Source organism: Carassius carassius, chromosome 6 (assembly GCF_963082965.1).
Source record: "Carassius carassius chromosome 6, fCarCar2.1, whole genome shotgun sequence".
Lineage (NCBI taxonomy): Eukaryota > Metazoa > Chordata > Actinopteri > Cypriniformes > Cyprinidae > Carassius > Carassius carassius.
Window position 1 is genome coordinate 34,030,845 of NC_081760.1, and position 107,286 is coordinate 34,138,130.

The window sequence follows — 107,286 nt, forward strand, 5'->3', positions numbered from 1 at the left end:
TTCAGATTTTTCTCTCAGAAACTCAAACTTAAAACTGACCAAAAAATGACATGAGTCAGTTACTGTAACAAAATAGCATCAGCATGTAGTTACTGCCTTTTCTGTGGTCAAGCCTGAGAACTTTTTTTTTCTCAGAACAAATGGGGCCTTTAATCATAACAAAGCATCATTTCATTAGGGTGAAGGATAGAGTTGGGGATAAAAAATGTGAATAAAATCAACAACAAAAATAAAAAGGTTTATCTAAACTTTCTCTTTCTTTCACACTGTGCATGAGAATAAAAAGCTCTTGGTTAAGAAGACACACATTTAATGAACAAAACATGCCCTAATGGCACTTGTGAAGGCTTCGTCTACATTTCCATCCTGTTCAACAGTGCAGCACATTGACTGGCACTTTTAATATGCTTTCCAGATCTCGGTGGGTGGCTCTGAAAGCAGCACACTTGAAATCTGTAGTGTTTTAATGTTTCATCTTCACTAATATACTCAAGGGAAGTATACTTGAGGGAATATACTTGAGGGAATATACTTGAGGGAATATACTTGAAGGGAAGTTGTGGCCTAATGGTTAGAGAGTCGGACTCCCAATCGAAAGATTGTGAGTTCGAGTCCCAGGCCGGCAGGAATTGTGGGTGGGGGGAGTGCATGTAAAGTTCTCTCCCCAACTTCAATACCACGACTTAGGTGCCCTTGAGCAAGGCATTGAACCCCCAACTGCTCCCCGGGCGCCGCAGCATAAATGGCTGCCCACTGCTCTGGGTGTGTGCTCACAGTGTGTGTGTGAGTTCACTGCTCTGTGTGTGTGTGTGCATTTCGGATGGGTTAAATGCAGAGCACAAATTCTGAGTATGGGTCACCATACTTGGCTGAATGTCACTTCACTCACTTCACTCACTCAAGGTCGCTGAGAAAGTTCCTTTCAAAGCCAATTGTCCTCATCTGTTCTGAAAAAAAGACAAGAATACATGTCGGGAATGTAACATCAAATAGCTTGTCTAATGCCACGGCTGTGGCTCACGCAGGCCACACACTGTTCAGATTTCAGACTACTAGAAGAAAGAAGCTGAAGATAGCTCATCTCTCAGATTTTCTCTGTCAAAGGATTTGCCATTCCTCTTGAGGGTTCTGGTGATGACATTGCTCGTCACTTTCATTCCAATTCCTGCTCCTCTTTCATGTCGAAGAATCTTGCCGTATCTGCTTATGGAGATAGGGAGCAGGCGCTACACTTCCTTCTGCTTTTCCTTAGCATTTCCCAGGCTGCTGTTTAACCCTGGGATAAAAAAACCTCTCTGTGTAGGTCATTGTTAAATGAAACCCACAGACTTTTGTTTGGTTCTGTTTTTTTTGTGTTAGCATGAGAAATGCCGTTGCGTCCGATCTATAAACATCTCCTGGAACAAAATTAAAAAAGACAGGCAGAGAAAGAGATAACAAAAAATAGAAACTACAAAGCTTTTCCCAAAGCTCTCATGTCTTTTCTTTGCCCCTGTCCCTTGTGGTAACAGGACACCTGGACCACTGGTGTGTTGTGTTTATCTAAATGTCTCTAAGGGACAGTTAAGTGTGGTTCCTTAATGGGACTCTTTTCACTGGTCACAGAAAAAGTGCACCTCTCCCATGTGATCCATCCTCCGTTCTGAATTATAGAGCTAAAGTCAGACAGAAACAGACAGCCATGACATGTTAGACTGTTTTCCCACCTCCTCAAAAAACACTGGACTTGTTGAATGCCATGTCCAAATACATAGTTTTTCTTAAACTATGGACCCAACTTTGTTGTTACATGCTGCTCACATAAAAAGACTTTGGAATCTCTTTGGCCTTGGAAAATCTATCAGTTCCTTATCAGGCTAAATGTTTAATGCTGTAACCTGATACTTGACTTCAGGCAAAGCAGATAGCATTTCCCCTATGGTTGGTTCTTACATTTGGCAAAGTATCCATATGCCTTGAGGACCGTTTGAGGAGTGATGGATGTGCTTGAAATAGAAGGTCTCTAAATGGCAGCTGAGGTTCATGGAGGGCTAATAGAGGCCAGATGTAATGCAAGGGTCAAAGGTTATTTCCCATCTCTCTTCCTCTGTCAGTACGGATGCAGTGCATTGACACCCAAATCCAAAGAAGCTTAATTTCTGTTCTGATGCACTAAGCTGGCTATTGTGTTGTGGTATATCATGTGACAAATTTTGAGAGGAAGACAATCAAACTGCAATCAAAATCCTGACTACTCAAATGTCAGTATGGATGGTAAGAAGTACACACACACACACACACACCCCTATATATATATATGCTTTCTCAAATAATGTTAGTTGATGTGCTGATGTCATTAATGCAAATATCAAATACTGTAGAAAATGCACAAAAATGCTAAATAAAAGCAAAGATATAAAAGTAGAGAAAATACTGTATAACACTAGAAATGTGTGAGAAGAATGCAACAAGTTGTGCGTGACATGGCTACAGATCTCCACAGATGTTTTCTACTGGTTCCAAAAGCTTTATCATAAAAAAAAATGTCGGTAGTCTGTGGAGAGTTGCACTGGTCTTGTGGAACAGATCATTTTTTAGATTTGAACAGTTTCAGCATTGAAGTCTATGTCAGAAGCATTAGCAGCCCCTTGAGGCTGATGGTAGACCCCTAAACCTCATCATGTGGTCACGTCTGTCATCACAGGCTTTGATAAAAAAATAACCACCACACATTCTGACTAGATGAACTAGACAAATTAATTTCAAAATAAGAGAAAGAATATGAAAAAGGGCTACAGTGCTGGGGACTATTAAATGTTATATTATTGCATTACTCTTAATAATAATAATAAGTAATTATTATTATTACGTTACTGGCTCCCACTCTAGTGATCAATGTTCCCCTGCTTGGAGATTCTGTAATTACATCATCTTTTCTTTCAAAGCATCTTTCTCCTTTCAGAAATAGTCTGTTTATTCAAACAAAACCTTTTTATTTATTTATTTATTTATTTTTTAAATCCATTTCCTACGGAGCCCCTCTGGTCCCACTTTGTCAAAAAAATAAAAAAATAATTATAACTATCTCAAAGCCTCAAGATACTAACTCGTTTATCTTCAATAAAATATGAAGAAGAATTATAAAGGACTATGGATATGCAGCCTACAAGATTTACATTACTGTATTAACAGAATTTAATTGATTGTGATGAACAGTACTAGTAAATAAATAGAAGCAGAACTGCAGCAACTATATTACACTGAATATTAAAACAGAGAATATTGCACAGAATGTGAAGTATTACATTGCACTACATTACAGGGTCCAGATTAATAACAAAGAGTTAGTATCTTGAGGCCACGAGTTAGTATCTTGAGGCCAAGAGATAGTATCTTGAGGCCACGAGTTACTTAACTTAAGGCTACGAGTTACTTATCTTGAGGCCACGAGTTAGTATCTTGAGGCCACGAGTTAGTATCTTGAGGCCACGAGATAGTATCTTGAGGCCACGAGATAGTATCTTGAGGCCACGAGTTACTTGTCTTAAGGCCACGAGTTACTTATCTTAAGGCCACGAGTTACTTATCTTAAGGCCACGAGTTACTTATCTTAAGGCCACGAGTTACTTATCTTAAGGCCACGAGTTACTTATCTTGAGGCCACGAGTTAGTATCTTGAGGCCACGAGTTAGTATCTTGAGGCCATGAGTTAGTATCTTTAGGCCACGAGTTACTTATCTTAAGGCCACGAGTTAGTATCTTGAGGCCACGAGTTAGTATCTTGAGGCCATGAGCTAGTATCTTGAGGCCAAGAGATACTATCTTGAGGCCACGAGTTACTTATCTTAAGGCCACGAGTTACTTATCTTGAGGCCACGAGATAGTATCTTGAGGCCACGAGTTACTTATCTTAAGGCCACGAGTTACTTATCTTAAGGCCACGAATTAGTATCTTGAGGCCATGAAATAGTATCTTGAGGCCATGAGCTAGTATCTTGAGGCCAAGAGATACTATCTTGAGGCCACGAGTTACTTATCTTAAGGCCACGAGTTACTTATCTTGAGGCCACGAGTTAGTATCTTGAGGCCACGAGTTACTTATCTTAAGGCCACGAGTTACTTATCTTAAGGGCACGAATTAGTATCTTGAGGCCATGAAATAGTATCTTGAGGCCATGAGCTAGTATCTTGAGGCCATGAGCTAGTATCTTGAGGCCATGAGCTAGTATCTTGAGGCCACGAGTTACTTATCTTAAGGCCACGAGTTACTTATCTTGAGGCCACGAGTTAGTATCTTAGGCCACGAGTTACTTATCTTAAGGCCACGAGTTACTTATCTTAAGGCCACGAATTAGTATCTTGAGGCCATGAAATAGTATCTTGAGGCCATGAGCTAGTATCTTGAGGCCATGAGATACTATCTTGAGGCCACGAGTTACTTATCTTAAGGCTATGAGTTACTTATCTTGAGGCCACGAGAAAGTATCTTTTTCAATTCAATTCAATTCATCTTGAGGCCACGAGATAGTATCTTGAGGCCAGGAGTTATTATCTTGAGGTCATGAGTTACTATCTTGAGGCCAAGAGTTAGTATCTTGAGGCCACAAGATAGTTATAATTTTTTTTGACAAAGTGGGACCAGAGGGGCTCCGTAATTTCCAGTTATTTTCTGTGAAATTGTCCATGTCTGCAGGCTCTTTACATCACATGTATAGTCTCTGGTGAAGGGTTTGAGACTGAGCATGTTCTTGTGATGCTATCAGCCAATCACTGTTATCTTGACATGATTTTCTGGCAACTCCAGAGAAATGGTCATATGGCATACAAGGCTCAGGTGATTGGCTAAAAGTAAAAAAAAATGTTTTTTAAAAATAAACAGAAGATGAACAAAAGATGGCAGAATTCAAGTTTTCTTTAATCCTTCAATAAAGAGAGATGAAGAGGAATGCTAATGGTTGGGTTTATCCAGGTGCTCCCAGATCTGCTTGGGTTGGGGTCACATTTCGAGAGTTAAAAAGCAAAGAACCTTGAAATACGTAACACAAGCTGTAGTTGATTTGTATAGTGTTTGGATGCGAGACCAGTAGGTCTCTTCTTTGATTTACCAACACATCTGCCATCAGCATGTGGTCTTCATTTGCCTCTAGTATTTGAGGAAGATAAACTGCTAAAAGCATACTGGAATGGGATCTGGACAGTGTCAGATGTTCTGAGCTTGCTTAATTAATTAATTAATTAATTAATTTATTTATTATTATTATTATTACATTGTGTAATTACAATTATAGCTCCAGAGATGGATGAGTACTGGAAAAGTACTCAGTGACCCCTCAAAAAAAGGAAGCATACTAACAGAAATAACAGTAACACACCTGTATGGGTTCATAAATGTGAATAATGATGACAAAAGTAACCATGCTTCTTAAGGAATAATTAGAATAATGAAAATGACATGTTAACTGGAGTTGAAGAGGTTACTTGCCTTACTGCGATTACTGGAAGTAATCGTATTAGTGGTGCGCATGTAAACATAGTCATTTATTCTCCCTTTTTCCAATTTTTCTACCATCTTGGATGTTTTTTTTTTTCTCTAAGAGATTGAGGACTATATGTTTGTCTTCTACTCAGGAATTAGGCCAAACTGAAGTGTCTTACAGTGCCTTAAAACAGCTCACTAGTTTTGATACAACAGAGCTACAACATCATCCTTTCTATATCGAACAGTTACAGACACACCATTGGCAACACTAGCCATGATTTTGTGAGAATGCTGAAAAGTGCAGGTTGAATTCACCAACGTTTTGTCCTTTTCATCAGGGAGGATCACAGAAAACAGTGCCGTAGATTTTCCAATTTTCTTTTAATCATCAGAACTTAACGTACTACAGCAACAGAAACCATAATGGGTCAAGACATCTATGAATGTCTGCTTCCTTTCAAACTATCATCACTCATCGACAGAAAGATCAGTAAAAGGACACAGCCTTAAACAGTAAGAATGACTGTTTTCTATTGCTTTGATCGTGACTTTCCACAGTCTGTATTCCAGATTCATCACCCCCTCTATCAAGGAGGTGCAATCAAATGTCAGCTGCAATCTAAAGCTCATTACAAGATTCCAAGACATTACTGACTTTTGTTCAGATAATATATCTTCATTTAAAAAAAAAATCTAATTTTAAGCATAAAAAGTGAGGTTTATGCTTAAAACAAGAAAAACCCTCAAAGTCAGCTCTGATATATATGTATTTGACTTGCATAGGGGTTTCCCCAAATCATAAGAGACAGATTGAGGCAAACAAAGCCATCACTTATGATTCGGTAGTGAAATATTGTGGGCATCTATAACTCTGTCTTTGTTTATAGTCAAACCGGATGGGCATAGCAAGTGTAATGTAACACAAAGCTGGATTTACAAGACAAACTGTACTAATATCATTTACGCTTGCCCGCATTATGATAATTGGCCGCAAGTGCATTTGGAAAATGTATTTCATATGTGAAGTATATCTTTGGAAAATCCCGTGAGAGGCTTCAAATGGTCCTGTTAGAACGTAAGACTTCAGGCCATTAGTGTGCTCAAATGTGTCTCAGAATGCTTTGAGTTATGTACTGAGGTTGTGTGGGTATTATTCAGCAAACCAAAGAATATATCAGGCTAACCAACAGTGTGGTAATTGGCAACCGCACTAAGTGTTGACACAAAAAGGCTCCTTAGACATCTGGAACCTAAAACTACAGATCTGTACAGGGTGCTGAAACAACATTTGTCCAAAGGTGGCTAATATGTGGCCATCAGCCTGAAATTTGCTTGATTTCATCTGTGGGACAGTGGAGACCTTGTCTTGGACTAATTATGGTTCTCACCTCAAATGTTTCCCCCGCTGGGATTCCCCATATTCTAAGTCTTCTGAAGCAATTCAGTAGCTCCTTGTACGCAGCAGACTGAAATTTAAGATGTTATTCTCTGGAAATCTGCCCTTCTGCTGTAGTTCTCATGCACACTGCAATCTATTATTATGATGCTTGTGACAACAATTCAGAAACACTGAATTCACACAGTGAGTATCAGATCTTAACATTAAATACACCTCCAATATCATAAAATATCAGAAGATTTGAAATATTGTGGTTTCATGTGAGATAAATTTGCCAATTTCCAACCCTGTTTTAAACATGTAATTTTATTGTTGTGAATTGATGAACACCCAATAACTAAATCAAATGCTATATAGGTTGATTAACCTTCAAGACAAGTTGGACTGAGTTTCAGCTTTAATTATCTGTTTGGAGATTACTAAAAGGTTTATATATGTATAATACATACATATATACATAAATACACACACACATATACATATATGTATTTAAAAAATATCTGGTCACACTTGAAGCCTTTGTATATAATGCATTATAAAAGAGTTGCATTAATTATGCCTTGTAATGCACCTTGTAATACACACTAGATGATCTCATGATCTCATCTCATTTTAAAAGTTAAAATAATTTATAATAGTTATCTAGTCACTGTTACACCTTTAGAAAGTATAACGCATTAAAACACATGACAAAAATCTTCAAATATTATAATGCATTTGAACTTTGCTTACAATTATTTACGAAAAGATATAATGGATTATTTACATTAATACCATCATAATGCATTGTACATAAAGGCTTACCATTTTTGTTTAATCAGGACAGAATTTCACACTGCAGAATTCTTAATTATCAATGAGTATTTCAATATTTTATTGTATTTACAACATTGTTTAATTAAAGCACCTGTAAACAATATTTGTTTTTTACTTTAAAGGTAAAATTGTGTAAGATTTATGCTTAATCCATTATTAATCAGTATTTTTTCCAGAAAAAAACACATTTTAAACAAGACTGATTCACTTGGAAAAGCAAAATTAATTAAGATTATAGAATTTATTTTACTTTTTATATTTTTAGAACCAAGCAAGAAAAATAAACCTCATTTAAAGATATATTTTCTGAAAATAGTTCACATCTTGTGATGCAGTTAATTGACCGTTTTAAGTTGTTTTAATCAGTACTAATTAAGAAGCACGCTGAAGTCTGAGCTACTGTAGCCACTATTAATGGTTAGGCTCTGCCCTCCTGTGGTCGTCATGGCAACTCTTCTGTCACTTTCACAGGGAAGGTGATCTTCAGTGGTGTGACGTCAGAAAGACCACTGCTTTGCACAGTCATGCATTGAGCACGAAACCCCATGAAACCTCTCGTCTTCTGTCATGTGCATAAGAAAAGTGATGAGTGTCAACTAATTTATAAACACAGGCTGATTTGTGTCTGTGTGCAGGACAACCGAACTGAATTCAATAACACAATTGGTCACACCCCTCTGCTTTCCAGCTGCACATCATCTTTTTACCGAAGAGAGCCCAACTCCTTTTAAAACGGGTCACTGCAGCACATGCTGTGCTATAGTGCCGGCCAGTGATTCTTTGATATGCGTTATTCTAAACAGAGATGAATTCAGAAGAGTTATTTAGTGTTTGGATTAGTGGACCGCAGCAATGTCAAGTCTTTTGTTTCAAGGAATCCCTCTGTTCTCTTGTTTGTTGAGTCTGTTTTTACAGATCTCAATCAGAGATGATTTAAAGCCTCTGATTAACTTGTCATAGTTAGACAGGAACATATAAGCTCTCATGGCCATCTCCTGTTTAGAACATGGTTCTGGAATTAAGCAACTCTCTACTTCTTCTTCTGTGCCTGACAGCACTCTTTAAAATGTGGGTAAATAAGTCATTTGCCAGGGTTTGACTTGTTTTCTGGGTGGCTCCAGAGCTGTTCCCGGTCTCCCTCATCGGTCTTCTTGCACAATCTTTCAGTTTGTGTGGACATCCTGCTCAGATTTACAGAATTCATGGTATAATGTTACAATTAAAAATAAAATTTCAACTTGTTTACATTGGAAATTTATGGTGACAAAACTAAAATGCTTATTTTAAAAATTTATTTGAATTATGCAATGATAGTCAGAGGGGTCCAATGCATTACTGGAACTCACTGTCTTTTATTGTTTGAAGTATTGTTCAAAATATCAAAATAATTATTCCTGAATAGTTCACTCCAAAATTTAAATGTGCTTCATGTACTCACCCTCACGCTGTGCTGGTTAGATTACTTGTAATCTGTAGTCTGTTACTCATTCCAAATTACTTCGAAAAAATTGCAGTTATTAACATAATCCATTACATTACATTTTTCAGGTAATATGATCGTACTACTTTGAGATTACTTGTGACCAGTGTTGGGAAGGTTACTTTGGAAATGTAATAGGTTACAGATTACAAGTTACCCTATTTAAAATGTAATAGTAGTGTAACTTTTTCAATTACTTTATTAAAGTAATGTAACTAATTACTTTTGATTACTTTTTGATTACTTTTCAAAATCTCCAATAAATGTTTATTTGCAACTGTTAATCATCTTCAAACATTTACACCATTCAGGTTTAACCTTACAGCAGTGCTCAATACTGTCAGACTTTTACAATCCTTCATCACTTGAATTAAGATGATCAAATTTGAACACATGTCTGCATGTCTGCTTCATTAATTTCCACATGGGGCGGACTGGGATAAAATTTCAGACCGGGAAATCTCAAACTCATACAAACAAATTCATGGACAACACTATTTTTTGTATGGACCTGATATAAAAAAAGATTTAAATCTTTAGTTTGGGGACATGCAAAATAATTAAAAGTTCTCTCCTGAACTTCACCTTCACTTCATTTCTTTTTTCTTTTCAGTCTCTTTATTTTGCCCTGTTATCCATCTACCTCATGACTTTAACACTCAAGATTTAACAAAACTATACTTTCTAAATTGCCTACATGTCAAATTGAGTGCATCACTACAATATAAAATCCTAATACTGAACATGAGTCATGTTTTTCCCTCACAAAAATTAACTGCTTTTATTACGTAAAAGTACAGTAACCATGTTTTTTTTAATTATTATTATTGCAAATGGATTACCATTTGTATTTATTTTTAAATAAATAAATATGTAAATTTGTGGCATGGTTTAACAACAGTAACCTTTGTCTCTGAATTTATAGCAAATATTAAAACTTTGCATATGCTTTGATGCAAGTGTACTTTTGATATATTTGTCCAATGTGGCATATTCCGTCCGTGTTAGGCAATAGCAATCCCGTTTTTATGACTGGATTCTACTAACCAGACTATGTTTCTGCATCGCGGAAATTATAGGGCCGTACGTCTCAGAATAGTCAGTTCAATTTGGGAAAGAAATCAATTACATCTGTATGTGGATGTGTGTAAATATTCAAATGTAATCCCCACTGTAATCTTTAAAATTTTCAGAAGTAAATGTAATTTAATTACTCATTTTTTCTTAGTAACTGTAACTGATTACAGTTACATTTATTTTGTAATTAAATTACGTAATTAAGTTACATGTAACTAGTTACTCCCCAACACTGCTTGTGACCTAACTCGTTTACCACATTAAAGGCAGGGTAGGTAAAAAAAACTTTTTTTTCAAATTTGTTTAAACTTTATTTATATATCAATACATAATTAAAATGTAAGTACTCTGAAAAAGAAAGTATAAAAATCGAGTGACTGTAGACCTCTCACAACTGTTTTAAAGACAGCTCATTATTTCCATTCACTCCACCCCCTCCCTTCTGGGCTCCTTCCAAAGCCTCTACTATGGCTTGCTAAGTAATGTTATGTTAGCTATATTACGCAGCTACGTGTGCTAATGACACATGCTTCATGAAAAAAATATGTATGATCAAAATACAAAAAGAAAGATTTACCTGTCCAGCAGAAATAAAGCCATCAAGGAGTAACTTTTCAGCCCCTTGAGTTCCCTCAGTTCTCGCCATCGCTGGAAAGCCACGCCGATTTTAACTCGCGTTTTATTTCTTTGTTTATCCAAAGACTTTTTGTTCATTGCCTTTTCTTGTACTGTTACTGTCTTCCTTTTTTTGCCTGGTTTGCCTTCACTAACAGCATAGGCCGGTACTGTGAATTTTGCTTGCTGTTTCTCTGCCATTGTTTTGGTATTCCTAGGATCCGTGCCTGTTGAATCAAACGTGCTGTTTCCTCAAATCAAACGTGCACGCGCAAGTGGGCAGGTCATGTGTGGCAAAAGGGTGGTTGCCATGGTTGCGAGAGAGTGACAGTCGCCTAAGCCAATCCTATGTTTCGTCCCGAAATGGAAATAATGAGCTGTGTTTAATACAGATTAAACGGTCTAGAGTCACTCGATTTTTATACTCTTTTTATCAGAGTACTTACATTTTAATTATGCATTGATATATATGGAAAGTTTAAACAAATTTGGAAGAAAGTTGTTTATACATGTATTACCTACCCTGCCTTTAATTTAAATAGGATAATATTGTAGCATGAAACAAATAAAAAGAGAATGAAAACATATTCCATTCATTGTTATTAGCATCAAGTGCATTAATCATTACAATACGTCAAGATTTCCCAAACTGGGTTTCGTGAGTTTAATGAAAAGCTAATAATTAAATCAGAAAAATGTGAAATTAAAATAAACCATTTTCAAATAGCAGCGATTAAAATTATTAAATATTTTATTTGTTTTCTTCAGTGTCATGTGACCAATAACCAATTTCAGAGAACTGGGAACATGCAACATGTGTTATTAACTTACTATTACATTGAAATCTCTTCAAGAAAATATATTAGGTAAAAGAGGTTAGGCTAACACACACACACACACACACACACAGGAATCTCTGCTTTACATATAAATAAGACATAACTTGAATTTGTGCATTAAGGAAAAGCATCTCACTAGAATGGTTGTTGTCTTTTAAGTGAGGAGGACTGTGCTGCTGTTTGTGAGCAAAAGCGTATTAAAATGTCTCGGTTGGTTTTTCACATGGCTAATAGATTTCCTATTGTGTGCTGGTGAACTATGAAACCACACACACAACAACAGGCTTCAAAGTTCACTTTTAACAGCAGCCAAACACCCAGAGACCGCTCGCCTGGTCTCTCGATACAGATTATTACTTATAAAGATAATTCCCTGCATAGCGTTTTTATGTGACCATATAGTACATTTCAAGTCAAGTGTGTAGATTTTCATGACTATGTGCACATGTAGGCCATTCAACTTTTGTTAGTCTTGAGCTATTAATTCACTTTGAAGTGCTGCCTAAAACATCTTTGCGTTCTCACATATACACGTTCGTCAATCCGTATGTATTTCCCAGCTTTGATGGACAGATGGTGTCAGTCGCCCTCAACGTCTTCAGTTTTGCAGATAATTAATTCAATGTCATTTTGGGAGAGGAATTCCAAACAATGGATTTGTTTGCTGTTGTTAGTATTGGGTTTTAAAAAGTGATTTGGAAAATTCGACGTAATTCTAGGATATAGCCTTATTTGTACTGGGTGTTGTCCCAAAAAGGGACACAAATGTGCAACAAATCTGTGATCAGAGAGCGCTTCATGTTGAGTAAGAGCTTCAGAATCCCTGACATGCATCTTGAATGTCTCAAAGCCATTTGAAGAAAGAAGATGCATCCCCCTTACAATGTAAGATGTATATATCTTATAAATAAGCCATCTTCTATAATTATATATCTACTGGTTCAAATAACAGATAATGGGCAACACATTATTAATTCAAAAGCACCAATTCCTTAAAAAGGGTACAAAGTCAGACCTAAATTGCTTTAAAAATACAATTATTTTAATGAAACAGTAATACTTAGATTTTATTAAGTTTTATTTTAAATTTAAAGTTTGCATTGTTTGCAACCAGATCTTTCCATTATTAGTTTTAGTATAGAGATAAAAATAGTTTTTATCAATAGTATTTAGATAAAAATTTTTGTTTATTGTTTTCGGTTTCTAGCTTTAGTTCATTTTTGTACACCAAGTTAAACTAAATGAAAATGAGAAATGTTTCCAACTAGCTGAAATGAAATAAAATACATTTTAAAGTTTATTTTATTTCAGTTATAGTTAATTCTCTTAACTTTTTCAAGTAAAAAACTTTTTTTTTTTTTTAAGTTACCAATTAACCCTGATTTTAGCACATGCCAAAAACATATTACATATATTTGTAATTTGTTTATCCGATGAAGCTGTGGGTCTTGAATTTTGGTGCTGGAAATTGTAACCACCTTCTACCTTCTATACTTAGTAACACACTTTATGTCTTACTGATACTTCAATTACAAATCTTCAAATCAATCAGCAAGCATACACAGCGAGAGAAATAGCGAGAGAAACTCCATGTGAAAGAAGCCATGGCAGAACAAGCTTGTTTCATGCCACTAATCAATAGAGATACATAATGCAAAGCTGAACAGTAAAGTTATTATTATTTTTCTTTAGATGACAGTGATGTTGCGCTCCACTCGTGGAGTTCATTATTTTTGACAGAATGGGGTTGGAACGGACCCATGAATCCATCAGTTTAACAGAACTCCGTTTCAGAATCTGTCTTCCTCTAGAAAAAACATCTATGATGTTCCTCCCGAGGGACCAATAAAACAAAGCAAATCAAAATGGTGTTAAGAAACAAGCTCAGGTAAGATTAATTCAGAGGAAATGAACACGATTCACTAACCTATTAAAAATAATCATTCCATTCTGGATCTTAACAACCAAATGCCTTATTTGAGAACAGAGAGGAAACAGACTACAATAACACACTTTTCTGGGCTGTTGATATCTGACTTTTCTCTACTGCACAAGCTATGTTGTGCTCCTGTTTAAAATAGTTTCACCTTTTATATTTCAATAAAATATTTATATTAGCGTTCCTGTAGCTCAAGTGGTAGAGCATTGTGCTATCAAGCTCAAGGTTGGGAGTTCGATTCCCCAGGAACACATGATAGGTAAAAATTGATAGCCTGAATAAGTCGCGTCTGCTAAATACATAGATTAAATTAAATTAATTAAATGAAACATGACACAAGTCAACATGAAATCTAAATGTATGTTTTGGAATATACATCTGATCTTAATGTACTTCTAATTGCACAAACAAAAACATTTTAATTGCATTTTATGAATTTAGGGTAATATTTATTATCATACTGTAGTTCACTGCTAATTCAGGTTTATTCAGTGTATACAGCCTGAAATGTTAAAAATGTATATGCGAGTTAAATTTTAAATGTACAATTAACTTCACTTAATTGCAGAAGGGCCAGATTAAATTCCGCCCCTACATTTTTGTTCCCATTTAATACCCATTTCACATGGTAATCGATTTGATTACAGAAGTAAAACGGGTTACAAATGCCATTTTATGTTTTTAAATCCATCATCACCTTTTATACCTGCAAAAGAATTATATTGATGTTCACATTCAAAGAGTAGCATTCAAAGACTTTATTAATCTCAAACGTGTCCCTTCATTCAGCGCAAATAGAGAGGTCAAGAGGTTAGAGAAGAAGTCTTCTCACAGAAGGAAATTCTCCCCGAAGTTTCTATTTGATTCCGCTGTTACTCATTGTCTGAGCTTTGCACACTCCTTTGCCAGCAACCTCAAAGGCAGCTCCCTTGTAAGTGGCCACACATTGGTCATCGGTGCTCAAGTCTGGCTGGACCTGCTCCCACACTTTCTTCTTAGGGTTCAGCTCCTTGTCGGGCTCACCTGGAACAACAAAACAGAGTTTGAAGTGCTGATCAGTTTTTCTCTCAACAGCTGTAAACAGACTGAAAACCGAAGCAGTTTTTGAAATCCTCTCAGTATCATTAACATTCACTTCCACAGGTTTGAATAATTAGCTCAAGTTGAGCCAAAAGGAGATGCTCCAAAATTCAAGTGCTCATGGAAACCAGATAAAGATAGGTGTTTTTGCTACTACCTGCAAACAGTGGACATAAATCAAACCAAATCGAATTCAAAAGCTTGATTTGAATGCTGAAGGGATTGTGTTATTTGCATCTGTTCTACTTTTGACAATAACAATAAACTGATAATTTATTATTCCCAATAACTGGAGGAAGTTGGAGAACTGCTTCATTCCTGCTACAACATGTTTTGATTTTGTACTTGGAAAAAATGAATTAGACAACATTTGATGTTTTTTGGCTTAATGGAAAGATGAGGAAGAGCTTGACATTGAAAGGTGAAAGAGACACTTGTGTAGATTTTCCTCCTCTGCATTCCACATTCACACAACTCCTGGGAATCTTCCTGTTAGTTATTGTGTTCATCTGACTCCTCCAAATAGCTTCCAGGCCAGATCAGCCATATTATTCCACAGCACAGAAATAAACTTTGGATTGTTTGTGAGGTTCCCTTAAGCACTGAGGAATTTGCTCTTTATAAGCTCATATAGCAGAACACAAACAATATTTTTTATTGAGAGATCTTAAGAATTCAAATGAACAGCCGTGGTTAAATGACAACAATGTATCTGCAGGATTTTTAAGACCTGCACAAATAAAATTAATACCATATGAGCGCAGTAGGACAGTGTCTATGGTAATTTATTAAACTATAAAATTACAGTAAAAAAACATGATTTACAGTTCAGATAAAGAAATATATTAGAAAATGAATGAGTCAAAAGTATCAATTATTTTATTCATGTAAACAATTATTATATTAAATAACATTAAATGATTTTGCGGTCTTAATTGTTTCGATTTTCCACTGGTTCACATGTACAACTCTGCGTGTTTGCTGTATAAAATGGTTGATTTTCACAAAAACAGCAGACAGGCTGATTGAAAATGCACATTCATTCTCTGCCAGCAGGAGGTGCTTTTGGATCTGGAGAAATATAGCGGTTTTCTCAGTAATGGCTATACACAAATCAGCGCTACACGCTGTGCATGCTTTGAAGCGTGCAGGGCTTGTCTATTTAATGAAATCATAACCCTATCACAATTCTTGTCTTTCTGTGCCCAAATTGAAGACATCTTGAAATCAAAATGAATACTTTTTTTGTACCATTTAAGACTTTTAATGGCCTTAAATTTGATACAACTAAATTTAAGACTTTTTAAGGACCTGCAGAATTTGACCAGGGTCTGTGTCCTCCGGAGTCACACTGCAAGACGTTTCAACACCGGCATGAAGTCTGGTCTACATTACAGCTTATTATGGCCAAAAATCACCCACTTAAACAGAAAGAGATCTTCTGAATGATTTTCAAATGGCCAACTCGTAAGTCTGAGCATCCCTCACAAGATGAAGACATGCTGTCGCAGGAATATAGTGCATGCATCGTATGGATACATTTTACATTTTTATGGAGCATTCTTGTTCATTTAGAGCGCAACAGCTCCTGGTTACCATATGCTTTTTTTTTTTTTTTTTTTTTTTTTTTTTTAGAAAAGAACAACATGAACATTCTGCTTAACTTTTGTTTCCCATGGAAGAAAGAAACTCAAACTGGTTTTGGAACAACAAGAGAGCGAGTAAATCATAGCAGAGCTTAGATTTTTGGGAGAGCCTTTCCTTTAATAAAGCAGCATGATGCACTCAGATGGGCTCCATGAAGTTGACTGTATGTGCTATTGGACTGATGGACAGTAATTTCATATTTCATTGTGGTATGTTTGTGTGTAAATATGTAACATTACCTGGGAAGCCCTGGAAGGTAATCCTGTCTCCAGCCACTGCTCCACTCGGGGGATCCAGGATTTCAACTTTTTCTGGAGAGCTGGCACACATGACCATGGCCTGGGACAAGACGCCTCTCATCTTAGCATGCTTCAGGTTGCATAGGAGGACAGCCATGCGATTTTGCATCTAAAGATAGAAAAAAATGAACATAACTAAACAGGCGGCACAAGAATCAAATGCCATCTTCTTAAGCTGTTAAAAAGAATACTATAAAGTAAATGTAATTTATTGCATGTCAGAATGAGAAGTTATGCAACAGTCCAAAAACATCAACAACATACCGTGTATTATGAGGAACAGCTGGGCGACTTTAAACCTGTTGATTTTTTTGTTTTTATAACCAAGAACCAGGGATGCAGAAAAAAACACACCCTCAACAAAATGAATAAACTGAATACATGCAATAATCATTCAACTCATCTACTTCCAAATCTCTTATAAAATGAACTGTAGGCATTCATTATTATTTCAACTCTATAAAAGCACAAACATGCTTAAAGCAACTGTGATGCAGTCATAACCAGAGGGGGGAACCCAACATGATTAAACTGAATGAAGGAAACAGATGGGTTTTATAGGTGTCATTAGAATTTCTGAGGAGCTGCTAGGAATCCCCTAAACAAATCAGAAACTCTGGGTTCTGGAAAATAAAGCACAAGAGACTGAGCTGTCTGCATGGAACAGGTTCATGGATCTGCAAGAATCGTAGCAGTGCAAACGTTTTATATGAAACCGTAAAGCTGAAATATCCCCCTTCCCAATATTCAGACACATAACACCTAATCAACAAGAGCTGCAGTCATTTTATCGCCAACAAAGATTGCTCTCAGGTACAGTAGCGAGACGTTGAGGACAATTTATTACATTTTTTTGTAGCTTTTTAAAGTATGCCAGTAATTCCTTTTATTAAATATAACAAATCAAAAAGGGAATATATTTTGATTAGGTTAACATGCTATATTTTAAAAAAGTGATTCTATAAATCAATTAAATCTGACAATAAAATTTCAATTTTCAATTTTGTACTAGAATGTAATACTGTGATTCATTTGTAATTAAAACAATTGCATTTTAATAATGTCATTAATGTAATTTAATGTTAATTCAGTTAAAAATGTCATATTTTAAAAACAAATGAAAAAATTATCTTTTAATTATAATAATGACTTTAAGTGCTTTTTACTTAATAAATCACTGCATAATCATGATTAAATGATTTGGTGCATTTCAGAAAATTAAAACAACATATAATTAATAGCAATAACAAGATGAATTGATTGAGGTGGTTTGCAAATTCCTAAATGCATTTAATGATTTGTTGCATTTCAGTGATTTCTGTGATGCCTTTAATTCTAACGACCGTCAAAACCAGACTCAGCGATAAACACGGGTCAGATGGGTCAGTACCTGCTCCAGAGGGATGTGTTTGACCAGTCCACTGACAACAGTGCGTGGAGATGCTTCACCAACATCCACCTGCTCAACGTAGAGAGAGTCGGCGTCCGGGTGCTTTTCGGCGCTGATGATGCGGCCCACGCGCAAATCCAATCGAGACACGTCTACTTTCGCCTCTTCCTGAGGAGGCACCGCTGCCTTCTTCTCCTTCTTCTCTCCTGGACCAAAAATGCATTACAGATCATCAAATAATGCCTTTAACATATTTCTGTGTTTAAGTCAGAACACAAACATGATTCATAACTTTAGCAATAACAACGTTCAACCAACCAGCACAAGCTGTGTATGTAGAGCTGTTAGAGACATTGTACCAACCTCAGCACACCGTGCCATTCTTGGGTTTTATTAAGGTACATGTTATCCCTGAGGAAATGTGCCTTTAGTTTTAGCTTGTGCATATTGTTCTCTAGGAAGCTGCTGGGATACTCTAAAAGTCTACAACTGGAAATTATGTCGGCTTTTCATCTGTGTTCTGTTTCTGAACTCTTCAATCGCTTCAGTATGGTGTTTGTTTCTAATCGCTCCAGTCATTTGAAAATAGTACAACTTTACCACTGTTTCCGGACTTAAGGGGTTGAGGGGGGAAACCATATTGGATCCCCACTTCACCCTACAAGTCTTGAAAATGAAAACCTCTGTGTAGTCTATACAAGCATTAACACTGAACACAATGATTTCCAGGCAGAGGAAATCAAAGCACTACCGTTCAAAAGTCTGGGGTCAGCAAGAAATCATACTTTTATTTAGCAAGGATGCATTAAAATGATCAGCACTAAAAACAGTTGTGCCATCAAAGCAATAAATTGCATTGTCTTGGAAATACTGTGCAGTAAATGAGCATTTTGAAGCATGCAGTGCAAGCAGACTACACGTGTCTTACTGATTCGATGACAGGCAAGGCTATTAATAATCTCACAAGGCTATCGTGAATTGATTAATGATTTACATTAATCATGCAGCCCTAATTTAAGAAAATGCAGTTAGAAAAATGGCCAAGTCCTCAAAGTCTTCTGAATGCGAGAAATCATGTAGTTCTTTCCAAGAAAAAGATACACATGAACTGCAGATGCTACATCTACACCGAAACACAGCATTCAACGCTGAAGGAAAAGAGACGTATTTGAAAATAATGAAACTCCTTTTAACATCTGGCCCTTTTTCCTCAGCCCATAAATGCACAAAAACAATCTGTGATCTGTACTTCGATATGAACAGAGCGTTCCCAAGTTGAAGGGATTTAAGTGATTGATAATGAAAATCATTTTCATAATTAATAACCATGAAAAGAAATCGGATCCATTTCAAATGAACTGTTCTTTAGGGTATGAATACTTAGAAACGTAACCCCCTAAAGACAGCGGCGAAGTCTTTAAATCTGGTTTGCCTTCAGATCTGGTTGTAACCCGCATCCATAGCTTGCATTCACACGTAGTCTCTTCTCAAACTCTGTCAAGCTTTTCAAATGTGTTCATTACACAGCATTGTTTATGAAAGTGGGATTGTGCATTAGTAAAATGTTTTTCTCATTTATGTTCCTATCTCACATATTCTCCAAAAATTCAATTAACCCCTTGACATGACACAGTCTACTCTTCAGTCATTTTATGGCCCTATATTATTGACACTTTCTTTTAATTGGAATTTACAGCAGCTTTTTCTGAATTATAATTAGAGATAAGTTTTATATGCAACTTAGTTTCATTTAATGGGAGTAGATTTGGCAACTAATTCTAAAAGATCTGATTTTGATTCTGACCACGTCTCAAACGTTTTGGATGGGGGGGGGCAAATGAATCATCAGCACTGGAAGCTGTTATAAAGGAAATGTCATATTAATAGTCTTAGAAGTATGCTCACCCTTCTTTTCGGCTTTCATCTTTTTTGTGTCATCGTTGTTTTTGGCTGGTGGGGTTTTTGTGGCTGGGGCAGGAGCAGAAGGGGCTGCTGGGACAGGGGGCTCTGAGGCTGTGGGTTTAGAGACACACTGGATGCTGGGCTCCACTGAAGGCATTGCCACATCTTTCACTGCAAAGAACAAATCAAATTATTTCACCATTAGAATAACAATGTTTTTGTGAATCCTAAATACTTAACACAATGATAAGATTTTCTTGTATTAATCTGAAGGCACTTCTGACCACCCAACAGGCATCATTGATGTTTAAATGTAGGTGGTCACATGTTGATGCATTTAATTTTAGACTACAGAAGTTTTGAAATCTAAAAGTTACATTATGTTTTCAAGTACAGTATTTCATTTTTTTTAAGCAAGCATGCAATATATTGTGTGATATTATACCTCCTCTCCTCTTTTCAATTTCAAGCAGTTGTTTCTTCAGCTCTTCAATGTCCTTCTTGAGCTTGGCATTCTCCACCATCAGTTTCTTTTCCTCTTTCACCGTGGCCTGCACAACTACAGCAAACGACACACTCATTAGAACAAGACAGACACACATTCATTCAGAACTTCTCAATTGTCTGCTGCTTAGTGTAACTTAGATTGGCTATATATATATATCTTTAAAATATTTTTCCCTTGTTAAAATAATATTTTTTGGTTCCAATTGCATAAACGTTTGAAACCTCTATAAATGCAAATATCATCCTTCTAAGCAAATTCTAAACTAGGTTTTGAAAAGATTCCTCTTTCTGCTTTTCATCCTCTCAGACATCCTTATTGGTCATTGACCCGGGTTCAACAACACACATGCACGCCTCATGGATTCACTTACTGGCTTTCTCCTTCAGCAGCTGGACCTGCTGCTTGAGGTATTCGATGATCTGGTCAGCCTCCGCGGCCTTCTGTTCCAGTCCCATGAGTGAGGGTGTGTGGCCTGACATCTTGAACAGGGATGACACCAGGAACCTGAAAAACAAGCCAAAGGAAAAGATCAAACGCTGCAGGAACTCTTAGTCACTCATAAACAAAAGAGGATCCACGGAGACATCCTATCCGTGTTTGGGAACACGCGGCACTTGGGAGCGTGACCTTTTTAAATGAGATCTTTTCAGATCTTTGGCGCATGTAAACATGAGGTGTTTTGGCACACTTTACACGGTGCTTTAATTTGTAATGTATACCTATATGTGGCCAAGTCTCTGTCCTAATCCCCTTCCATGAAGGAGAATTATAATGAAACATCTGACACCAGCCAGATGCTCAACAATAGATCGGCTAGACGCCAGACAACATGCGAAAACCTCATCAAAGCGTATATTCTCCATCCTAATCCCAGTGAACCTGCTTTGGGTTCTCACTTCATTACTGTTTGAATCGCCTCGCCAATATCCAGGTCAACAGGAATATTCCCCAACAAGGAAGCGGATGGAATCAAACCATATGGCATCTAAATGTGTGTGCTCTCATGTCCACAATGATACAAATACTGTGTAATTGCATCACTGTCATCTCGGCTCTGTTTTGATTGAGGAATCCTCTTTGGCTCCACAATGGATCAAACAACAATTCCCATTCAGTCGAAAGACAGCTGGTGAAGGAACACGGACACGGTACACATTAGTCTTGGGCTCATCCACTGCAAAAGGTCTAAGGTTTTTTTTTTACAAGGCGTAGGAAAAGAGAAGAACACATCATAACACACATTGCAGGGTGGTGCTGGAAAACAACAGCTGGCGCGGGATGAAAACAAAGAGTTCAGATGAGGAAATTAGAAACACAAAAAAGCTGGAGTTGATAATATCGTGGATCAAAGTCTCTTGTTTTTGAAGTTCTTGAACTGCTTTAAATGGGCCTGTGGTGGAAGAATTTATGAGCACCATGACAGGACTGTTTTCATTTGCATAACCCCTGAAAACCAGTCCCGGGGCTGAGCCGGAGTTTAAAACACAAGCTCAGTTGTCACCGTTTTCCCATAATGCCCTGCAGCGGTGGTCATCTGCATCATCTGACAGCCAATAAACATGAATATTAGGCATGCCACAGATATCAAATATCTGAAACGCAACCAAAAAACATCTGTGAAACAAACCTGGAAAATAATAGGCCATGTGTTACATCTGACACCAGTGAAGGAGCAGCTGTCACTTTCATGAAAGTCTGAACGGTGAGAAGATACTGACCACACACTTGTGCCACACATAAACCTGCCAGATATTGGCCATCAGCCGCAGTCAAATCACAATAAAGACTTGATTCTCTTCCATTCACGAAATTCTAAATAAGCTTAAATACTTGCATCCCACAGGAATGTCTTTATGTCTTTGTAATTTTCCTTGAAATAACTACATACCTGTAGGGGCACAAAAGAAAACCACATGACATGTCCTATATTTTATACACACAAAAAGTGTGTAATATGATTTTTTTATGTTAATATCATTTATTAATATAATTTTTTTATTTTATCAATCATACATTTGTTAATTTCCGTAGTATATTTTAATCTTCAGGACATGGATGGTGGCATTTTTAAATACTGACTCGTTCAGAACAAGTGAATAAACCTGTTTGACATACCACAAACTGTAAGTGAAAGTAAAAGAAAAACAGGAAAGCAATCTATTAAACAATTATTCAGTTCAGAGTAAATGGATATACATTTTAAGATAATCATTACGAAAGAAATAACAATATATTAATCATTGAGGTCATTTTTTTGATAAATCATCAAATAAATTCACTTTTTAAACCTTTAAAGCAGATGACGGGAATCGAAATGGAAGGATTTTTTTTTAGAAGTGATATTTTGCAGAAGGACCATCATGACTCATGACATTATTACCGTCTTTAAACGGATAACGTTTACAGTGCTGACTGTCACTTCACGTGCCAATCTTCATAGCACATCATCGGTCCTTTTACAGCTCGACTTTAACTACATTACTAACACATTAGGTACACAATACAATACAATACAATATTCAATAGTCATTAACTAAAACGTCAATTCGAGCTCTACTACTCACTCACATTAAACTGCAACCGTATGTTTCTTTCCTGCACAGCCACACACCGCACTTTCACTGTCGTCGTAAGATGATGACGCCACGGCCACACGTCGTCCAGCTGTTCGCTGTCGCGGGATAAACGCGTCAACGCGCTGTTTACAATCGCACGAAACATCTCGGTTACGTATGTAACCTTGGTTCCCTGAATAGGGAACGAGATGCTGCGGTGACGTCACCACGTATGGGAACACCTTCGGTGTGACGAATGTCTGAAGCCCTATACCATCCCGCCAATCCTATTGGCCAAATAGCGCGTGGCACCGCCCAGCATGCGTAGGCATATATATACCTGGTGCCGCGCGCCATTTACCTCAGATTTCATGACGAGAAGAGAAGAAAGCTATCAAGGTACGGCACGGCCAGAACCGCAGCATCTCGTTCCCTATTCAGGGAACCAAGGTTACATACGTAACCGAGATGTTCCCTTTCATAGGTCACTTCGATGCTGCGGTGACGTCACCACGTATGGGAACGCTATACCATCACGCCTGACGTACCTGATAGCTTGGATCCAAGGAAGCATCTGCTCAAGCGGAGAGAACCCGGGAGCCAGGAGCCATCCTCACATCCAGACTGTAAGACCTGATAAAAGTGCTCGGTGAGGACCAGCCTGCCGCAGCACAGATATCATCCATAGAAGATCCACTGAGAAAGGCTTGAGAAGAAGCCACTGTTCTCGTGGAATGACCTTTTACTCCTAAGGGCGAAGCGAGCCCGCGCGCCTCATAGGCCAAGGAAATAGCCTCCACCAGCCAATGGGACATGCGCTGTTTCGTAACTGCATGGCCCTTATTCTTATGTCCAAAACAGACAAACAGCTGGTCAGACTCACGCCATGGGGCAGTGCGATCCACATAAGTCTTCAACGCCCTCACAGGGCAAAGACTTAGATCTCCAGACTCTGTCACAGCAGGAGAAAAGGCCTCCAGGACCACCTGCTGAAAATGAAAAGGATTAGACGCGACCCTAGGAACATAATTAGGCCTAGGTCGCAACAACACTTTCACAGAGCCTGGTGCAAACTCCATGCACGAGGGTGAGACAGAGAGAGCCTGTAAATCCCCAACTCTTTTAAGGGAGGATAAAGCCATGAGAAGAAGTGTCTTCAGAGACAGGAGCTTATCCGATACAGTTTCCAGGGGCTCAAACGGATGCCCTGACAAACCCAGTAACACAATGGATAAATCCCATGAAGGAACTCGCACAGGGCGGAAAAGCCTCAACCGTCGCGCACCCTGTATAAAGCGAGAAACCAGTGGATGACGACCCACTGAAACACCACCTATATGCTCATGGTGAGCTGAGATAGCTGCCACATAAACCTTCAGGGTGGCTGGTGTCAATCCCTCCGAAAAACGGTCTTGAAGAAACTCCAGTACTGAAGCCACAGGGCAGTAAACTGGATCCACATCATGAGTTTCACACCATGTCATAAACAGTTTCCACTTGAAAGCATATAAGCGTCTCGTAGAAACTGCTCTAGAGTTCAGTATAGTCTCGGTAGTTTCAGCAGAAAGACCGGGACATATCAACTCACTCCGCTCAGAGGCCACGCCCACAGGTTCCACAGATCTGGCCTGGGATGCCAGATCCGTCCCTGTGCTTGCGATAATAAATCCCATCTGAGGGGAATCTCCACCGGAGAGCCCGCTAACAGATTGATGAGATCCGCAAACCACGGCTGTGTGTGCCATCGCGGAGCCACCAGCAACAGCTGTCCCACTCTGTCCCGCCGTATTCTGCATAATACCGCTGGGACCAGCCGAATCGGAGGAAACGCATACAAGCTGGTCCTGGGCCAGCTGTGAGCTAGCGCATCCAGACCCAGGGGTGATGGAGGGCTTAGGGAGAACCATAGCGGGCAATGCGTAGTCGTGCTCGACGCGAATAAATCCACTTCCGCTTCCCCGAAAATATGCCATAGGTGATTCACCGTTTGGGGGTGTAATCTCCATTCCCCTTGTTCCAGAGTCTGCCTGGATAATAAATCCGCTCCGAAGTTCAGTCGTCCGGGGATGTGAACAGCCCGGATCGACAGAAATTTGTCGTGAGACCAAAGAAGAATCCGCCTCGCCAGTCTGCACAGAGGGCGAGAACGTAATCCTCCCTGATGGTTCAGATAAGCCACGACCGCAGTGTTGTCCGTTCTGAGAAGCACATGACGGCCGGTCAGTAGACTCGAAAAATACTGGAGAGCCAGAAAAACCGCCAGTAATTCCAATTTGTTTATGTGCCAGCTGCGTTGTGCCGCTGTCCACACTCCGTGGGCTGGGCGCCCCTGACAAACAGCTCCCCACCCGGTCAAAGACGCGTCTGTCGTGACAGTCTCTCGGGAAGCGCAAATTCCCAGCCGAACCCCGGTGAGGAGAAATTCGGCTGATGTCCATTGTTTTAACGACATCACACACCTCCGCGTCACCGAGATCGTTCGATGCGGAGAACAACGGGGTGAAATATTCTGTCGTTTCGTCCACCACTGAAACAGGCGCATGTAAAGCAAACCCAGATGAATCACGGGAAGCGCCGCCGCCATTAGACCTAGTAGTCTGAGGCACAGTCTCACTGTCACTGTGTGACCCGCCCTGAAGTGCTGAACGCATGACGTAATCGACTGAGCGCGCGGGACAGAAAGCTTTGCTGTCATCGCGCGAGAGTCCAAATCTACTCCCAGAAAGGTAATCCGTTGAGAGGGGATTAATACACTTTTCTGGAAGTTTGTGCGTAAACCCAGGCTGTGTAAATGATTTAGCACAATATCTCGATGAGAGTGTGCTTGAGTCTGAGATTGCGCTAACACCAGCCAGTCGTCCAGATAGTTTAACACACGGACGCCCCGGAGCCGCAACGGGGCCAGAGCTGCGTCCATGCATTTTGAGAATGTACGGGGAGCTAGCGCTAAGCCAAAGGGAAGAACGCGGTACTGATACGCTTTGCCCTCCAAAGCGAATCTGAGGAACTTCCGGTGTCTCTCGATGATCTGAATATGAAAATAAGCATCCTTCAGATCGATCGTGACAAACCAGTCGTTTGGTTGAATCTGAGACAAAATAGATTTTACCGTCAACATCTTGAATTTGCTCGACCTGAGTGCAAGATTTAGACGGCGTAAATCCAGAATGGGTCGTAATCCGCCGTCCTTTTTTGGTACCACAAAATAACGGCTGTAAAACCCTGACTCCATCTGAGAGGGGTGTACTTCTTCTATAGCCCCTTTGCTCAGTAGAGCTAACATTTCCTGTCTCAGCACCGCCATGTCCATCGGTTTCATCACCGTGGAGAGAATTCCACGGAAAGGGGGCGGGCCTTTCCGAAACTGAATGGTGTATCCGTGACAAATTGTGCGTAACACCCATTGAGAAATGCCGGGCAAGCGTTCCCACGCGGCCCGAAACAATATTAGCGTTTTTTTTTTTTTTTTTTTTTTTTTTTTTTGTTGTGTATAATCCTGAAGCGTATCCACGGCAGGATTTAATCCAACAAGATAAACATTGGGCCACGCTGCTAGCGAGAACGCGGCAGCTGTGTGAGCCGTCATACACTGGCCATCTTTGCCAGCCTCCGCGCCGTCCCTCAAACTCTGAAGGCTGGATTGTGCAGAGTGTCTGAGGGGGCGCGCGAATGAGAGCTCAGTTCAATGACGCTCGAGGTGCCTTTGCTGCGAGACAGTCAATGTTAGAGAACATGAAGGAAAACGCATGCATCAAACTCGCTGCGTTTCGTTGTGTATAATCCTGAAGCGTATCCACGGCAGGATGTAATCCAACAAGATAAACATTGGGCCACGCTGCTAGCGAGAACGCGGCAGCTGTGCGAGCCGTCATACACTGGCCATCTTTGCCAGCCTCCGCGCCGTCCCTCAAACTCTGAAGGCTGGATTGTGCAGAGTGTCTGAGGGGGCGCGCGAATGATAGCTCCGTTCAATGACGCTCGAGGTGCCTTTGCTGCGAGACAGTCAATGTTAGAGAACATGAAGGAAACGCATGCATCAAACTCGCTGCGTTTCGCTGTGTATAATCCTGAAGCGTATCCACGGCAGGATTTAATCCAACAAGATGAACATCGGGCCACGCCGCTAGCGAGAACGCGGCGGCTGTGTGAACCGTATACACTGGCCATCTTTGCCAGCCTCCGCGCCGTCCCTCAAACTCTAAAGACTGGATTGTGCAGAGTGTCTGAGGGGGCGCGCGAATGATAGCTCCGTTCAATGACGCTCGAGGTGCCTTTGCTGCGAGACAGTCAATGTTAGAGAACATGAAGGAAACGCATGCATCAAACTCGCTGCGTTTCGTTGTGTATAATCCTGAAGCGTATCCACGGCAGGATTTAATCCAACAAGATGAACATCGGGCCACGCCGCTAGCGAGAACGCGGCGGCTGTGTGAACCGTATACACTGGCCATCTTTGCCAGCCTCCGCGCCATCCCTCAAACTCTAAAGACTGGATTGTGCAGAGTGTCTGAGGGGGCGCGCGAATGATAGCTCAGTTAAATGACGCTCGAGAAGCCTTTGCTGCGAGACAGTCAAATGTTAGAGTGTGGAAACTGCAGTGAGAGGCTTAGATGTGCATTAGCAGTCCAACAGCGCTCTCTGGAGGCGGGCACAGTCCTAAGCAAACATGAAGGAAAAACGCATGCGTCACATTCGCTGCGTTTCGTTGTGTATAATCCTGAAGCGTATCCACGGCAGGATTTAATCCAACAAGATAAACATCGGGCCACGCCGCTAGCGAGAACGCGGTGGCTGTGTGAACCGTCATACGCTGGCCATCTTTGCCAGCCTCCGCGCCGTCCCTCAAACTCTGAAGACTGGATTGTGCAGAGTGTCTGAGGGGGCGCGCGAATGATAGCTCAGTTAAATGACGCTCGAGGTGCCCTTGCTGCGAGACAGTCAAAGTTAGAGTATGGGGACTGCAGTGAGAGGGTAGATGTGCATTAGCAGTCTAACAGCACTCTCAGTGAAGGGCATAGTCCCTGGCATATTAACATGAAGAAAAGCGTGTGCGTCAAACTCGCTGCGTTTCGTTGTATATAATCCTGAAGCGTATCCACGGCAGGATTCAATCCAACAAGATAACATCGGGCCAAGCCGCTAGCGAAAACGCGGCGGCTGTGTGAGCCGTAATCCACCATTTGAAGAGCAAAAACTGTTGATTAACGCGCTCGAGTGGGGGAGAGCGAGCACATGGAACTCCAGTGCATCACTGTATTCATATTCAAGCCGCACATATCGCCCCTAACCAACACCTCGTGCGGGGCCTCGGCGACCGCAGAAGCGAAACGGTGGGGGTTAGACGCGAGGCGACTTAAGAAATACACTCCAGAGCGCGGATACTTCCTAATGGCGTTAGTGCACAGGGGAAGTGTATGCATATTTTACTGTAGCCATAGGCTATCAAGGAGAGAACCTGTAGAGAGGCTGCAACGAACCTCTCATAAGTGCCTCCTCGTGATAACCCATCATACGGCTCCTACCTTTCGTTGACTCATCGCGTCCGCGGAGAGGAGTATACTGCTCGTAGATGATCGCTGAGAACGCGAGATAATAGGGCACAGAAGATTCGCTTCGTACTGAAGGAATGAAATCTGAGGTAAATGGCGCGCGGCACCAGGTATATATATGCCTACGCATGCTGGGCGGTGCCACGCGCTATTTGGCCAATAGGATTGGCGGGATGGTATAGGGCTTCAGACATTCGTCACACCGAAGGTGTTCCCATACGTGGTGACGTCACCGCAGCATCGAAGTGACCTATGAAAGGGAAACTAAACTGATCTCTCAAAATTACCAATATATCTGCAATATTATCAATGTACACGTGAATCAAATGGAGTGATCTTTCTCTTCAGATAACCAGGTATGCCGCTGATTTTATTTAGCGTTTGCAAAAATACATGTGTGTATAGTAAGTTAAATTAAAATTAAATATTGTAAGATAGCATTGGTTTAGTTTATGCTGTAATCGTTTCAGCCAAAATATTGTGTTAGGCTATAAGTAAAAAAAAGTTTATGATTAATCTAGGTTGTCCTAATTTATGTGCATTGACATGCATGGCAGTACTAACGAGATTTTATTAAGGTTTTTATTGTAGTAACACTGCAGTAACTTTAAAAAACATTAAAAAATTATCGGTGATTTCAGCCAAGATTTGTCAGATATATATCTGTGTGTGTGTGTGTGTGTGTGTGTGTGTTGTGTATAACTATATGATCTGTATGCTGTGTATTTCCCCATGTGTTTGTTGAGGATCAGGTGAGTCAGGCTGCCCCTCAGAGATGCAGAGCTTGGGGCCTCCACCTTCTTCGCCTCTCCTCTTCCTCTTCCTCTTCCTCTTCCTTCTTCCTCTCACCCCCAACTCCATTAAGATCCTTAGGGTAACATTATATAATGAAGTAACGTCCATCGACAAATAACTCGTAAAACAATGCAGCCCATGACTATCTTGTTAATATGCCACTAAATGTTTCAACATCTTGAGAAAACTGGATAGCTTTTTTTCAGAAGTGTTTGGTGAAGCAATGTTGTACCTTGTAAACATTTTATCATCCTTTGTAGTTTCAAAATTGTTGACAACTGCAAGCTTGAAAGTGTTATTGAATTTGATTTCAGTCAACAATGAAAGGAATAATGACATTTATATCTGAAACTGAAGTCGTTTCATTGATGAATATGCAATATTGACACAGATATTTTCTTGTTTATTTCTGTGAAGCTGCTTTGAAACTATCTAAAGGGCTATATGAATAAAGTCATTCGATCATTTTAGAGCTTGCCAGATCAAAAGCGCTTGAGTTAATATGTACGATATGTATAAGTTTATGTCTCTAGTTATAGCTGTTTATTGGACACCTTGGAACGGAGATTTGAAAAGAATCAAAAGAAATGCACGTCACCTTTATAATGTCACAGTTGTCATGGCGCAGTCATTAAGTTGAAATGGGTGCTTTTTCCTTTTCTTTTTAATACCTCACCAAGTCTGCTTTTGTTTTCTGGTGCTCTTCAGAGTTTTATCGTCTTTTATCTTTGTGATTTTTATCTTTGTGGTTTAATGACATTATTCATGTGCGGATTCTGCCTATGAGAATCTTTCTTTTTATCTTCAGTTGCTTTATGACTATTAGCTCAGTATTTATCATGCACGTGTCCCCTATGAGAAAACTCTTTGAGATCGATGCATGTGTATGCAAACACATGTGTTTGAAGTCCTTATGACATTATGCAGATTTATTAGAGTTATAACTTTTCTTTATGTTTGAGAAATGACCTTGAATGCAGGTCATCATCTCGCTGGAGGGAATATTAATTTCTGAGGATAATGACTGGGTTATTAAAACCAGTGTTTATAATGCTCTTCATTAGTTTTCTCTTCACTATGTGATTCAAATGGGAATAGGATGAATGTTGTGCGTTTTGGAGTGTTTGCAATTGTAGAACAATAGTGTTTTTTGGAGATACTGGGATCTGGATGTTTCTCAAATATAGAATAAATAAATCACAAAATAAATGTAATTGGGATGCAAAAATGTTGGTTTAGCTCAAATAGTAGAGAATGGTGCTTGAAAAAACAATGGGCTTGATTCCCATGAACTCTAAATTGTCTTTGACATTTTGCAGAACAGCTGGTTATTGTAGCAGAGCACTATGAAAAAAGCTTGAAGGGTCGTCTGAAGCAAGGGAAAGCAGTCAGGTAACACATGCAAGATCTTGACGATGAACTGAACACAATGCATATGGAATATAACTGATTGCATATGGTCTGTATACCTGACATTGCTGCAAGTGAGGGATTCTTTAATGAAAAACAGTATTTATTTGAAATAGACCTAGCCAGGATAAATGTCCAACTGCAGTTTTAAGGTAAAGTTAAGGCAACACCAACAAATAAAAGCATCAGTTTATGACAGTTAAATGACATGAAAGTAGTGATTCCAATAGTGATTTACCATGGTATTACAATTTTATACAACATTGCCCCATCACAATATTTCTGAAAGGTGTACAGTATTTAAACATTTCACACTCTTCAGAATTCACTCAGTGACTAGTTTAATTGGTTTTATCATTTTGAATCTGTTCTACATCATCAGGTCATTGATTAATATTTGCAGCAGAGCTTTTGTTGTAGTTGTTGTTCTGAGATTCATTAGTGGCTTGTATCTTCTCATGTGGAAGCCATTGACACCGTTGTCAAATTCTTCATGTGGCCAGTCTCTGGAAAGCTTTTCTCTTTTGAAATCATTCGATCCTTGTTTGTGTTATTTTTGGACCATACTATTAGGCCGATGTGTTGTATGAATATTGACACAATTGGGATCAGAGTGTAAGAAAATGATGATTGTTAATAGCAGTTGTGTGACTGCAGTTCACTATCAAAGACTGTTGCCATAGATTGTATGTAACTGAATGAATGTTACTGAAAATTACCTGAAAACAAGATGGAGGATAAAAACAACATATTGAACATATTGAAACCAGTAAAGCTTCCCTTTTTTAGACACTGTCTAAAGCACTGAATAACATTTTCTAATTAGACCAGTCATGTCTAGCAGTATTTTAACGAACCAAATAATAACCTATCCATATTTTTCCAAAGAAACGTGTTTTTCATTATCAAGACCTTTCTACACGCAAGTCAGAATGTACAGTTTTTGAAATATTTGCCTGATAAGAAAACAGCAGTTTCCAGTAAAGTTCCCTTTGGTCAACATCCAGGTTACAATCATTTATTAATAATCATCCGTATTTTGAAATTCTGTTTTTCTGTTCCAGAATGAAACATTGGTTGATTCTAAAACTTCTCCCTACACAAAACACAAAAATAACTAATTCACCGAAAACCATCCCACTTTTGTTCATTAAATGACATAAACATTTATCCCCATAAGGAATCCGTTTTTGAGTTCAGACTAACCCAGCTGCCTGTGTTTGTACAGCCCTGTGTGTCTTCAGTTAGAAGCAGACAAATGCAGTCTTTTTTACGTCCAGCTCTGTTCTTGCCTCTTAGTCCAGAGAAGGTGCTACAGGTTGCCTATGAAGTGCTGGAAGGCTTGGAGTTCATGAATAAACATGGCATGGTGCATCAGGCTTTGTCTCCCAACAATTTTCTCCTGGACTATGAGGTTTGTGAAAACATAGACGTGTATTAAGAAATCAATTTTTATTATATTTTATTTGATAAAATATGTCTAAACCTGTAATTATTGTTGCTCAAACATTTAATAATAAAACTCATAGCTTTAATTTAGGAGCTGTGATGTGCTTTCAGCTCACTGTTGGAATAAAATGTTCTTTAACAAATCAACAGGGTAAAGTGAAGCTGGCCGAATTCGGCCTGTATGTCATGACCGACCACGGAGCAGATGTTGACTTTCCTATCGGGTACGTCATTCAATTATAACGTTTTCCATTTGTTTCCTGATCTAACATATTCCTCAGAATGAAACTAACTTGCTTTGGAGTCTATATAAGGGTACAGATAACATCTCGGCATCATTATAGAAGGGCAGAAAGTCAGGGTGAGCTTTAAATCTTGTGCGCCGTCTCTTTAAGATGCATCGTGGCCCTGAACCGAAGCGTCAGCCTTTCATGGAAAAAAAAAAGATCAATGGGTCGCGCTTTGCTCTTGTAATAAAGAAAGATGAGCTAACATTAGATGTGCATCATTGTGGCCCATCTTTGTTTTGATCAAAAGCAGATCCTGGATATCAAAGCGGCTTCCTTATGTGGTATTATAAATAACTGAGTGGCACAACTAGGAGCCCTCATGTTCTCAAAAGGCATGTTTTATAATATCCGGTTGTTATTTGGGTTTTGTGGGACATGTCTTTTGTAATCTGTCATCACAAGGACCACATCTGTACTCTGCAAGACCTTTCAAACACCCGTGTCTTCTGTTCCTCTGTGTTTCCGTAGGTATCCATCTAACCTGCCTCCAGAGGTTATTGCTCAAGGCTGTTTCTATACCAGTGACCTCTCGATCATTGAGGCCCCGCTTCCTTCGGGGCCCAAAACAGACGTTTGGTGTCTCTTGGTGCTTCTGTTTGAACTCTGTGTGGTACGGTCTTAGAGTTCTCCAAGATTCTGCTTAACAAGGACTAAGCTGAATTTTACAATGCAAATATTTGCTTTTGTTTTTCCAAGATACTGTATGAATAATGTATGGTGTTACTGTATGTATATTGTATATGTTTTAACAAAAACATATACCTAAGGTTTTACTTACAGGTTACATTTTATGCATAATTATCAAACAAAGACCAAGTAATGTTTATAAATTCCCTTTCTCCACAAATAATCCAGTGGATGTAATTGTTGTTGATTGCAAAATGTCATAAAAAGGTGATTAAATAAAGACTAATTTGATTGAAGTACACTGAAACCTTTTGTAATCCGAAAAGCACTGCATACTGAATGATTCTCTAAAAATATTAATAGAAATAGTAGAAATAATAGAAATAACAGAAATAGTATACTCAGTCTAAATAAAAACATTTAATAAATAACGGGACTTTCAAGATTCAAGATTTGTATATGTCATATGCATGTTGTAATAATTATAAATAATAAAATATCAAATAGCTTTTTTCCCCATACATTTTTAATTCAATTTTCAAGGTCAGTTTTTAATTAACATTTTGAATTTGAATTAAAAATTGAATTGAGAATTTTTTAATATTAATTAAAAAACATTTTTTTTTTTCAGATTTGATTAATGATTACTGTTTAAAGTTGTTTTAGATATTTTAGAAACGCTTTTATTTAAACTAAACAAAGATTTGTAAAGAATTTGAAAAAAAGTTAACACTTATAACAGTAGAAATTATATAAATGAATTAATTTTTTTTTCTTTTTTTTTTCTTATTTTTAATCCAATATATTAATACTTTTATTTCAACTTCATTTCAATTAACAAAATTGTTTTAATAGTTTTACTTTCGGTAACTGATGATATCTGTCCTAGGTCAGAAGAAATGTTAACTAGATAGTAAACAAACTTTAATGTTGGCTTGGGAAAGCCTAGTCTCTCTTTAATAACAAGGAGTTCAAGGTCCAATCAGGATACAGCATTGCTTATAATATCCTCAGTTGTATACTGCACTTTTGGCAAATGTAGTAGGTTGTAGAAAATTTGCATACTGCAAAAATATGATTTTTAACTGTGACCAAAGTGATTCTAACATTTACTATTTGGTGTCATGTGACTTGTGTTGTCCAATAGGGTAGGCAGATTCTACAGAACATTGATATTAGTGAGAGATTGAAGTTCATCATCACCTTAGGCAAGCTCGTATTTATGTGCACATCACATTATGTCTGCCTCTCGCCATTACAATACGTTATTGTCTCTGCAGGATGCATGGATGACATAATCACTGTTCTTGGCGAGGAACACGGCTGCTTAGATACAATTAAGGTAAGTTTGCTCTTCTTGGATAGCTTTCATCTTTGTACTTTACGTTCCTTGCAAAGATATTTGATTGTGTCATGGTAGGAAGAGCTTTATCAGCTGTTTCATCTTAAAGGAATTTGACTTTAAAAGGTTTACTTTGAAACCTCTCAGATAAACTCTTCTTAGCTTGACACTGAACTCTTCACTGGTCGTACGACTAACGTTTTCCAAATGTCCTCATAAATCTTCACTTTTCAGTGGGTTTAATAGCATGAATGACAGATAGTGCTGCTTTATCAGCGTTTGGCTGGGTTTGATGCTTTACTAATATTCTTGTCTCTGTCTTTTTCCCAGGAGTTGCCTGAAAATGTGCAGGCTTTACTGAGGAAATGCCTGACGTTTCTCCCTTCAAAAAGGTTACCTACAGTATTTAGCCCTTTTTTCACATAAAAAAGAAACTCTCTCGTCTTCCAAAGCTTTTCATGCGGTCAGAAGGGACAATTTGACATTGTCATTATGCCATGAAATGCCTCCTCATATGATCTTATACTTGACCAGTTATTTAATCAATAATTGTATTATTTAAAGTCCTTGTAGGAATGGGTGATATAGTTATAAAATAAATATGATTTTTGATTGATATTCAATATATTGCGTCTCTCTCTCACACACACACACACACACACACACAAATGACTTGTAGGGACTCTCCACAGGCTTAATGGTTTTTATAATGTACAAACTGTATTTTCTATCACTCTACTCCAACCCTACAGCTAAACATAGCCCTCAGAAAACATTGTGCATTTTTACTATCTAAAAAAAAAAAAAAAATCTATATGATTATTAAGCTTCTGTACCTGTGGGGACCTCAATTTAGGAGGTAACACCCCACAGTAACAAACACATCCCCGTGAGTTGGTGTGTATTCAGGTTTAAGTCCCAGCCAGTATAGAAAAACATGTAGGTACACACCAGTACGTACACACACACACACACACACGTTTGATTCATTTTTTGTGTGTTTGTACATTGTTTTTTTTTTGTGCTTTTTTTGAGTTTTAATTTTAGTTCAGTTTAATTTATTTTATTTCAAGAATAAGTCTTTAGAATCAATTCAAACTAAACTAATCAATTTAAACTATATTCAAATGTAATTAACATTTTATTACAAATAACAACTTTTTATGTTTTCTTGTTAGTTTTAGTTAACTCTAATAATTCATTAATTTATTTCTTAATTTTTTTTAATAAAAGGCCACTTCCACACAGATTTATATATATATATATATAAATCTGTGTGGAAGTGGCCTTTTATTAAAAAAAATTAAGAAATAAATTAATGAATTATTCACATTATATTAATTGAATTAATGAAAATCACATTATATGAAATTATTTACTTATTCATATTAATACTTTTGATAATTATTAATCCATACAGCATGTGAGTAAACATAAAGGACCAAACATACTTAATGATTAATAAATTGACTAATTGACTAATTGTTCTTGTCTTCCAGACCGTGCCCAGCCGAGCTTCTAGGAGACTCTGTGTTTGAGAGCATCTCCTGTCAGTACTCACTCTGCCAGAGCCCTTGGTGTCTGTTTGCCGCCTCCCCGTGCTGTGCTCATCTACAGCTTCCTGAGGACATCAGTGAACTCTGGAAAGGTCCGGTGCCTAGATCTCACACTACTGAAAAGTCCTAAAAATTACTTTATTGACTATAAAAAAAGGTAATTCTAAAGCTCCTGTTAATGACTATGCCACTGTGTTGTGCAAATGATGGAGAGACCTTCCTGGCAGAGAGAGCCATGGCTGAAGTGTATCACCTGTGGTGTCTGGCAGGAGGAGACCTGGAGTAAGAGCTGACCAATCAAGAGATCATCCAGTCCAAACCTCCCATCTGCACCCTTCCCAAGTACTCACACATCCCTGATCCCCACAGATCGCCAGCTTTAGAGTCAGCTTAACGATCGTTTCAATGTGCAGCATCAGTCATCTGCTGTTTGCTTTCATGTAGCTTATTGCCATTGTCAAATGTGTTTGCTCTTCAGGTTCATTTTGGAGGATGGCGAGTCTTCTGGTCAAGGCCACGACAGAAGTTTCCTCCTTGATGACACAACTGTGACTCTTTCTCTTAATCAGCTAAAAAAGTAAGAGTGTTTGCTCATATAGGCCATTCATGTATAATAGTAATGTAATAAAAAAACAGTACAAAAATAAATATAATATATCTAATTATATAGGATTTTTCAGAATTTTAGGAACATTTTGTTTGATCATTTATATTGTAGATAATATTGGATTTTTTTATTGTACATTTACAATTATCTTCAATATTTAGATGTAGAATTAAGATTTAAGTTTATAATGAATTACTAAAAAAGATTCATAAAAATTTTATATTCAACAAAAATGAAAATTGGCATTATCTACATAATTAATATTCAAAAGGATATATTTTTTATATATACTAGTTGGGTTTAAATATGCTATATATATATATAATATAATATAATATAATAAATGTAAACAGAAATTAACACAAATGAAACATTTGAAACATGCTTTAAAAGAAAAAAAACGTCTATTTCCAAATTTAGTTTTTGAAGTTGTGAAACATTTTAAAGCTAAATGGAGAATATTGGGCATGTGAGTTGACATACTGAAACATTGCTGATCTCTCATTCCAGAGGTTGAAGGATTTTGCAGGAGAGACGTATTATCCATTATTAGAAGATGAGTAAGAAATCATCTCTCACTTTGTGTTATGGTGTGTTTGGCGGCAGTCAGTGTGTGTCTGATGCTGTGGAAATGTTTTGCCTCAGTCTAACAGCAGTAATGAACTGTCTGCCACCATCACACTGCCCCTCATTATCCGGGAGAGAGACACCAAGTACCAGCTCACCCGCATTGTCCTCTTTCACAGACTGCTCAAGGTCCTTTACACACACCACACACACACACACACACACACAGTTTCTGGAAATGACCACACATTAATAGCTGATGAAATCACCTCATGATGGATGTCCACCCACAGAAAAAAAAGGTTCATAAAGAGTCAAAATGATGTGCTGATTTCTGTCTAAAAATGGCAGAAGTTGTTTTTGAGGTTAGTTTTAGGATTTAGGTCATTAATATTGATTTATCAGTCTTTTTTTGTTGTTGTTGATTGGAGAACATTTGATGTTGAGTGATGTATTAATAGTATGTCAGTTTATCAGACTTCATCAGCTCATAAAATTAGTTTTCAAACACTGCTGTTACAGTAATCAATGTGTTTTTCATTCATTTGTAGGCGTACCCCTACAAGAAGAACCAGATCTGGAAGGAGGCGAGGGTGGATATTCCTCCTCTTCTGAGGGGTCTGGCCTGGGCAGCTTTATTAGGAGTTGAGGTATACATAAATACTGCATTTATGCCAAGGAATATATTGTATTTGTTCAGCAATAGATGTTTTATGACCTTTTTAATAGGGAACTGTGGGTTGATTTTCTATAGAGTCAAATCCAAATTTTGACACATTTGGCAGCTTATAAAGCATGTCTGGTGTTTTTTGTCATTAATGGACTATTGATTCTTGTGTTTGCGTGACGTGTGCAGTCAATCAAATTTGGACATAAATTCAATGCACATTTCACTTTAAAGCAGTGCAGTTATTTCATTCTTATATTAAATGTGCCTTTTAGTGCAACACTCCTAGTTTTATTTCCCAGATTCAAATCACTTAATATACTCCCACAGAGGATGTCCAATCAAAATATGACGGCATTGATAAAGACACGCCTATCCCCACTGATAGACAGGTGAGACTCTTTTCCATGTGGTTAATAGCCTTCACACTGATTGAGGTTATTGAAAAGCTGAATAATTTACCAGCCTGTTAAATTATTCACTTTGTTTGTGAAGTGCCTGTCTTCTCCTTCAAGCCTTGTTAAGATTTGACTATCCACTGATTAATATTTCAGATGATCCCAGAGCGAACAGCGCTGACGGACACCACCTCGCACACTTCGCCACTCGTCATTCTGAGTTCATTTAATTCAGCAGATTTTATTCATTAGAAGCTTTAGCTGTTCGTTCAGCCCTCCTTCAGGTGATGGAGCAATGCATGGGTGGGGTTATGTGCACGGTTTCTCTTTCTGTCACTAGATGGCACCAGAGACTCAGTGTTTCTGTAATACTCTCACTATTTCATGAAGATAACAGATCAAATCAAATGCGCTCGATGATGTGATTTATTAATGTCTGTGTGGGTGAGTCTCAAAAAACCTGTCAACAATACATCTGGGTCATTTTTCACCCTAAAATATGAAGAAATTATGTTTTTCATAAATAAAACTTAGGTCATTTTTCAGGACCATTAAGGTGTTTTCATTATGGCATTTATTATAATTATAATTAAGCACATTTTCTACCAGAATTCTAATTCTAATGGTATGTAATTGTTCTCAGTTTTGATATTCCCATCACTGTAATAGAGTCATTTATGCTGATTTAATGACTGGTTATAATAAAATAGGTTCTTAAATAAATGCAGCTACCATGGTGTACAGATACTCCCATTCTTTTTTTTTTTTTTTTTGCAATTCCCTTTATCCTGATTAATAATTTTCATTACTGTAACACAGTGTTGATTTTCATAACTATCATTAGATTCAATACAACAAATATTATCATAATGTATAAATAATTTAAATTATGTTTCTTTTTTTCTCTCCTTTTATTTCAGTTTTTTTCTCTCTTGTGATGCAAATAATCTCACAATGCAAAAAGTCTGAATCTTTTTTTATTTTTTATTTTAGGATGAAATATGACACAGGTGTGTTCTTGACAGCTCTTATGTGATTGTCCTGTGTATGTGCTCATTTGATGTGTTTGCTGTAGGCTTGGATTCGCTTTGCGCACCTTTTCTGAATTTCAACAATGAAGGTAATGTTTCTGGACAATTGTTATGTATGTTTTTACTTATTTATTTTATTTATTGACATTCTTCCTGATATTAGTGCCTCTAGCTCTAACTCAGTCTTGTTATTTTATGCATGCATGTCAGCATTCATCCCTAAATGGGACAATTTCTTCTTAAAGGACAATACAAAAGTACAAAATACTTAAAGGACACTCGCATGTCATACAAGGTAAGGTGATCCTTTTGTTCTACCATAAAGAATATAACTACCATACTGGATTGGGAATATGCAATTTTCAGTGCAGGCAAAAAACTAAACAAAAAAGTACCCAGATTTTATCAATTTACAACATGCCTGATTTGCATGTGGCAGTTTGCATGTGCTTGCTGTTGTTGCAGCTGTTTCTTTAAAATCCTTTAAGTGTTTATGGCTGTTACACTACAGTGATTACAGCCATAAGCACTTACAGGATTTCTGTAGCTCTGCTGTCAGCACTCCAGGAGCAGAATTGCTTTGTTTCTCTGTCTGACTGAGCTTTGAGCGAAGTGATTGTCCTGCCATGGCTATAACGTGTTAAAAGTGTTTTTGGCCCGAGTACAAACACCTTATTCTTCACTTCTCCAGAATATCTGACCATCTTCTCTCAGATGATTGCATTCCATGACCCCGAGCTGAGCAACCACCTGAAGGAGATTGGTTTCATTCATACCTGATGTAAGTGTAAATATGTCAAAAACACATGAAATAACATCCAAATCAAATCAAATGGACATTGTTTACTTTGTTACGTCAATATTTCATTTCTGTGGCTTTAAGTCCATTCCTGTTAGCTTTGAGAGTCGTCTATGTGCTAGTTTACTCAAAGTGTTTCCAAATCAGGAACAGGAAATGTTGTGTCTGAAAAGTAATTGAGCAATGTGTTACTCAGTATACTAACTTCTTGTTGTATTGAAGAGGTTCGAAATTTGTTCAAATCCGCAATACGACATACGAGATAAGATAACAGTGACTCTTGCCTACGCAATAACAAGTGAGCGATGTTATTCATTTTTTTATTTAGGTAATAGAATAGAATATTAATAATTGTTATTTACATATATATGTTTTATAAAATTTGAATCTACAATACTTTCTGTAGGTCTTAAAATGATCTTAAAAGGTCTTAATTTGACCTTCCACAAATTAAGGCTTTAAAAGTCTTAAAATCATAAAGTCATAGCATTAAATAATAAAAAAGAGAACTAATATATATATATCTCAGTATTTTTGTCTTGTTTTTTAATACAATATCTAAACATCCTTAAATCAAGATATTTACATGAGATGCAAAATGAAGGTATGAAGTCTTGGGAAACTGAACACAATTAAATGAGTTTATGCTTAAAACGAGAACAAACATCTGGGGAATGACAACTTGTTTTCCCTTTGAATTAAGTTGCATTATCTCAGCCCATCAGCAGATATTTGTTCTTTTTTCTTATGAGTTCAATTCATTTTGATCCACTTCTTATGTCATTTTGCATTTATCTTGATTTAAGAATCTTTAGACACTTGCACTGGAAAACAGGGCAAACATACCAAAGAAAAACATCACTTTTTTGCAGTGAGAAGTAAATGAAGTAAAAAGTAATGGAGATCAGTTGCAATACAATGCATTGTGTTTTCTACTGAGACATTTATATTTAGAGAACATACTGACATGCTGTTTTCCCTTTAATGTATTCAATTTAAATTATCTGCAATTGGTCTTAAAAAAATTCTTAAAGTTTAATATTATCAGATGTTGTCTGTAATGATGAATATTTATACCCGTAATAAATGTATTACATTTAATAATTCGATTTGTTTAGGTCTTTTTCTGGTTTGACTTGATTTTTTTCATCTGTCCATCTATGCATTCACATCTTGTCACACGTCAGATCTGCTGGGGCTTGTGTCATTGATAAGGTGCTCACACACGCCGTGCGGCTGACCCTGAGATTTGATCGCTGGCCAAGTCTTCCTCAAGCACACACACACTGGAACATTCTGGGATTCACAAATGCTCCCTCTTTATTTATTTTTCCAATGCTTAGATGATGTCTCTCTTCACTGATGGATAGGGGACCTCCACAGACAAAAAATATTCCACCCACAGCTCTGTGATTGAGAGTCCAAATAAATGATGAGTGGTGGGAATCAACACCGAATTGCTCTTTGATGCAAGAGGAGAGAGCCGGTGTTCAGTTCAGCCGCTGCACAGCTGCTGTTATGGTTCGACCGCAAGAATAAAAAAAAAGCATCATGGGAGAATGTAACCACTGCTGAACTGGAGTCTTTGAGCTGACCGTTATATACACTTAACCTTGCCATGATTCCCAATGCATTTGATCTGGAAGTGTCTGTTTTATTGTGAGCACAATCCCAAAGTCACTCTTTTAAGGGGCTGCATTAGAAGCATTATGCTCTTCAACATGGGTCAGAAAACAGCCACCCAGAATACCCTAGCAACCATTTGGTCATGCCATAGCAACCACCCAAACCCCCCTGTTCACATTTTTCACTCCGTTCACATTTTCTTCAGGAAATCTAGATTGTTTTTGTCCATCACCGGATGCTTTTGCACTGTTTGCTTAATGGCCGTTTCTTCCCCCAGTTGTTGTCATTTTAATTTCACTGTAGTTGGGATCATATTTGATCTTGACTTGACTTATCTTGTTATTATCAAACTGTCTTTGAGGCATGAATACATCTTGGCTGATGTTAGTCAAAGATTTGGCTCAGCTCAGTAAAGTCTGCATGAGCGCTGTTACATTTGGCAGCACAAGGCCTGAAATTCACAGAAGAGTGACCTAGATTTGTGTCCTGCTCCATGTTGGTATTCTGATGATGTTGGATAGGCCAGTTTTGTGCCAAAACGAACCGCTTTTATTTAGATTTCCTTCCTTTCGAAGCATTCGTTGAATTGGCAAACATGTCATTTCGGACCTAATCAGGTAATATTTGCTGTGATGCAATCAAGGGCGACCTTCTTTAGAAGGGCAATTATGGCAGTTTGCAGTCAGTAAGATTATTATTATTATTTATTTTTTTTATTAATGCTTTCATCAGCAAGGATGCATTAAAATGAATAAAAGTGACAATATAACATTTAAAATCGTACAAAAGATTTCAAATGAATGCTGTTCTTCTAAACCTTTCTATTCGGTTCCAGAATTTTTAACACTGATGATTACTAATAAAATGTTTCTTGAGCCCTAAATCAGCATCTTAGACTGATTTCTGAAGAATCATGCTGAACGTTAGTTTATATTGTTTCTGGCACCAGGTGTCAGGATGTCATTGGACCTCGTCCCATCGTGCACAGCTCCTTGTTGCCTCTTAATACGACTCCTCTGGGGCTGTGCTGTCATGTTTAGCAGCGGTCAGAGATGGAGCTCTTCCCAGCAGGGAGTTGTTTTGGCTAGACCGAAGCCTGTCTCGCGCTCGTCCTCTCATTTCTCCCTAAACCCCTCTTCATACAGTACATCTGAGCAGAACCATGGGAAAGAGGCAGTGTTGGAACAGGTGGCTGTTCATTACACTCCCACACACGTCCTCTCGCTTCACAGAGGGCTGTGGAGCAAAGGCCTGAATTACAAATACACGTTTCCTATGATGAATTTAACAATCGCTGAGGTGTTTTATTGGGAACTATAAAAGGGACCATGCTGTTAAGTCAAATTAATCACATTGTTGCTCATGTAAAAAATCGCTTTTGTGCAAGAATGAATGTTCTTTCTTTCTGGTCCTTTCAGCTGTATGCGATCCCGTGGTTCCTTACAATGTTCACACGTAAGTATCAGCGACTCATTAACAAAAGATGGATGGATTATACCTAATGCACTACAAATGAATTAATTAAAAGGATCTTACTATGAAGTGTCCCTCTTCCTCCTAAAGTTGACTCGTTTCTTTTGTTCAGCATTGTGGAATAAATCTTCTTCAAATAAAGGTTGCAAAAACAGTGTTAAGATGATCCAGTTGGTAAAACTATAGAAGGACATACAACCTTGGCAATAATTATAGTGATTCACACTGTAGTAATCTATGGCAATTCATTCGTCATGTTCAATTGTTCTGATTACATCTTTGATGATTATTAATGCACTGATGTACTAATTGTGCTTTGTTTAATTATACATACTGTACTATAATGTGCCGCATCTTATTGTAAAACACACACAATAATAAAAATAATAATTTGTATATTATTATTTTAATACATCAGCAAAATATGTTGTTGTAATAATATACACATAAGTAATAATATTAATAATGTAAAACTATACTTGTATAATTTAATTGAAAAAAGTACTATTATAAGAAGCTGTTGTACTTTGATGGTCACACAACAATAAACAATAAGTTGATCTTTTTTATTTGTTGTAAATTTTTAAATGCAGAACAGATTAATTGCTTATCATTTATTATCACTTTTTTATATATATAAATAATAACAATATATAATTTTTTTTTGTAAACATGGATGGTTCGAGTGCACAACGTGAAATCAGACATTACACAATATGGCAACAGTTATGATTCAGACGACCTGTTGATCATATAAATGCACAGCTGTTACAGTGCAGAGGCTGCAAAATACACTTACAGTACGTCATTTTTTTGATGTGTTCCCCCTGCACAAGATCTTCCACCTGTGGGACACTCTGCTTTTGGGAAACTCGTCTTCCCCCTTCTGCATGGGTGTAGCTATTCTACAGCAGCTGAGAGACCGTCTGCTGGCCAGTGGCTTCAATGTGTGCATACTGCTCTTCTCAGACCTGCCCTGTGAGAGTCACCAGTGCACACACACACACACACACACACACACAAAACATGTTTTCATTTATTTATTTATTCTTTTATACCATTTTATTTTTTTCCAAGTCCATCTGTAATGTTACTCAGGGTTTCGAGTTATACAGGGATTTAGTTTCTCATGAACATTTCTGACCCAACAAGCTGCTTCTGCTGTATCTTTAAGACTTCTATATGGAAATTATGTCTGTTATGTTTAGCTAACCTTTGCACGCCAGCATCATTTAGACTCTTATTCAACAGGCCAAGCTGTTGAATATTGAATAAGCATTGATATGTAAACATGGGTGGTTGTATGCTAAGGACAGTTTCTGAATTACTTACTAATTATTAGCATAAATTTGCATTGTGAGTTAATATGTCTGCAAAGTACATTGGCTTTTATTCAAAAGCTACATAGTACATTGTGCTCTTATTTTATTTGGAAAATCCCATTTTGATTCCTTTAAAGGTCCATTGTCTGTTAATAGAGTGATTATGAATGAAACATGAATGAACAAGCAGCCTTTTCCTTTTTTCTTTAATACGATTGAAATCTGCATGAAATGTTTTTTTGCATTCTCACAAAATTCCTAATCACGTGGATTCGTAGTTTCACAGTTTCACAGGAATGATAATTGTGAATGATAAAAGTGTTATAAACTGTTTTGGGGAGTTTAAATAAAGCTGAAATAAAATGTAAATATTACGGTAGATGGAAAAGTTATGTTGAGTAAAGTGCTAATAATATTTGTATTAATGTAATACAAATATTTATGAAAAAATACTTTAACACTTAAACTTAATTTATTTGTTGAAAAACGTAAAAGTAAAATAAAAGCTTATTGTATATTAAACATGGTTTTCAGGATATAAATAAAGCTGAAATAAAATGTAAATATGAATATAAATTCAAAACAAAAATAAAAATGTTTTCTGTCCAACTAAATGAAATGAGTTGAAAAACTAGCATTACTAAAATTGAAATAAAATTATACATAGAAGCCAAATAGAAATATTACACAAAAAAAAAAAAATCCTAATAAAATTAAAAATTTAAAAGCACATAACAAATCACATGGATTCCTATTGAAATGACTAGATTTCACCCACAAAATTTAGCATCAACGATAATATGGCCGCACATTTCTCTCAAGAATAATACTAGAATTATGTTTACCAGGTGCATTGTGGGTAAATCAGCTACATACTGTCAAAACGCTAATAAATACACTGCTGAGTTTGCTGCAGTTGCTGTGGACCCAGACTTGGTTCGGCACACCTCTGTCATAAAATGGGCTTTATACCCCGTAAGCTCCCTGACGCCGGGGCTCAGTTGGGACATGTTTGCGATGAGCTCAGGATAATGCGGCTTATGCCGTTCTTTCGGTGTGGTATGTTGGGAGAGGCAGCTGGCGTCGCCGTGGCCTGACAAGTGGCGTTCTGGTCAGGACAGCACTGCGTGTTTCCTCTGGCATCTGCTTACCACTGTTCCCTTGAGGTTGCTGTCAAGAGAGAGCCGCGCGGCGCTGCTGAATTGATGGACGATGATTGAGTCTAATGTGAGGGAATTAGCTGGGAGCATTCAGGGCTGCTGAAACACTGATGCTGTGTACACTCAGTCACAATGCAGGGATTACTTCCCAAAATAATGTAGAAAATATCACGCTACTGCAGTTGAAAGCAGGACATTTTCTGAAACTTGTCACTGTATCTTTCAGGTCAAAGCACACTGGTGTAAACAAAGGTTAGGATTTAAAAAAAGCTTGTTTTGTGTGTGTGTGTGTGTGTGTGTGTGTGTGTGTGTGTGTGTGAAAAGGCTTTAAAAGAAGCCAGGAAAATGTTCTTAAATTTAAATGTTCTTATTCTTATTTAATTAGATTAGTATTAGATATGCATGCTGGTCATATTTCCTGTTTTTCCTACCAGCTATGATGATGTCTAGTCCACTTTAGTCTGTATACATTTAAATACATTTCTGAATCTAGACAATAAAGATACAAAACCATATATAAAGGGGTAGGACACACACACACACACACACACATAAAAATCTTATAAAACTTACAAAACTGAAAATATTAATAAATATGATATTAGTACATACTAGTCATATCAGTTGTGTGCATATATAAAAAATATTCTAAAATACACTTTTTATTCTACTTACAGTGGCCAGCATGTCAAGATCACATGACCAGCTTATTCTTGCATTCAACCAATTTAATGAACTGAAACACCTGTTTGTTTTCAGCAATGGCTGCAAAGAGGTTAATTCGGTCATACTAGTGTTTGGGAAGATGAATATGAAACATAAACACTACTTACTGCACCTTTAAAGCTGAAGTGTGCAGCACCAAATGGAGCTGTAAAATTAATAACTGTAGCAGACAGTCCTGACCTAATTCTTTTATTGTAGCTTAAGGCGGTAGGGATGATAACAAAAAATTGCAAAAGAAAAGCAAAATTCTTTACAAATCAACTTTAACATCAGCAAAACCATTGCACCAGCAATCACAGAGAAATCTGTAATAGATGTGGCAGCGATGTTCAACAGAAGCCCGTGAGACACACCATTACTCCGTCCTGTCTGGAGACAAACATCCAGCTGGAAGCAAAGCACAAATCACATTTTGACAAAAATCTGACTGCAAGTGGCTAATAAGCATCTGTCACTGGCAAATCTGGTTTTACAGGATGATCTTGTGTCAGATATTGCTGAAAACTTGACATACGCAGGGGATGCTCCATGAGCTTTGATCAGTTCCTCAAGCCAGATTAACTAGAAGTGCTGTTTTCACATTGTCCAACTGTGTCAAATCCTGTTAGTCAGTGTTATATCATGTAAATCTACTGGCCTATAGGAGTATCTGTAGTCTAACATGCAAGAATGTTAAATATGAATTATGGGGAATAAGCTGTCTGGGAAGGGGTTTTATTTATTTATGTTTTTATAATCCATTTTAAATGGACTAAATCAGCTCTGATATCCATCATCTATCATAAATGGTTGCTGTTGGATATTTTCTTTTTAGCGGTACATACTGTTACATCACATATTTTGTAATATTTGTTTTATTTTTGTACTGTCATTTTATTACCTCCTCAGGCTAACACTGTCTCAATTTTTTAAAACATGCAGTTTTTGATTCTGCTCTTCTAAACAAAAAATACGAGAAGGGAAAATCTTTTACAAAGCTAATTTAAAACTCATTTGTAAATACAATAAAAAATTTTTTTACAAATATAATGAATGAGTGAAAATAACGTTAAAAGTATCAACTATTTTCCTTTTTTTGTGCTTATCTTTATTATTTTCACACATTTATTTTAGCAAATGTCATGATTTTTATATGGCATGAGGTTATCTGATTTAAAATAATATTAATAATAATAATAATAATGAAACTGACAGAAAATCATGAAGGGTCTACAAGAGTTATAAATATATATATATATATATATATATATAATATTGCATTTGCATTAATTGCATTTTTAACGTAACTTCATAGATGAAAAAAGTGATCATTATTGATCTGTTTGTAATACTTTCTATGCTACTTTTGCAAGGCTCAGCTAGTTGTCAAGGTGGGATTTTGTGCTTCAGAAAAAGACTTTGTGAGAATTATTTACAAACATGTCACATTATTTCTCTCGGGGAAGTCTGCAACTGTAACCTGCGGTTTTTCTGCATATGCACAGCATCAGTATTCACAAAACAGGGAATTTGTTTCAAAGCAAAACTTTTGACAGCTTAGTGAATAGTAACATTATGCTGAGAAAACCCACAAACACACAAGCTCTCCAAGAATTAAACGCCTTTGAAAGTTTCACTATTGAAGCGGATGATGGGGCTTTTTCGTAGGTTGAACGGAGGTGAACTAGCGTCTCTTCTCTTTTCTGTCTGTAATTGTGACAGTGGGGTAATTAACACGGCATGGGGTGGTAGTGCCTGATGAACACAGATGAACATGCAGACTCTTATGTTTGAGAAGGTCACGGCTGTCATTTCTTCCACCACATGCTGTTGAGTTGCGCTCCTGCCTCTAACGCATGCCTCAAATGCCTCGATTTACCTCGCATGCAACTGTGCTTTCCTCTGCTGTTGCTGGATCTGCCTGGCAGGCGTCCATGATGTGGGCCGTTATCTTGAGATTGTTTTGCTTCGTTTGTCTCCAAATCGCTCATTTTAAATGGCTATTTCCTTGGCACAGAGGAGCGAGTGGCATTAAACTTCTAAAAGCCATTGGAAGGAGACTGGTGTATCCAAACTGGGTGCAGGTGGATGCCGCTGACATTTAGGGATTTCATTTCCCTGTTCTTTTTGCTGGCAAGCCACATGAAAAGTCTGAGGAGTTGAGAGAGAAAACTCCTTTTATAGGTAGAATATTTTTCCTTGCTGCTTACTATCTTCTTCTCGGTTTCCTACAGGCAAGCACTTTCAGACTCAAATACACACACATTTCACTGTATTCATGAAGTTTAATGGTGTTTTTAAATGCTGTCACCATTAGTTGTTATTGATTGGCAAAATCGACCAGCACAGACTTCAACATTCCTTCTTTTGTCTCCCACCAAAAAAAGAGCTTTGGAAAGACATGGGGGTGAATAAATGATGACAGAATTTCTTTAATTCAATGATTATGAGTTGATTAATGTTGTATAAAGGTACTTGCCAGGGAGAAACAGCTCAGTTATGATTATATTGCTTCCCCAAAATCTCATTTTACTTTGTACACTTTAAAGTGGATTATTCGTTTATGCCCATGCCCTACTCCCATTCCATTAGCATTCAGTAAGACATTATTCTGTTGAGACTTTAAGTGCCATCATCACATTCCTATGTGCTAGCGTGTTTGTTTGACCCACTTGTTGCTACATGACTCTGTTTACTTTACACACTGTTAGCGCTAAATATAGAGTTGTTGAATCAGTGCCTTGTACTGTAATTCCTGCTTCCTGTACACAAACGTCTCAACTTGTTAATAACATATTACTAATTTTTTGCAGACATGCACTGCAGACATCCTATTCAGTTTCACAAAAGCAAGCTATATTTCATTGTGGAGGTGAATTTTCCTCCTCTGACTTTTTATTCCCCCATAAAGAGGTTTCAGTTAAACGCTGTCACCTTTTCTTTCCCCTCTCGTGTCTTTTGGAAAGTGTGGGCTGGAAAACGACGGCAGTGATGAAATGTATTCTTGAGCCGATAGGTGTTAAATGGCCCAGGTTCACTCTCTTGGCACTTTGTCATTATTTTGTAGACTCTGAATGGACATGCCAACATTAATCCGTTCTGTCAAGAGAAGCCATGAAGCTCTGGGTGGTGTTCAGTGTAAGCACTCGCCCAATGTACGTTTTTAAAGGGCTTTACTGGTGTTACTGTCTAGAAAGTAGTATGGCTGCTCAGTATGAAATGATAGATAATTATAGGAGAATTCATTGTAAATTATTATTATTTTATTTTTTTGTGTATTATGGAACAAAGATTTTATATTTTCTTTCCCTCTACCATTCAAAAGTGAGTACATTTTTTAAATATAGTAATGCTTTTATTCAACAATAATGCATTAAATTGATCAAAAGTGATATTTCTATTAAATGATATATATATATCAAAGAATCAAAGAATACAAAAAAAATAATAGTTTCCACAAAAATATTACAAATAAATTCCAAAAACATATTAAGCAGCTTAATTGTTGTTGTTGTTGTTGTTGTTTTTTCATTGATAATGATAAGAAATACCATCCATTGAATGATGCTGAAATTCAGCTTTGCATCACTGGGAATAAATTACATTTTAAAAGAGATTCAAATAGAAAACAGTTGTAATAAAATTGTAAATTGTGATTAAATTGTAATAATTTACTGTATTTTTAATTAAATAATTTCTGAATATACGCTTTATATATATGTAGTGTATATATGCTAATAGTTGCTATTATAAAAAAAGTGTACTGACCCCAATGTTTTGAAAATTCTTTTCTTGTACCAGTTTAAACTTAACATTTTTTACCCGACCAAAAAAGACTTTAACCACATGATTCAGCTATTCACCACGTACAGTACCCTTCTAAAACATTTACCATGAATAAAAAATAAAATAAAATATCATAGCTACTACAGTTATTATGATTGCATGCATAATAATAATGTATTTTCCGTACCCGTATAGGGCTGATTTCACTCCTCCAACCATATCAAATGACTTCAGGAGAATTTAGTAGTCTGTCATTTAGTTCTTATCCCCTTTTCCCACTGAATCCAGATGACTCCTTCATGCATGTATATTTCATGCCATCTGAAAGTCTGAATAACATCTGCAACTAATACTGTGACGAAAGCCATGTTTATAAAGATGGGATGTGGAATGCATAGCCAAATCTGTCTTTCTATCACATGTTGTTTGTCTTGGCTACACTGGGAATACTGTGCTGGAAGGTGGTGTTCTTTCATGCAACATTCATGCAATGTGACTGAGTGTATTTATTTATTCCTTCCGTGCCACTGTGTAGGGTTGGGATTCGAGAACAGTATGGATTGAATGTGGGTCGCACATGTGGGATGTCAAGGACCCCTGGTGCATGCACTGCTCTGTTTGATTGGGAGGATGTTATATTTGAGTTATGGCAGAGTGATGAGGTTCTGTAATTATGATATGTGCATGTCTCGTACCTCCAGGTCCATCTGTCGTTCCTCATCTCCGCCTGTAGATTTGGGTCAGCGGAAGGCGGGACGGGGAGATGATTGTTGGAGAAGAGGTGGATCATCTGTCACAGTCTCTAATGCACTGACTGATTGGTGCTTCATCTCTCATGCTGTTTTCTTTATGTCTCCTCTTCCTCTCTCTCTGTTCCAAAGCCTTCCTTGCCATCTTAACTAGAAAAGAGCCTCATATAGTGGACTGATCTGAAACACATCACATTGACAAACATAACATAACATAAATAGCAGTTCTCACACAAAACATATGAGACTCAACTTACAATTGCATGCAAGTTCTAGGTGTAAAAATCCCATTCAATTTTATATATATATATATATATTGATTTATTTATTTTTTGATGAGAATATACAAATTGTGTCTGACATAACATGAACACTAAGATTCAATGGTATATGTAACATCTATAATATTACAAAATATTGATGTATGTATGTATATATACACAGAAATATACATTTACACACACACACAAACACACACACACATATATATATATATATATATATATAATTATTTGGGGAAAATAGCTCTTTATAATCACAATTTTTTAATTTATTTTCATTCTGCTTGTCAGAATGCAGTGCATTATGGGTCTATATATGTGATGTTAAATGCTTTCTAAATAGATAGCACACTTTTTTTTTTCTTATTAATTTTTTTAAGCAGACCTTCTCTTTCTCTCTCACTCTCTCTCTTGCCTTTATTACTTCAGAGGACAGTAATCACAGCCTCTCAGTGTAAGTCCAGTGTTTACAATCCAGTTTCACAAAATTCACAGTTTCCACTTTCACAAAATGAAGCTGTAACACTCAGCATTAAATAGTAGGCCAAGCATGCCAAACCACTTCATTAGGGATACTTTTTTCACTGACAGGATTGAAAGCGAGTGAGATGGCGAGGAAAGGATTCCTGATTTGTTGTTATCCATGTGAATCCCTGTTACTTTAATCTCCGGTTTAAGGCGCAGGGCTCAAGAGAGCTGGCTTTGCCTTTGAAAGAAGCAGTTGAGTCTCCTCTTCTTCTCTTCAGTTGCTGCTGGGAGAGTGTGAATGAAGTGTTGATGTCTTCACTAGTTTGTTTGTGACTGAATGACTCCATTGGCAGGGAGTCCGTGTCTTTGGTATCAGCTGGAGAGAGTTGCCGAGGTCATCCCAGGTTAATTAGGAGGAAGTTAGTCAGTCTGTGATGATTTAAATAGCTAATAACTCCTGCAAGCACTAGATTCAATAGCTTAAGATTCGCTAAGCTCACTCTAGTTTGAGGGTAACAACTAGGGATGAATCGATAACAGTTTAACAAACAAATCACAATACAGTTCCCAACGGTTAATATTATGTTTAATATTTTAGTAATCATTAAAGCCGTATTTGATTACTGTGATTTGAAAATCTCACTATAATTTCTGTCCAACATTAAGCAAAGTTAGCAACATTCTAACCAAGGTTTTGTTTTGCATGAATATATGGCGGAAGGCAGTGAAAGGCTTTACAGAGAAAAAATATATGTATTAAATTATGAATGAATTATATTCATGTAATTTCCCTCTGTAAAGCCTTTCACCGCCTTCCAAGAAAGGCAATATGTCACAATATTACAGTTTTTACTGCATTTTGTGATCATATAAAAGCCTTGGTAAGCATAAAAGACCTCCTTTCAAAAACGTTTTAAAAATCTAAACAACTGATGGTTTTGTAGTGACTTTTTCCTGTTTTGCTTCCAGAGATGCCAGCATGCCCAGCCAAACAAACCTGACAGTGACAGCAACAGCCTGGGGAAAACACCTTCCTATTACTCTTCAGAATATCAAGACCTGACCATGACGGACCTGGTAAGTGCCCTGAATCGCCCTTTGACCTCTGAGTGCCTCTGCTCCAGATCCAGTCATCTCAGAAAGAAGGTTTTCCTCATAGCATTAAGATGCTACAGTAAATGCATTTCAGAAGATTATTTAATGTAACCGAGCCTTATAGTGGAGAAGGGCCAACTAATAACTTGACATGTAAGAGTTAATGAGAAACTCTTCTCTCTCTTCTATTACTGTCATGAGAGTAGTTGCTATTAAATATTTAAAGATAGAAATACTGAACAACAGAGTGGCCTTTATTACAGTAATCGCTTTCGACATCTTGCTGAGTTCCTTTTGCCCTTTTGGACTTTTAAAGATTGCTTTGTGCCGAAAGGTAGAGTCAGAGAGTATGAAGGATGGAGCCAATTACCCCACTGCTAATCAAACGATCCATGAAGGTTTGCGGTCAGAAGAGAGGTGAATTTAGCCACTGATGATTTCAGCCGCCCACTGTTCATTTCCTAATGACATGCTTTAGCTCACTAGCCAACACTCCAGTGCTAAGGGAAATCGGAAAACCTTAAATAGTCGAAATATGAGAGGTTTTATTTCAAACGTGGAGGCCTGTTCACAGTGAAACACAGAATTGAGAAATATTAATAATGAAAATTAAACATAGGGGCTTCATGCACTAAAGAACAAATTGGTGCTGCGGCACAACTAGGATAATAAGGATCAGACAACCACGACTTAATAAATCTAATCCAGCCAGAAAATTAAAAACTGTTCGCTTACTTTGCATTGCCATATATATCTCTTTTACAGGGTGTATTGTTATCATTAAATAACTGTTATTAACACTTTAGGTTTTAGTTTTTTTTTTTGTTAGAAATGCATTTCTTAGGATTGCTAAAATCCGTATCTCAGAAATGCTCCTGGTCTCACATGCCTTCGCACTCACATAAACATTCTTAAACGCATTCTTACATAAGTAATGAACCACAAAGCGTAGAAGGTACATAACTGGATAGAAAGTGTCTGAAGTGTGATGTGACCTAAAGAAATGGTTCACCCAAAAATGAAAATTTGCTGAGCAAGTGATGTAATGCAAAATTCCTCCAAATATGAAGAAACAAACTCATCTAGATCTTGGATGGGCTGAGGGTGAGTACATTATTTTTTTTTTTTTTTTTTTTTTTTTTTTTTTTTTTTAGGAAATTTTTGGATGAACTATTCCTTTAAGGGTTGAAGAGTTGTTTGGTTACACAGTAGCTTTGAAACACGGAGGTCTGTCCAAAATGTTTGTATTGTCATTCATCTCAGTGAACATGTTTGCTATTGATTTTTAGACCCATTCTCCTAATTATAAGAGTATTTGAGTTCTTACTTCTTTTTCTATTTGGTCTACTATTTATTCATCCGTTGCCATGCATTTTTCTCCACGCAGAATCACTCATTCTTTCTCTAGCTGTGCTCCGGGTGGTAAATGGTGAGGTTAGGCCTGCTGTTAATTGTCATCTCCTGGTCATTAGAGCACGGTGTGTCTGCTGAACAAGCTTTCGGCTTTCTCTCTCTCTTTTTGTCGGGCATCTGGCAGGCACTGTCACTAAAGCCTGACTCCAACAAATTGAAACTTGCAGTCAAACCTTCTGTCAGCAGCCGTGTGTGTGTGTGTGTGTGTGTGCAGTATACTGTATGTGTGTGTGTGCGATAGAGATGATGACACCAGTGGCTTCAGCTGATTCTGAGAAACAACATGTGCACATGACTGGATGAGTTTTTGAGCAACACTAAGTAGTTGTAGATGGTGTCGCTCTGAAATGACTGTCATTTTGAATGATAATAACCACAAAATGCCATTTATGGTGATGGTTACTGACTGAATTAAAGTGTAATCAAAAGGTCATATGGATGTATAACACTGATGAGATTTGATATGAACTGTGTTATGTAAAATAGCAACAGATTCCTGTGATTGAATTCCCATTTCCCATTTGGTGCAAGGTGAAAATTCTAATTCAATGATATAATTTAGTTTTGCCATTTTCTGCACTATTCTCAACATTTAATTTAAACATAAACGTGTCTATAATTTGAAAATAAGAATCTATTATATAAACTGGACTGATATACTAATGTAATAGTAGAGAAATGATCATTTCTGCACTGCATTTCAGCCATCGTTTATAGGTTTGACGTTTCGTTTTCGTGTTCCCATTCGTCAGTTATTGCATCAAAACAGGTCTTTGCGATTCAGAAGTACTGAGATTATATGTACATTATTTTGAACAAAGGTAAAACAGTTAAATTGTGAAATATTATTACAACTTAAAATAGCAGTTTTCTTTTTGATTGTATATTAAAATGTAATTTATTCCTTTTATGCAAAACTGAATTTTCAGCATTACTCCAGTCCTCAGTCTCACATGATCCTTCAGAAATCATTCTAATATACTGATTTGCTGCTCAAAATATAAGTAAATAAGTAAGTGATGAACAATTATTTTTGTGTAAACCATGATTTTTCAGGATTATTTGACAGTTCTAACAATTGTTAATTAAAGTCTGAGCCATTAAACGCACAGTAATATCAGTCCATTTTGTAAAGAATCCACCTCCGTTATTTGGACTTTGCTTGATGCTTTTAAATGCTATTCGTGGCTTGTTAAGTGAACAAGCTAGTTTACTCAATAACCAAAAAACAAGGTTCTCAATAACACACCACTCTTAACATAAAGAGCCCAAAACCTCTGGGTAATCCTCTTTAAAACATTCCTTTTAGGCTGTGTACCTGTACATGGCCTTTGTGTCAGCCTGTTAATGATCGATGGTTGGAATGACAAAGTGCAAATGACTTCTCAGTGAACCAAGGTCATTGTCACAACCAAAAATCTTGAAGTGGACCTGTGTTTTAGTCTCGAATATTGTTGTATTGGACATTTTGTTGTGGGTATTGGTATATTTTTGGCTTCTTAATTGTTTTTAAATATAATATTCATTTATTTTAATTTTTTAAATGTAAGTTAATCATTTAATTTGATCTTTTATAAAGTTATGCTTTCCATCACACATTACAGTATATGAGTCCATTTACTGTACTTGAAAATATATAGCTGCTATTTTATTTTAGGAAGGATAAGATAATTGTCATAAGATAATCATCATATTTGTGGGTACTTGGCATTATAAAGTACTTGATGCATATCAACAGAAATGTAATGTCAGTGCATGTGAACTTTGACTATTTTGCAAGCAACAAAATGCATGTTTTTTTTTTTTTTTTTGTAGTATATTTCTACAACTCTGATTGGTCAAGAGGGGGGAATTGAGCAGACCTTAAGTCGGTTACATTCCTTAAGTATTGGATCTGTGACATTATTCTGATTCCAGACTTTCTTTGAGACTCTCTTATTTGCGGCAGTTAAAACACATCACCTGTTCCAAAGCAGATGTTGGATGGTAAAAGGCCTCTCACACATCACAGAGCACTATCAGACAACTGAATTGACGCCAGATCTCTATCCTTCATCATTTGTGATAGAAGATATCATACATCTTTTGACAGCACCTGTCATGTAGATGTTAAGCCTTTCAAACACAAGCTTGTTTTCAGATTTGCACTGGTAATCCTTTTCAGACCGTAAATACCCACTGAAATGTTTGCATGGATTCGATTATTTCTCCATTTTTAAAGCCAACTCCTTTCAGCTTTGAGAAGAAACATTTACCGCTTCGACTGATCAGACCAGCTCAGTGACTTTTGAATCTCTTGCCATTTCCTGAAACCACAGAGCATCCAAAAATGCAAGTTTACGGCCTATTGAAATGCCACCACTAATAATAAAAGGTCACTCTTGCCTGCATTTAGAATGTCTGAAGCTAGGGCACAAGGGCCTCCTTTAGGCAATGATGAGAATGCCAAGGGCCCTACGGATCTAATGCACTTTAATACGAGAATCCATTGGACATCAGCTGCCCTCCATTCCTCAAACTTACCTCCATTGCTAAGGTGACCTCATAGGTAATTGGCTGTACTCTGTGGGAGGCTGATACTCCGTGACTGATTGGACCGATTTCATGGGCTACTGAACATTGACATTTATGAGATATCCCCCCACCTCACTGCCCTTTCCTGTGCTGTTCCCCTTTGTTCCAGAGTCCTACACTGAGAACTGTGGAATTAATTGATAATGCACATTGTTATTAGGGTATTTACTGTTTGTGCAGTGTGGCTCGCATAGATTGGCCATACTGCCCACCCCTATTTGGAATCCACTCGCTGTCTGCGGTTACTGTAGATGACTTACTTGGAAATTTGGCCAGTGTTGAGGTGTAGAGAGGATGAACAGAATCAGTAATTGTTATCCACGCCTATTGTGGCTATTAAATCGGTCCTTTCTGATAAAGATCTAATGTGCCTGTACCTGAAGTGCCAATTAGAGCTATGATATTGCTGTATTGCTTTTCAGTCGAGTGGGAGAAAAGATATTTATGTGAGAATGAGTAGTTTTCATTTTGAGTTCAACTGGACCGCTGCTCTGTTAATCATTGGGATGTGACACAGATAGAGACATTTCCAGACAGGTGGGCTCCTTGCATGTGGAAACTGGATGAAGCTAATTGCTCCAGCTGGGTTGGGGGAAAAGTGTTCGATAATGGATTTAAGGTAGCAGGGACCTAGGACATTGACTGCAGTGGCAGGCCAGAAAAATTTTTCTTGATTTTGATTCGGCAAGTTTGTTCTCCCCATGTAGACTTAAGCAAAGATGCAAGTGTAAGGATTTCTGATAGCAGCTTGTGACAGATCTTCTGGCGGGTAACTGTGAATTAAGCAGCAGTATTTTGAATACCCTTGAGGGGTCATGTGGCACATCCAGATGAGCTGGCCATGAGCTGTCACTTGAATAAAAAACCAAGTAATTTTGCAGAGCTTTCAATTTCACACCTACATAGATAGGAAAAGACCATCTGACTGACATTTAAACAATGTTTGCTTTGTATCTACATGTGGGTCGGGTAAATATTCACAGCCTCCATTGTCTGGGGAAAAATGTTTCATTAAAAGTTGAGGTCAAGGAAAATGTTTTTTTATTCTGGAGTTGTGTGTCATAATGCCGCAAGACTGTGAGATTGTTGTGATGTGTTCACTAAAAGCGAGCTGGTCATTTTTGCAGGCTTTTATTCACCTTGAAGTAACCACTGTGTTTGAGAGTCAGAAGCCATCTTGAGAGCAGCCCAGTCTTGACAGTTTGAGCTCGAGGTGTTGATTATTCATTCAGGTTGAGCTCTCAGAGGGATACGAGATCACAGAGGTGAAAACAGATAGAGGCTTGACACGCAGCCCTGATTTTTGTCGACATGGCAGTGAAATAGAAAAGCCATGCATTTGGATGAGAGAATAAAGTGATCTGGTATAAATGGAGAATTGTATCGAACCAAGGACAGATCCTTGAGGGATACCAGAATTGTCAGGGTGCAGGTTGCAGGAGTTGAACATATGCATGTGTTTTTAATAAATGTACTCCTTGTAAATGTACTCTTCGCTGTTTTTCTTGCTTAACACTAACTGGCTAATGTTTACTTGTCTTACTTTCAACCCACTTATCACTCTCTTGCACTCTTTCTTTTTAAATACCTCTCAGTGGTGCAAAAAAATTGCTGTCGTTTTACCACTTATTTTTTGCCCCCTCAGAGCCACTCAAGCTGAGCGAGCTGAAAGCAGAAGTGTCTCCGCGAATCTCTGTGGAAGACCTCATTGACCTGTGTGAGCTCAGTGGACCAGCTTACATTAAAAATCATGTCAAGAGGGCCAGGCCTGGGAAACCCAAGATTCTAGCAGTGGACATTCGGAGTCTTGAAGAGTATCCTTTCAGTCTTAATGATACTGTAAATAGAATCCTTACACGCACACACACACATATATATATTTGTGTGTTTTGGTAAGATTTTTTTATATCTTTCATGCTCACCATGTCTGCATTTAAGTAGATACAAGAGGGCACAGAATCAGGATAAGAGCAGTCATAATAAATGTATACAAAGCTTTCAGATAATAAATTAAGCTGCATCATAGTAAATATAATGTAAAAGCTGCAGGGCTGATATATGGACGTAGATATTCATTGTCCTCTCGTTCTGTATTCTGCACCATTTATGAACATTTCAGTGTTTGATATGAATGCTAGACAAAGACCTTTCTGTTTTAATTCATATATAAAATCTGCATGAACATGATTAATTGTAAGCATTTTCTCATCCTCTTGAGTTTTGTTAAAATGTTTCAGAAAAGTTCAGCTCCTGATCATTTTTGTTGAATGATGTAGCGGATTGTTACTTTATCTATGGAGGAAGGCAGTTAAGAAGAGTTATTATTCAATTACATTATGCACTCTTTCTCTTTTCTCATCTCATCTCATCTTTCACTTTGCTCACCTGCCGCGTTTCATTCAGCACTTTTCTTGGAAATGCTGCTCTTGCATGCACTCATCCTGGTCATATTCAGTCGATGTCCCAGGGGACCATTCTTTCTGCTCCGTTCTTTATCTTGTCCTGCACACTTTGTTCTCCGTCTCCTTTCTTTCATAGTGCTACAGTGGTTTTTGGATGGGGTTGGATGGTTTCTACAAAGCTGTTGGATCTATGTGGAGTTTGTTCTGTAAATCCTGTGAACTTCACCTGACACAATTACAAACGGCCAGCTCAAAAGCTTACAAGAGATTGCGTGCTGCTTAGATGTCTTAGCAGAACATATGTACACCAAAGTACCTCTGGGTATGCAATTAATTCACCATAATACATACAGTAGAGCTGAACTTCATAATGGCCTTCACATTTTTAATCAGGGACAATCAAAAGCTTTTCCACAATGAACAAAAAAACAACAACATAAAATAAACTAATAAGATTAGTCGTTCATATTCTTTTCAGAGTTTTTATAGTTTTTCCCTATTTTAAGCATCAATCTAAGATTGTTGCTGAACAAGGTTTTGTGCTTGAAAAAATGTATGCCTAAAACAAGAAAAGTTAGAAAAGTGACTAATAAACTTGCTTCAAGATAAATCTTCCATAATTTTGATTTTCAAGTACATTTGTCTTGATTAAAGGATGCTTATATGTTAATAATTCTCAGTTGCAGCCATTAGTTTTTGGATTTAACCCTATGAACTGGGTCCACACATTTGTATTTTTCATTGCTATTTTTTACACATTAAGTACACATTAAATGACAGTAATGACATTTGTAATGTTAAAAAAATGAATGTATTTCATATAAATGCTGTTCTTTTGAACTTTATATTCATCAAAGAATCCTGAAGAATATCACAGTTTACACAAAAATATTAATCAAAGTGTTTTCAATATTGATAATAATCAGAAATGTTTTAAATCAGCATATTAGAATGATTTCTGAAGGATCATGTGACACTGAAGACTGAAGTAATTATGCTGAAAATTCAGCTTTGCATGACAGGAATAAATTACATTTTAAACCATGTTAAAATAGAAAATATTATGGCAGAATTTCACTATTACTGTTTTTCCTGTAGTTTTGATCAAATAAATGCAGTAATATGGCCCCTGACCGTACATGTGTATCTTCAGTCGTCTCTTTCATATTCAGATTTGTTACCTCAAGATGCATCTTTTCTTTACTGGATAAAAGTGGCAGGACATTCTGCATAGCATCTTTTGTGTTTCGTGTATATAAGAAAACCACACAGGTTTGGAATTAAAATAAGCGCAAATGATGCATTTTTTTATTTTTAGGTGGACTATTCCTTTAAAATCAATTATTTGCAATATGCATTGCTCCTGAAAGCTTGGGTTCTTTTAGGGGTGCCAGACTTTCACATTATATGTCATGTTACAAAGTACCTTTATCCTCCTCCACGGACACTAGGAGTTTTCAGTCCAGTACAATGCTGTAATGAAGAGATAGAAACAAGTTGGACCAGAACATCCTGGCATAATGTTTCCATGCTGCAAGAATTCAGGCTGTGCTTGAGGCGAAAGATGGCATTAATAAGACTACAGTAGGTAAGAGCATCAAATAAAGTTGCCACTGCAAGTACATACTTCACCTCACAGCTGTGTCTCTAGTGCCAAATGTGCTTATTTTTACAATTTCCCCTCAGGGATCAATAAAATTGATATTTTAGATAACTGCAGCTTTTTGAACCTCATTGCTAACCAGCCCAGAGCATACAGCAACATATACAAATACACTCATCATTCACTCCTGCTGGCTGAAATGTTGCGCCTTCAGAGGAACACAACTCTATAAGACTAATCTGCTGCAAAGGTTTTTTTTCTTTTCTAACAGTAAAGGTAAAATATATGAATAAAGTATACACATAAGAGAGAGAATATGTGTGTGTATATATATATATATATATAATTATATAAACATAATATTTAAATAACTAATTTTAATATTATATAAAACAACTGCCACAATAATGAATTTACATCAGAAATTTCTTATTTCAAATATATGCGTAAGCAGTAATCACCTGGAGGTCAGACGAGGCATTGAGGCTTGAATTCTTGGGACTGCTGAAAAATGGGTTTCTTTATATAAATTACAGTTGATTGTACCAAGGTTATAGCTGAACACTCTCAGAAAAACTCAAAGCTGCAAAACTTCAAAATGCAACATTTTACAGATAAATAAATCTTGCAATGGGAAATTTCATTGATTCAGATCAAGGCTGTAAGAAAAGCAGTAAATGGGCCTAGTTTGTGCATGGAAAATGCAGACGAGCAAATTTGTGTGCAAAGCATTATTGAATTGAACGTGATGATTTTACACAAGAATGCTTTTTGAACGATTTGCACAGCTGTTCTGCACGTTTCACGAATGTGCCCCAGACTTTATTAGACAGAACAGTATTGTTCGAGCACAAAAGCAGCGTCCCAATGAAACAGCATCTGAAAAGATCAATTTGCAAAATTAATATAACTGACTCAAAAACATGCTGATGAACAGCGTTCAACTAAACTGTTACTTTATATAATGATTCATAATTTAAGTAATAATAATTTTCAAATTGAATAATATTATAAATGCATATTATAAATACATTACAAAAAAGACGAAGTCCCAGTCCCTACCGAAAAAGCTGCTCTGAACTGTTGTCATGCTACTGAAAAGAAAAAAAAAATACAAGACATATATTTTACGTTCACACCTTTTAATGTCTGGAGACCTTTGCTTCACCTGAAAATTAAACCAAGCTCTTTCATATTGAACACGCAGTCTTAAAGGGTAACCATGGATGTGGTGATCATACAGAATGGCTGATACAGCCATTAATAAGTCAAATTCAGAACAGTTGACGGTTTGTATTTAACAATATACTTCAATAAAATACTCAAAACTTGGTTGTGTGATGTAAACATTGTCCTGCATCACTTATACGATGAAAAATTCACATATATATGCACCTACAAAGCATATTTGATATATATATATATATATATATATATATATATATATATATATATATATATATATATATATATATATATATATATATATATATACACATGTATGAATACATTTACAATAATACACCAAAAATAGTTCGTCACTCAGATTAGCTGGTTAACAAAGCACGTGGGCCAAACTGAAATTGGTATTTTGAAAAGACATCATCATCATCATCATTTAGGTGGCAAATAAACAGTTAAACTGGGCAACATGTGTTTACAATGGCTGGACGACGTCTGCTCGACAGTTCAACACAAATCTTTGAAGTGGGAGACAAATCTTACATCTACAAAATGAAAATATACAAAAAGTATATTTTCAGACTTCTGTCATTTTAGACATATCCAATAGAGTGCTGCAGTGATGATGTATTTTTGTGGGCCAGCCCTAAAAAAAACCCTTAGCATCACCCTGGTTCCCTCGACTTAACCCCCTTGCCTTTTGGATTACTGTGGAAAATAAGGTCTGTGACCAACTAAGGTTTGTGATTCTTAGGTGTTTTGTTCATCACCATAATCTTCACAAATAACATCTTTAAACCTATTTTCAAGACAAGTAAAAGCTTTAAGCAAAGAAATAGTAATAATAATAATAAAAAGGGGGTTTTATGATGTAATTTATGCCTTGGAATAAGAACCTGAAGTGCTAAAATACTAACTCATTTAGATTTGGCCTACAAAAATATGTCATGCCTGCAGCACTTTATTAAGCTGGAACATGCACTTGTAGCCAGAGGAAGTGCACCATACTGTAACTGTACCGGGACTGACAGGAAGTCATGTCCCTTTCTGTACGGTGTGCGTCTTCCCAGAGTCCCGTGAGTAAAGCTGGCATTAAAAGTCTCTGTTAGCGGGGTTGTTGGTGTTAAAGTCTCCTCAGATTGTGCTCTTCCTGACAGGAACCTCGTTTGAGACTTATGTCGTCTAGCGCTATTTCACCCTTACGGCCTCTCCGTCGCTCGCCCTTCACAAGCACCTGTAATGACATAAATCAAAAACACCAACGCTGTTTTCCAGCCGACCTGCTCTCAAACGGTAATGTGAGAGTTTTCAGTTTTGAGACTTACGCTTTCTAGCCCATTGCCCCAAATGGTGATTTGCGTCGACCTCCAGCCGTTTCCTCCCGTTCGACCCCAGACGGCGGGACTGTGCTGCCGTCCCTTCTGGACGAACACCTGCAGCATGCCCACGTGGTGCCCCGCCATGTTGTGTCTGAAGGCCAGGCACAGGTTCGCCTCGTTCCAGGGCATCTTCAGGGGGAGGATCAGCTGAGCGCCACGCCCACCTCTCTTCTCTCCGCCCTCTGAGATCGTTAGGTACCGCCCACCTGCCACAGACAAAGGCACATATAAAGGATGAATTTATCCAGTAAACAGGAAATGACATCACAAAAAGGGTCTCTGTAGACCCTCAAGGAGTCTCTTAAATATACAAATTGTACCTTGAAGATGTTTTAAAATATTTAAAAAGTGTATTTGACATTTTTGTACGTCATATCAAATGTTCACCACACTTGACCTTTCTAGATTCATCAAATGAAAATGTCTTGAAAACATGAAGTTTTTTTTTTAAGGAAGGTATGAGTGAAAACATTATGAAACATGAATATAAAGATTGGATGGCACCTGCAGCTTTTTCATTATTTATTCTTTTTATCATCAGAGACTTTATCTTACTTGTCATTGACCCGATAAAATTGTATAAAAAAAAATGAAATAAAATAATATAAAAAAGCAAACTGTTGGGTACCTAAAGGATCTGCTGTGGTCTCCCAGTGAAGGTCTCCCTCTCTGCGCTGGATCCATCCACAGAGACCGTGGTCAAAAGAGCAGCTCAGATGTCCAGTGTCTGTGGAAGATCACACAATTGCTCAAACATTCAGTTTACAAGAAATAGAAGCAAATTACTTTGAACTACTTTATCATGAAATTGGAATAAAAATACTTATTTTTTTCAATATGAACATTCACAACTAGATTAGTTATTATTATACATTATTATAATTTTTTTTTTCAGCAGCACACAAAGATTGTGCACCATTCAGAATTTTATTGAATAATTGAGGAAGCAAACAATTGATGAATTGTAATTTTAAGGCGAGTTTCAAATGAACATTAAAAGTTACACAAGAATGGTTGTCAATAAAGCATAAAGCATTTAATTGTTCAGTGTAAATTACTCAAACTGTAGAATGTAGGTTACACAATATATGGGGTATTTACAGAAACATTATGATATGAAAAATAAATAATAATAACATAATAACAACAATGATAATATTAGTGATAATAATAAATGCAACTTTTAGATTTTTTCTTTCATTAAATTTAATTCATTTGACTTTTATGGAATAAAGAATATTCTGTAACACTTCACAATTACTATGATTAAATAAGGCTTTAAAATATTTTTTCAATGTTATTTCATGGTAACAATGTAGTTAACCAAGGTTAAGTACGGATGTTTTCTGTAAAGTGTTAAAAACTTAAAAGTTTTCAAACTTAAAAACTTACCACAAATGTATTTATTTTTTAGTTCGCTTATTTGTCCATTTATTTATTAACTCATTCTGAAAACAATTTATACTCGCAGAAAAACAAAAAAAGTATAAAAGGAAATAAATAAACAGTCAAAATTAATGTGATATCAGAAATAAAAAAACACATTTGTTTCCGATCAATGGCCTGGTATCAATGCTATGTAGGTTGCCCTCAAAACTGGTAGCTAACAGAATAAAGCATGTGGTTGGTTAGCTGGTCTTAATTTCACACCCTGTTTGCAAACAATCAAAATATTGGTTAAGGCTCTAAGCTGGTATTCCCAACATTACGGGTTCAATTCAAGAATCCCATTGACTCTTTTATCATCATGGCCCTGAGCAACACACTGAACAGATTGCTTCAGGGGAACTGCCCTTGCAAGCCGCGTAAGTGAAACTGCTAAATGAAAAGTAACTCAGAAGTGTGCTATTCCTGAATTTCCCACAGGGATCAGTGAAGCGTGGATTATTTTCATGAAGGCCAATGAAAACTGTTCACCTCACACCACTGAGCCCATTCATCATATGTTAAGATACTTACAAGATGCCTGTGAGGTAAATAACATTACAAATATACAGTCTCACTGTGTTCCCATACAGTACAGTATGTCTGTCTCTACATAACCACAGACTGCAGCAATTATCAAACACTCCAAACTTTCAGCAAAAATAAAAGCAGCTGTCTCTTACCTGGGGCATCCTTCAGCTCCTCTTCTGTGTTGCCCAGTTCAACGTCTAAATCGATACCCAGCACATTGTTCTGCTCATGATTTCGTGGTACTAGAAGGGAGAAAAGAAAACAGAATGTTTAGACTATAGTGATTCCCAACCAAGAGTAGACAATTAGTCTTTTTGGACTTTATGGAGAATTGGTGACAAGTGAGAGTGTGTATATCAAATATATGGTTGGATAACCAGAATGAAGTCAAGTCTTGTGATTAGTGTTCATGTAGCTCAATTGGTAGAGCATTGCGTTATCAAGCGCAAGGTTGGAGGTTCGATATCCCGGGAACACATGATAGGTTAAAATTGATAGCCTGAATGCACTAAGTCACTTTGGATAAAAGCGTCTGCTAAATGCATACATTTAATTTTAATTTAGTCTATTGATTAAATTATCCCTCAAGCCTTTGCTTGTGAAAGCACTATGTGCAGCCTGTCCTTGAACCTAATAAGAACATGTAGAAAACCAACTTCATGCAGGTTTTCATGTTGGGGCTATACAACTTTGACATGCTTGTTATTGTTTTTAATTGATTAAGGAGATATAATTATGCTTCATCCCTTTGAGTCTATTTGACTTATTTCCTCACTGTTATTTTCAGAGGCATCATTATTTATGAGGCCTATTTGAGCCCTGGAAGGCAGTGCAGGGTAACTGATTTATGACCTGAGGCAGGGCCGACTGGTAATGTAATCTGTCTAGGTGTCTTCTGTTTTCATTAGGTGTTGTCATCTGGATAGGAGGCTTTGGGGTGCAATTTGCTTCCCTGAAAAATCTGCCTTGTGGGAAGCCCAATATATGCGCAAAAAACGTTTATGAACATGAAGGAAACAACATAGTCCTTTGGGCCGGGAAATTGTTTTCGTGGATAGCCTTCATGGCCCAGTCCCGAATGATGCAGTCAGCGGTTCTCATCTGAATTCACACATTACAAAACGGAACATGGACTGTTGCATAGACTAGTGCGAGCTCAGCAAAGAGTGCAATGTGGTGCCATAGAGGAACTTGGGAGTAAGCTTCTGAATCATAAATTGATATGGGACAGCCTATGATATTATAGAATTCACAGAGAAGCATGTGTAGAGGTCGTAAGATTACATCATAAGACAACATCAAGTGAACGAAAGGGCTTTAAAGCAAGTGAGTTGCCAGCTATTTCCTAAGTAGCTCCAATCTACCTGAACATGGGAAAACTCCTGAAATTAAAGGTTTGTTAAGTTTTCTTTCAATAACAAGGCAAATCAGCAGTAATATCTGATAAAAATAGCATGGTTTTGCTTCTTTGGCACTGTTCAGGCTCAAAAGACTTTCAGGTTGCTTCAACAAATGTAGGGGTGACCATTCTTGCTCCTAGAGGTCCACTGTCCTGTAGAGTTTAACTCTAAACCTACCTGTACTTGAATCGAGGTAATCAAGGTCTTCAGACCCAGGCAGGTATGTTGGGATACGCTGAAGCTAAACTCTTCAAGTTGTTGGCCTTCCAGGACCAGGACTGGACACCTCTGGTCTATTAAAGACCTGGACCAGCTAATTATGTCCCTTAGGATCTAGTAATCTCCAGAATTACTAGAAAGTTCCAAGTTATTTAGGGCAGCTCAGAGCAAATCTCTGCATGACACTGGCCCTCCAGGAGCGAGACTGGACATTAGTACATGCACATTCAACAGTAAAGCTGCGCTCACATTTACTGCTGTTTATCCACTTATTTCTATAAGAATCAAAGTGATAAGAAATTTTGTGTGAGACCGATAGATTTACCCATGCAGATTTGGCAAAGTGCTCAAGTTCGTTACTTTCTTGTTTTGAAAGTTACTTCTGGGTAAGACACCCAAATTTCATTAATTTGACACTTTAAGGCAGGGGGATTGTAACTGAATCTGAATAATACTCAAGCACATTAACTTACTGTGAACGTCCCCTCTTTGTTTCAGGGTAATGTCTTTGATGCTGTTATCAACTGGCGTCACAAACGGGATGAAAGGTCTGCGTGTTGGGATAAAGGGAACCAGCGCTGTAACCACCGGTGCTTTTGTGGTAGGTTGCTGGCGGGACGGGACTTTAGGTTTGGTTGTCACCACCACAGGGGGTTTACGTGTCGGGATGAGAGGCCTTCGGGTGGTGGTCACTGGGACTCTTGCTGGAGGGGTGATTTTTTTGGTTGGAGGAGGTATGGTGGTGGTTGTTGTTGTAGGTGAGATCCGTTTGGCCGTCACTGGTGGTCTGATTGTTGTGGTGGTCCTCCTTTGGTCTGAGCCTGGAATTTTATTGCCCCCTTTATTATTGTTGCTCGGCGTGGTCTTTCCAGGTCGCGGCGGGTCAATTACCACCTTTGGGATAGCTGAAGGGAGAACAAACAGGATTCTTGGTTTAATATGAAGTCAACGTGAAATCAAAAACAAGTCTTTTTTCTCGTTGCGCAGGTTTAAACCTGGCCTAGCTCGTATTCAGAGGGTTTAACCCTTGAAGACCTAGAACTATTTTGGACTCGCCTGTATTTTTTTTTCATTAAGTTGATCTCCAAAAAGTATTTTTATATTTAAAAATATACAAATCTTTTATGTATTTATTAACATTGCTATACATGGTTAAGTGTTGTTAAAGAAATAATACATCATATAGACTGACCAGTTGAAAAATGGAAAGAACGAAAAATGTAAACATTAAAAAAAATGTAGTGTTCCTGTAGCTCAGTTGGTAGAGCATTGCGCTATCAAGCGCAAGGTTGGGGGTTCGATTCCCCAGGAACACATGATAGGTTAAAATTGATAGCCTGAATGCACTGTAAGTCGCTTTGGATAAAAGCATCTGCTAAATGCATTCATTTAATGTAATTTTAAACAAGACGAAAGACCAGCTTAATCAGGTTGAGACTAGCTAAGACTGACATAAGTTTAAGCATTAAAAAAAAAACAAAAAAAAAACATTCACATATTTGTCAAGACCAGAAATTCAATTTTCCCCCTTTTTTTGTGTTGTTTATTTGAGTTACTCTAGCAATGCAATTCATCATTATTATCTCAAATATAAATTATAATCAGAAAGAGACCATTCATTTTAACATTATGAAGTTAGGCTCCCGTAAATAAATTCACCATTCATTTTAGAGGAAAATAAAAAGGATGGTTTCAGCTCATGTGTACAATGAATGCACGAAAGCCATCCATTACAGTCAATACCAGAAATCTAAACCCTCGTGCTTGTGTCGTCCTTAAGGAGGAAACACTAAAGAATGAATGTGACAATGCTATCTCAGGTTGCACAGGAGCTTTGATATACGATTCCCAAAATGCCAGTAATTCAACCCTTTCACTTCTGAGTTACAACTGGATGAAAGTGTCAAGACCAGATGCTGAGGAGGGATGTGTTGCCTCATCGGTTTAACATTGATTAAATCAGGTGTCAGACTCACAACAACTGTATTTTTGTCCAATTAACAAATAATAACAAGATAAAAAAGACTGCAGCGGGGAAGGCATAACACTACACCGATAAAGCCGCTGACAGTGGTGTAAAAGCAGCAGAGAGTGCACAGTTGTGATGTTATGTGATGCTCACGGTGAGCCTCTCTTTGTTCTCGAAGATTAAAAACATGGCAGCTATCAACCTCAGGTCACTCCTGACAAAAGTCACAGCAGACAAAAGATTTTCTTTCATTAGATCTGAAGTATTACAACAACAACAAATTCCTTCAGCCATATACTATTAAACTTTGAATTAATCAAATTATTGCCCGCTATTTTTTTTTATATTTCATTTATTTTTTATTTTTTATAAACCATATATACCCAGACATGTCATTTCTCTGTTTTGAATGGTTGATCATTTCAGACAGTAAAGCATATAAATAAATGAAATAGAAAACTAATAGATGTATATGAGCACTAATGTTATTATTATTTTTTTTTTACGAAATATGCAGCAAGGGTGCATTAACCGGATGAAAAATGACAGAAAAAACTTCAAATCATCATACTGAAATGATCATGTGACATTGGGGAAATTCAGCTTTGCCATCACAGAAATTAATTACATTGTAAAATATATTTAATGGAAAACAGTCTTTTTAAATTGAAAATATATGACACAATATTACTTTTATTGCTGTTTTTTTATTAAATGAATACTGCATTGGTGCACATGAGACCAATAAATAAATAATTAAATAAATAAATATATATTTCATTCAGGAATCTGACTCCACCATTCATGGATATTGTCCTTCCTGTCATTCAGCCACTATTCGCTCTGTTGACACTGTGCTATGGGATGCTGTCAAGCTGAAAGCTGAACACCTATGTTCAACTTCCTGGCTGAGGCTGGGGCTTTTTCTCAAGATTTTGCACCATCCATCTTGTTTTCTGTACTGACAAGTGCACCAATCCAAAGAAAAGGGGAAAACTCTACAAAGAGGACACATTTAGCATGGTGCTGCAACAAGACCTCACAGGTGACCAGGATAAACTTTTTTAACTAATAGATATCAGCAGCACACTTCCCAAGTTGATTAATCACAGCACATTAAGACAGTTGATTTTCAAATACAAGTTTTCTGAAATGTTATGTTTAAATAAACAAATAATGCATTATCTAATGAAATACGCACTCATTTGCATCCACTTCTTGGACAAAGCCAGGTTCAAAATGATTGATCTGTTGTTGACATATTTGAAATCTTCAGGTGTAAAAGTGTAATTAACATTTGAGTATGTATTTTGGATATCTTCTTTCCACTAGTCTGCAAGAAGTTGTGGAAGCAAATCTAAAAATTGACCAGTGCATGAAAAAGCAGCAGTTTTGCCTGTAGTGTTTTGCCTTAAGAAGCAGTGGTTTGCAACTAGATTGTGTCATTACTTTGTTGCCACCCTCCCTTTTAAGTCAGATCAGTCTTTGGAACAAAAAGGCCTGTGGCTCCTTCAGAGTCCATCAATCTTCTGGCAGCGTCTGTGATCAGCCTTTTGCTTGGTTATCTCCTTTCCAGCGACGACTGTATGCCTTCCACCTCCTAATGATAACCTTGCCTCAGCTCTTGTGCTTGAAAGCCTTAATACTAATGACTCCTGACTTAAGCCTTTCCAAACCTTTATCTTGAAGTGCTTTTGAAAGCACCGTTCCGCCTTATTTTACTTTACAGAGCTGATTTTAATCTAAATTAATCAAAATCACCGCAACTGAGAACAGATGGGGACCAATTAAATTGTTGCCTGAGCTGTAATGTGATTAGTTTATGCATGGAGTGTGCTCATTTATCCAAATTAGTTATTTTTATTGTTGTGATATCATTTTAATTCTCAGTTTGGATTTCTGTATATCCACTGTAGCATTGCAGATAAATAAAAACATTTTTCCTCAAAGAATCTTTCAGTGATCTTAAAATACTTTTAGTTTTCTTAGTCTGAAGAACATTTGAATAACTTAAAGAACCATTTTCCACTATGAAGAACCTTTTGTTTCATGGATGTTAAAGATTCTTCATGGAACCATAGAGGCAATAAACAACCTTTTCTTTTAAGAGTGTAGCGAGCTCTTAAGATGCAATCGCAGTGATTTTTAGGTTTGCATACTTACGTTTGCAGTCGTAGCCCACACCTCTGTAGTCATCCTTACACTTGCACTTGTATGAACCAGGTGTGTTATAGCAGGTAGCGTATGGACCACACTGGTGATGAATTGAAGAGCATTCATTCACATCTAAAAAATCATTAAAACAGAAAAGATCAGCTCTTTGAGATCAGGCAGATTTAAAAATAAAAGTCATAGTCTCTCTTCTAAAACCTACAATACCATTCAAAAGTTTGGGGTTAGCAAGATTTTTTTGTTTTCAATGGAGTCTCTTATGCTCACCATCACCAAGGTGGCATTTATCTGATCAAAAATGCAACAAAAAGTAATGTTGTGAGAAATTATTATGTGAGAGGAAGGCCAATGGTATTTACTGCCTTTTCATTATTTTCATAATTTGCACACTTATGAGACGAATTGCAAAAAAGAAGCTTATTGGAATTTGTGAATGAGTAGAATTGAGTTCACGCAACAACTGAAAACAGCGTAGCCTAAAAAATCAATCATGGGATTTAACTGATGACTGTTAATCAAAATGACGATGGATTAAAATCAAGAAGTCGATATTGCTAAACCAGCACTAGCATCCACACATCTGATATATATTTCCCCGTTGTAGTTTATCCACATTGTGTGCATGAAATAGACACCGACTCACTCAAAATGCACCAATGGAGAAGCGAATGATTAAACATCTCAGGCTGAAAATGCCTCATACAGGCAACTCCCTCAGTTTTGGAACAGAGCGATCTTGTTATCCATTTATAAAACCGAAAAACGTGAAAGGTTGTTTAAAACAACTGGCAGTAGGCCTATATTATTTAAAACCTGGACTTGCCACAAAATGTCTGTGGTTGTCAGAAATGTGAGTTAAGTTTTCTGAATACTAAAGTATTTTAGAGTCCATAAATCAAATAAAATCTACTAATTCACATAGTTTGAAAGGTTTCTGGCTGTCAATGAATGTAATGACACACTCATCCTCTGTATTGACTCAAATCCGCTCACCTGTACACTGATATTTCCCGTTGATGTACTGCAGGTCAAAGCCATCATGGCACTTGCAGATGTAACTCCCAAATGTGTTGATGCACTTACGGAAACGTGGACAAACCGCTTGACCTGTGGCGCATTCATCCACATCTGCAAAACAAACATTTCTCCACTCATTTACAAGCTCCTCTGGTTTTTAAATCAAGATTGGAAGCAGTTTAAAATGTTTTAGTGACTTAAACTCTGGTTCTTGATGTTTTCCAGTCAAATTCAATACTACTGTTATTCACGATCTGTGAACGTATATGTTGCATAATGCTGTCAGGATTCATTTCTGAGATGTTTACTGGCTCTTTGCACATTATTATTCCTCACATACTTTGATATTTTGTGTTGGCATATGCTGCATTTACTGTTTAGCTTAATTGCGATATGCATCAAGCAGAAAGTGTATGCTCTGCAGGAGTCTGAGAGCAGCGTGCAGCAAACTCGACACTTAAGTGTGCATGTGCAGACATCCATCTAACACAAGCTGCCCTCCTCGGAGCAATAAAAGTCTTCTGCTGAAATACCTGAAGACTTGAACACCTGTGCTGAGAAACATTAAGATGGTCAGTCTCTGATTGATGGTCCACTTTCAGAAAACTCACACTGTTTTCTACAGTCCCTTCCTCATAGCCTCCAGATAAAAGGCTGAAAGGTGGGAAAAATGTAAAGAGTGGGGCCTGAAAAATGTGTGTGCCACAGGTTAACTGAATCAGTTTGTTGCATTACATTTGTGATTTAGTGAACTGTGTGGTTAAGATGTGATTCTTAAAAATGTTTATGTAAGATGCGGTCTCTGAGACTATGGCATGCCATTAAAGCAGTCATTAACGAATGCCACAATGAAATTTCCAAGCACTTAAAGCATAATTACCGCATCAAAAAGAAAGAAGCACAGCTCTTTTTCAAGGAGGTTCTGTAGCAGATGCGCAGCAGTAAATGAAAGTGACTATGTTTTGTTATACTTGGTAATTGTAATATTTTGTCATCTTCTCTGACAACCAAAAAAAATAAATAAAAATAAAAATTACAATTCACGATATTGCAATTCAACATAGACCTATACATTTTATCAGTATGTTCCTTCCCTGGAAATCTCTAGCATTATATACTGCATATATTTAAATCTGTCATAAAAAGCATTAAAAAATAAAATATATAAGAATTTAATTATTATTAATGTTTTATTAAGTATTATATATCATTATATAGTTACACATAATGATTATATAAAATACATAATATAAATAGTAATATATAATTATATTAAATCTAAACCTTTAAATAAATGAAATAAAAATACAGATATATATATATATATATATATATATATATACGTATATTATTGCATGTAATATATAATATTTTATATAAGTATTATTATTATTATAATCATTATTATAAAACATTTATAATATTTTTTTCTTAATAAATGCCATTGCTAGTGTCTGTTAACAGTTGGAGGACTGAAAATGAAATATTAATAATAAATAAATAAAATACAAACAAATACGTACATACACACATTTATAAATTATTAATTTATAAATAATATAATATATATTACATTTATATATCATTTACCAATTAAAATATATTAAGCCTACAGGTATATGCTATTTATAAAATGACACTTTTTATTGACAGCTAATTCTTTGGCTATTTTAATGACAGGTTTAAATACATTGTTATTCTGAACTGGGGGAAAGATTTCCCAACAAAATAACAATGAACTTTATTTCTAAAGTTCAAGGAAACATTGATCCCTTATAAAGCTGTAAGTAAAGCAGTAAACTGTGATCAGCTTCTGCAGAAATGCATTACCCATGAACACATACCCACACAGGTCCTGCCATCTGGAGCCAGCTGTAGACCCGGAGAAGGGCACTGGCAGCGAACTTCTCCCTTCATTACCTCACAGCCGTACTGACAGTTCGCCATGCTGCATGTCCGGGCATCTGACAGAAACATACACACACCAGATTTAGCACTTATCATACAATCACATATTTCTACCACTTTCAGGACAACACAGAACCGCTTACTGTAAGTATAAAAGACAAACAAGAAAAACTAAATGCACCGACAGGTGTTCCATATATAAGCAGCCAGGCATAAGAGAACAGACAAAAGATGAATAGCCATTAAATGGGGTGCAAGGCCACAGTTCAGAAAAGGCAACACACTATTCCACATTTAGCTTCATGGCCTTGAAGGAAATGGGCAGTGAAGCAGATAACCTTGTGTTATTAGATTGTGCAGTGATCTATTAGCCCTGCGGAGAAACACCACTCCACATTCTCAACTAGAGTCGAGGGGGTCGTCACAGTACAACCCATTTACCATGAGACAGTCAGGGAAAAACACTCTAGAGGAAAGGAGATGGCACACAAAATAAAACTCAGTTATTCCCCAAAGTCTTAAAGGAAATAAAATGAGAAGGGGATAGATGGATGGATGTGTTACAAAATCTCTATATTCTCTACATCTCCATATATGTAATAGATCAATAAATAAACTCACTTTAGACTGCCATTATAATGAAATTTAAATATTACTTTTATTTTAGATATTTAATCCTGGCCCAGTATATGTTGATCTATATAGTAAATATAATAATAATAATTACTGTTATTGAAGGTGGAGTTCCATATTTTTTATTTTATTGTATTTTTTAATAATACTGTAACGATTAAAACTCCATAATCATCGGGAAGAAGGAGGCGGGAAATGGCGGACGAGCAAATATAAACTTTAATTCCAAAATAAAGGAACGTCTCTCGGCCCCGACGTCACAAATACTAACTAAAAATGAAGTTGAATTTACAAGTCAACATATTTGACACATATATGACATTGAGTGCTGGAGCATTTTTATTTATTTTTTTCAAGAAGTTCTGAATAATTCGAGCCAGACGCATAGACCCGTGCAGACTCGTATCAGACCAATACCCAGCCTTTCCAAACTATGCAATAACGTGCGATCCAAGCATTGAAGATCACTGTACCACCCACGTCACAGGAGCCGCTCCACACTTTGATTAACTCTGTGATTCAGAGGTGTTTGCTGAAGTGTGAGCTGAGGTGAGAAAATATTTATCAGAGAGTGGAATCTCCTGGCATTTGGAAGCACATTTAGCACCAGACAAGCACAGGCACGGGCCACTTGGTGTAGAGAGAATAGCTTAAGGCCAGCAATAAGACTTAGCCTTTACTGGCAGGGTTGAAGGTCACAGCTTTCTCATAATTATTTTTTTTTTTCATCTGAAAGCTCACTGCAGGATTGAGGGATGCCCTGAGCTCTACGTATGATTTGTGTATGGGAGAAAAGACTATAAAAACACAGACATAAAAAAGAAAAAATACAACTTTTTTTTCTGCAGGGGAAAAATAAAACCCTTTAAATGCATATTTGTAAAAAAAAAAAAGAAAAAAACATACATACTTACATAAAACTATTTTAACAAGATTGTTTTATACAGGGAAAAAAACTGTATATTTGACTAATCAAATTAAATTAAATTATAAAAATAAAGCATTTTTTTACAAGAATAATGTTATATTTTCTGAAAGAAAAAAAAAACTTTTTTAATTGCGTATTTGAAAATAACATTAAAAGTAGTGTACTTTTATTATATAGTTTTATATAAAAATCAGAAGACAATACTCCTTTTTGTTCTCTTCTCTGAATGAAATATTATGTTGTATGTTTTATTTAATTTTTGCATTTGCCATTTTTTTCTTTGTGAAGCTGCTTTGAAACAATTTGTTGTAAAGCCTAGCTTGTAGAAACGGTATACACACATTGAGGTTCACCCTGCTGGGCAGCACTATCATACTGTCCAAGTAGAGCGTTGAAGAGCTATTGAACGAAGCAGCGTTAGACACAGCTGGACACCACGTGCAAAACAACGAGATGTGACTCACTTCCACAGCTCCCATCAGGTAACAGCATGTAGCCATTTAGACAGTAGCACTTGTAGCTCCCGTATGTGTTCATGCACCTGTGTTTACACGGCCGAGGCTTGAGGCCACACTCGTTCACGTCTGCAGACAGAAGAAGAGAGAGGGGGAGGTTAGAACATCCTCGTGTGAGAGGGGGAGGCCGAGCGGGACAGGAATTAGGCTTAAACAGAGGTCCAATCTGAAAGGTCAATCCATTCAAGCCTGTGAGGTGGTGTCTGCAGGAAGAAGGTGAAGCTGCAGACCACCGTGTCTGGACAGGCCCACCTCAGCATCTCACTCCACAGGACACAAACCTGCGCTTTAGCTTCCAACACTCGGAGTCTGAGTTTGGGTTTTGATACTGACGCACAGAAAGAGAACGTCATCCTTTTGACAGCCCTGCAGAGGTCAGTTAAGTACTCATTCCCAGACTTTGAATATTTAAACAAATTCTAAAATTGGAAGCTGTTGACCTATTTCTAGATTTTAAATACTATCCTTACTGTCATACTGTGACAACTTTACTTTAAAACATAACATCAGGACAGCAGATTGAGTGCCAGTCCAAGATGGCAATAAATTAGTAAAATCAATAAAAAAAAATAAAATGTTAAAAAGCAATTATCAATAACTTTGTAACATCAAATCTGTAATAATTTAGTTTGCAATTGCTGAAAGTATCGTTTCTGTTAAAATTTTCACTAAAATTAATAAAAATTATTTTAATAAAAAAAACGTAAATGAAAAATCACTGGCAAAAAAAGCATTGACTTCAAATAAGCATAAGTAGTAAAATTTGTAAAGTTAAAATTTAAATAAAAAGAAAGTAAAAAATAATTGAATATAAAGAAAAATGTAATATGAATGAAAAAAACTAATGTTCAAAACTTCGGCAAAAATTAAAATGAAAGCAGAAACTATAAAAATGAAAGCTAATTTAATTAATTAATAATATTATATTATAATAATAATACAAAAACAATTCTGTGCTGAACTGAAAAGTTTCCAAAGATTCTAAAATTGTTGGAATTTGATAATCAAGGATAATTAATAAATATCAATACAAAAAAAAAAGATGTTTAATAATTTTGTGCCATTGATAAAGCAATGTAGAAAAAAGCTTTTAATTATATAGACAGTCAAAATACTCTATTTTCAATTAGTTATCACACACTTTTTTATTAATTTGTATATTTTAATTACTTGATAAATGATTCTATCAATTAACATCTCAACATTAAGTGGTTGTTTAATTGTTTATCCACTTCTCAAACGATTACTGAGTAGCAAAATAAATAACCCTGGTTTGAGAATTGCTAGAAATAAAATGAAATAATTCAAAAGGTTTTTCTTTACCAAGGCAAAGCAATACTTTATTTGAAATAATAAGCATAAGGGTTGGATATAGTTTATTCCGTGCTCAACCATCCTAAAGTCTAGGCCATGTGCATCAGCTGGGCTACATATCTCTTAGATCTCAATATTGTAAGGTACACAGTCAAGTTTAAAGGCCAGACACGTAGCGTGATGCCTGCAGTCTCATTTGCACCGGACTGAAAATAGCTTCTCCTGGCGGCTGTACATGAGTGTCTTTGGCATGGCCCAGTTCAGAGAGAATGGTGCCATCTTTAGCGGAGGGTTATGCACGGAATGCTTTCTAGTGAACTCTTGCTGTCTATATCTGACAGATGGCACAGATTTAAATAGATGAATGGCACTGTGTATTAACAGTAATTGGCACCGGTGGGAGGTCTCTCCGCTGGAATGATTAGTAGAGGTGGGTGAGGACAGCTACAATCACTTCCCAAATCATCTTAGCAAGAGTCGACTGCTATATTCTAAACAAAGACAACATAAATCTCTTGATTTCAAAGTTTAACCATTTTAATGCAATAAAAATCAATGCATGAATAGAAAATTGAGATAAGTCTTTAACATGACTCTCATTCTGACGGCACCCATTCACTGCAGAGTATCCACTGGTGATGCTTAATTTGATGAAGAAACAAACTCATCTACATCTTGGATGGAAATTTGGGGTGAACTATCCCTTTAAGAAATAACTATGTAGTATCCAGATCTTGAAAACTAAATACTTAATCAGTATTTACACACAATAACAATCGATATCCTGTCATCTGTAAAATCTACATCTCTACCTTGACTTTCCCTCTGGTCTACATTTCTCCTACAGTTTTCTGAAGTCTCAGTGGTTCATGCAGTAACTAAACTCTCTGAGCAGCATGTAGACAAATTCTTCTCTGAAAGATGTTTAGAAAAATGAAGCAACTTGTACTTCTGTCTAGAGAGGTGAAGAGGAGACTAACCCATCACAGAAGACTCATTGGCCCTTTGCTCACTCAAATAAAGCTGAAAACAGCTCAAATGAAGTGTCACATTCCCAGAATAGCCCTACTTAACAAGAGACAGCTCTGAGCAGCGACACATAGTGAACTAATGATAACAAATAAAGGTGTGAAGGTGTTGAAAACAGGTGGACTAAATCACTTGCCTATTCTGAGTGCTACACTTAAGATCAGTGAAGAAACAACAAAAATTATTGAAGAGATTATTTACCAGCCATCATACCACCCTTAAAAAAGTTACCATGATAACCAGTGTGTCTTCATTTACTACATTTATTGTTAATTGTGCAAAGTCAAATATATATATATAGATATATATATCTAATTTTTTAAAGAATGTAGTGTTCATTCATGATATGGCTGCTTTGGTATTCATGATAATAAAAATAATAATTGTAGTAGTATTAAATGTCTGCTTATATATTTTTGTTATTATTATTATACATATTGATATATTATATTATATTATATTATATTATATTATATTATATTATATTATATTATATTATATTATATTATATTATATTATATTATATTATTGTGTGCAATTTTGTTCCTCCTTCACCATTCTGTATACATTGTTCAGGCAGAATCAAAATTTTTAATAATAATAATATGAATCAATAAAAAAAAATACACATATGCATACACATATAATTTTACCACCCCAAAAAAACATTCTGTGACTGCATTGACTTTTTGCTACTGTTACCATGGTCAGTTCACTTATAACTACACATCTGTATGAAACATCTTGAACAGAATTACCTCAGAAGCAGACAACAACGACAACACGACAGACAGACACTTTTTGAATGACAGGATATTTGTTTGGGAATTGGAGATAGAGAGAGCCTGAGATAGAGGAGACAGTTCCAGAGAAAGAGACCGGAGCAGAGCAGACGGGCAGCCACTTGAATGCTCGCAGATGAAAGATGCCCTGCTTTAGAAGTTCAGAGGAACTGACAGACACAGACAGGATATGTGTGTAGGAGAACGAGACCAGGGTGAAAGGGAACAGCCTCTTAAAGGCTTTATGTGTATGGCATGCATGGCTTTCTCAGTGTCATGCCTGTGGAGGCTTCGGGGATCTGCTAAAGGGAAAGTATTCACTCTTGCTGGGGCAAGCAGACTGCACCATGCACGTGGGCCAGAGGGGTGGCGCTTGGGGCAGATGCAGGCATCATCAGGTAAGTGGTCTTAGAAGAAAATCACACACAGAGGATTAGCTCACCCTCCGAAGGAACCGCGATCGGCTGGTGATCCATGGGAACAAAAACGGGAGGGTGACTGTGCCATAATGGGGGGCTAACATAGCCCTGCTCTTCTTTAAGAGTGAGGAAAACAGACAGATAACAGCACACAGGACAAAAAACATTTATAAAACACACCTTTGAGCTGTCCGTATTCCTGTAGAGGAGAATAATAACATCATTCAGAAAAGATTATATGCAAATTAGTACATAGAATGAAACAGCAGTGCTGGCAGTGCTTTTAACTTCAGCAGGTTCAGAGCTAAACAAGGACAGGGATGGATTCAGTAATATTTCCCCACCCATACTGCCTTGGTAATATCAGTAGAGAGACATGTCTGATGCGGAAAAAGTCATTATAGTTTGATAAAAACAAAAGAATATAAAAATATTAAATTAATTATATGATGACATGTAAAGAATCCTGTATAATCCACTCTAAAGAGGCTTGGCTTTCCGACTCCTAAATAATACACAGAAATGAACTGCGTTTTTCAAAAAACAAAACACATTAATCATTATTATGCCCCCGGCATGCTGAAAATCAAACATTCATGATGTAGACTGTTAGCTTTTGAAAACTGTGCATCCATATGTGGGCTTTATGGTTTTGCAACAGGAAGACAATAAGGAAAACATTACATTTTCCAGATTTTACTTTATGTTTGCCCTGAAGACTACAATTAATTTTAATTTTAACATTATATTTTTCATCCTTTCTCTGAGCTGTAGACTATATTGTATCTATATTTATTTTCTGCGATCAGAATAAACCGGTGTTCAGAATGTGTATCATGTAAACTTCAATATGAATAAAACAGGTTTAAAATGCTCTCTCAGTCTAACCAATTGAAAAATGCCCAAACTCAGCCAGAGTTCAGTTCAATCACACTAAAAGTTGTCGATTAAGCTAACCCACATGATATCTACCTATTTTGCCAAATGGTTTTGCAAAGTTTGACAAGAGACTATCTTAGGACATCTATTTTTGTTATCTCTGTCAGGAAGTCATGACAATTGCGTGATATTAAAACAGCAGAAGCTCCATTAGATCGTCCCTTTAAAGGGACAGTTTACCCAAATAATGAAAATTCTGTCATCATTTATTCACTTCCAGTCAAGTGTTTGGTTGCCAGCATTCTTTGAAATATCAAATATCTTCTTTTGTGTTCAACAGCTAAAATAAATTCATACAGGTTTGGAGCAACTTAAAGGTGAATAAATGATGATAGAACTTTTAAGTTCCTTTAATAAAATAAGCGTTTAATGTACACTGTAAAATGAATGACACAAAGGACACGTTGCTAGACGTGCATTCACCAAAAAGCAGATCTATCTTGTTGTCTAAAAGTATTTTACAATACTTGATGCCCCATAATGGATTCCTGACAGGCCTTGGCAACAGCAGGTAAGCAGATTCTCATTTACAGAGACCCGCGCTGAAAATTAGCATCTTATTAAACTGATTTGATCCACGGAGAGCCGAATGCAGCTCTAAATGGATTAGTGCTTTAATGAGTTTATTTGTTCTGGGCAAAGATGCCCATCTGCCTCATATCATCTCCATGACAATGATGTTACAGTGAAGAGCAACAGCAGACAAAAGATGCAGATCAAAGGAGGCGAATGCTAATTGTGCATTAACTGCCAAAAAAATTATAATTATGAATATGACTGTTATAAAATCAATAGCTCAGATTCCACACATCAGTAATGGCAACTGTAAACATATTTTATTTCTTTCAGTAATCATTGAATTGCTAGGATCAAACGTGAAAGTATCAACTAAGATTTCCCTCAGGAATCGAAATAAATCATGAACAATATTAGCAGTTATTTCAATATCTTATGAAATTGAAGTGATTGGACATCTTGTGTGGTATAATTTAATAAGCATGTTGATTGTTTTGCTACAGATAATTTCAATAAACAAAAACACTTAGCGTCTTAACACTGTGTGAGACGAAAATGAAAGGCTTGATTATTTGCACTGATGGTTTTAATATGCCAGCTAGGTGTCCGCGCTAACCAGCACCTGTCACATGCAAGACACAAATAAGCCCTGGGCATGATAATCATCTGTCAAAACCGCTAAAAACCATCAGATTCTTTTAATCGCTCTTGCCACAAGAGCCTAGAGAAGCTGATAGAAACGCATGAAAAAGAGACAACGTTTCCGCCCCGTGCAGCAAGGCAAAAGCCGTCTCATCGACCTGACATCAAACCATGACGCAAGGGAAAATCGTAAAGATTCTATTTCACATTCCAAATGGGATTGTTTTCCCTTTCCTTCCCTCCCTTTTAATTAGACCTCCTCCCTTTGCCTTCCAAGGGCACAGAATCCTCTCTTTAAGTCTCCCAGCCTTCTCCTCTCAAATGGAAATGTGCTGTTTTAAATCAGGGGTTATGTCAGATGCCAGCGTTCTTCTGATGAGACAACTGCAGACAGAATTTAGTCCCCCGGCTCTGTTTTATTTTTGGTGCAGGGTTCTTAGGGCAGTAATTGAGATATTATCTGCTTAAGGGAAACCTCACATCTTGAATCACTATATGACTCAATACAAAAGCCCATTAGTGCCAATACATTGTTCTGTGTAGAGCCAAGCGGTCTACATCCAGAGGCTTTTAAATAATGTGAAAAATTGGTGCTTTGTAATAGAGAGGCTGATTCAACCCTTGTATTACAGTATGTTGCAGGTCATATATATATGTATGTGTGTGTGTGTGTGTGTGTGTGTGTGTGTGTGTGTGTGTGTGTGTGTGTGTGTGTGTGTGTGTGTGTGTGTGTGTGTGTGTGTGTGTGTGTGTGTGTGTGTGTGTGTTCCTGTAGCTCAAGTGGTAGAGCATTGGTTGGGGGTTTGATTCCCCGGGAACACATGTTAGGTAAAAATTGATAGCCTGAATGCACTGTAAGTTGCTTTGGATAAAAGCATCTGCTAAATGCATAAATGTAATTTAATTTAATTTATTTTATATCTATTAATATATCTATGTTTTCATGTTCTTTACGCCAATTTCTGACCCTACCATCTGAATGTTGCATCAGAAATTGAGACTCATCAGACCAGGCAACATTTTTTTAATTTTCTATTGTCCAATTTTGGTGATCTTGTGCAAATTGTAGCCTCTGTTTACTGTTCTTAGCTGACAGGAGCGGCTCCTGGTGTGGTCTTCTGCTGCTGTAGCACATCTGCTTCAGGTGGTATTCTGCATACCTTGGTTGTAACGAGTGGTTATTTGAATTTCTGTTGCCTTTCTATCATCTCTAACGAATCTTGTCATTCTCCTCTGACATAAACCAGGCATTTTTATATACACAACTGCCGCTCACTGGATATTTTCTCTTTTTGGGACCGTTCTCTGTAAACCTTAGAGATGGTTGTGCTTGAAAATCCCAGTAGATCAGCAGTTTCTGAAATACTCAGACCACCCCATCTGGCACAAAAAACATTCCACATTTAAAGTCACTTAAATCCCCTTTCTTCCCCATTTTGATGCTCAGTTTGAATTTCAGAAAGTCATCTTCACCACATCTAGATGCCTAAATCTAGTTTCTGCCATGTGATTGGCTGATTAGCAACTTGTGTTACCAAGCAATTGAACAGGTGTACCTAATAAAGTGGCCGGTGAGTATATATCTTAATCTAAATTTGTAAAAAGTTTTAAAAATCATGTTTTCGTGTTTATTTCTGATGTAATGTATGAGATGTATGTTAAAGGTTTACCGGTTTAACCTTTTTTTGTGTGATTTTTGGTGAACTGTAATAAATCCATTTAAAAACCTGCAAAATAAAAACACTTTAGCACTTACCTTGGTTGCATGTTTTTCCTGTATAACCTGGATGGCACTTGCATTTGCTGGGTCCCACGCATTCTCCGTGTTTGCATTCGTGCTGACATACCGCTGTAGGCGAAAAGATCATCAGTATCACTTTACAACAAATGTCAGAGTCTATACAATAGACTTGGAAACATGTAACAAAACAGCCTTTAGTTTTCGTGCCATTCTTGCTGTGAGAAATAAGTGTCTGTATAATAAGACCTTGATATTGTGGCGCGAGATCCACAAAAACATTATTTTGGAATGCTTGCCCCCTACATAATAATTCATTGTTTGCCATGGTCATTTTAATGAACCTGGGACATGCCGAGTGTACGGTCCACCTCACTTCTGCTTTATGACTCATTACATCTCACTTTTGGATTGGGAAGCAGCCCAGAGCTGTGCAACATGAGAAACCTTTAAGATCTAGACTGGGGGATAACATCCTCAGAGTTGATATGCGGGCATTAAGGATTTGCCATTTTCAAAACAGAAACAAAAACAGGCAAATTACAAAAGAAAAGAGCTTAATCCCACTCTTCCCAATGTTTCATGAGTGGTCTGTGTTTGCAGCCCATATTATATTTTATATAATATGGCAGATAAGGATTAGAGCAACGCAAATCAAATTATGTTTCAAGTAGTACACTGTTAAAAATAAAGCCGTACAAATAACTATCATGGTAACAATCAACAGTAAATGCAATAAACAATCATTTAACAACATTATATGTAACATAAAGCCTTAATATACACCACTGATATAAAAAACTAACAAGAAACATATTTACTTGAATGAGATACCATCAAATTTAAAGTGTCATGCAGGGAACGTCAGTTTACGTATTTTCACTGTTAATTATAAGATACTGTACATTTAACATTATTTTACTGTAATACTACCTAGAAAGTAACATTAGATTATTCATCCTATATGGTAAAGGAACTTTAAAAAATCTTTAAAAAAACATACTGTAGCATATTAAAAGTCTATTTCAAAGATGTCCAAATGGCATATTCTTTAGTAAAAAAAGTTTTAAAGTTTGCTTTATTTTTCCCACAGTATGGGTATTTAGATGTATAATACTGACATAATATATTTTTTTATTTTTTTGTAAAGCAGGGTTAGTTTTGACATGAAACATTTTTTAATCATTACATAATCTAAAAATACTTATTTTATTTTTAATTGTGTTTATTTTGTTCTTTGATGTGTTCTTAGACATCTTATATGTGATAAAATATATACAGTCAAAGGTTTGGGAAAAAAGGTTTTGGAAAGAAGCCTCTTATGCCCTCCAAGTCTGAATTTATTTCCTCAAATACACAATAAAACAGTAGTGAAATATTGTTTTAAAATAACTTTTTTATTTGAATGTATAAAACGTATCACGGATTCCACACAAGTATTAAACAACAAAAACGGTTTTCAGTATTGTCAATAATAAGAACCATTAATAATAACTGATCATAATTGAGCAGGAAATCGTCGTATTATGATGATTTCAGAAGAATCATGTGACACTGAAGACTGGAGTAATGATGCTGTAAATTCAGCTTTGATATTGCAGGAATGAATCATATTTAAAACATATTCAAATTACTCTTAAATTGAAATAAAATTTCACAATTTGACCGTTTTTACTGTATCTTTTAGAATAACATACTTAAAAAAAAAAAAAAAAAAACCTCCTAATTATTCAAAACTGAAAAAAGGTCCCTTATTCAGCCTAGCTACTTTATCACCTGCAGTCCAGCACATATCTTCTATCTGCAGTCTCTTTCTATGGGGACTGAGTGTGCACAGTTTGATCTGTACACTGCAAGACAAAACACCAGCTGCTGTGTGCCGTTCCTCCCTCCCTGTGACATTAGACTGGACCAAACTAGACCAAGCTTACAGCAGAACACAGCCATGCTTCACAGCCAAATCTGCCGTCGGCTGAGACTAATTTTCATCCAAAGCTTCATTGAGTCTCCAATTATAGAGGCTCATCAGAGCTGTTAATTTTAATCACTGGTGCCATTCTCACAATGAGAGAGGAGCTAAGAATACACCACAAATACACACAAAAACTAAGACTGATGTGAGTACAAACATATGAGAATTAAAAAGACTTTTGCAGGGTTTTCAACTCAAAACCCACCGGACCCCAGATGGTGAAAGCAAGACTAGATCCTGCTGGTGCGTACAGTAGATTAAAGACACAGATACTTTCAGCCTGTTCAAACTGCATGAAAGCGGAAAGGCATTAGCCCACTCTGGAAAAATGGTGTGATAAGAATCACCCCGTCTCATTCTACCATATTAGTTGGAGTAAGCTAATCAAAGGTACATATTCACCACACTTTTAACCTGTGTTATTCAATATAGAGGTTGAACAGTAAGATCAAACCCTAAGGTTAAAACACAAAAGGACGAACAGGCGCTAATTTGGTGGTAAAGCTTAAGCTGGCAGGAGACAAATGAGGAAAGAGGCAGAGTTCTCTGACATTGAGAGTTTATCCGGGCGGCTGCCTTATCTCGCCGGCCAGACAGTTATCAAATGTGATGAAATCTTGGATTAATCCAGGTGGGACTTGCCTGTGTGATCACAGGCATTGGTTATATTTTTAAGTGCTGACGAATGAAGAGCTTAAGGAAGGGGCTTTAAAGAGAAACCTATCTGCTGTGGTTAGGTTTAGGTAATGCTGGCACTTTGAACACAAACCACAGGCGAAATGGGCCAAGGGAAGTACCCGTTATTGACAAACCACATCAAGAGGTCCCGCTGGCTTCAAAACGCTCAGCACATATGCTCCTCCATCCCTGGAGACCTTCATACTTGGCATAGCATACCTATCAGTCCATGCGCTCTGATGACACATGAGCGGATGGCAGCTTCAAAGAGATACAGCAGAAACCGTAATTGGTGAATGTTTGGAAAATCCAATTATGAATAAGTCGCACTAAGAATGTGAAAGGCTAATAATGATTTTTTTCAGAGCAGGAAAAATCAATAAACTTTGCAAAGCCCTGGCTTAGTGGTTTGTGCCAGACCTGTAGTGTCACCTTAAGATATTTGAGTGATTTTAAATGTTGACTTTGTTTAGACACATATGGATAATTCTATAAAAGTTAATAATCAATGAATAAATTAATAAATAAATAACTTAACGACTAATATATATATATATATATATATATATATATATATATATATATATATATATAAATCATTATAATTCCCATCCTAAAATATGTAAATAAATAAATGTAAGCAGACATAAAAATAAAAAGGTTGTATAGACATGTATAAATCAATTGTATGTAAATGTGTGTGCAATACATATATAATTCATACTCATACTTTTTTATATATATAATATAATTTTTATTATCATTATTCATTTATATTAATTTTTTGGGGGGTCATGTGTTAACCCTCTAAGTTTCCCCCAAAAAATAGATGGATGACATTTAGCTGCGGTATGGGTGATGCAAGTTTAAATTTGGCTTGCAAAAATTCCTGCTTCCATTCTCCATTTCCTGTCCTCTCTCTACTCTGCTCTAAATAAAAGTGTTATATCGGGCGAAAAACACTCTTGATCTGAGATCCTTTGAGGTTTACGTGTGGGAGCAAACAAGTAAGTGAATGTAAACAGTGACATCCAAATATCCTAGAGGGTCCAGATATTCAAATGGTAGCAGGAGCAGGTGTGAAATGTTCACAGGATATCAGGATATTCTCAAAGGAGAAGCACGTGTGGGGGACTATAAATAAACGGGAACTAGGGATTCAGTGGATGCATGGTCTGAATGACACTCAGGCAAGATGATTGCAAAGGAAATATGATGTGGTGCTAACCTTGGGGTTGGCACCTCATCGTGAATACTCTGCGGGTTAAGACGTAGGGAGCTGCAAAACAAACAGCCAGAAAAAAAAAGAAAAAAAAAGAAGCTTGGTCTAAATGTGAGATAAAAACATTACATGGGAGCCATGCTGATGATGGACAAGCATTAAAAATGCAACACATACAATACACACATACACACAGCCTAATGTCTCTCACATTTCACATGGTGATAAGAATTATATTATTAAATGTTCTCATATTCATGGTAAGTATTACATACTCAATTACCTTTTTCCTGATTAATTTGAATTTCATTATATATACATTATTTACATTCACCAAAGAATTCTCAAAAAATATATATATATTATAATTGTAATAATTTTCATCAGCATATAAGACTGATTTCTGAAGGATCATGTGACACTGAAGACTGGAGGAATGATACTGAATATTCAGCTTTGCATAACAGTAATAGATTACATTTAGAAAGAGATTAAAATAGAATAGTTATTTTAAATTGTAGTAAAATGCATTTTTTTTATGTTTTTGTAATGCTTGTGAGCATTAGAGATTTCTTTAAAAAAAAAAAAAAAAGAAAGAAAATGACCAACCCCAACAATCTGAATTTCTTAATGTTCAGACACATATAAAGTACATATTTCATATAATTCATTAACCACATCAACTCTGGGGACCCACCGGTGGGTCCAATATTGCATATGCCTAATTCTCAAAAAATCAAAATAACAGCTGAAGTGGTTAAATGTGTTGCAAAGTACAAACACTATATCAAAGCACTGTTCAACAATGCTCAAACTGTTTCCAAAGTTTTTGTTCTGCAAAGCTTGATTTATTGGTCCAAAAAACTGAGTTCCACTCCTCTAGTTCTTCTATTGTCTTGCCCAGGACAGACTGCCTCTGTAACAAAGCTTTCTTTACAGTTCCTCAGTCAGGTCAGCCTAACACACATTCCCCTACGAACCACTGATGCTCAAACATTTGAGTAATACTTTGCTGAGTTGGTTTTTTAGGAGCAGCTTAGGAACAGTATACTGTAGTGTTGCAGATGTTCAATTCTTAAATCCTGTTCTCTAATACCATCACACACCTTGTCCTGCCTGACCTCACTGGTCCTCATGAGGGCCAATTACATCAAATTAACTGATGCTTTTAGTACTTTGATATATACCAAGTTACTGGATGATTACCATATTCTGGCAGGTCTCACTAGAGTGTTACAGGCAGGTGAGTTTGATCAAGGTTGGAGCTAAACTACAGCCCCATTGACTCCCTCTGCACACTAAAAAATGTTGGGTTTAAAACCCAACCATGGGTTGGTATAGCACCTTCCCATCTTTGGTGTATTTCAACCCAACCCATTGGGTTAAAATCCTGTTGGGTTAAAAGTAACCCAACAGTTGAGTTAATTATAATTAACATCAGTATTTTTATAAAAAAATTACTTAATACAACCATATTTTGAAACTACTTTTGTTGTAAATTACAGATTTTATTTTAATATGCAAATAACACATTTACAAGTATAATTTAAAATATTTTATTTAAATGTACAAGAATGTGTAAAAATACAACTGACATTTTCAAGATGTACAAATGTGTCAATTCATATTCATATCAAAACGCACAAATGTGCAAATACAGTTCACAGCTGTGGCCTAATGGTTAGAGAGTTGGACCTGTAACCCGAAAGTCACAGGTTTGAGTCTCGGTGCTGGCAGGAGTTGTAGGTGGAGGGAGTGAATGAAGAGCACTCTTTCCCACCCTCAATACCCATGGCTGAAGTGCCCTTGAGCAAGGCACTTAACCCCCAGTTGCTCCCCAGGTGCTGGATCTATATAGCTGCCCACAGCTCCGGGTGTGTGTTCACTTCTCACTGCTGTGTTTGTGCACTTGGATGGGTTAAATGCAGAGCACCAATTCTGAGTATAGGTTACCACACTTGGCAAATGTTATGACTTTCAAATAAAATGAACATAACATATAGTATAGTAATTAAAAAAAAAAAAAAATCATAAAATAAATATACTAGCTGCTGGACCTACTGATGATCAATAAAATAAAAAAAAGTTTTTTATTGATTACTAAATACAAAGTTTTTAAGGAGGAGACAGTGTGCAGAAGAAACTATTAAAGACTGTGTGTTACAAAAACTCTCAAATATGAGCAGAGGGCTTTAGGTAGTAGATGTCATATACATAGAAAAGTTTGAAACACAGATCGACTGCTTGTAGTATCGTCTTCTGTTCCATCGCCTCCCTGTTTAAAATAATAAAAACTTGGGAGGAGTTTTCCTTGTCACCAAGCACCAGGACATGTGGATTCTGGCTTGTCTCGTGATTCAAGTACAGCACTAATTAGTGCCAACCTTAAAAGAATAATAAATAAATAAAAAAGTTCAGTTAACATGCATTGTGATGATATTTCATTGATACACTCACTTTACAAATTAGTGAATTTAAATGAGTTAAAAGCTATAGTGAATTTAAATTGGTTAAAGTGATAATTCACCCAAAAATGTAAATTCTTTTTTTCAAAATATCTTCTTTTGTATTAAACGATTTGTATTGTACAACGTGTGTCTTATAAAAAATAAATAAATGTGACGACTACACAGGGCACTTTAATTTTAAGTTTTGCTTTTACTTACAGGTTGAATGTCAATGAAGGGCTGCTTCATTTCTGTGTATGATGTGCACACCATTTTTCACTCCCTCCAGAAAATTTGTGGCAATATTTGTGGCTAATGTGAGTAAATTTTACCACCCTTTACCCTTTAACTGATTTGGACTTGTAGGAAGGAACAAAAGTACACTGTAAATGAAAGGAAGCTTTGTTGGACGGAATACGGCAATACACTTATTTCACCTCATTTGTCTTTTTTCATAATTTTTGGAAGTCTTAGGTCTAAGTAAAATTGAAATGTTGAATTTCCTTGAAATGTTTCAGTTAACAGGCAGAAATTCTATTGTTGTAATTTTTCCTTCACGAAAAAGTCCATTGTCTAAATTAACATAAGTATAAACACATTTAGTACTATACATTTAAAAACATGTCAATCAATCTAGCTTCATAAGAGAAATTGCTGCAATTATAGGGTATTCTAATAGATGCATAACAATATTCAATATGAATAAACCATTAAAACACTTTTACCACAATTAATTAGTGCTGGACTGGTGCGCTAAGACGAATATGGCTTCTGTTTTACGCTCCCCTCTTAAAGGTTGGTTGTAGGAGTAATATTATGTTAATATGGGGCACTGGTATAAATTTCCGCTGAAAGAGCGGATTGCCTCACGACTGCGCGCTTTTCTTTCGTTTGGGTTTTGCACTTTTATAACAGAAAATTGCAGGTTCACTCAAACGATTCTCACGGAGTCTATTGTCTGTCGCATGACTGATGTGTGTGAGCTCAGCTGCTCGAGCAGCTTCATTCACTGATTCGATCGGATAAATGGTCCGTGCGGCTTTTATAGCTTAATTCTAATGATTTCGTTAAACTTTCACATTTCACAAGACATTTTTATTAACTTTAAGTAATACTTGTCTGAAAAGTTTTGCAGCTAATCTTTTAATGTAATAATGCTGGCGAACAAACAGGAATAGCATTCATTTACAATCGATCTGATTCTCTGGGGGAAAAAACTTTTTTTAACATATAAAATAATAATTAACGTATCAGACACATTACATAATGTTATGACAGACATCATACGATTATATTAACAGTTACTTACCTTTCATAATCATGCAGGCTGCCGCTGATGTCCGCGCTGAGTCGCTGACTGGACTGTTAAAATTTGAACGGAGTGAAGCGGGAAACATATTTAACCCAACAGTTGGGCTATAACTAAAAATAACCCAACGACGAAAAAAAAATGACCCAACAAATTTTAAGATAACCCAACACATTGACCCAATATGTGTAACCCAACGGTTGGGTTAAAAAAACAACCAAACGTTTTATACTGTGTGCCAATGCTTTAATGAAATTAAAGGGTTAGTTCACCCAAAAATCTAAATTATGTCATTAATAACTCACCCTCATGTCGTTCCAAACCCTTAAGACCTCCGTTCATCTTCAGAACACAGTTTAAGAAAAAATAAGGTAAGATAAGGTAAGAAAAACATCATCAAAGTAGTACATTAGAAAAAAGAGTGTCAGCTAGAATATTTTGAAGCATAGAAAATACATTTTTTACATTCACGTCTCCAATACGCATTCATCTACAAATGACTTAAGCTGTTAACTTGTTTAATGTGGCTGACACTCCCTCTGAGTTCAAACAAACCAATATCCCGGAGTAATGCATTTACTCAAACAGTGCACTGACTGAACTGCTGTGAAGAGAGAACTGAAGATGAACACCGAGCCGAGCCAGATAACGAACAAAAGATTGACTATTAATTGACAGTTTAAGTAATTTGTGGATTAATGCGTATTGGAGACGTGAACCGTTTAAAACGATTCAATTCGATTTGGTGAACTGGTTCAAGAAGATCCAGTTACATCGAATGATTTGTTCATGAACCGGATATCACTACACTGCAGTGAACGCGCTCACAACAGACCCGGAAGAGAAGACAATGCTGAATAAAGTCGTAGTTTTTGCTATTTTTGGACCAAATTCTTACTGACCCTCTGATGTCACATGGTCTACTTTGATGATGTTTTTCTTACCTTTCTGGACATGGACAGTATACCGTACACACAGTTTCAATGGAGGGACTGAAAGCTCTCGGACTAAATCTAAAATATCTTAAACTGTGTTCCGAAGATGAACAGAGGTCTCATGGATTTGGAACAACATGAGGGTGAGTTATTAATGACATAATTTAGATTTTTGGGTGAAATAACCCTTTAACAGTTGGACGTGCCAGAATTTTCTTCAGTTAAACAAGGAAAAAACTGAAGTCATTGCATTTGGAAACAAAGTTGAAGTTCTCAAGGTGAATGCATACCTTGACTCTAGGGGTCTAACAACTAAAAATCAAGTCAGGAATCTTGGTGTGATTCTGGAGACAGAATCGTAGTTTCAGTTTCAGACTAGTTTCAGTAGTCAAGTCAAAGCAGTAATTAAATCAGCATACTATCATCTAAAAAACATTGCAAGAATTAGATGTTTTGTTTCCAGTCAAGACTTGGAGAAACTTGTTCATGCCTTTATCACAAGCAGGGTGGACTATTGTAATGGGCTCCTCACCGGCCTTCACAAGAAGACCATTAGACAGCTGCAGCTCATCCAGAACGCTGCTGCCAGGATTCTGACTAGAACCAGAAAATCTGAGCATATCACACAAGTCCTCAGGTTCTTACACTGGCTTCCAGTTACATTATGGATTGATTTTAAAGTACTTTTACTCGTCTATATGTCACTAAATGACCTAGGACCAAAATATATTGCAGATATGTTCACTGAATATAAACCTAACAGAGCACTCAGATCATTAGGATCGTGTCAGTTAGAAATACCAAGGGTTCACACAAAACAAGGGGAGTCTGCTTTTAGTTATTATGCCACCCGCAGTTGGAATCAGCTTCCAGAAGAGATCAGATGTGCGAAAACATCAGTCACATTAAAAACAAAAAAAAACTCAAAACTCATCTGTTTAGCTGTGCATTTATTAAATGAGCACTGTGCAATACCCGAATTGATTGCACTATATTTTATGTATAATCATTTTCTAATCTTAACTGTTTTAAATTAATTTGAAACTTTTTAAATCAATTTTTTCAAAGTTTTTAAATTCCTTGTTTTATTGCTGTGATGTTTTTTCCCTTGTTCTCTTTTATGTAAAGCGCTTTGAATTACCATTGTGTATGAAATATGCTATAAATAAACCTGCCTTGCCTGTTATAAAGGGTGTTCAGATAAACCACATTCTTCCCTCTCAAATCTCGGTTGATGCATTTTGAATGCAAGTGAAGCTGGTCAGCATTCAGAAAGGTATAAGCACTGACACAAATTAACTCGTTTTGATTTGGGATTACTTTTCTGGGAGGGTGGATGAATTAAATTACCAATGTGTTTTCAAAAATCAATGGCAGTAAATTATTCTATTACAAATATATCATGCGAATAAAAAATAATAAAATGGTCTAAAAAAAACAACAACAATAATAATTAATTTGAAAAAGAAAACTTTTGCAACTGAAATCCCTTCACTGTCACTTTTGATCAATTTAATGCATCCTTACTGAATAAAAATATACTTTTCTTAAAACAAAATGATAATTTTGACCCAAAACTTTTAAACCGGTAATGTACATATATTAATCTAGACTCACTGTCCTTCTCTTTTTTTTCTTTTTTTTTTTTTTTACCTGAGGCAAGAGTAGAAATGATCCTCTGTGGTAATCCACATTATTCCACGAAAGCTATTGATAGAGCTTAACTTGTATTGAACACAGAACGTTCCTTTAAAATTTTGCTTTTCAAGAGCGAATGAAAGCGAGATTACAGTCCAAGATGTCCTGACACCTTTTCCCTTGAGATATTTCACCACACAGGATTCCATTCTCGCACTGAGCCCTCGCGCTGCCTCGTAAAGGAACTTCATCAAAATTCATCCTCAGCTTGAGATCTTGTTAACTCTAGATGATTAGGGTGTTATGGGTGGGGAATCTAATTTCGGCTGTGCGCGGTTTAATCTTAATCATCAATTCAGCCCACAAAGCTGAGGGCCGCCCCCTAAACCAGCTGTTTTGAGAAAGTCAAATATTGCAGCTTCATGTTCCTGTTATTGAGGTGTGAATGGAGCCAGATATGACTGGATCCTAGCAATACCTCTGACTGGATGAATATCTGAAAAGCATTTCAGAGCCAAGCACTTCACTTTCCCCGAGGAGTCTGTGTTCGGGGATGCATTCATTATGGCCTTCATTCTCAATGTGTATCTTCACCCCGTATGATCTGAGATGTGAGATGCAGTGATCCCGTAATCAGTCATGATGGAGCCCTTAACGCCCCCCCGCACACATTCTATTCTCTGACGAAATTGCAAGTTCAACTGCTGGCAGCTTTGCCGTCTGTGATTGAGGACAGAATCAGTCAGTTTGCCGTCCGTTGTGTATATTTATTTACTTCCAATTACAGTTCTCAGCCCTCTGTGTCAAGCATACTCATATAATACAGTCTTTGTTGGGCGTACCTCTGCCATGTGAAGTGTGAGAGACATTTGCACACATCCACACACAGTCACACAAAGAACACATTGTTTCATGTTACAAAATATTGTCAAAATGTTGGCAGTCTACAAGCATAGAAGCATTAGCTTTTGGAGCCACTCAGCATGTGAACCCCAGATAAACAAAGGCAACAGCTGGGCTATCAAGTGCACAAGCCATGCAGAGAATCCCACATTTGTCAGGCTGCCCGATACACTGTCCCGCTAATATTATCATGCATCACGGAATAGCCCTGAATCATCACTAGGGTGCTTCCATTTGGTGATACAGTCAAACATTCGTTCAGAAGCATGCTGTATCATTTTTAGATTTGCAGCGAACATATGGAAGCTGATAAATGAAGCATGAGATGCTATTAATATGAGCGAGGGAAGCACATCCTCTGATTCCATGATAATGCAATAAAATGAGCTAATCCGTACTTGAACATCATTATGTGATTAATGAGGTGGAAGATCTGAGAGGTCTCATCACTTCTAGTGTGAGATGAATGGACTTTTCTTTAGTGATCTTACATTACAGATCTGGCCAAATACACACCACTAGCTCCAACTAAGGGTATTACTGTATGGGTAATGCAATCATAAACAACAAAATGTAACTTATATAATAATAATACTATCAAAATTAAAATGACAACAACAAGAAAGCTCAAATAATAATAATAATAATGGAATTAAAAAAAAAATGACAACAACAATTATTATTATTATTATTATTATTTATGTTTCTTTATTTTTACTTTCTAAGCTTTCCTATTATTGAACAGCACTTAAAAAAAAATAAAGAAAAAAAGTTTTTTAGACTTCAAAAGAATCTTGCAGGAATTGTAGCTATTAATTATTCCAAATGACTGAACCACATAATATAAGGTGTCATTAGGAATATCTCAAAGACAATGCGGAAAGCTTGCAGGTATTTTCATACGGCTAACCCAGTTTGTTAGCATGCAATTCAGAAGCATTATGTCCCAGGACGTAGTCTTGCTTATTTTCAGCCATGTGACCTGACCTTGCAGCAACCACTTCAGTAAGGGCATACAAGTCACCAATTCATTATATAGCATGTGGTGGAATCAAACGGATCCAGCAAATAAAACATCATGCCAAACTTAGGACAGAGTATTGTCCACAGAGGTTTTGTTCAATTTTGTTTGTTAAGCGAATCAAATGTATTTCAAATATGGCAACTGGTGACTTGCTGTGCTGTTGTAAAGTGGCTAAAAGAAGGTTACAAGCATCATGGAAGTCTAGAAGCACCCTAAGCTGGCCCCCCATAGCACTGTTCACCCCTATAGCAGCAGTTACTCACGCTGGCACTGGCCCCAGGAGACACGTGTCCACCCCCAGCAGCAGTCGATGCGGTTGCCGTACCGACACAGCCCATTGGACGAGGCCATCTGTCTGGGCCACCTGTCAGGAAACAGTTTGATCAGACCTTGGCCAATCACTGCACAGAAATCAGCTGCATGAGAATAACATTGTGCATACTTAGCCATAGAATTACTGTCTGCACATCCATGCATCCATCCACCAATCAATCCATCCGTCCATTAATCCAAATACTTGAACAGCTATGACAATTTTTTTTGTTGTTGCATTTTTAAGAGATGATGCAGTATATTGTATTGAAATGTTTAAATTAAGAGTTTATCGATGATTCACTGAAATAAATCTCATTTATTATTAACTTTAAATCCGTGCTCATATCCGGGACAAGGAAGAATCATGGAAGCTTTAGCAAAGGGTTAAACAAATATGGAGCCATATCAGCCTCAAAAACAATACATTTACAAAACAAAATTCAGAAATGCAACACAATTTACATTTACAAAACCCGATGTTAAAAATTCAAAACACAATTCATAAATACACAACAAAAAGCATAAATATTTCCCCAAATGCATTTTTCTTACCTTAATAAATGTAAAATGTTTACCGGATATGCATATATCAAGTTCTTGACTTAATTTCTACCACACATTTATGAATGATGTAACATGTAATTAAGTATAGATCGTTGAATCTGCATTTGCAAATCGTCACATGTGCGTTGAATGCTTTGAATTTGTGAGCGGTATTTTTGAGACCTTCCAGAACTTCCTTTTTTGGAGGATGTTCCATTCAACCAATCGTGGTGAGCTTTAACCCTCAATCAGGTCCATCCTGAACAGACTGAAGAAGCTCAACACTGTGCTTGTACTGTGTATTGTTCCATGATCAGGTCCTTGATGTAAAGACATTTTAATGGATACTCTTTATTTTAGCATCTGATTAAAATTTCTACAAAACCACATTGTGATTTATGTACTGTATATTTCACACAAATACAGCTACCTGGTTAGCCTGCTGTCTTATAAACATAAATTGTACATACTGTTTATTCAGATCAATCTGTAATATTAAATAGATGCTAAAAAAAAGAGCTTTTACTTGTGTATTCATTAATTTTGTTTTGTAAATGTATTATTTTTTAGTCCAATCTTGCTCCATAATTAATAAGTCATATTGAGTGTTTCTTAAAAAAATCAAATAAATAAATAAATATGATATGATTGTTTTACATATATTTGAACCATAACCGGCTCAGTTCATGTTCTCTCCTGCTTCCTCTTCTCTGTTTGAATGCAGCCAGGTACATTGAGCAGAGGTTTAATTTTAGGTTGTATGCCGTGCTTTCCCTGTATCTATTACCCATGATCCATTTACGTTACGTCATTTGACCTGTGTTCATTCTCTTTTGCTTATTTTCTCAGACCTTAAAAGGTTTTACTTCTTCGCAAAAACATTTGGAGTGCTGCTGGTGGAAAAAAAGAAATCAGTAATCCTGGTGTGCGCTGCCAAGAAACTCTCCGATTCAAAAGCACTCCGGCTGTACCTTCATTTTCATGGAAAATCTATTTAAACTTCACTGTTGTTTCCAAAGACTGATGTTTTCCAAAAATCTCTCTTGTTCACCCACATTGTTGGGTCATGTAACATATCTTCTTCTAAGAACATCATCTTTATTTTCCGTAACTTCCCTCTAGCTATAGGCAGCAGGAAAACAGACAGACTTGAACTTATCTGTGCCCTGTGTGTGTATCCAGCATCAGCATACGAGAACATCTGCCTCTGGTGTGGTACAGCACAATGATAACTCGCAGTGGTCTTATCTGCAGAACCTGTGTCACTGAGTACAACGGAAGCTTTGTGCATGTAGATAAATCCTCACTGGCAGACTGATGCAATGGATAAGACAACAGGAACAATAGAAGTTAGCTCATGACTCACAATTGTGCTAGAATTTGGCAAAATCACAGGCTTCGACAAATGGACACAGACAGATAGTCGGATGGATGGATGGATGGAGGAAAGGACGGACGGATGGATAAAATATCAAAGATAGCAAAATGACTAGGAATTTTGCTCACATGATGCACTGATTCGAAATTGTGATGGTGGCACTAAATGAGAGTGAGAGTCTGGATGGGAAATGTTTGCATGTGTAGTCTGCAGAGGAAGAAGAGATTTCAGAATGCCTTTAAGGACACAGCACGCATGTTAAGAGGATTGAGTCCGGGCTCCTGCCTGTCACTCCATTATATCTCACCTGAAACATTAATTTCACACAAAATCTCCTCTGTATGTATAAAATGCATAACTTCTAACCGACTGCAAACGTGCAAGATACTGGATCTCTACACGTCATATATTGCAATAGTTGCAGGGGTGCATATGCATTTTACTTATCTTTTTCATACACATAAGAAAGAAAACCAAATAATATATGTAGGTTGTCGTCAAACTGTGTGAATGGCACACACAGCAGAACATATGTACATAAAGCCCCCAACCATTCATCTTCAGTCATTTCACTCGCATTTCTCCACAATACAACGCTTTTTTTTTGTTTTACAGTTTTCTTTTTCCATAACAAATACCAAACTAAATGCTGCTTCAGAGGCTGCTTCAGTTTGAGTAGATGCTAACTAGTGTCTATTTTCACCCACAGCATTAAATGTTTTCCAACATGGTGCTCTGTAATAATGGCCTTTTTATTTGTAATTAGAATGTTAAAGGATATTCAGTGTAAATATGAACTGCAAAAACATTTATGAGGATTATTTTTTCATATATATTTATGAGGAACTGTTTTGGTGTACTTGAACCTTACCGATGAGGCTATATATGGGAACATAAGAGTCCGAAAAAGGTACAAAAGATAGGAAACATTACTTTAAAGCAAGCTATTTCTGCTACAGATTTTACATTGGACAAGGCAATATAGTATTACAACTGTTTATCGAATATAAAAGAGAAAAGAAAATATCTACAAAATTCAAATGTACTGATATTGATATAAACTATAGAACACTGTTATTTTGAAAGAAATGAATACTTTTATTTAACAAGAATGCATTAAACCAATCGAAAGTGACAGTATGACATGCTTAAATATATATTTAAAATAGATACTGTTCTTTTGGACTTTATTCAAAAAAATGATCAGGTTTCCTTAAAAACTGTCTCTAAATGCAAGTGAAGGCATATTTACTCGTGGTCACAATTTGTGTAGCTTTCAATGATTTTCATTAAGAATCTGCTAAGTGATCTGAGGCAAAATACAGAGTTTGATTTGATGCATAGACCTTTGACAGTAATGTAAAAATATGGGACTTGTTCTCAGCTAAAAGTTGCAACACCTATTTATTAAGCTATTCTAACAATACCGTTATAAGCATTTTATGTGCATTTAGTTGACCGTGACCCTATTATAACAGCCATTAGGAGAGAATCACTGATCAAAAAAATAATGTCTGTCAGAGTGTGACAGAGGGGGCTCATAATGTATACAATCATTCACGGTTGGTCTCCAGATGGTTGGAACACCAAAATATGTTCGACTGGCTGCAATTTCAATTTCAGTCAAACTATTTGACTTTCAGGGAGGACAGAAAGATTGCTTGATGGAGAGCTTTTCAGGACACCGTGTTACAATAATAACCTTCTTAACACAGAAAAGCAAGCGAGCAAGAAAGAAAGAAAAGTTGTACCAGAGTGGGACAATGAGAGAAAGACAAATCTCTGTGTGTGCACCACTTGCTCACCAGAGACAAGCGATTACGTGCCAGTCAGCAATCTGCAAACTCTGGGCCCGATCCAAAGAGACACCGAACTGAAAGACAGAGAGGGAGAGAGAGAGAGAGAGAGAGAGAGAGAGAGAGAGAGAGACAGAGAGAGAGAGAGAGAGAGAGAGAGAAAGAGTCGCCCAGCGATAAAACGGCACTGCGCTAACTAAAGTAACAAGGCTGTCACAACAAATCCCTCGTCCACCTGAGAAAGCGTCTTTCCTCACCTTGTTAAAGATGCAGCTTTAACACAGTTTCAATTTCCAGCTCAGTCTGGCATTAGCGGATTAAACAAATGACAAATATCTACATAATGCAGTTATGCAGCTCAAACGAGGCAACCGGGTCACGAAAATTAGTGGTAGATGCCGGTAGATCTCTGTGAAAAATTCAAATTTCTACTTGTCTGCAGCAGTATGACACTCTTCATGTGGTTCAGTAGTGAGTCTGCACATGTATATGAATGATGACATGCAGCCGGGCTTCGGTGCAAGTTCAGTGGGGTATAATTACAACCCTTCACATTCCTGCGCCACCTCCACAGGCTGCCAGACAATTAGACACGCGCCTTTGAAACACGCACTTGACAGTTGAGCTGTCTTCATTCACCAGCCTCAGTATAGAATACGTGCCTCTGCAGACTGACACACCAGTCAAGCAAAGTGCAAGCTAAGCGACAATCAGACGCAGCAGGTACCAGCCTAAAATAAATGCTCCTGTGACTGAAGAGACGGATTTATGAATCTCACACAGTTTCTGAGATGTTTATGAGCATTTGAAGACAACTGTTCTCAACGGATGTGAGTTTTATGATGGTCAGTTCAGTAGACAGCAGTCTGGCTGATAAGGTTGGAAGTCCATAACTAGATTCTGAAAAATATCGACAATCATGAAAAGTTCATTCTTTTGATAATCGAGAATAATCGGAATAGTAACATTAAATGCAGTGACATTAGACTTTCTTCCATTATTAAGCATGAAAACACAGCAGAGAGGAAATGCAGGCCAAAGTGCCAAAGTTTCAACTCTGACCTTTGAATTTGCATGAAGAGGAGATGGAGGACCAATAAAGAAGAACTGGGGTCAAATTCTGCTCTTTGAGACAATTCAGATGATGAAATCATTTGAAAGACCACTAGGAGGGCCAACCGGACATGTGGATTTAATTTAAGCCCCCTGAACTGGTGCGTAGTACCCCAAGACTAAGTGAGGGAGTTACAAAATATATTAGGACAATTAGGGATGCCAGGATATTAGAAACCCACTGCTCAACGTCCAAAACCCCGTGTTGGAAGATTTTTTAAAAAGTTGGACACTTTAATGAGTCTAAAATTACTAAAATTACTCTTGTTATCATGTCAGCAAATGACAAGTTGGTGGTTTAGCAGCGAGTCGTCCCTCAGGTGTAGTATAAGCCATTAGACAGGAGCTTAACGGCCCCTGTTAAGGGCCTGGAGATAATGAATGGGCCCCTCATAGTGCACTCATGCACTATATTCTTTCTATGAATTTAGATCAGGACAATAAAGCAGGTTTATAAGCAGGGCAAATTGGCAAATAATGGCCCTGGTGACAAGCAAACTCCATCACGACTGAAATTAATAACGAACACCAGCAGGTTAATGTACACGTTCATTACAGTGGGCAGCTCCCGCTCCTGAAATGCCAGCGCAAGCCATGCCCTGCAGAAATAACATCAATATTGTGTCTGTGAGTTACACAAACATTAAGCACATGATGTATGGGATGACACAGAGAAGTTTAAATGTATAGAAAGCAATGAATAGCAGAGTCTTGACTTAATGAGCACGCTAAGGTCATTTGGATAAATATAGACGAACAAACAAATATGCATTAGTTATTCATTATGTCTCTAAACGAGTGCTGGTAATGTCGGAGCAAAAGCCTATTATTAATGTCCCCCTAACTATGTGCAGATTTGTTCGTAAAAGCGCATCATAGCTGTGCTCTGCCTCTGGGCAACTGGCAATGATAAATAAGGGAAATATGAAGAAGCAAAAGAACCAAGCTTGAATATTACCACAGAAAGTACTTCTGCCAGTGAATAAATTTCAAGACCATTTAGAAGGACAGCTATTGCTGATCTTGCCAAAAGGACAAAATGCTTCCCAGCAGAGCAGAAGACAAAAGATGCCATAAAGATCACTGAAGGAGTTGCATTCACAAGTCCAAACTTGGGTGGCAGGTTTCTCAGGGGAACACCATGTGGGAACTGGCTGACTGTAACAGTGTGAAGCCATGCTTTTTCAACAATGATGTAATAAGGCGTTGGATATTAATGCATGATAAAATTAGGTTATGCATTCTTAATACATGACATAATTAGGCTATGCATTTGTAAAACATAACGTAAATAGGCAATGCATACTTAACTTAATAATGCTATGCATACTTAATGAAGCTTTGCAAAGTAAATAAATGATGTTGAAATGCTATTTGAAATTCTATTTTTTTTCTCTCCATAAGGTGATGTATTACCAAATGAAAAGGGATAGTTCACACAAAAATTGTAATTCTGTCTTTCACTCTTATTTTCATAACTGTTTGACTTTCTTTGACAAGATATTTTGAATTATAAAATAAAACTCAGTTGGATCCCAAGCACCACTGAACCCCATTTCTTTCATTTTTCAAAATATATTATTTTCTGTTCCACAGAAGAAAGAAATCCATACTGGTTTGTTACAATATTATAAGAGTTTCCATTTTTGGGTGAACTGTCCATTTATAAAGAGTAAAATTGTAGGGCAGAAATCAGTGCTGAGCAGCATGAAGAGAAAAAAAAGAAGAAGAGGAGATTTGTAATAAGACCAAAGATGTGCATTCAAAAAGCAAACAGGGCCAGTTTCAATTTTGTGTTGATTTATGTGAATTTTTATATACTTTAACATGCAGCACACATATATAATTTATTAATACATGAAGTATTACCTTTCATATTTAATGAGTAGACATATTTAAATAATGCATACTTTAATGACATAATTAATCATTGCATAATAAATGATGCGATCCAGCATTGCACGTTAAATAAAGGATGTCACAATAAGGTGACAGTTTGCACTTTAGAACTTACTTTAAAAGCAGTAACACACAATGTGACAGGAGAGATCAATGAAGCCCTGTAATAATCTCCCTACAGCAACCCATTCTTGTAAGCTTTTGAATATCTCTTTTATCTAGCACATCTAATTCAACTATCATCTCACCAGCTGAGGGATTCATGAACTGCACTGTGTGTCAGTTTAGTGAGACACCTAAAATGTGCAGCACAGGTGGGCTTGCAGGAATGGACTGAGAAACCTTGCCTTAAGGTATAGTGAGGTACATCTACTGAAGTACATAGTTAATTTTGAGCATAGACATATGATCCCCTTTAATCTCAATGAAGCTTTAAGCTGATTTGAATCTCTGGCACGTTTCTGTTCACCACATATTTCACATTACATGTTGAGGCACGAAACAACTAGGAACGCATGTGCTGACAGTCCAAGAGGAACACTAAGTGATTCTTAAACATATATTTATGTATTCAAAACATACTGATTACATTTTGCATGCATGAAGATCTTTAAGAGCAGTTGACAAGTTTACCGTTTGATTGACAACACAGTAACAACAAACTTTAAGCCCATCCTAAATTTAACCGATCACACCAGCACTAAACTTGAGGCGTCTGGGGTTTAAACCGGTTATGCTTTCAAAAGCGCTGCAGTTCATTTTAATTAAAAGTGTGACTTTTTTTTTTAGAAATAAATCTTGAGCATTTCTGTACACAATCACCTTAAGAATGGAAAAACTTTCCTCGGTGACGATGCCTATAGATATTTTAGGTTTTGTTATCCATTAACCCCGTTACTCATAAAAACCTGCCATAGCATAAGAATGTGAACTCTTCAAATACAAGTGTCTCCTTGATTTTTATCACATTATCTATGAAACTTGTTAAGGCATGAACTTAAACACTCAACCATGTTACGATAATTTTGTACAGCATCCAACTGCTCATTCAAAACTGAATGCTTCAAGAAATATCAGCATTAAATTATCTTTCTAATAAAAACAAAATTAATGTTTTGACCTTGAATACAAGTGTAGTAATAAATTAACTGTAAAACTGTCAAAACCTGTTACCCTTAAAGGCACAGCAATAGTCCAACATAGTGATATTTTATATTTAGCTTGAGATGATACAATGCAACTTAACACTGACAGAGATTCCTTGTCTGACAGAGAAAGTAGTTTACTTTAAAGTCACATTTAAAAAATAAAAGAATGAACCATGAAATTACTCTTATTAAAAACAAACTAAACCATTGATTCAGTCGTCTACCCGTTCAACTGAGGTCTCACCTGCCATCGAAGTCCGCGCTCACTCCGAAGCAGCAGGTCCAAATGAACATGAACTTTATGATCCACATCCTCGTGCTCGAGCGGTGGTGTATCCAAACGTCTCCGCTGCTCTCCTGTGTGTGGAGGGGAATGATGGTGAGGTTTAGATCCGTCAATATTCAAAGCGGGTCGAACAGACTGCTGCTCGTCTGTCTCCTCCGCTGGAGAGCGGTGGACTGGAGCGCAGAGTCTCTCTCTCTTTCTCTCTCTCTCTCTCGCGCGCGCGCGCTCTCTCTCTCTCTCTCTCGCCCGATAAGGACAGACGGGAGCGCTTACTCCACATACCCAATTACTCCAATATAATAATAATAATAATAAATATATATATGTGTATATGCAACATCTAATGTCAATGTGACTGTATATTAACTCTAAATGTACTATTATGAATTAATAGATATTATTTTGATGGATGACGTCTGTGACACTTGAGATAGCCTTCGTGTAAAAACAGATATGAAGTACACGTTATGTTAAATTCAATGTGCCGTTTGTCGTTGTAATTCTTTGTGAGATTTACCAGTAGAAACAGTCAAAATAAGTCATACAACAAATGTTTTTTAATGACATACAATGTCAATACGACTGGATAATATCACGTTATTTAATATTAATATATATTATTGAGGATGAATGACGTTTTGTGATACTTGAGGTAGGCTACTTAATGCATGTATATGTATTTGTGTAAGTTGGTTTATAAAGTAATATTTACTATTAATATTAGTAATATTTACTATTAATATTAGTAATAGTTACTATTACTACTATTAGTAATAGTTACTATTATTAATATGTATATATATATATCGGAGTAAAAAAAAATTCAAAATAAAATCTACAACAATTATTTTAAATATATGTTTTACTGTAGGTCACTCTTATGATGCTAATAAGAAATAACTGGTAAAGGTTGTTGTTGTTGCAGATAGGAGACAGGAGGTCACCTGCGTTTGTCACTTAAAACTGCTGAAAGCAAGAGTTATGGTCCTAACTCATCACTTGAGTTTCAGGTCTCAAGGAGTCATACGCAGGGTTACGTCTCATTTTCAGTTTCCCCACAACTTTGGTCAGAGGTCATATGAAATAAGCGTCTATGTTTCAACTCCATTTTCATTGGGTGAACACTTAGACATGCAAGTATGCCAGACCACATATATATCTGGTGCCATCTCAAAGCAGTATAAGCAGTCTTGTGAGATATTAGAAAGTCACACTCAAAGTGTAATATGTACTCAACATATGTCCTGTGATGCAGGACTGTTCATTTCCATTTTAAATGTAAAGTGCAAAGAAAGTGAAATATATGTTGATGTGCTTTAGTCCGAAGAAAGTCGTTGTTCAAAGATTTAGTACATGGAAAACATACCAGTCACGTATTATTGGAAAACAACATCTTTCAAATTTTCAAAATAAAATCTAAAATTATAAATAATATATTCTTAAAATCATAAATTTTGATGAAGCAAAAAAAAAAAAAGATCAAAAAGACTTCAATAAAACTGCCTTTCAAGCCTTTGATTTAGTAGTACTTTGTGTAATTTTTTAATACAGATATAAAATTATTCAGTGATTATGGCAGCATCTACCTGACATACCAATATGCTGCTCTATTATACAACAGAGCTTTAAATCCATAATGCCTTACTAAGTTTATCATCAACGTCAAAGAGAAATGTACTTCATGTGTATTTTCAGTCCAGGTGAGCATGAACTACAGAGTGGCATTTCAAGATATGTTAAGAAAAGACACGGTCACTATAAATTCATGGTGATCCGTCCACAGCCTCTATCAATGGCGAGTCTGGAGAAAAACTCATTTTCAACCTCTTCAGAACTGGAGAGCCTGCCAAGCTTTCTGATTAGGTTTTGTCACAGATGAATTTAAGGTGGATTGCGGCTTGATTTGCTCATGAATTTTGCAGCCTGCCATAGGTGAAATTGCACATTTCTCTTCTGATATTACTGAAGAAACTGACTTTCCTGTCTGAGAAGTAGAGATTAAATGGGAGATACTGTAAAGGAAGCAATAACACACTCTGTCATCAGAGAAGCGCTTTAAGCACCCTTGATGCATCTTTTCTAACTCTTGGGTTCTTGGCTACACAAGCAGATTTTAATTAGCATTGTAGAAAGCATGTGAAGAGCTGCAGATATAAAAATTACATTTTGCCATTTTCTGCAGGAAGCAAATCTCACTAGGGTGTTGTAGGTGCTTGCCAGGACACCATTATATGGTTGATAAGGTGTTGAGTGGGTTTTCAGCTCATTGTTATGCGGTTGCTAAGGTTTTTTGGGTGGATGCTAGATGGCTGCTTACTGATCCAAGTCAATGGGCACCCTCAAGTATATACTGTATCATATTGCCACTTTCAACTCAAGCTTCCTAAGACTGATCACTTGTGAAAAAAACAACAACTCGCAAGTGTGATTTTAGCTATAGACTGAAACAGTTGGGTTTCAGGAGTAAAAACTGGGCAGATTTTTTTTGAGACTGACTGACCTACTTTAAATTCTAAGGTTCTTATTCAATGGTAAATGCTTTTGTTGAAACTCTCCGTTCATATGATTTCCACTTATTTTTTTTTATAATTGTGCTTAAAAGCTGAATTCATGTTGAAAACCTACATTACCCATGATGCTGTACAGACAATTCCACCAGTCAAAGAGTTGTAATGACTGGCAAACTGTACCAAAATCATCATTTACCTGCATTAGTTTTTTTTTTGTTAAACGCAAAAGATATTTTGAAAACTTTTGGTAGCCAAAGAGTTGACAGTAGCCATTGCCTTCCACAGTATTTTTTCCCATATATGGAATTCAATGACTCATGTCAACAGTTTAGTTAAACATTCTCATACACATTCTCGGGCACTAATGCATTTAGTTCACTTCTACTGCACAAATGGTATGGAAAGAGATATGTGCCAAAGTTTAAGGACCATTTCGCCCACACAAGCAGTTCTTAAGCAAAGCAGCAGCATAACTAGGCATAGTGCTTCTGTTGTGTAACTCCACTCTATACAGAAAACAGTAATTTCTGGATCACTGCATTCAATATTTCTTTTCAATAAATGCCATAAAATTATTTACATTTGCATACAGAGAAAGACCATATTTGCATCCAAATAGCAATTAATTCACTGGGAAAGGAACCAAAACCCAAACAGTCTAAATTCTGATTTACTTTGCATCATGTCCAATAGATGTCTTTTTCATTTAATGAGTGAGTAGTTCACTTCATTATATTATATTTTTTCATAGAGGCCTATTCTGCA

General features: G+C 36.9%; 2 protein-coding genes and 1 pseudogene across 4 annotated transcripts; 1 reads left to right on the forward strand and 2 right to left on the reverse strand.

Annotated features, from left to right (window-relative positions):
• Positions 1 to 14,369: 14,369 nt before the first annotated feature.
• LOC132142705 (aminoacyl tRNA synthase complex-interacting multifunctional protein 1-like) lies at positions 14,370 to 23,143 on the reverse strand. Of its 2 annotated transcripts, none has more exons than XM_059552773.1 (7): positions 23,018 to 23,143; positions 20,820 to 20,953; positions 20,387 to 20,500; positions 19,945 to 20,112; positions 18,040 to 18,245; positions 16,590 to 16,758; positions 14,370 to 14,646 (listed from the first exon to the last, which is right to left on the reverse strand). In XM_059552773.1, coding segments are annotated over exons 1-7 (960 nt in total). In that variant the 5' UTR covers positions 23,020 to 23,143; the 3' UTR covers positions 14,370 to 14,479. The 2 variants fall into 2 exon arrangements, with proteins under 2 accessions (XP_059408756.1, XP_059408757.1); XM_059552774.1 differs by having other exon boundaries at positions 23,014 to 23,135.
• A 6,185-nt stretch (positions 23,144 to 29,328) lies between these two features.
• On the forward strand, positions 29,329 to 58,888 carry LOC132141701 (TBC domain-containing protein kinase-like protein; annotated as a pseudogene).
• A 3,850-nt stretch (positions 58,889 to 62,738) lies between these two features.
• LOC132142706 (nephronectin-like) lies at positions 62,739 to 104,194 on the reverse strand. Of its 2 annotated transcripts, XM_059552775.1 has the most exons (13): positions 103,970 to 104,194; positions 95,797 to 95,897; positions 87,284 to 87,334; positions 83,424 to 83,516; positions 75,976 to 76,095; positions 73,887 to 74,006; positions 72,019 to 72,153; positions 71,017 to 71,139; positions 67,358 to 67,789; positions 65,418 to 65,507; positions 63,938 to 64,036; positions 63,256 to 63,515; positions 62,739 to 63,164 (listed from the first exon to the last, which is right to left on the reverse strand). In XM_059552775.1, exons 1-13 carry the CDS (start codon positions 104,035 to 104,037, stop codon positions 63,054 to 63,056), a joined length of 1,803 nt encoding a protein of 600 aa, XP_059408758.1. In that variant the 5' UTR covers positions 104,038 to 104,194; the 3' UTR covers positions 62,739 to 63,053. The 2 variants fall into 2 exon arrangements, with proteins under 2 accessions (XP_059408758.1, XP_059408759.1); XM_059552776.1 differs by lacking the exon at positions 87,284 to 87,334.
• Positions 104,195 to 107,286: the final 3,092 nt, after the last annotated feature.

Excerpts from the sequence above, each read along its gene's own strand:
- LOC132142706 (XM_059552775.1), bottom strand. The coding sequence starts at position 104,037 with ATGTGGATCATAAAGTTCATGTTCATTTGGACCTGCTGCTTCGGAGTG. Across the intron at positions 76,096-83,423 it reads AGGAAAAACATGCAACCAAG|ACGTGAACGAGTGTGGCCTC; the intron begins GTAAGTGCTAAA and ends TTCTGTCTGCAG. Across the intron at positions 71,140-72,018 it reads CGGGAAATATCAGTGTACAG|ATGTGAATGAATGCTCTTCA; the intron begins GTGAGCGGATTT and ends ATGATTTTTTAG.
- LOC132142705 (XM_059552773.1), bottom strand. Across the intron at positions 20,113-20,386 it reads AATTGAAAAGAGGAGAGGAG|TGAAAGATGTGGCAATGCCT; the intron begins GTATAATATCAC and ends TGTTCTTTGCAG. Across the intron at positions 16,759-18,039 it reads AACACATCCCTCTGGAGCAG|ATGCAAAATCGCATGGCTGT; the intron begins GTACTGACCCAT and ends TTCTATCTTTAG.